Source organism: Mesoplodon bidens (assembly GCF_964165515.1).
Source record: "Mesoplodon bidens genome assembly, contig: HAP1_SCAFFOLD_512, whole genome shotgun sequence".
Classification (NCBI taxonomy): Eukaryota; Metazoa; Chordata; class Mammalia; order Artiodactyla; family Ziphiidae; genus Mesoplodon; species Mesoplodon bidens.
Window position 1 is genome coordinate 76,654 of NW_027672332.1, and position 140,376 is coordinate 217,029.

Sequence of the window (140,376 nt, forward strand, 5' to 3'; positions counted from 1 at the left end):
CCTGCGTGCAGCAACAAAGACCCGACACAGCCAAAAAATAGAAAATAAAATAAAATAATTTTTTTAAAAGTTTTTAAAAAATGATTTAAATAGTAAATGTTATGTGTTTTTAATCACAATGGAAAAAATGAATGAAATAATGATCAATGTTACAATGTGGATAAACACTGAAAACATCCTAAGTGAAAGAAGCCATACAGAAAAACCACCCAGATCATGCTCATCTTGTACACTTTAAACCCAGCAAGGTTTTTTAAGTGAGGAAAAGCCCCAGTGATGGTTCCAAGAAAAGAAAACTGGATTCGAATAGAAAAATACATTTCCACAAAGCGGGGGCAGCTGGTGAAAGTTGAAGCAGGTCTGTAGATAGGATTATAATGTGGAAACCATAATTATTCCTCATTTTGGGGTTATGTGCTCGTTCCCTGGGAGAGTGGCCCTCCTACTCTCACAGGGTAAAACAAACTGGAGTATTTTGTGAATGTGGAAAACTTTATACTGCTATTTAAAGTTTTTTATACACTTGAAATTTACTAGAAAATAAAGTACTTATCAAAACAGCCATGTCATACCATGCCAGAAATACAGACAGAGCTATAGGGACTTGCCTGGGGGCGCAGTGGTTAAGAATCCAACTGCCAATGCAGAGGACATGGGTTCGAGCCCTGGTCCAGAAAAATAACACATGCTGCGGAGCAACTAAGCCCGTGCACCACAACTACTGAGCCTGTGCTCTAGAGCCCGTGAGCCACAACTACTGAAGCCCGAAGCCTAGAGCCCATGCTCTGCAAGAAGAGAAGCCACTGAAATGAGAAGCCCATGCACTTCAACGAAGAGTAGCCCCAACTTGCTGCAACTACAGAAAGCCCACGTGCTATAACAAAGACCCAACACAGGCCAAAAAAATTAATTAATTTAAAAAAATAGAGCTACAGAGCATACAGCACTTCCACTCCTGGGTGTATATCTCGGGATAACCATAAATCCATAAGACACAGGCACTTCAACTATTAGTGCAGCCCTTTTGTAGGAGCCTCGACTTAGAAACAATATAAATGTCCTTGGAAGGAAAAAATGGATAAAGATGATATGGTACTTATGTACAATGGAATATTACTCAGCCATGAGATCAATGAAATAAGGCCAGTTGCAGCAACTCAGGTGAACTTAGGTACAGTCATTCTAAGTGACGTAAGTCAGACACAAAAAGACACTTAGCATAAGATATCACTTATAGGTGGAATCTAAAAATGGCTACACATGAACTAAATTACAAAAGAGAGTCACACATTTAGAAAACAAACTTAAGGCTGCTAAAGGGGAAAGGTGGGGTGGGGTGACGCATAAACCAGAGGGTTGAAATTAGCACAGATAGGGTTCCAAAGACCAAATAGGTAATTGACAAGACCTACTCTATAGCTCAAAAAACTAGACTGGGCACACTCTAGTCACCATAAAAGAATATATACGACTGGTAAGAATCTGGAAAAGAATTTATGGATGTCTCTCTGTAAGTGAATCAAGTGGATGTGCAGCAGCATTGAAAATCAGCTATACCCCATTATAAAAATAAATTACAAAAAAAAAAAAACCAAGGAGAAACTGTTACAAAATTCGTTCAGGGGCTGTGATGAAACCTGCATTGACCCCATCTAGATCCACAGCTAAACGGGACAAGAGCAGAGGGCTCCATCTCTGTCTTTACGTTTACAGTCTAATGCGAGCTCAAGTCATTTTACCTCTGTTCATACACTGCTGATTATTTTCAACAAATCACAAAGATATTGGTGTTTTATATTTACTATTTGGTGCTTGAGCTGGAGTAGCAGGCAGCGCCTTGAGGATATTAATCCTGGCTGAGCTATGTTAACCTGGAGCGCTACTTGGAGATGCCCAAATCTTTAACGTAGTCATAACAGTCCCTGCACTTGTAATAATTTTCTTTATAGTTGTACCCATTATACTGCAGGGTTCAGAAACTGACTTGGGCCACTAATAACTGGGATACCTGAGGTAGCATTTCCCCAAATAAATCATGTAAACTTTTGACTACTTCCCCCATCATTCTTACTCCTACTCATATTACCAATAGTAGAAGCTGGTTCTGGTAAAAGTGGAACTGTATATTCAGCTCTAGCCTGCAATCTGGCCCACGCAGGAGCCTCTGTCGACCTAACCATTTCCTCCTTACCTTTAGCAGGTGTCTCTTCAATTCTTCGTGCTATTTCTTGTATTACTATAGTCTTTAATCCAAAACCAGCAGTCAAATCCCAATACCAAACACCATTATTTGTTTAGTCTTCCCTAACTATAGCCATATTACTATAATTACCACTCTCAGTCCAAGCAGCCAGAATTGCCACACTGTTAAGAGATAGAAATCTCAACACTACATTCTTTGACCCTGCAGGAGGAAACCGAATCCTATAGCAACACCTAGTTTGATTCTTTGGTCACCCTGAAGTGTGTATTCATGGCCTACCAGGGTTTGTTATAATTTCACATATCATTACATACGATTTAGGACAAAAACTGCCTTTCAGCTATTTGGGAATATTATGAGTCATGTCCACTGGCCTTTTAGGATTTCTCTCGTGGGCCCATCTCATATTTACCATAAGGGTAGCTGTCGACTCAGGAGCATACTTTGCATCAGCTACCATAATTACTTCTATCCCTACAGGAGTAAAAGTATCTAGCCGACTAGAAACTCTTTATTTAATTTTTTTATTTTTTTATTTTTGGCTGCGTTGGGTCTTCGTTGCTGCGCACCGGCTTTCTCTCGTTGCGGTGAGCGGGAGCTACTCTTCGTCGCCATGCGCAGGCTTCTCATGGCGGTGGCTTCTCTTGTTGCAGAGCACAGGCTCTAGGCATGTGGCCTTCAGTAGTTGTGGCTCACGGGCTCTAGAGGTCAGGCTCAGTAGTTGTGGCGCACGGGCTTTTTGCTCCGCGGCATGTGGAATCTTCCTGGACCGGGGATCAAACCCATTTCACCTATATTGGCAGGCCAATTCTTTACCACTGCATCACCAGGGAAGTCCCTGATTAGCAACTCTTCACGGAGGTAATATTATATGAGATCCCACTCTATTATGAGTTTTAGGCTTTATTTTCCTTTTTACAGTAGGTGGTTTGACAGGAATCATCTTAGCCAACTCATCCCCAGACATTGTCCTCCAGGATACATACTATGTAGTAGCACACTTCCATGACGTAGTGTCCATGGGAGCAATCTTCACTATTATAGGAGGCTTCCTACACTGATTCCCACTATTCTCAGGTTACACAGTTAACTCAGCAGTAGCAAAACTCACTTCACAGGTATATTTGTAGTAGTAAATATGACTTCCTGCAGCACTTTCTTGGCCTCTCAGGGAGGTTACTACATTCCTCTGAGGCACACACAACATGAAATATTTTGTCTTTAGGCTCATTCGTCTCAGTAGCAGCAGTAATGCTAATAATCTTCATACTGTGAAAACCATTTGTGTCCAAACGAGAAGTCTCAGCAGTGGAAACTGCTGCTCCTAACCTAGAATGGTTGCACGGATGCCCTCCACCATATCCTATATTTGAAGTCCTACCTATGTAAATGTAAAATAAGGTAGGACTCAAGTCCTTTTCAAGCAGTTTGAAGCCAACAGCATAACAATTATGTCTTTCTCAATAAATGAGATAAAAGTAAAAAGTGATGTAAAATTTTCAAAGTGAAATTATAGGCTAAAATAGTGTATATCACAAAGGCATATCAATTTCATCTAAGCTCTCAAGATACAACATCACCGATTATGGAAGAACTTTTACATTTTCATCACACACATTAATAGTGATTTTTAAAAGAAGTTCTCTAGTCCTCTATATTATTTCACTAATATTGACAATTAAACTAACTCATATATGTACAATAGATGCACAGGTAGAGAAAATTTGAACATTTTACCAGCCATTATTGTAATCTTAGCTGCTCTATCATCATTGTGAATCCTTTACATGATACATGAAATCAATAACTCTTCCCAAAGCATAAAAACTATGGGTCAGTAATGATACTGATGCTACAAATACACAGATTAAGAAGATTTAAATGTTGACTGCTCTGTAATCCCCACATCAGAGCTAAAACCAGGAGAATAGTGATTAATAGAAGTCAACAACCTAGCACTATAGAGATAGTCATTGAATATTAGTTTCATCTGAAATTGTTGTATACTCCTGAGCTGTTCCTTCTCAGGCCTAAAAAGAGCTGCTATCCCAGGATGCCTAAATTAAAGAATCCTAATACCGACAGGACCAGGCCTATGTTGTGGACAATGATCAGTAGAGGTCGTTTTCCTGAGGTGAAAGACAGGACAGAGGGATATGGCTGAGATATGGGGTGAATCTGGAGCCCATGGGGATGCACCCTCCAAGCTCCAGGATAGGAATGGGGCCTCTGGGGTCCCAGGCCACCCACCACGCCCTCCCGAGCAGGATCTTGGCGTCAGTGATAAGGCAACCCTAGCACTTGTCACGCCCCAATGCTGTGTCCTATGTGGGTCCCATGCTCTTGGGACCACACCCACACTCTGCAGGTCCACGCTGCAGGGTCCTTCCTGCCTCAGGAGTACAGACCCCACAGCAAGCAGTTTCCTCCCCAACCAGCAGGAGGAGGGGAGGAGAGCAGGGGCACCAGGGGAATCTCACTCAGACAACACCCCAGGGGTGCCAGCGGGAACAGTGATGATGCAGATGAGGCACAGACCAAGAGATGGATCCAGAGGACCCAACAGGCAGCTGGTCAGGTCCTGGCTCATCTGTACCCTAGACACCTTTGTCCCTCATACAGCCCCTTCCTCATACACCCTCTCCTTAAATGCAGATTCTTCAGATGCAAACAGGCAGAGCTTCAGGCTGAAAGTCAGCTCTTCCAAAGTGACCCCTCAGCAAACACTGCAGGATTCCACTCCAGTGGGTGCCCTGGAGTCCACAACTCAGGGACTGAAGTGGATATCGGTGCCAGGGGCAGTGGGAGAGAATGGGGAGTGAGACGTTCGTGGTTGTGGAATTTTGGTTTTGCAAGATGAAAAGTCCTAGGAATGGTGGTGATGGCTCCACGAGAAAGTGAATAGATCTGATGCCTCAGAAACGTGCACTTAAAATGGTGAAGATGGTAAAGGGTATGTGACGTGTGTTTTATTTCACTTAAAATAAATTCTTAAAATAATGTCTTGTTCACTGTGATTCCATTTCGACTCCCCTTCATCACAGATGTCGGAGGCCCAGACACAGTCCCCTACCTTAGGGGCCATCACAGTACCCTCACATGGCACATGGAAGACCATTCTTAGGGGGGGTTAGTCTGTGCTCACCTGACCTCTGTCCAGGGGGACCCAGGCAGTGGTGACCCCCATAGATTAGACATATGATATGATATGTTATTAATATGATACCACCAAGCATTGTCACTCACCAGAACACAGAGCAGCAACCCACTCAAACATGCCTGACCTCACATGAATGTGAGAAGACTAAGAGAAGAAAAGGTACCACAGGTTAATCAGGTGAACGGAACACCCTTAATGCAGAGGTTGGAAATCTCAAAGGGGAAAAGACACACTGCAGGCAAAGAGCACATATGGGCTCTCCCCGTACATGTGATCCTGACCCATGCAGATGTGGTGAGAGCCACACAGTCCCCACACCCTTTACCTGGGGTCGCACGTCCACACTCACCACGGTGACCCCACCTCCCTAGACCCTGCACCTAAAGTCACACGTTCTCTCTCAACAGGTGACCCCTCCTACCCAGACCTCTCCACCTGAGTCACATGTCCACAGTCCCAGGGTGAACCGCCCTCCCCAGACTCCCCCAACTGGGGTCACACGTGCACAGTCTCCAGGGTGACCTCACCTCCCCAGACCCTGCACCTGGGGTGACATGTCCCCTTGGTCAGGACACCATGGCTCTGCTGGTGGATCCCCTCATGTGGAAACAAGCTGTGTTCCTGGGGCCTCCTGGGATGGGAAAATGTGGCAGGTGGGTCTCCTCTCCCCACACTTGTACCAGAGAAGTCCTCCTCTTTTCAGTTTGATTCTGTTGATTTTACTTGTTTTTAAAGCTTTCATGCTGAAGTTGAGCACACTACTTGGTTCTGGCAGGCTCAGTCCTTTCTTGTCTCACATGCTTGTTGAGATAACTCACAGGACAGCAGGGCTGAAAGCAGCGGGGCAGCTCTGGACGCTTCTGAGTAGGGACGGTAGAATGGAAGGAGAGCTCAGCAGCAGCCTCAGCTGTTACCCATCGGGCTTTTGCCCGATCTGCGTGCCCTGCAATCAATTCACCAGCTAAACCTGCCTCCCTACGCACCATGCATGTGCTGGTGAATTGGAATTATTGCCAGGTAGCCCTCCTGTGGATTCTCCACGAGCCCCAGGGAAGGTGAACCTTACAGGGATTAAGACTAAGGCCCCGATCACAGCACTGACCCTTGGGAGGACCAAGTAACCACACTCAGAAGAGAGGCTGTTACTTAGAGAAGCCCACCTCAGTTCCAGACCCCAGACATTTAAGCACTCACCTTCAGATGCAGGCACGGAGCTTCCCAGTCCTGAGGCCAGGCCGGGTTTCTACCCAGGTTCCCATAGTCCTAGCATACACAGAACATGGTCAGGCCTAAATCTTCTTCTTATAGACAACACATGGTCAGCTCTGAACATAATCAGTAGAAAGGACATGCAGAGGTCTAAATCTACCGTGTAGACAGAACTTGACCATGTTTAAACTAGCTTAGGGCTGATCTCATAGGAGGTACAGATCACACACATGGGTCTCTCATCTTTGGACACCCACATCAGGAAACTGAACAAAATCTTTGTCATTAAACATTTCAACAGGCAAAACAGAAATGTTACCAGTTTCTTTGGCCACCTGATGGTCAGGATCCATGGGTGAGCCATGAACTTCTGAGAGTGCAGCCCCGTCTGCTGCCAGGACAGACAAGAAGTGGCCTGATTCCAGCCTCCCAGGCTTCCAGAAGGAGGCAGCCACACTGGAACCCAGGCAGGACAGTCCTGCATGGTCCGGGCTGGGAGATCCGGTCTGTCCATTCCACTGGCCAATTCCTGGCGGGGCGCTCAGGGCCGCTGAGAGCCCTGCACTCAGGTCCTGCTTCCCTGCAGCGTGTGCATGTGCATGTGCGTGTGTGTGTGTGTGTGCGTGTGTGTGTGGGTGTGTGTAGAGGGGGCGGTGGCTGACGGCTCCCATGGCTCCCGTCCCGGGCACCGCGCTGTCTTCGAGGGGAGTCACGGGGAGAGGTAGGGGCACAGAAGCTGTTGGAGAGGAGAACCCACCGCGGAGCTCCTTGCACACTGGCTCGCCCCACCTGGTGACCCGCCTGCCCATCGTGGGCCGCATGTCACCCCCCAGCCCCCACCCCCGAGGGCAGGGCGCCTGCTCTTTCAAAAGGACAAGGTCTCACATGAAGGAGACCCAGTGGGGACTGTCACGCCCCCACTCCTGATGCTGACTTTGGGAGAATGAACCCCCTTGACTGGGCGATGGGACACTGTGAGGAAAGAGGTGGCGGCCCCATCCAAGTCGGGGCCTGGCTGAGAGATGGGAACACAGGAGCCAAGTGCAGGGCCTGGAGGCCAGGCCAACAGGAGGGGCATACCCAGCCTTGGCCGGACTCTCCAACTGTGACATTGTAGCTTTAGGGGACCTGGGGCAGGTGACTGAATGTAATGGGGGTCTAAACTGCACCCTGAATGGGGCTTAAAGAAGGTGTGAAGCATGTTACTGAGACCGTGACAGTCATTGGAAGACAGACTCTGTGTCAGGACATCCTGCTCCATCCATTTAAATCCCTGAGATCTGTGACCTTTACGTGGCTACGCAGGATTGTTAGAGCAGCTGCGTGTGGATATATCTGCAAGTGGTTCCAGCAAACACACAGTTGTGCACACAGGCGGGCACAGCACACACACAAACATATGTAGGTGCACAGCACAAATATATTCACACACTAGCATATGAACACACATGCACGCATATGCCCATGCACACACTAACGTGAGCAAGTGCACACTAAACGAACGTGTGCAAGTGCACATACCTATGCACATGCACAGCATAGGTATGCAAACAGGCACATGCACACGCATGTACATAGCACACACACAGGGAATAAAGTGAATCCATAAAGTGAGTCCGTAAAGCATTAAGTCCTGAACACAAGTGAAGCTGACATGTATTTTTCCCTTTTCTTAGCTTTGATGTTTTTCACAATAAAAAGTTTAAGGAAAAAGTTAATGGCAAATGACTTTTGATTCATAGGACTTTCTGACGTTATTCCACAAATATTATGACAGGAGAAATGAATGTAGGTAGTACATGTGTCCACTAATGGATGAATGGAGAAGAAAAACATGGTCCATCAATACAAGGGAATGTTATTCAGCCTAAAAGGGAAGGCAATTCTGACACAGGCTGCAGCAGGGATGAACCTTGAGGGCATTAATGCTCAGTGATGTAAGCTAGACACAAACAAACAAACAGTGCTTGATCCATTCATACAAGGCCCCTAGAGCAGTCGGAAACATAGAGACAGAAAGTAGGATGGTGAGTGCCAGGGGCTGAGGGAGGGACAATGGTGACTGAGTGTTTAATGGGGACTGTTTCAATTTTGCAGGATGAAAAAATTCTGGAGGACGATGGCGGTCAGGTTTGCACAACAGTGCGAATTACTTCTGGACCCTGAAATGTGCACTTAAAAACGGTTAAGATAATAAAGTTTATGTTTTGTGTATTGGACCACAATTTTTAAAACTTTTTAAAAAAAACAACAGGAAGTAGTCCGTGAATAACACAAGATGCACAACTTCACTAACAACCGAGGGATTAAAACCGTAAGAAAACTACTGTGCACACACCTACCAGAATGGCAGACATGAAGACACAGTATCAAATATCAGCAGGATGTGGAGCAATGGAAAGCCTGGTGCGCAGCGGGGGGTGCAACCACTTCTGAAACAATCGGGCCTCAGAGAGCGAAGTCCGTGCACACAGACCCACAGTGTTCCTCCCAGCTGAACACAACCCCCCCAGCCCTGCACCAGGACACACGGACATGGACTCTGCAGCCACAGGAGCCAAACCTGAAAGAACCTGAAGACCATCACAAGCAGATGCAGAAATGAACCATGCACGCTCCTATGAAGGAATATTCCACAGCAATGGAGTACATTTTGTTTAAAGGCAGTAAAACTATAAAAAATTATTTTTTAAAAAAAACTATATTCACAAGATGAAAGAATCTATAATTCTGGCACCTAAGGATTGTCGAATGCTCCTAAAAGTAGATTGTTGTAGAAACGTTTATTATAAGGAAATTAACATATTCTCTAGGAAGGACGGGGTGAATGGGCCTGCTACATTTTCTACATTGAAGACATATACAGGTTTTGATTCTACTTCTGTTAAATCAAGTGGGACTTCATTGGATTTCTGCTACCGCGGAGATAAATTCTGGGTAGGGGTCAGGAGAAAACTAGTCATAGGCGTTCTCGTGTAATAGTTACTGTTGAAAGTGTAAATGATCCATTTATCAGTAAGACTGAGAATAGAATAACTGCTACATTACTTCATATGGGATTGTGTCTGCTACTGTCCCTAGGGCTCCAGTGAGTGAGTATTTTGAATGTGAAGCTCATCCAGATCTGAGAATGGAATAAATGGCTAAGTGTGATATGGCTAATATAAATAATATGCCAACATTTATATTAATTAGTGGGTAAGATATGGGAAGAGGAATTCATGTTTTGAGAGCCAGGGTTAAGGTTAGCATTGGGGCAATAATATATAAATTGATGATGTTGATGGACATAGCGGTTCTTTAATAAGTAATTTGTATGCCTCAGCAATGGTTTGTAATCATCCATGGGGGCTGAGGATTGTTGGCCCTTTCTGGATTTGTATATAGCCTAGGATTTTCCATTTAATTAATATGAGGAATGCTATGGTGAATTAAATTGGGTCATTTGTGAAAGAATGTTGATTATAAACATATTCTTAGGAAGAGGACTTGAACCAGTGCAGATAAAGGTTTCAGTTTTACATAATTACCGGGCACTGCCACCTTAACAAACATGGTTCTACAGTAGGATATGTATAAATTAATTGAATGTAGATTATATCATCATTTAGTTTCCAGACATTTTGTAAAGTAAGCCATAATGCTCTTGTCCTTTCCTACTGGCAGAAATCTGCAATAGACAGAAAGCAACCAGGATGACTCCAGTCTGAACTCAGATCACGTGAGACTTTAATCGTTGAACAATTAAAAGCAGTTGTACCATTGAAATGTCGTGATCCAGCATCAAGGTCATAAACCATATTGCCGCTATGAACTCCAGAATACAATTACACTGTTATCCCTAGTAAAACTTGTTCTGTTGATCAGTGTTTTAGAACAGGTGATAAAGCATTTTGACTAGTTGGTCTAAATTTTGATCACTCAGAGGTGGTTGCTTCTCCAAAAAATAAATGGCACACGGGCCCAAGGCGCACCAGCTTCAGTAGTTGTGGTACACAGGCTCAGTAGTTGTAGCCCACTGGCTTAGTTGCTCTGTGGCAAGTGGGATCTTCCCAGACCAGGGATCGAACCCGTGTCCCCTGCATTGGCAGGCGAATTCTTAACCACTTCATCACCAGGGAAGTCCCAGAATCGCAGTCTCCCTTTTAGTATATCTTAAGCCCAAAGAATCCATGGAGAATTGTTACAAAAAATAAGACAATAAAATATTGTAAGGACTGTGACAGAAGCATATAGTACACAGTTCATATAGACACAGCCCAAGCAGTTACAAAGTATATTAAAAGGGAGGCTGCAATTTATTATTTTTATTATTATTTTTATTATTTTTTTTATTATTTTTTAACATCTTTATTGGAGTATAATTCCTTTACAATGATGTGTTATTTTCTGCTTTATAACAAAGTGAGTCAGTTATACATAAGCATATGTTCCCATATTTCTTCCCTCTTGCATCTCCCTCCCTCCCACCCTCCCTATCCCACCCCTCTAGGTGGTCACAAAGCACTGAGCTGGTCTCCCTGTGCTATGCGGCTGAGGGAGGCTGCAATGTTAAAAGAATAAGATAAATTATACCCACAAACTCCCAATCTTTCCTGAAACGTTGCAATCTGGAACCCTATTGTAGGAAGCAGAAGATTCCAGGAGACATTCTACAAATGAAGGACTCTAAACCCTGTGGTTGGATAAGGAATTCTGGAAGGAAGGTATCCTCACCCGAGGAGAGCAGGTTCCTATACTTGTCTAACATCACATACCTGGACAGTTCCCACTGATCTTGGTCCAGGCATTGCCTGTCCTCTTGAGAGAAAACTATGGCTATATCCTGGAATGTCAGCAGTCCCTGAAATTAAAAGTATACATACCGTGTGGCCACGGGAAGAGTTCATAATGTGACCCAAGAAGAAAAGAGCAAGTTAAGAGAACTGGTTTTAATTTAGAAGTGTCTTCAATTACCCACTTTATATATATATATATATATATATATATTTTACAAAGTAAGTTTCTCTATCTTATTTCTAACTACAAGAAAAGAGTGTGGCATGTGATCCACAAAACCAGTATAGAGACTATACTTATCTGGAAAAGAAATGATAAAATGATGGTTTCAACACAGGCATATGCATTTTTGAGTGTTTTATTTATATCAAATTGGATAAAATGTGTGTATTTCTCAGACAGAAAAGACGTGTCGAGGTAGAAATGTACCTTTCAACTATTCATGGGTACACAAGTACACTGGGGAGATTGTAAAAGTTCAGATTGTGATTCAGTAGGTCCGGTGGGCCTGAGTTCTATTTTTTTAACAAGCTCACTTTTAACTAGTGATGCCACAGTCTCTGATTCATTAACGACAATTGTGAATAGCAGAGACATAATTAGAAAGGTAAAAATTCATATTTAATTTTGAACTTAAAGTGTTTTATGGATTTTACACCTTTAATAGGATAGTAAGCACAGCAGCAACAATCATTTGTGAATATTTACTATAGACCGTGTATCTTTCTAACTTTGTAGTGTAGGACTCCAGGAAAAATGCCTGGGCTGCGGTCACAGTGGGCGGGGCCCTCAGGCCGGGCCGCCCCTCCAGGACCCCCGACGGGGCCCTGCGCTCCTGGCGGCTCCCTCCCCCGGCGCCTCCGTCCCTCCCAGAAGGCCTCGGGGCAGAGCGGTCCCACCCGCTGCGCCCAGAACGGAGCCCGCGTTTCCGCAGAGCTGGAGCTCCCGGCTCGGGGTCTCTTCCCTCCGCCTTCACGGAACTGCCCCGGAGCCCGCGGCGAGGGCGGCCTCACTGACGCTGCCGGCTCTGGAGGGGCCCCGGAGGCCGAAGCCGCGACAGTCGTGCGGACGGCGGGCCGGGTAAGTGGGCGCCGACCCTCCGCCTGGTACGGTGCCCTGGCGGCAGGGCAAGACCAGCTTCTGAGGGGCAGGGGTTCGCTGCCACCCGCCGCTGCTGTGCAGAAAGGGCGGCCCCCAGCGTCTGGTCCCGGGAACTTCGGTCCCTCCTCTCGCCCCTGCCCTCGGCCTGGCTCGCGGGGCCCAGTGGGGCGTGGGGAGGGGGTCGGCCTGAGTGTCCTGAGGGGAAACGGGGCAAGGGAGGCGCAGGGCCCGGCTGCAGCGTCAGCGCGCCTCCCCCCGACTGCGGGGAAGGCGGCTAAAAACTCCTCCCGAGGCTCGCAGGCCCCTTATTCAGCGGAGTCCCTCTGCCCTCCTTCCTCCCTGAGCTAAAGGACCGGGGGGAGGGGACAGGGCAGGGCACTGGCGCAGGTAATGGGGACCATCAGCAGGTGATTGTTAACTAAGGAAAACCGGCTCTCCCAACGTGAGGAATGCAGCGCTTTTCTTTGTTTGCGGAGATGCCAGAGGCTGGGCTCCCTGAATTCCTTCCTTTCATATGCACCTCAGCGCTCTGGGGCCTGCATTCTGTATTTGCATATCCTGAGATCCTCAGGGCTCGCGGCTCACACTGGAGGGCTGCAAGGGCTGATGACTGTGATATCCTTTGTTTACTGAGATGGCAAGAAATATTCCATTTCTCACCGGCTTGAGGGGCACAGAGTGAAAAGGGTAGGAGAATCTCACTCGGCATGTACTTTGGTTTACACATAGATAATATGTACACTTAACTGTGCTACTAGAGGTTCTCAAGTGTGATCAATTGTACTACTGCCCTCTATGGATGCATTTCATGAATATCATAAGATACATGCCTATAGAATTGACTTAATCCATTTAAATAGGATAATGGTTTTTAAAGGAAACATAATAGAAATATAACAAAAAACCCCTTACCACTAAAGGCTGGGTCTGGAGCAACCTAAATAAATGTTCCATTGTTAAAATTTTGAAAGATGTATTCAATAGAAATATCAACAAAAATGACAAATAATGAGGGCAGCAGAATGTTGAAATGTTCTATCTTTATCCTTAAAGTGGCAGAACATCATGTATTAGTAGGCGCTAGGGGCAGAAGATGCCTGATTTTATACCTTTGTCATATTTGTACAGTTGTTTCAACAAGTAACTTAAAGACCAAATGGAAAAAAAGGAGGTTTGTGCCTGAGATCATGTTGATGTGAAACCAGGGATGGCCACCTTGTTCCAGGTGAGTTAAGTTTACCTGGCAGGTAGACCACAGAGCTCCTGAGAAGCAAGGGTTGGAATTTTTCTGCTGGGTGCCCCTTAGGTTCTGTGACTTGACTGATTGTGAGTCATGTTTCGGGAAAGACCTGATCACAGGAAAAGGGTGGGGAAGAGTGATTTGGGGAGCAGCTAACAACATGCATCACGGCTCATGGCTTGAATGAATTTTAAAGAAACAGGAAAACAAATGCTTCTTATGGAATCAGAGAATGTCCAGCCGGACAATCCCAGAAAATGAGGAACACCCATCCCATTTTCCAGATGAGAAAACAGAGGCCCAGCAAGGTGAAATCCCTCACCCAAGTTGCACCCGTCTCTCCTCCCCACTACATGGTTCATGAAAGCACGACTTTTCCTGTCGTGATCACTGCTGAACCCCAAAAAGGACCAGGCATCTAGCCGCTGCTCCAAAAATTTTGGTTGACTGTAGGAACAATGCTATTTCTTTCTTTCTCACTCTTATTCAGGATTGTGCCAAGAACTCCCCAGGCTGCAATGTAATTCGATAAATGTAAATATTAATTGAGTTTTGTTGTGATGAGGACTTAGGCTTTGGAGGTAACAGACTTGGTTCAGATCTTGGTTCTGCCACTCAATAGCTGTTTGGCTTTGGGAACATTACTAAACCTCTCTGAGCTTATTTCCTCCTTTGTAAAGTGGGGATAAATGTATCTGAGCCAGCAGAGCACCTGCATGAGAGATGTGCACTAAATATTGGTCTTTCTCACTCTCCCACGCCATCTCTGTTCTTCCCAGAGAAGTTGTACAGAAGGATATAGTACTTTTTAAAATTAATTAATTAATTAATTAATTTTTGGCTGTGTTGGGTCTTCGTTGCTGTGCGCGGGCTTTCTTCGGTTGCGGCGAGCGGGGGCTACTCTTTGTTGTGGTGCGCGGGCTTCTCATTGCAGTGGCTTCTCTTGCTGCGCTTGTTGTGGAACACCGGCTCTAGGCACACGGGCTTCAGTAGTTGTGGCCTGCAGGTTCACTAGTTGTGGCGCATGGGCATAGCTGCTCCGCAGCATGTGAGATTTTCCCTGACCAGGGCTCGAACCCATGTCCCCTGCGTTGGCAGGCATATTCTTAACCACTGCGCCACCAGGGAAGTCCAATATAGTACTTTATAAAGAGGGGTTTTAATTGATTTCAGATAGTGTACATGTTTCTTGTAGAAAAGATTTTTCCACTATAGAAACATTAACATGCAATAGCACTACAAATGCAGTATTCTATGGGTTAGATATTGTCAGTAAATTTTATAAGTAATTGGGCAAAGGCCAAGGCAGTAGGTACTGGGGAGTAAGAAGTCTCAAGTCTGGGGTGCCCCCCCACCCCAATTTCAAGAGCAGGGTGTGTTTTTCAAATCCATATTTCATCTGGTCTTTGTTTCTCATCCATCCTCTGTGTCTGCCTTTCACAAAAGGCTCAGATCCTCCACTTTCACACCCTCCTGGCTGGCTGTGCCCCAGCTCCTGTCCTGGAACCTCTGCACGCATGGGTGTGCCTGCTCTCCCTGGGCTTCACCAGCTTTGCCAGGGAGCTGCTGTATCGTGCACTGCTAGCTGTACCCCAAAGTGCCTAGACCCTTCTGGTACATGATGTACACCCTCATCACCATGAGTGCACGCCCATCCCCTTACCTTATATCCTGCCTCTAAGCCAGGCTTGGGGGTGACTAGTGTGCATTCAGCTATGTGAGGTGCTGGGATCAAAGTGAAGTTCCCAACTTTTGAAGTTGCAGGCTTGAGGGGCACACAGTGATTTAAAGTCGGGTCACCTGACCTAAAGGGGGGGCTGATTGCTTTAAAGCCAGGGCAGCTGACTTAAACCCTGCGTCCCTCCGCTGCAGGACGAGACCAACTTTGGCGCTGCTCGGGTTTGCTCCAAGCCAGCACTGCTGTGCAGAAAGAGCTTCCAGTAGTGCCTTAGTGCGGGGGGGACTTGGTCCGTTGTCTTGCCGCTGCCCTCAGAGCGGGACCACCTGCTCTTCTGGAGGAGAATCAGGGAGGGGGAAGTGCAGAGTCCCGGCTGGAGTTGCGGCACCCCTTGTCTGATGGCAGGGAAGGGGGGACGGGGCTGTGTGGTGTCCTGGGGCTGGACTCACCAGGTCGACTCAGCCTCTCAGCCTCCTAACCTCACCCCACACACCCCACAAGAGTCTCCAATAATATGTAATTGTGCCTTAGGTTCTCGGTCTTCAAACTCATACCCAGGCTCCCAGGTCCCTTGATTTAGCCAATTCCTCTGTGCTCTTTCTTCTATTAGATACAGTCCCAGAGGGAGGGGCTGGGGGATGGGACTGGAGGGACCCCGGCAGCACTGGCCTAGGCTGACTAAAGAGATCCAGGGCCAGCGCTATCACACATGTGCGAGGACCCTTAAGGCACAATCGAGGGGGCCAGTTAGAGGCAGTCCTTGTTGCCTCAAGTGAGTATGGATCACTGTTGGGTGGGGAGCATGCTGACCCCTGAGAAGTACTGTTAGAAGGATGTGTTCCTCCCTCGGCTTCAAGGACGTGGGTGGGCTTCAGGGCTCCATTTCCCCTCCAGACCTCCAGGGCTGACTGCACCCCAGCGGCCTTGCAGACCTGGCTTCCTGTCCCAGAACTTGCCAGGCTCCAGAAGAATCCAGACTGCAGAGATGGTGCTTGAGCGCTCCAGCTTAAGAAGTGCTGTCCCTGGGGACCCAACAGTGGAGGGAGGAAGGGTGAAGGGAGTAGGGGGGTGGGGTTGGGAGGGGTGGCTGCCCTGGGAGATGTTGAGAGAGAAATATCGCCCCCCACACCCCCTGCTCCCTGCAACTGACTGACCCACTGATGCCATAGGATCTCAGGCCCTTTTAGTCAGAGATGCCTCGGTTTCTTTACTCCTGCGTTCAAAACTATGCAAAACCAACTCTTCATCCTCTTGCTGCCTGGCCAGGAAGGACTTGTAAAGCACTGTTCTTTTGGAGCACTCGTTCCCTAAACTGCAGTTTGGAGCTGTCCCAGCTATTTAAAGGTGTTCTCCTTAAACTGAGACTAAATCCTACTCTTTTGGAAAAACGCCCTGCACTTCCGAGGAGATCATGTTTTCTGCCCATTCCTTCCTTCTACTTCCCTCTTAAGAAGCCCTGTGCTCAAAGGGCTTGGTGACTTATTTTTTGCTTGATGTCAAAAAGAAACCTTCCCCATGCACCACAAAAATCTTTCCTGGAGCATAGGTGTTTCAAAACCATGACCGTGTTTTGCAGTCAGTATACACTGGGTAGACTGCCTAGCAGTCCCTCCAAGAGCCAGAGGTGAGCGTAATCAACTTATCTGATTGGATGCCCTTCAAGTTTAGGAAGGTCCCATTCTTATGCCCCAGCAGATAAGACAGGGCCCTGGATGGCTGTGGCTGTGATTAGGTAACTTCTGATGATTTTATTTCCCTTACTGAGCTGCTGCTTCTAGGTTAAATTCATTTTATTACCTGTCCTTTTTTTTTTTTTTTTTTTTTTGCGGTACGCGGGCCGCTCACTGTTGTGGTTTCTCCCGTCGTGGAGCACAGGCTCCGGACGCACAGGCTCAGCGGCCATGGCTCATAGGCCTAGCCGCTCCGCAGCATGTGGGATCCTCCCGTACTGGGGCATGAACCTGTGTCCCCCGCATTGCAGGCGGACTCTCAACCACTGCGCCACCAGAGAAGCCCTACCTGTACATTTTTAAAGAAAGACTGAAAAAGTCACTGTAATAGGTCAGGAGTCTGAGCTCAGGGTTAGTGAAAGGTACTCACAGGGAGGAAGGTGGATAAACATAGGTGCGTAAAATAGGAGGGTTGGCAAGTACAGCCAGGACGACCGGGTTCACCGTACGCACTAATAAAGGCCAGAATCTCCTCATTTATCTCTGGTGGGAAGTTCTGATGGTTTCTCAGGATCAAACTCAAATCATATTCAACCTAGGGGGCTTCCCAGAAGGCGCTGAAGCACCGGCAGAGCCCACCTGCGCTCCCACCTTGGCACTCCAGGATCAGAGTTGGGTTTGGAGATGGGGTTGCTGTAACCCCAAGGAGGTGAGCAGAGAGGAGGAGTTGATTACCGGTCTCCTCTGACTCTCTGGCCCAAATTGCCTGGCTTCACGGGGGGGCAGAGTTTTGCTTTGAGCAACTTATGGGGCACTTCCAGACTGGTGGGGTTGCCCAGTGGCCCGACAGTCTGACAGGCTGGCTGCGGTGTGACCGCCCTTTGTTTCTTCAGAATCTGTTCATCAGGAGGTGCATGGTTGCCGAAGCCCATTCACCGCCCCCCACCGAGGGCGATGGCACCTTCCCTGGCTTTACCCTATGATCACCAGGTACTTGAAATGAATGCAAGGTTTTTGACTTCAAGGAAGAGCTCACATAACCCCTTCTGCCTCATAATGTGTGGGATTTACTATAATGGAAGGACATTATAAAGAACAGGTAGAAAACCCACCTGTTGGTCTCCATGTAGGAGTTTATTTTGCATGAATCTCTCCTACACGAGCAGATAGCAGAGGTTTATTTTTGTTCCCGTGTGTGTAGTTGTGGCAGAGGACATAGGTATGGTGGTTTGAAGCCCTCAAGGAAATATTCTCAGAACTCTCAAGACTTCTCTTGATTGGAACCGAAAGAGACCTGGAAAAGGAGGAAAAGCAAAGGAGGAGGGAGAACTAATGGCTGTTTCTCAGTAAATTCACCTTCCTGGTTGATTTTTCTGTCTTCTCATTTCTTTTAACTTCTATGTATGTCTAATGGAATGATGTAGAAAGGCTGATTTTTATGCTTTAAAAGATTTTACATCACAAAGAAACTAGAAGTGGCTAACAGAACTTATTCACATCAATGTTACATAGAGACTTTGATATTAAATTTGTATACTAAAATGGGTTAATCCAAATTTTCTCTTTCTTTTTGAGTGAATATTTCTAACATATTTTTGTAGATAATAATTTATCCTAGATATACAAAATTGTGAGAATGGGTACCATTTTTCACCACTTAAATGATTTCTTTTAAATGAATAGATCATACACTTTAAAGGCCAATGTTGTCTTACATGTTGTTTTTTAATTCCTTGATTTCCAAAACTTGTGTTTATTTAATTGATTTCTATCTAATAATCTCTCTCCTTTATTGTTTCTTACTTTATATTTTATTGATCTATAGTTAATTTACATTATTATATTAGTTTCAGAGGTACAACATAGTGATTCATAAATGTTTAGGTTCTTCTCCATTTATACTTATTATAAAAGAGTGGCTCTATTCCCCATGCTATACAGAACGTCACTGTAGATTATTGATTTTATACATAGTGGATTCTTCCTCAGAATCTCCTACCACTATTTTGCTCCTCCACCCTGTCTCTCCCTGCTGGTAACCACTAGTCTGTTCTTTAATCTGTGAGTCTGTTTCATTGTTGTTGTTGTTGTATTCAATGTTTTAGATGCCACGTGTAAGTGATAACCTACCAGGCTTGTTTTCTCTGCGGCTTATTTTACTAAGCATAATACCCTCCAAGTCCATCCATGTTCTTGCAAATAGCAACATTTCATTTTTTGCTGAAGTCATCATAAATATCATTTTTTTATCCCCTAACCTATTGATGAACACTTAGTTTGACTCTATATCTTGGCTATGGCAAATAACACTGTTATGAACATTGGTGTGCAGTTATTTTTTTTTTAAATAGTGTTTTTGTTTTCTTCTGATATACCCAAGAGGGAAATTGCTGGATATTATGGTAGTTCTATTTTTAGTTTTTTGTGGAACCTCCATTCTTCTTTCCACAGTAGCTGCACTACTTCACATTCACATCAAGAGTTTACAAGAGTTTCCCTTTCTCCACATCCTCACTAACCTTTGTTATTTGTGACCTTTTTGATGACAGCCATTCTGACAAGATTGAGGTGATATATCTCATAGTTTTGATTTGCATTTTATTGCCGATTAGCTATGTTTAGCATCTTTGTGCATTCTGGCTGTCTATCTGCATTTTTTCCTTGGAAAAATGTCTATTTAAGTCTTCTCATTTTTTAAAAAAATATTTTGGGTGCAGTTCTGATATTGAGTTGTATGTGCTGTTTCTGTAGTTTAGATATGAACCCTTGCTTGGTCATCTTTTTGGTGTTAACCTCTTATCATGTGCAAATATTGTCTCTCCTTCAGCAGGTTGTCTTTTCATTTTGTCTTTGGTTTCCTTTGCTGTGCAAAATCTTTTAAGTTTAGTGAAGTCCCATTTGTTTATTTTTGCTTTTGTTTCATTTGCCTTAGTAGACTGAACGCAAAACTGTTGCTATCATTTATGTTGAAGAATGTTCTGTATTTTCCTCTCGGGGTTTTATGGTCCTACATTTAGGTCTTTATTCAGTTTTGCATTAATTTTATATACGGTGTGCTAAAATACTCTAATTTTAGTCTTTTCCATGTAGCTGACCAGTTTTCCTAGTACCACTTACTGAAGAGACAGTTCTTTCTCCATATTGCCTGCTTTGTCATAAATCAATTAAATATACGTGTGTGGGCTTATTTCTGGGATCTCTATTCTATTCCAGTGATCTTTGTGTCTGTTTTTGCTCCGGTCCGATGCTCTTTGATTACTGTCGCTTTGCAGTATAATCTGAAGTAAAGGTGCCTGATGCCTCCAGCTCTGTTCTTTCTCAAGATTGTTTGGCTATTTGGGGTCTTTGTGTTTCTATACAAATTTTAAAATTACTTTTTCAAGTTCTGTGAAAATGCTTTGGTATTCTGATAGGGATTGCATTAAATCTGTAGATTGTCTTTGGCAGTATGGTTATTTTAACAGTATTAATTCTTCCAGTCCATGCACCTGCTATATTTTCTCATCTTTTTCTGTTGCCTTCAACTTCTTTCACCAATGGCTGATACATTTCTGAGTACATGTCTTTTACCTGCTTAGGTGTGTTTGTTCTTAGGTATCTTATTATTTTTAGTGTGATTGCATATGGTATTGTTTTCTTAATTTTTTTCTTTCTGACATCTTTGAGTTTTGTTTTTTTCTTCTTTTTCTAATTCCTTCAGGTGTAATGTTAGGTTGTTTATTTGATATTTTTCTTGTTTCCTAAGAATAAGCTTGTATCACTATAACTTCCCCCTGTGAACTGCGTTGGCTGTGTCCCATAGATTTTGGATCACTGTGTGTTCATTTTCATTTCTCTTGGGTATTTTTAGAATCCCTCTTTAATTTCTTCACTGTTCCTTTTTTCCCCTTTTATTCATCTGTGATGTGAGGACTACCTTTAATATGATGTTTGGATTTCTTTCAGTTGTGTGTGTGTGTGTGTGTGTGTGTGTGTGATTATTTAAGTTGCTGAGCTCTTAGTTTCACGTGGACACTAACAACCCTGCATTGTTAATCTGCTCCCCCACAGTTACTGAATTTGACCTTATATTTTACATCTACTTGTTTTGTGTGTCCCTTAACTTCTTATTGTGAATATAGATGATTTTATTACTGTTTTCTTTCATCCTTCCTATTAGCTGTGTACGTGGTTGATTTACCTCCTTTGTTGAATATTTGCCTTATCCAATGAGGTTTTTCCGTTAGTAAGTTTCCTTTTCTAATTTTTATGTTTCAGTCATGGCCTTTTCTTTTTCACTGAGAAAAGCCCCTTTAAGATTTCTCATAAAGCTGGTTTGGCGATGCTGTGCTCTTTTAGTTTTGCTTCTCTGTAAAACTTTAGATCTCACCATCAAATCTGAAGGAGAGCCTTGCTGGGTAGAGTATTTTTGGTTATAGGCTTTTCCCTTTCATGACTTTAAATATACCATGCCACTCCCTTCTGGCATGCAGAGGTTATCCTGAAAAGTCAGCTGATAACTTAATGCAAGTTCCATGTTTGTAACTTGTTGCTTTTCCTTTGCTCCTTTTAATAGTGTCTTTTTATCTTTATTTTTTTGCCATTTTAATTACAATGAGTCTTGGTGTGGTCCTCTTTGGGTTGATCCTGTTTTGGCCTTACTGTTTTTACTGGACTTGGATGTCTGTTTTCTTTCCCAGGTTATGGAAGTTTTCAGCTCTTATGTCTTCAGGTATGCTCTACACTGCTTTCTCTTTCCTTTTTGCTTCTGGGACCAGTATAATGCAAATATTAGTACACTTGATGTTTCACATGTCTGTTCAACTTTCTTCATTTCATTTTAATCTATTGTTTTACAGTTCATCTTCAGTGATTGCCAGTACTCTGTCCTTCAGTTTTCTGATTCATTCCTCTGTCATTTAGTCTACAGTAGTTTCCTTTTAGTGTATTTTTCATTTCAGTTATTGTATTCCTCATCTCTGTTTTGTTGTTCTTTAATGCTCTAACTCTTTTTTAAAAAATTCTACCTTCTTGCTCTGGTCGTCCATTCTTCTCCTGAGTTCTTTGATCATCTTTATAGTCATTACCTTGAACTATTTTTTGAGGAGATTGGCTACCTCCACTTCACTTAGATCTTCTTCTGAGTTCTTATCTTGTTCCTTCATTTGGATCGTGTTTCAGTGTCACCTCATTTTTCTTAACTTGCTGTTTTTATTGCTATGTATGTAGTATGTTCGTTACATTTCCTGACCTTCTAGAAGTGGCCTTTTGTAGGAGAGGTCCTATGTGTCCCAGAAGCCCACTGTCCCCTGGTCACTAGAACTATATGTTCTAGGTGTACCCCCTATGTTGGCTACTTGGGCTCTTCTATTGTGGTGGGCTGACTACTGTGGGTGGTCTGGTAGGCTTGGCTGCCCCCAGACTGCTTGTTTGACAGACTCTGCCTTGTATGGAGGCTGTCTGTGCTGCTTGGTGAGGCTAAATCATAAGGCAGTTGGCTGCACGACTCTGTGGGACACCAAATCTAGTGCTGGTTCACTTATGGGTAGAATTGCAGTCCAGGTGATATCAGGGCTAGTGCCCAGTCACTGGGGTGATGCTGGCTACTGGGAGGAAGACACAGGTCCTGAGTTCTGGCTGCAGGGCCCAGGAGTCTCAGAGTTGGTGTTGGATCGCTGTTCCTGACACAGCTCTCTGCAGGGTCTGGGGTATCCCTAATCTTGTGCTGTCATTCTGATGGGCAGGGTCAAGACCCAAGTGAGTGCATGGCTGCTTGTGGCCTGCAAGTGAGTGTTCTGGTCACACAGGCTGCTGGGCTGTGGTATTCCTGGAGCTGGTGTGTACCTGTTGGTGTATGAGGCTGATCCCACTGCTAGAGCAGATTTGCTGTTGGGTAGGTCCAAGCTCCATCCAGTCCCTGTGCAGTAATCACCTGCCGACGGTGAGACTGATTCCAAGGCCAGAGCAGGCTCACTTGTCAGAGGGGCCAAGGACTCTGGGGCTGGTGCCTCTCCACTTAGGTGTGGAGGCTGGTCCTGGGGCTTTTGGTTGCTGGGCCCATGTCCAGCGGCAGCTGTGCATTGAGAGGGTCTGAAAGCAGCCTGTTTGCTGGTGGATGGGGCTATGCCCCTGCTCAGTTAGTTGCTTGGCCTGCAGCATCCTAGTACTTGTGTCTATAGTCTGGTGGAAATGGGTAGGGCTAGACCCTGAGGCTAAAAAGATAGAGGGAGGACTCTGAAATAATGCTTGCTGGTACCAGTGGCCACGAGGTAGAAGGAGCTCCCCCAAGTGGCTGCTGCCAGTGTCTATGTCCCTGAGGCTGTGCTGTAGTTGCCTCTGGACTCTCTGGGAGACTCTCCAAGATCAGGAGGTAGGTGTGACCCAGGATCCGTTCAAATGAGTCATACCTGAGGTTTCTAAGGAGTTATATACACAGTTGCTATTTGGATTGCTTGTTGATGAAGATAAGTGGGAAAACTAGAGTTGTTTCCAAGTGTAGGTAAGATATAATGAGAGGATGGAGGTGGGAAGTAGGGAGGCCCAGAGAAAAGTGGGAAGGTCATACTGGGCCAAGATGGTGGTAATATCCAGCAGAATGGATGGTAGGGCAGACTGTGGTTTCATCTTTTTTATTTCGGCTCCCCACCTCATCCTTAATAATTCTTTGGGAATATTTCATTGCTCTGTGATGCAGGTACAGAATTCGAGTGAGGAGACTACACCCTCAGGGTCCAGCTGTCTGAGTCCTCAGTGTGCTTCAAATGATGGAGAACTATTGCTTCTTTATGAGAAGAGTTAGTACCTCGTAGCTAAGCTTTAGCTGGAGCTTATGCAGGATTGATTCCAACTTATATATACTGTTGGCATGGAGGTTCCTCCTCCTCTTTTCTTGACCATTATGAAATGAATCTATACTTCTCAATATTTGTGTATATCAGATAAATACATTAAGTAAAGGAATCTTATATATTGCTCCCTGCATAGTTTGCTCTTTCTTGTTTCTCTTTTACCTTTACTAAATTAGCACAGTGAGAGACCGTGCAATGTTCTAATCAGGAGAGATTAGAACATCATATTTCTAGAGAGGTTGGTTGGACAGAGCAGGGGTCCCAGTGAGAATCAAAGCTTCTGTTTCTACTTGGAAGTGTACCTGTATAGAGTAGAGGGCTCCAGGAAATATCCTAGAATATTGCAATGTCCCTGCGGGAGATCATTAAGAGAGGCAGGATCTGGTCCCAGATCACTGTACTATGACATGTTTGTCAGTCATCTGGTGTGAGATTCTCAGAGCCAATCCCATATGGTAAGGCTGAGTGCAGAGTATGAAGCACCTGTGAAAGCCTTTGATTGAATGTTAAAGATGAAGCTCTGATTTTGGGGAGAATTTTCTTACCTGACTGAATGTCACCCTTCTGTGGGGATGAGATTCTGTGCTTTTCTTCTCTTGATGACCACTGACTGAAAGTCATTAGAGGATCATGTCTAGACAGCATTCTTTATTTAATTTCTTAAAGAAGAAAACATAGAAAACATTTTTATCCACTTTCAAATTGAGGATCAAGGGGAATGACATCAGTGAAAATGTCACAGTAGGGAGCTCTAGCTTGTGTCCATCACCAGAAACACTGACATACGTGGTAAAACCTGTCAGAATGATCTTATCAACACATGTAAGTTTTCTTTTCTTTTCACCCTGTAGATTCATCTTTCACTGAAACTTAACTTACTACAAGATGTGGAGAATAAACAGGGAAGTAGAAACTGCATTTCCTGATGAGAGAATCACTAAGTCACATTAGTTGTTCTGAGCTATGTCTTACTCACCGTGACTGTAATTAAAACAAACAAACAGGGCTTCCCTGGTGGCGCAGTGGTTGAGAGTCCGCCTGCCGATGCAGGGGACACGGGTTCGTGCCCGGGTCCAGGAAGATCCCACATGCCGCGGAGCAGCTGGGCCCGTGAGCCATGGCCACTAAGCCTGCACGTCCGGAGCCTGTGCTCCGCAACGGGAGAGGCCACAACAGTGAGAGGCCCGCGTACCGCAAAAACAAACAAACAAACAAACAAAACACTTTTTTTTGGTAAGTCAGTTCTGACATTTCCTCGTTAAAGACAAAGTAACAGATACAGATTTAGATCTACCAGAATTGAGCAAAATGTTGATTGTACCTGTGCTGCATATATGAGCATGACCTGCTACAAATCTTCATTATACTGATTGCCACAACTGACAAATTCACTTTGGCCACTCCTGATATGTTGCATGTAAGGAATGCATAGGACACTAACCCCAGCTGGTCACAGGTAAACTCTGCCACGTGGATTACCGCATGTTTTCCTGCTGGAAGACCACACATTCTCGAGTATCATGACTGCAGAGTATGTGGGCTCTTCTTTTTTCTGGATAAAGGTTAGATAATCACCTAATTTTATGAGAAATATATAAATTGTATTTGCATATTCTTCAGGTGTTTATTTATCCATTCTCTTTCAAGTCCTAAGTGCAAATATTAAAGTGATTTCCAAGAGGGTGGTAAATAAGACAGCTACGTTTATGCTCCAAAATTAGCAATAAAGCATAATACAATTGTAAATGCATTAATGTGTGATTAATATGTATATACTATGTAAATGCAATTTTAGTAATGCTTTGTGGAGAGCTTCAGAATCTAGGGATTTAAAAAAAAAGAAGAAGGAGTTTTTGAAACTCTCAGGGAATTATATAGAAGTTTTTGTGTCTATAATTATCAATCTGGAATAATGCATTTTCTCAGAAATAAACTAGGCATAAAATTGTAGGAAAAAACTTCATGAAATGAAAGAGCATGTGAGATGGGCATACAAGAAAAAGAATATTCTCAGAGAATAATGAACAGTGTGAAGTTCAGCAGAAGTGTAATACAGATTCAAAGAGTAAAACTTTGGAAAGCCTACTTATGAGTTCCTCATATTGCATCTTTGGAGAGACGGTAGTCATTTGAAATATGATGTTATAAGATGACGTTAACATACTTAAATACTTTCGTTTAGAAATGACCACTTAGAACCAGAATAAATGAAAGAGAGCACAAAATTATGTTTTTGTTGATTTTTGAAGATCTCAGGTGAGTGCTGATAATTTAAATATATATGATGTCAGGCTTCCCTGGTGGTGCAGTTGTTGAGAGTCCGCCTGCCGATGCAGGGGACACGGGTTCGTGCCCCGGTCCGGGAAGATCCCACATGCCACGAAGCGGCTAGGCCCGTGAGCCATGGCCGCTGAGCCTGCACGTCCGGAGCCTATGCTCCACAATGGGAGAGCCCACAACACTGATAGGCCTGCGTACTGCAAAAAAAAAACAAAAAAAAAAAACACAAAAAAAACCATGGTGTCTTTCACTGCAAAATAAAGGAACTTTGGAGGATTCCTGGAATGAATGTCAATATTATGACAATAGTATGAGTGTGTTTCATGTTTGGTAATTACAATCATTGTTGCTTTTGCTGTGGTCATCCATTTACAATGTTTGGTGTCAGTTGATTTTTCTCTGGTAAAAATAAAATACAGTCTGTGTGTGTGGAAAAAAAACATACATGATGTCGTGATAAAGTTGTATGTAATTTGAGATCTGGCAAAAAGCATTTCTTTTCTGTAATGCTAGGATGCTAATTGGACATTTTTGCAAGAATGAGATTTCAGGATGCAAATCTCGTGTCTCTAAGGTAGGAAGCCAGTTCATGATGGAACATTCTATTAAACTTGTGTGAGTGCAGAAATATTTCTTTGGAAGAAAGAGGTCATAAATCCCTTTTTAACGGTTAGTGGTTTATAGTATACCGAATGAGCAAAATGGGTATTTCTGAACTTTAGAAAAAAATAATATAGTTTTTCTGCATTTATATTATGCAGCTGATGTAGAATATCAAAAATTCTTTATTTTGAAAAACAATGTAATCAATTTGACATAATTCATATATATTGAACCTGTGGTACACACACACAATAAAACATACATTCAAAAAATCTTTTTCACTTAAGAAATATTTTCTAGTGTAGTTGATTTACAACGTTGTGGTATTTTAAAATACATGTTTATTAGAGTATAATTGCTTTATAACACTGTATTAGTTTCTGCTTTACAACAAAGTGAATCACCTATATGTATACATATATCCCCATATCCCCCCGTCTTGAGGCTCCCTCCCAGACTCCCTATCCCACCCCTGTGGGGGACATGAAGCACCGAGCTGATCTCCCTGTGCTATGCGGCAGCTTACCACTAGCTCTTTTACATTCGGTAGTGTATATATGTCAGTGCTACTCTCTCACTACGTCCCTGTGTCCCCTTCAGCCCTGTGTCCTGAAGTCCGTTCTCTACATCTGTGTCTTTATTCCTGCCCTGTCGCTAGGTTCATCAGTACCATTTTTCTGAATTCCATATATATGTGTTCACATACAGTATTTGTTTTTCTCTTTCTGACGTACTTCACTCTGTATGACAGACTCTAGGTCCAACCACCTCACTACAAATAACTCAATTTTATTCCTTTTTATGGCTGAGTAATACTCCATTATATATATAGGCCATATCTTCTTTCTATATTCATCTGTCGATGGACATTTAGGTTGGTTCTATGTCCTGGCTCTTGTAAATAGTGCTACAGTGAATATTGTGATACATGTATCTTTTTGAATTATGGTTTTCTCCGGGTATATGCTCAGTAGTGGGATTGCTGGGTCATATGGTAGTTCTATTTTTAGCTTTCCATTATGGTTTATCAGAGGATACTGAATATAGTTTCCTCTGCTGTACAGTAGGTCTTTGTGGCTTGTCCATCCTATGTAGAATAGTTTGCTTCTGCTATTCCAAAACTCCCAATCTTTCCATCACTCTCTCCTTGGCAACCACAACTCTGTTTTCTATATCTGTGTGTTTGTTTCTGTTTTGCTGACATGTTCATTTGTGTCCTGTTTTCGATTCCACATGTAAGTGATATTATATGGTATTTGTCTTTCTCTTTATGACTTACCTCAGTATCATTATCTCTATGTCCATCCATGTTGCTGCAAATGGCATTATTTCATTCCTTTTTATGTCTGAGTAATATCTATTGTATACGTATACCACACTTTCTTTATACATTCATTTTTTAATGAACATTTAGGTTGTTTCCATGTCTTGGCTATTATAAATAGTGCTTCTATGAACATAGGGTTTTATATTTTTTTTGGAATTATAATTTTGTCTAGATATATGTCCAGAAGTGGGATTGCTAGATCAGATGGCAACTCTCTTTATAGTTTTTTTGCAGAACCTCCATACTGTTTTCCATAGTGGCTGCACCAACTTACATGGCCACCAACAGTGCTGAGGGGTTCCCTTTTCTCCATACCCCATCCAGCATTTGTTAATTGTAGATTTTTTTTAATGATGGCCATTCTGATCAGTGTGAAGTGATACCTCATTGTAATTTGGATTTGCATTTCTCTAATAATTAGTGATGATTAGCATCTTTTCATGTGCCTATTGGCTATCTGTATGTCTTCTTTAGAGAAATGTTTATTTAGGTCTTCTACCCATTTTTCCATTGAGTTATTTGTTATATTGTTATTGAGTTGTAGGAGCTGTTTGTATAGTTTGTAATTTAAGCCATTGTCAGTCTCATCATTTGCTAATATTTTCTCCCAGCCCATAGGTTGTATTTTCATTTTGATTATGGTTTCCTTTGCTGTGCAAAAGCTTATAAGTTTGATTAGTTCCTGTTTCTTTTTTGCTTTTACTGTAAGTCCGCTACGTATGAACAAGTTCTGTTCCAAGAGTGCGCTTGTAAGTCCAATTTGTTTGTAAGTCCAACAAAGTTAGCCGAGGTACCCAGGTTACACAGTCGGCTATATGGTATTGTACCATAATGGGTTTATAATACTTTTCACACAAACAGTATATAAGAAACAAACACAAAAACAAAGAAGACATTTTTAGTCTTACAGTACAGTGACTTGAAAAGTACAGTAATACAGTACAACAGCTGGGATACTGGGGCTGGCATCGAGGGAACAGGCGAGAAGAGTTACTGATTGGAGGAGGGGGAGGAGGTGGGAGATGGTAGAGGTGAAGGGTTATCAGCAGTGGGAGACAGGGGGCAAGCTCCAATTTCACTCATACCTGACATTGATGACACAGGTTCTGGTTCCTTGCTGGATTTCATTCTATCTACCCTCTTGAAAAACTGATCCATTGATGTCTGGGTCGTAGCTCGTTTCTTCTCATCATAGATGATGACACGGTAGCACTGGTTTGCATTCTGAATGGCTGCTACCACCTTTGGGTACCATTGTAGGTTCGAACCCTGTGCCTCAGAAACTAACAGTGCCTCCTCAAATTTAGAAGATGCCCTTGGCATTTTCTGTGTCGTGAATCTCTTCAGTTCTTCAGTTACTTCTTCCTCCTGTCCCTCTTCATCCTTTCTCTGCGCCTCCAATTCCATCAGTAAGCTCCTCATGTTGCACAGCAAGGAGTTCAATGAAACCGTCCTCTTGCAGATCTAGCTCCAGCTTCTCGCTGAGGGTCACTACGTTGCTGAAGACCTTTTCAGACTTCTGATCTGCCTTCTCAAGTCCACAAACATCATGAACAAACTGTGGGCAAAGGTTCTTCCAAACCCCATTCATGGTGACCAACATACACTCACACCATGCAAAGTCAATGTTTTTTATGGCCTTGTAGATGTTATAGTCCTTCCAAAATTGTCCCTAGGTTCTTCCTGATTTCTCACTTACCTTTACTGCCTGACAAAAAGTGTGACATAAATAATATTTCTTGAAAGTCGCTATAACTTCCTGGTCCATAGGATGGATGAGCAATGTAGTATTCAGTGACAGATGCACTACTTTGACGTTGGGAAAAGTCATCCATGAAAGGGGGGTGGCCCAGAGCATTGTCAAGCAGCAAAAGAATGTTTTTCTGGGACGTCCTTCTCTGAGCAATATTTCTCTACATCTGGGATAAAGTGTTGGCAAAACCAATCCTGGAACGTGGCCTGTGTAATCCAGGATTTGGGGTTACACTTCCACACAATAGGAAGAGAGTCATTGGCTATGTTTTTAAGGGTTCTTGGGTTCTCTGAATGATGAACTAAGAGAGGCTTCAGCTTCATATCACTGGAAGAATTGCCACCAAACAACAGTTAGCCTATCTGTTTCTGCTTTACAGCCCGGCATCAACTTTTCCTTCTTACTGATGTAACTTCGGTCTGGCATCCTCTTCCAGTACAGATGTGTCTCATCCACATTAAACACCTGGTTGGGTAAATGCACACCATTATCAATAATTTCTCAAAGTGTTTCAGGAAGTTCCTGGACAGCTACCCTATCTGCACCTGCTGCCTCTCCACTTACTTTTACCTTGTTGAGGTTGGCTCTACCCTTGAACCGATGAAAACAGCCATGGCTGGCATTAAAAAATATGCCCTCTGATTCTTTCCCGTGTTTCTTCTTCAAGTCTTCATAAAGGCTTTTAGCTTTCTCTTGAATCACCATAAGCTGAGCAGGATTTAGCGCTGATATTGATCCCGCATCTGCACACTGAGAAGTTTCTCCATCTCCTCCATCACTTTTCCGTGCTTCTTTGATATTTTGTCATGAGCATTGAATATTATATTGGCTGTGGGTTTGTCATAAATAGCTTTTATTATGTTGAGATGTTTCCTTTATACCCATTTTAGTAAGCGTTTTTATCATGAATGGATGTTGAAGTTTCTCAAATGCTTTTTCGGCATCTATTGAGATGATCATTTGTTTTGTGTTTTTCCTTTGTTGATGGAGTGTATCATGTTGATTGATTGGCATATGTTGAAACAACTTTGTGACACGGGGGTGAATCAAATTCGATCATGGTGTATGATCCTCTTATGTGCTGTCAGATTGGGTTTTCTAATATTCAGTTGAGAATTTTTGCATCCATATTTATCAGAGATATTGACCTGCAATTTTCTTTTTTGCTAGTGTCTTTCTCTGTGTTTTTTTTTTTAAGTCTTTATTGAATTTGTTACAGTATTGCTTCTGTTTTATGTTTTGGTTTCTTAATTGTGAGGCATGTGGGATCTTAGCTCCACCACTAGGCATTGAACCCGCACCCCCTGCACTGGAAGGAAAAATCTTAACTGCAGGACCACCAGAAAAGTCCCCATCTGTGTTTTTTTATTTTTCAGTAAATTTCTTTATTTACTTATTTTTGGATGCATTGGGTGTTTGTTGCTGTGAACGGGCTCTCTCTAGTTGTGGCGAGTATGGGTTACTCTTTGTTGTGGTGTGCGGGCTGTTCACTGCACTGGCTTCTTTTTTGCAGAGCATGGGCTCTAGGTGCGTGGGCTTCAGTAGTTGTGGCTATCAGGCTCAGTAGTTATGGCTCGTGGGCTGTAGAGCACAGGCTCAGTAGTTGTGGCACATAGGCTTAGTTGCTCCACGGCATGTGAGATCTTCCCGGACCAGGGCTTGAAACTATGTCCCCTGCATTGGCAGATGGATTCTTAACCACTGTGCCACCAGGGAAGTCCCCCCCCCATCTGGTTTTGATATCAGGGTGATGGTGGCTTCATAGAATGTCATTGGATGTATTCCTTAATCTTCAATCTTTTCGAAGAGCTTGAGAAGAATCAGTGTAAGTTTTGCTTTGTATATTTGGTAGAATTTGCCTGTGAAACCATCTGATCCTGGATTTTTGTTGGTAGGGAGTTTTTGTAAATTACAGTTTCTATTTTGCTTGTAGTGATCAGTCTGTTCAAGTTATCTATTTCTTCTTGATTCAGTTTTGTTTGGCTGTAAAAAACAAATATTTAAAAGTTATGTTAGCAGCTAAATACTTACCATGTATTAGACCACAAAAGAGCAAAGAAAAAAATATTAAAGTATTTTTTCAAATAGAAAAAGTATTGAAATATTTTTAAGAAATTGGGATAATAGTACTAGTTACAATATTGACAAATTGTTCTGAAATTAAACACTACTTTATCTAAGATGCATATCATATGCTTATCGTTTTACTGTTTTTAAATACATGGAATGTTTTCACCTTTCTAAAGTAATTATTTTATTTTACCTGTATATTGGGAAAAAATTTTAGTTGCACATATTATAAAAAATTACACTTTAATAGGAGACATTAATCCATTTACCTTTGCTGTAGTATTGAAAATACTTAGGTTTAGAGTTACCATGTTATTGAGTACCCTTTTTTATTTATTTATTTGTTTGTTTGTTTGTTTGTTTTTTGCGGTACGCGGGCTTCTCAATGTTGTGGCCTCTCCCGTTGCGGAGCACAGGCTCCAGACGTGCAGGCTCAGCAGCCATGGCTCACGGGCCTAGCCGCTCCGTGGCATGTGGGATCTTCCCAGGCCGGGGCACGAACCCGCGTCCCCTGCATCGGCAGGCGGACTCTCAACCACTGCGCCACCAGGGAAGCCCTATTTATTTATTTTTAAAAAAACTTAGGGCCTCCCTGGTGGCGCAGTGGTTGAGAGTCCGCCTGCCGATGCAGGGGATACGGGTTCGTGCCCCGGTCTGGGAGGATCCCATATGCCGCGGAGCGGCTGGGCCCGTGAGCCATGGCCGCTGGGCCTGCGCGTCCGGAGCCTGTGCTCCGCAACGGGAGAGGCCACAGCAGTGAGAGGCCCGCATACCGCAAAAAGAAAAAAAAAAAAAAAAAAAAAAAAAAAAAAAAAACTTAATTTGGGGGAGGTATAATTTATTTATTTATTTATTTATTTTTAGCATCTTTATTGGACTATAATTGCTTTACAATGGTGAGTTAGTTTCTGCTGTATAACAAAGTGAATCAGCTATACATATAAATATATCCCGATTTCTCCTCCCTCTTGCATCTCCCTCCCACCCTCCGTTTCCCACCCCTCTAAGTGGTCACAAAGCACTGAGCTGATCTCCCCATCCTATGCAGCTGTTTCCTACTAGCTATCTATTTTACATTTGGTAGTATATATAAGTTAATGCCACTCTCTTACTTCGTCCCGGCTTACTCTTCCCCCTCCCCATGTCCTCAAGTCCATTCTCTACGTCTGCGTCTGTATTCCTGTCCTGCCCGTAGTTTCTTCCCAACCATTTTTTTTCTTTTTTAAAATTCCATATATATGTGTTAGCATACAGTATTCGTTTTTGTCTTTCTGACTTACTTCACTCTGTATGACAGACTCTAGGTCCATCCGCCTCACTATAAATAACTCAATTTCATTTATTTTTATGGCTGATAATATTCCATTTTATATTGAAGATGTGCAAAATCTTTTTTATCCATTCATCAGTTGATGGACACTTAGGTTGCTTCCATGTCCTGGCTATTGCAAATAGAGTTGCAATGAACATTGTGGAACATGATTCTTTTTGAATTATGGTTTTCTCCAGGTATATGCCCAGTAGTGGGATTGCTGTGTCATATGGTAGCTCTATTTTTAGTTTTTTAAGGAACCTCCATACTGTTCTCCATAGTGTCTGTGTATCAATTTACATTCCCACCAACGGTGCAAGAGGGTTCCCTTTTCTCCACACCTCTGCAGCATTTATTGTTTGTAGATTTTTTGAATGATGGCCCTTCTTACCTGTGTGGGATGATACCTCATTGTAATTTTGATTTGCAATTCTCTAATGATCAGTGATGTTGAGCATTCTTTCATGTGTTTCCTGGCAATGTGTATATCTTCTTTGGAGAAATGTCTAATAGGTCTTCTGCCCATTTTGGATTGGCTTGTTTGTTTCTTTGATATTGAGCTGCAGGGGGTGCTTGTAAAGTTTGGAGATTAATCCTTTGTCAGTTGCTTCATTGGCAAATATTTTCTCCCATTCTGGGGGTTGTCTTTTCATCTTGTTTACATTTTCCTTTGCTGTGCAAAAGCTTTTAAGTCTCATTAGGTCCCATGTTTTTATTTTTATTTTTATTTCCATTTCTCTAGGAGGTGGGTCAAAAAGGATCTTGCTGTGATTGATGTCATAGAGTGTTCTGCCTATGTTTTCCTCTAAGAATTTTATAGTGTCTGGCTTTACATTAAGTCTTTTATCCATTTTGAGTTTATTTTTGTGTATGGTGTAAGGGAGTCTTTTAATTTAATTCTTTTACCTGTAGCTGTCCAGTTTTCCCAGCACCACTTATTGAAGAGGCCGTGATTTCTCCATTCTATATTCTTGCATCCTTTATCAAAAATAAGGTGACCATATGTGTCTGGGTTTATCTCTGGGCTTTCTCTCCTGTTCCATTGATATATATTTCTGTTTTTGTGCCAGTACCATACTGTGTTGATTACTGTAGCTTTGTAGTATAGTCTGAAGTCAGGGATTCTGATTACTCCAGCTCTGTTTTTCTTCTCAAGATTGCTTTGGCTGTTCGGGGTCTTTTGTGTTTCCATACAAATTGGGAAATATTTTGTTGTAGTTTTCTGAAAAATGCCATTGGTATTTTGATAGGGATTGCATTGAATCTGTAGAATGCTTTGTGTAGTATAGTCATTTCACAGTGTTGATTCTTCCAATCCAAGAAAATGGTATATCTCTCCACCTGTTTGTGTCATCTTTGATTTATTTCATCAGTGTCTTATAGTTTTCTGAGTAAAAGTCTTTTGTCTCCTTAGGTAGGTTTATTCCTAGGTATTTTATTCCTTTTGTTGCATGGGTAAATGGGAGTGTTTCCTTAATTTCTCTTTCAGACTTTTCATCTTTAGTGTATGGGAATGAAAGGGATATCTGTACATTAATTTTGTATCCTGCAGCCTTACAAACTTCATTGATTAACTCTAGTAGGTTTCTGGTAGCACCTTTAGGATTCTCTATATATAGTATCATGTCATCTAGTGGCAAACAGTGACAGCTTAACTTCTTCTTTTCCGAGTTGGATTCCTTTTATTTCTTTTTCTTATCTGATTGTTGTAGGTAAAAATTCCAAAAGTGTGTTGAATAATAGTGGTGAGAGTGGGCAACGTTGTCTTGTTCCTGATCTTAGTGGAAATGGTTTCACTTTTTCACCATTGAGAACAATGATGACTGTGGGTTTGTCATATATGGCCTTTACTATGTTGAGGAAAGTTCCTTCTGTGCCTACTTTCTAGAGGTTTATCATAAATGGCTGTTTAATATTGTCGAAAGCATTTTCTGCATGTATTGAGATGATCATATGGTTTTTATCCTTCAGGTTTTTTAATATGGTGTATCACATTGATTTGCATGTATTGAAGAATCCTTGCATCACTGGGATAAACCCAGCTTGATTATGGTGTATGATCCTTTTAATGTGCTGTTGGATTCTTTTTGCTAGTATTTTGCTGAGAATTTTTGCATGTATGTTCATCAGTAATATTGGCCTGTAGTTTTCATTATTTGTGACATCTTTGTCTGGTTTTGGTATCAGGGAGATGGTGGTCTCATAGAATAAGTTTGGGAGTGTTCCTCCCTCTGCTATATTTTGGAAGAGTTTGAGAAGGTTAGGTGTTAACTCGTCTCTAAATATTTGATAGAACTTGCCTTTGAAGCCATCTGCTTCTGGGCTTTGGTTTGTTGGAAGATTTTAATGACAGTCTCAATTTCAGTGCTTCGGATTGGTTTGTTTATAGTTTCTATTTCTTCCTGGTTCAGTCTTGGAAGTTTGTGCTTTTCTAAGAATTTGTCCATTTCTTCCAGGTTGTCCATTTTACTGGCATATAGTTGCTTGCAGTAACCTCTCATAATTCTTTGTATTTCTGCAGTGTCAGTTGTTACTTCTCCTTTTTCATTTGTAATTTTATTGATTTGAGTCTTCTCCCTTTTTTTCTTGATGACTCTGGCTAATGGTTTTATCACTTTTGTTTATCTTCTCAAAGAATCAGCTTTTAGTTTTTTTGATCTTTGCTGTTTCCTTCATTTCTTTTTCATTTATTTCTGACCTGACCGTTATGATTTCTTTCCTCTGCTGACTTTGGGGTTTTTTTTTCTTTCTTTCTCTAATTGCTTTAGGTGTAAGTTTAGTTTGTTTATTTGAGATGTTTCTTGTTTCGTGAGGCAGGATTGTATTGCTATAAACTTCCCTCTTAGAACTGCTTTTGCTGCATCCCATAGGTTTGGGGTCGTCATGTTTTCATTGCCATTTGTTTCTAGGTATTTTTTAATTTCCTCTTTGATTTCTTCAGTGATCTCTTGGTAATAAAGTAGTGTACTGTTTAGCGTCCATGTGGTTGTATTGTTTTACAGATTTTTTTCCTGTAATTGATATCTATTCTGATAGCGTTGTCGGAAAAAATACATGATACAATTTCAATTTTCTTAAATTTACCAATGCTTGATTTGTGACCCAAGATATGATCTATCCTGAAGAATGTTCCTCAAACACTTGAGAGTGTATTCTGTTGTTTTTGGATGGAATGTCCTATAAATATCAATTAAGTCCATCTTGTTTAATGTATCATTTAAAGCTTGTGTTTCCTTATTTATTTTCATTTTGGATGATCTGTTCATTGGTGAAAGGGGGGTGTTAAAGTCCCCTACTACGATTGTGTTACCTTCGATTTCCCCTTTTATGGCCGTTAGCCTTTTCCTTATGTATGGAGGTGCTCCTATATTGGGTGCATAAATATGTACAATTGTTAAGTCTTCTTCTTAGGTTGATCCCTTGATGATTATGTAGTGTCTTTCTTTGTCTCCTGTAATAGTCTTTATTTTAAAGTTTCTTTTTTTTTTTTTTTTTTTTCTTTTTGCGGTATGCGGGCCTCTCACTGTTGTGGCCTCTCCCATTGCGGAGCACAGGCTCCGGATGCGCAGGCCCAGCGGCCATGGCTCACGGGCCCAGCCGCTCCGCGGCATATGGGATCCTCCCAGACCGGGGCACGAACCCGCATCCCCTGCATCGGCAGGCGGACTCTCAACCACTGCGCCACCAGGGAGGCCCTAAAGTTTCTTTTTTCTGATATGAAAATTGCTACTCTAGCTTTCTTCTGATTTCCATTTGCATGGAATATTTTATTCCATCCCCTCACTTTCAGTCTCTATGTGTCCCTAGGTCTGAAGTGGGTCTCTTGTAGACCGCATATATACCGGTCGTGTTTTCAGATCCATTCAGCCAGTCTATGTCTTTTGGTTGGAGTATTTAATCCATTTACATTTAAGGTAATTATTGATATGTATGTTCTTATTACCATTTTCTTAATTGTTTTGGGTTTGTTATTGTATGTCTTTTCCTTCTCTTGTGTTTCCTGCCTAGAGAAGTTCCTTTAGCATTTGTTGTAAAGCTGGTTTGGTGGTGCTGCATTCTCTTAGATTTTGCTTGTCTGTAAAGGTTTTAATTTCTCTGTCGAATCTGAATGAGGTCCTTGCTGGGTAGAGTAATCTTGGTTGTAGCTTTTCCCTTTTCTTCACTTTAAATATGTCCTGCCTGTCCCTTCTGGCTTGCAGAGTTTCTGCTGAAAGATCAGCTGTTAACCTTATGGGGATTCCCTTGTATGTTATTTGTTGTTTTTCCCTTGCTGCTTTTAATATTATTTCTTTGCATTTAATTTTTGATAGTTTGATTAATATGTGTTTTGGCATGTTTCTCCTTGGGTGTATCTTGTATGGGACTCTCTGCACTTCCTGGACTTGATTAACGATTTCCTTTCACATGTTAGCGAAGTTTTCAACTATAATCTCTTCAAATATTTTCTCTGTCTCTTTCTTTTTCTCTTCTACTTCTGTGACCCCTATATTCTAATGTTGGTGTGTTTAACATTGTCCCAGAAGTGTCTCAGATTGTCCTCAATTCTTATCATTCTTTTTTCTTTATTCTGCTCTGTGGTAGTTATTTCCACTATTTTATCTTCCAGGTCATTTATCCATTCTTCTGCCTCAGTTATTCTGCTATTGTTTCCTTCTAGAAAATTTTCAATTCCATTTACTGTGTTGTTCATCATTGTTTGTTTGCTCTTTAGTTCTTCTAGGTCCTTGTTAAACATGTCTTGTATATTCTCCATTCCAGTTCCAAGATTTGGGATCATATTTAGTATCATTACTCTGAATTCTTTTTCAGGTAGACTGCCTATTTCCTCTACATTTGTTTGGTCTGGTGGGTTTTTACCTTGTTCCTTCATCTGCTCTGTGTTTCTCTGTCTTCTCATTTGGCTTTGTGGACGGTGTTTGGGGTCTCCTTTACGCAGGCTGAAGATTCGTAGTTCCCGTTGTTTTTGGTGTCTGCCCCCAGTGGCTAAGGTTGGTTCAGTGGGTTGTGTATGCTTTCTGGTGGAGAGGACTGGTGCCTGTGTTCTGGTGGGTTTGTCTGGATCTTGTCTTTCTGTTGGGCAGGTCCGCATCCGGTGTTGTGTTTTGGGGTGTCTGTGACCTATTATGATTTTAGGCAGCCTCTCTGATAATTGGTGGGCCTGCATTCCTGTCTTGCTAGTTGTTTGGCATTGGATGTCCAGCACGGGATCTTACTGGTCTTTGAGTGGAGCTGGGTCTTAGCATTGAGACGGATATCTCTGGGATGCTTTCGCCGTTTTGATATTACAAGGTGCCCAAGGTCTCTGGTAGACCAATATTCTGAACTCTGCTCTCCCAACTCAGAGGCACAGGCCTGACACCCGGCTGGAGCACCAAGACCCTCTCAGCCACACAGCTGGGGGTGAGAGCAAGAGCTAGCTTTGGTACATCTCAAAGAACACCAATGAGATTCACTCACCATTTTCTCTCCATCAGTGAAGAAAACAAAATTCAGTGTTCGGTGAGTCAGCCACCTTGGTAGCCAGCCTCCAAGAAGGCCCTAATCATACCCTAATTATCTCCCAGTCATCATGCACCTGTGTGCCTCCTCACAGTTGAAAAGGGCTGATGTTTTAACTAATAAGACATTGCAGAAATGACAAAGTGCAGCTTCCAAAGGTATAAAAGATATTGGAGCTTCTGCTTTGGTTTCTGCTAGATCACTCATCCTGGGGTAAGCCAGCTGCCATGTCATGAGGACACTCAAGCAGCCCTAAGGAGAGATTCATGTGGCAAGGAGCTGAGGCCTCTTACTTACAGCCACATGAGTGAGTCATCTCACAAGTCACAATACTTAATTTTATTTATTTATGGTTGTGTTGGGTCTTCGATGCTGCACAGGGTTTCTCTAGTTGTGTCGAGCAGGGGCTACTCATCATTGTGGTGCATGGGTTTCTCCTTGCTGTGGTTTCTCTTCTTGTGTAGTATGGGCTCTAGGTGCATGGACTTCAGTAGTTGTGTCACGCAGGCTCAGTAGTTGTTGCTTGCAGGCTCTAGAACGCAGGCCAAGTAGTCGTGGCACACGGGCTTAGTTGCTCTACAGCCTGTGGGATCTTCCCAGACCAGGGATTGAACCCCTGTCCACTGCATTGGCAGGCAAATTCTTACCTACTGAGCTACCAGGGAAGTCCAGTGTGCTCTTTTTTAAACCTAGTCTGTTTTCATTATTTTCTATTTTAACTGTTCTATATTAAATAAAAAATAATAATACTCTTTTCTACCCCTCCTCTTTGAGGATGATATATGAAGAAGTATGTCTTATTTATTAATCTGAAATTTTCACCTTACTTTTAAGAAGTAATCACAATGTCAAGTATTTAATACCTTTCACTTCCACCTTGAAAAGCATGGATATTAAAGTGCTAATATAATTACCTTCCCTAGTCTATCATTTTTACTTTTTGTTATGTATAAAAAACAACTAAAAATATGCATGGTTTGTAAGGAAATGACAAATTTCAGAAAATTCAGAATCTGCATACACTCTATACATAGCTTCTAGATACAGACACAGAAAATTGCCAGATACTCAGAGCCCCCCTTGTCCAATTCTAGTGATTCCCCTTAAGGTTTAATATTGTTCTGGTATCTAACAAAAAGATCACTTTACCTGTATTTTGTATTTTATATAAATGTAATGGCACAGTAAAATCACTTTTGGATTGGGTTTTTTAATTTTATGTTGTTTATGAATATGCCTATATGGTTGCCTGTTGTTGTTGTCATGCACTGACACTGTTGCATAGGATTCCATAGTGTAAATATTTAACTATTAATTAATTTTTTCCAAAATGTATTACAATATGAGTGATTTTCAGTTTGGGTCTATTGAGAATTGCACTGGTATATACATACTAGAACTTGAGCTTTGGTGGTATGTGTATAAATTATTGTTCAATATACATGTAGTAGTAAAATTTTTGACTCATAGCTTTCATCTGTTTATCTTTTTAGATATTTCTAAATATTTTCAAAACATTTGTATGATTTTTCATCCTCAGCAGCAGTGAATGAGATTCAAGGATTACACACATTCTTGTCAAACTTGATAATACCTGTCATTTTCATTTGAACTTTCTTGTTGGGGAGTGATAATTCCAGGTATGACTTTTTTGCATTTAATTGACTACTAAGAAGCCAAGCATCTTTTGATATGTTTACTTAACGTTCTGTACTCTCTTTCTTGAAATATCTTTTGGTATATTTTTCCCATCTTTGCTATTACATTATCTTCTTATTGAAGACTTTTTTTTTTTAACATCTGAAGACTTCTTATTTAGGAGTTTTAAATATATACTTGATATAAGTTCTTCTGTCTTTCTGTCTCTCCTCTTTCTTTAGATGAGTGTCAGTTTTTAATGTTAATAACATCTAATTTGTTATTTTCCTCTAGTCTTATTTCTATTTATTTATGTAATCTTCTTATCTGTTGCAGAACACATTATATATTCTAAACCACAAATATGTTTTCGTTTCTTCAATAAATCTAATTGTTAAGCTTTAAATTTAAGTTAACTTTCTGAACTAAATATGTTGTATCATAGTGAGCATTAATTTGTCTATGACAGCTGAAAGGTTACATTTATTCAGAAAATGTTGTATTCAGCTTTCTTTTCATTTGCTCCTATTTCTCATTGATTCACAGAGGTAAACATCACTTCATCCATGGATCTGACTTTTCTTGATTTCTCATGGTCATTCTCATTAATTCTTCTTGCCTCATGAAATCTTTAGGCATTGCATTATTCCACAAAAGCAAAAAGCTTCCTTGGGCCTTTTTCCTCAGAAGATTGATTATTCCCACGTTTTAAATGGGAGATTGCAATAAGTTAGGAGAAAATGCCACAGGGGTCTCTCTCTTTTTTTTTTTCTTTCACATCTTGTATCAGCCTCTGCTTGCACTCTGTGTTCAAAGATTTTTGTACAACACATTGATAGAAGTGCCAGGTGTTTCTCTCCTTGGGGCAAAAGACAGATTAATTACCTGACAAATAAAATAAAGACAGTGTCCTTCTCTGTTCACATGTTGGAAAGGATTGCTTGCATCCTAATTTAAAAGTTTCAGGTGAGTGAAGCTTAAGATTCCAAAGCTTTAATCCATATTTGCACCATGCACAGCATCCAACAGGACTGCTTTACAAAACCCCATGAGACTTTTGTGTGCAAGTGAAATAGATAAAAATATAAAACTATTGCTGTCTTTTTGGGTCATAAAAAAGATTTTTTGTCTCATTTAAAATATATTTTTTTCTAAAATCCAAAAACGTGTCAGGCTAAAATATTGGAATTTCAAACATGGTAAAACCCCTTTTGAACGATGCGAAGTGAGACTTCTTTGTAGTGCTGATTTACATTGCCCACTTGCTTGGTTGGCCAAAAAGGGCCTACGCGTTTTTTCCTTAATATATTCAGGAAAAAAAAACGTACGCCCATTTTGGCCAACTGCATCATTGTCGAAGTTCTGCCGCTTTTCATGTGCTTTAAAGGCAACTCCGATCTACCTCTTGAAAACGGTTTCCTGCAATTCTGCCTTGTTTTCAAATCCTCTTCGTTGCCTTACCTCAATAAGGTACGAAAGTTATCATTTATTATCCTGCAGGTTTGTGAATTTTAGTGCCTCTGAGATCCATTTTTCAACTCGCCTTTTTGGGAGCTGGCCTCCAAACCGCAGGATTGCTTCAGGCCCTATTCTGGTTCCGGGGGGACAGGCAGAGCCTTCGGTTAATTCTTCTTCCTGATTGGAAATTAGAGTGACATGTGTCTGTCCAAACACCTAGAGGTGATCTCTCATTGGTTCCCCCTCTACCCGTTCAACCTCTGGACAAATTGCAAACTGTACGAAACTGGAGGTTAAAGGTGCTGATTCTCCAAGTGGGGAGATTGTTGGTAAAGCAGCTGGAATGGCGAACCCGAGCACCACGAGATGAAAAATGAGGTGCATTTTAGAAACGTTTCCCGATCATATGGTGTACCATCCTCTGGGTTTCCCATGCATTTTTTAGCTGTAGGAAGATTCCCTTGAACCTGGAGATTTCTGACCCATGGAATGGGTAGCACGCAGTATTACTTTAAAGGGTCTGCATTTGCTCACGCAACCTCACCAATCCGGTCGCCCCCAAGAGTGTCCAGCCTTATGTCTCTTCCAGCTGTGGGTCTAGATGTGGTCAATCCAGGTTGCATCACAGCCACTGAACGAATTTTGTAAGAATTTCTCTCTCTTTCACTATCTTTGCTTTTTTTTGTAATTTGTATTTATAATGGGATTTAGCTGATTTTCAATGCTGTGTTTGTGCCTCTTTACACCCACTATATTCACTTACCGAGAAATATCAATAAATACTTTTTAAGATTCTTACTACGCAGATATATTCTTCTGTGGTGAATAAGGTGTGTTGAGTCCAGTTCACTGAGCAATGAGTATGTCTTCTCTATTACATATTTGGTTGATGGAACGGTATCTGTGCTAATTTCAAACTGTTGTTTTATGCATCACCCCACCTCACCTTTCCCCTTAAGCAGCCATAAGTGTGTTTTCTAAATGTGTGACTCTGTTCTGTTTTGTAATTTAGTTCATATAGCGATTTTTACATTCCGTCTATAACTGATATCTTATGATAAGTTTCTTTATCTGTGTGACGTATTTCTCTTAGAATCATCGTACCTAAATCCACTCATTATGCTGCTACTAGCCTTAGGACATTGATTTCATGGCTGAGTGATATTCCGTTGTACATAAGTACTACAACTTGTTTATCCATTTTTCTCTTTCATGAGATACTTAAGGTGTACCCGAGTCGAGGATTTTGTGAACACAGCAGCCCTAAAATTTGGGGTGCCTGTGTCCTGTCGATTTTTGGTTTTCTCAAGATATAAGCCCATGAGTGGAAGTGCCCTGTGCTCTGTAGCTCTGTTTTTTAGATGTTTTAGGAAACACCATACAATTTTCGAGAGTGGCCGTTGGCAATTTATATCACGCCCATCAGCGTAAAAAAGCTCCCTTTTCTCCTTGACTTGCCCTGCATTTCTGGTTTTTACACTTTTTCAGCATGGCCCTTTTGACCGATGCCTAGTGAGACTTCTTTGCAGTGTTGATTTGCATTGCCCGCTTGTTTGGTTGGCCAAAAAGGGCGAATGCGTTTTTTCCTGAATATATTCAGGTGCTCACCAGGGCATGTAGCAGGTGTGGGTGAGTGTCACGTAGCGCACACCCAGCGCATAGAAGGTACGCAAGATGGAGAGGCTACTGTCCAGTGAGTGCCCGCCCTCCACACCAGTAAGGCAAGCCAACTTCCGGGTATTGTTGAGAGCTGGGGGCACATAGGTCAGATGATCATTTTCAGAGGCAGGGGTAGCTTACTGAAGTCCCTAACACCCACTACCACCAGTCTGTTTACCTTTTTTTTTGGCCATGCCACGCAGCATAAGGGCTCTTAGTTCCCCCACCGGGAATCAAACCCGCCCCTCCTGCAGTTGAAGCGTGGAGTCTTAACCTCTAGACTACCAGGGAAGTCCCCCGTCTACCTTTAACTGAGGTCACAAGCTCCAGCTCAGAATAGGAGGCACACATGAGGCGGATGAGGTCAATTTGTTCCAGGATGAGGCGCACAGCATCCCGTTCGTGGGTCTGGCATGGGACGTAGGCTGACCAGAACTGAGGGAAGGCCAGGGCTTAGTTTTGGCTTTGGAACTCCTTGGGCTTCTCATAGCCTCCTCAGCTGGCACAGCACTTACTGTGCCCAGAAGTCACATGTAATGCGTTGCTTTTTCTGTGGTACTTGGAAGCCCGTCAGGTGGGCTCACTGTGACCCCTGTAGCCCCCAGCATCCATGGCATGGCACTTTCTAGGTCACTATGGTAACTTCGTTCCAATGTGACTAACCTGTGGTCTCTGTGGCCCCCAAACTGCCCCACATTCCCCAGCAGCCATGGTGGCACCTTATGTGTCCCTTTGGTACCTGGCCACCCACGAGACCATCTTTCAGCCTGTCCAAGCTGGTCTAGCCATGGCTGAAATTGAGCAGATTACCATGCTATATAGCCCATTGTGGACCAGGGGCATGTTGTTGTGGCTGGAGGGAGGTCAAGGCAAATGGGTGGGCTCCTTAGGTCTTGGGATCGGGCAGGACACATTGCCTGGCCTGGGCCAGCCTGGGGGTCCCCCACCTCACACTGTCACACAGACTATACTAGGAGCAGCTGAGGCCTGGGCTGAGGGTTTCTCACCAGGGAGGGGATGACAGAGAAGGGGAAGGGCATCCATAGACGATGGAGAGGACATCCAGGGGTGGTGTGAGGGAGCCTCCCCACTAGCGCTACATGCTCCGGACCTCCTCCCCTGCCCAGGGCCAGGCTAGGCCCCCAGCAGCCCGCACACACTGCAGCCACCCTTCCACAAGCGGGAAGTCCCGCATCAGGGCCCGCGTGCGCTCCCGCGGACTTGGGGTGCTGGAGGTGCCCAGCGTGGTCTGCACGAGGGTTACCGATCACAGCAGCAGACCCAGCAGGAGCAGCAGGCACAGCAGAGGCCGCTGGCTGCGTGCACGGGGACCTTCGAGGCCCCCGGGCCGCAAGCTGCGCAGGGCAAGGCAGGCGGGCAGAGGCGGGTCTGAGAGGGGCGGGCTATGGGGTTCTGCCCGTCGACACAGGCCACCCAGCGGCGCGGCCTCGCGAGGGGGGCGGGGTGAGGGAAGGGATACAGAGTCACAGGACCCTGTGAGCCGTGTGCGGAGAGCCGCGATCCGGATCCGGGAAGCCCGGCAGCCACAGGGGGCACTGCCCTCCCGCCCCCTGCTCAGAGGCAGTTCCCGCGGGCTAAGCTGGCCTCTGCTGAGAGCCCACTCGCCTCCCATCGCGGGTTCCCTCCGCCCCCGCCCCTCTTCCCACACCCACTGCTCCGAGGGGGCGCCCTAGGGTGCTCTCCCCCGCCTCTAAACTTCCTGTCCAAAATGGGGTGCTTCTCTCAGAGGGCCACCTGCAGCCCGTGGCCTCCCGGGAGCACACCTCGTCCCCATCTGCCTGCAGCCGGCCCCGCCCACCCCGAGGGCTGCGTGCGAGGGTCTCTGTGGCCACAAGTGCTCTGGGCTCCCGGTTTCCCGGTACTGGGCCATGGAGGCTGGTGTGGGGGAAGAGATAATTTCTGGAAATGGGGGGGGGTAACCATGTGAGCTCTGGATTCAGGAAGGGGCCCTCTGCCCCCAATCTTCTCTCTCCTCCTACTTGACTCCCCAACCTGCATGACCATTCTCTGGGGACTTGAACCAGCACCTGGGAACTATCAGGAACCTCCCCCACTTCTGTCAGCCAGCCTCAGGAGAGCGCCCTCAGGAGCTGCTACACCTCCCCAGGGCCTGAATAGAGGGACTTTTGGGATGTGAACTGAACAACCTTCTGGGGAGAGTCAACACCCTTTTACTCAACAGAGCAGGAACTCAGTCAGTAGGCTATTTGTGTGGAAGGAAATGAAGTCGCTTCCATGGCAGAAGAGCCCCCACCGCAGCAACCTTCGTCCCAGAGCTGCTGGCTGACCTTCTGGCCAGGATCCCTCCTACCTCAGCGTGGAAGGCCCGGCCTCGTGGAGAAGTGTAGGTTCTGAAGAAAGACCTGGCACCTGGGTTCTGCTGCTACACTTGCCTTATCTCATGGCCCTTGTGGCTCTAGCTTTCCCAGAAACCTCAAGGGCTAAGTGCCTGTGCTTGCTCAGAGGCCGCACGCCATTCCCCATTTCCAGCCTCAGGCCCTCCCTCTAGCTGCCTCCTCTAGGGACCCCCTCCCCCCAACACACACACACACACACACACACGCACACTGGGGATGTGCCTTCTCACAGCAGCTCAACCACTGAGATGACTTAGGGACTGTACCCAAACTCCTGCATCCCCAGCCTCTCAAGTTTTTGCTCTGATCCCTGGCACCCCCTGGAGCTGTTCCACCTTTGGAATCTTTCCCAGGTGGCAGGAGTGCCTAGCACAGGGGTAGTGACCTAAGTCTGAGCACTGGCGACCCTACAAATCTGTTACAGAAAAACATTTTATTGAGCAGTAAGGGACCCCACTGGGGACAGAAAGGGCTGGCAATAAAGGAGCATGTGAACTTCGGGGCGGGGTGCGTGCTGCTTGACTCTCCATCCTGTTCTTGCTTCAGGGAGCAGGGCTTCCTGGGCCTCTCTGTCCTGCCTCCTGAGACCCCAGGCAGGAGGCTCTTTGCGAAGCCACAGATTGCTGCTTTCAGTTTCAAAAAGCCCAGCTCCCCACTGGTTTGTGGTGGTGGCCGCTGACAATGGCTCAGGGCAGGAGCCCATGTGGTAGACTGCTAAGGCTTCTCTGCACCCTGTCTCTGCTCCTGCATCCTCCTCGGCTCGCAGAGTGCAGACTTCACTTTCTCCAGCTCACAAAGGGGCCCGTGAGGATTGAGCAGAGGAATGCCAGGTTTTCTTCCAGGCCAGCTTCCGCCCTGGGATGTTCAGGGCAGACTCTCATTTCAAACCTCACTTTCTGAGGCTCCTGGCTTATGGCCATTTAGTGTGCAGGGAGGCTCCTGGCTGAGGAAGGCTCAGACAGAACGACGCAGGTTCTAATCTGTGGTAGTGGGCAGTGGTGGGGGGGGCGGGAGGGGTCACTGCAGGAAGAGGCATTCGCTGTCTTAGGCAGTTAAACCATTGCCCTGTCTTCAGAATGGTTCAGCCAGCAAGATTCTGTGGAGTCCGCCTCCTGGCACCATGCTACAATCGCCGGATTTTGGGTCTGGAGCAACCGAGATCTTCGTCCGACTCTTCCGGAGTGTGCTTTCTCTCGGGAGCACATCTGGGGACTGGCTTCTCGGCTTCCTCCTTTGCTGGCATGGCCAAAGGAGCATCCCTGTAGGCCCGGTAGCCACCAACCAGGCAGTATGTCTCCCCATGCCGGCCCAACTGCGTTTCTCCACACCCTCGGTTAAGGACATGGTAGTGACCAGGTTTAGGGGGAGAAATGGGAGCCACAGCTGCTGCAAAGAAAATCAGAACTGATCAGTCACTTCTGCTGTACACAGTCTCCTGCCAGAATTTCCCTCTCTCATGTCTCTCCCAGTTTCTGGCTGAACACCTTTAATCTACTTGACATCCCAAACACAGACTTGGCCCATCACCTCTATGAGTCCCTAGAGAAGGGACACTGGCTGCAAAAGCAATTCCTAGAGCCTACGGCTGCATCAGGTGAGGCAGTCTCTTCACCGTTGCCAGGGAAAACAGTAGAACCCGAAAGAAATTGCAATCATGATCCTCTCCATCTCTCCCTTCCACAACAGAGAAAACATTTCTTGCAGTGTGTCACTTCTGAGGCTTTAATGGAAACGTCTTTCAAGTTTTGGAAAAAGATAACCTAATATAAATTGGTTAAGGACCCCTCCCACCTTGGCAACCCCGCTTGGGCCCCATTTATAATGCCTGTTACAACCACACTGAACTCTAGCCCTCTGATATTTTTATCTAGATTAGAACAAGGCCAAGTACTGAGGCAGAGTGATCAGGAGACTCAGAACCGGGTTCTGGGTACCAAGTGTAGGCTCACATCCACCCAGCCTCCTGGGACACCATCTGCTCAGCCCTCCAGTCTCACTAGCGCTTCATCACCCCCCTTGGTCCTTCCGGTCTTCCCATGAATAGGGCACCACCCTCTCCCCTAGTACTCAGCAGCTCAGTATGGGATGTGTCTGAGGGGACCGATATAGATGTGTACAGGACAGCACAGAGGCGCCTGGGTTTGAAGGTGCGGTTCAAGAGTGGCCCTCTTCCTCAAACTGCTCCGTTTACCATCTGCCAACAAAAACGCACTTGCCTTTTGCTAAGAGGCCAATCAGGAAAGGGTCTGAATGGAAGCATCCTGTAGCCCAAAGCGGAAGGCAACATTTATAAAGATCAGAAGCTTCCTGAACACTAGTTCAGGGATGACCTTTCACTTGTCCTCAGCAGTGAGCACTGTGGGACCCTGAAGGTGTCCCAGGTCACTGGTATTACTTACAGCTGGGAAAGCGCTGAGGTTTACGTAGTGGGCAAGCCCCACAGGAACATGTGGCAGCCAGGTGAGGTTGTGTGTACACCATGCCTCTTCTACAGATGCCCGGTCTCGGTGTACCTGCTGCACTGCCCAGCCAGGGAACAGAGCACAGGTTTGAGTAAATATAGACGATCCGGTCAGACATTCTCTCTCAGACAACCAAAGAGATTGGTATCTGGTGGAGAACTGGTAGGGAAGTTTCTCTGAGGGCAGCACGTTTCCATAGTTATGCTGCCATGGAAACTGTGAGAAGGCCTGTGAGGTCATCACTACCCAGTGAGGTCATAATAAGGAACCTGTGACTTGCGGTCAGGCTTCAGGAGGAGGGGCAGTTTTGTGGAGGAGAGCAGGGTGGAGGCAAAGGTACTCTGCCTGGCCCCTCACACCTGGGCCTCCCCACCCATGCCCTAGTCTAGTAGACACCCCACGTGGGGCATGCAGGTGGGCTGGTACAGCCCCAGGGGCCCCAGGAGGGCAAGAGAGACCCACATTCTAAAACTGGCTTGAGAGGCAAGATTAACGTTAAGAGACAGCTAGGTTGTATGGCACTGACCCTGAGAGGCAGAGAATTGTGTGGACTGGAATCAGGGAAGGCTCCTTGGCAGTGGGCCTGAAGGACAAGTGAGATTTGGACCCATGGGGAAGAGAGGGAAGACATTCCAGTTTGGAAGAATACAAGCAAAGACACACTCTTCTCGACCTTGTCCTGCCCCAAATATAAATTCATAGAACCCTCACATTTTTACACCTGAGGGCTTAGAAAAACCAAGATGTTAAGGAGCCTACCCAGTGTTACACAGCTAGTGGAGAGGGGTTCTGCTCATTGGTTACGTTCATGTCGGGGCTCCGGATTTACAGCTGATAGGAATGTGAGGACGAGCTCATGCCGTTTCAAACATTTCCAAGTGATACTGAGAGAGATGTTAAAGGTGCAAAATGAGGGTGCTGAATGACCTCACAAAGTGGGAATGGTGGGCCCATTTTAATATGAAATTCAAAACAAATTCATGACAAAAGGACATAATACAAAATGACAATCATTACACTCCCCTCTCCCCTAGAAGTAAAAATCATTATAATCCTCTCTCTCTCCACCATGAAAGGATGAGATAAAGGCTCAGCAGCAGCCCCCGTGAAAATCATGGTCAACACTGTGAAGAGGGGTTAGTAAGACAACTTGGTCCGACTCAGAGAAGGAAAGAGACAACTCTGCCCTTAGCCTGATCAGGCCCACAGGAAGGAACCACATTTGGGGCAGCTTTTGACAGTGTGGCAATGAGAGAGAACCTTCTTTAGGAGGGGACTCCCTGTTGCCGACCTTGAAAAAGCAAAGATGGGACCTTCGTTTACTGGGGCTGTTGCAGAGGGGATGTGCCCAGGAGGTAGAGACTGCTTGGACTACCCTTTTAGAGGTTGGGCCACCCTGGTTGAGAACCACAGCACCTTCTATCCCTAAACTGCTTGAATCAGTGGGTGCCCGTTAGGACAGACGAAGTCAGGCCTCATTGGAGCAGACTGCCTTTGGGAGTGGTAGAAGGTAAAATGTGAAGGGGAATGCTTGCTCTGGCGGAGGTTTGTCACGGCAGGTGGGCCAGCATGAGACCATTCAGAATCTCCGAGGCTCCGGAGATTACTTGGCTGGGAGCATCCCTCTGATGTGGTGTGGGGACTCCTACCTTAACAGGACCTGGCTGGGCAACTGGGGGAGGCAGAATAAACGGTTTATTAACTTAAGAGCGAGAGAATCACCTGGGGGGTTCCACCAAACCACTTAAAAAGCCTTGTACCTGGATTCTTGAGCCAACCCTCAGAAAACTTATCTAGATCTGGAGTAGGGCTCAGGAAGCTGCACTTTTCATAAGCTTCCTGGGCAGTCCCACCACAGTGGTCCATGTATAGACAGACCAAATTATTGTGTATTCTCGGTTGCTTTTGGGAGTCAAAGTGGGCAATATTAAAAACTGCAGCAGGCATATGTATAAACAGGGAATATTCAAGGCAAGCAGAGGTGTGTAGTTATTCTATGCATGAATCAGATTTGAGAAAAGCTAGCCTGGTGGTTAAAGAACACAACCCTGAGGACAGACAAACCAGATTCTTTCCTACTGACTTGTGTGATTTTGACCAAGTTCTTTTATCCTTCTGACTGTTGCTTCATATGGAAAAGAGCTATGACTGTACCTTGAGCACAATATTCTCTTTCGGCAAAGGTTGCTCTGGGTCCATTTGTGTTCTCTGCAACTTAACCCTTTCCAGTGCGCAAGCATTTTTAAGTTGTTTGGTGAAGTATTACATTTGACTTTCAACAGTTCATTACTTTGGGCAAAGCTTATATAATGCTGCAGAGACTAGAACCTATGCAGAAATAGTGAGAGGATGTTATAAGCTTATTCTGCTGGTTTATAAAAAAGTTTAACCTTTTCTTCTCTTCCTCCACCTGCCACCAAGAGATGAGAAAGAAGGCAGAGCCTGGAAATGCACACCAAGCAATATTTCTGTGTCAGTTTGCCTTTGATTCCTCTGCCAGTACTTCCCAGAGAGATTTCACCAAAAGTGCCTAAGCTTGCCATGGCCAAGAAAATTTCTTGTGAAGAAAATTTCTCTTTATTGCTAGTCACATCCCCTTTTCCTTCTCCTGGAGGCTTAATGGATGTTTGGGGGCAGGAAACAAAATTTAAACTAAAACATCAATTGAAAGAGCCTTCGTCCTAAGTGTGGTAGTTTGGAGTGTGAAGGTTCTCAGGGTCTACTGAATTCTGCCCCAGTGGAAACTGTTATTAAGGGGCACCCATAGAAACATCGCTTATTGTTAGAAACCATGACATAATACAGAGCCAAGATCGACATTATTCTTCACGTGAAAGACTACAGAGAGCCAAGCTCAGTAGTTCACCCTCAAGTGTTGGCCAGCAACTTACCTTTTGAAGCCAGACAGCAGCCCGGGTCTTCAGAAGGTGACTAGGCAGCCCAGAGCACCCTACTGACAAGTGTGCTCACCCATCCAGCACAGAGGGAAAGGTCCCTGTTATGGCATCATATATAAGCCTGCTGCAATAAGGTTTGCTGGTGCAAAGGCTCTCTCACTGAGGACCCCAGTCCTGGAAGGCTTCTCCTCTGGCGAGCTGCCAGTTCAATCTTCTGAGCCAGGCTCACGTCCCAGGGATGGGTCACAAAGCTGACGACGGTGCCTGGCACCTCGCTCCCCACCCGGCCCACCCTCCCTGCTCTGTGGATGTAGTCTTGCAGGGTGAGAGGGAAATCATAATTGATGACTAGCTCCACCTGGGTGCTGTCCAGGCCCTGAGAGGCGATGTCTGTGCAGAGAAGAATGTCTCGGGAGCCCTTCTGGAAGGACTGGAAGATGCCTGCTCTCATTGAGGCTGGCATTTGTCCCTGCAGTCTTAAGTGTTGGATTTTGTGGTCATCCAGAATATATACCCCAGCCAGTTCACAGCGCTGTAGCAATTACAGAACAGAAGAATAGTTCCTGCGGGGCCAGTCCTATATGCTCTGTCATGCTGCCTGAGGATCTGCACCAACCCAGTCACCTTCTCTGTTCCCTTCGGCCTCATGAACATCTGTCTGACGTGAGGCATGATGCAGTGGAGCTTGTCACTGGTAACGGGGGTTAGAGAGTCTAAGCTGGCAACTTTACTCAGCAGCTGGCCTATACCTTCGGGAAATGTGGCACCCACCAGCACTAACTGAGCTTTGGGACTGAAGGGGTCTTTTATGTCAGCTGAGCCTTCTGCTATATGGCTCCCCTCCAAGATGTAATCCACCAGTTCCAGGAAGATTTCATCCAACAGCGTGTCTGCATCATCCAACACCAAGAAGGAGAGCTGCTCCAGGCTGATCAGTTGAGTTTTCAGGGCCTTCCACTGAGCCCCCGGAGTGGCCACCAGAATATCTGCTGGAGGTTGTTTGGACAGTTGCAGCCTGATTCTCTTCATGCCATGGCCTCCCCCTAACTCCCGCACCTGGAGGTCCAAGGAGCTGCCCAAGGCCTGGGCCACGGCACGCACCAGTTCGGCTAATTCTCGAGAAGGCACAAGAACGAGGCCTCGAGGAGCAGGGATACGACAGGGGTGCAGGCTTGGCTGGCCCAACAGCCGTTGAAGGAGAGGTAGCATGTAGCTGAGAGTTTTGCCACTGCCGGTTTCTGCGGCGCAGAGAATGTGGCGGCCGCGAAGAAGTGGGGGAATGGTACTCGACTGCACGTTTGTGGGCCGAACAACTTCGGGAGCAGCCTCCTGTAGCGCGCTCAGAACGGGAGTTCCAGACACAATTCAGTGCAGCTGCCCTTGGGCGAAAGGTTCCGCAGCGCTGGAGCCTCACGTTGCGCGCACTCGATGGAGATGGTCCGCGTGGGTGCACCGATTCCTCCAGCCCCACGAAGAGAGTGGCACGGGTTCCAAGAGCCTAGCGTGAGGTGAGCCGGCTGGTTCAAGTCGGGTCGCCGCACTGACATCAGCGTCAGCCCAGGACGCGGCAGCATCGGCCGCGGGGGGGCTACGCTGGCCGCTATGCCGCTCTTCCTGCTGCCGCTGTAGAGCCCGCGGGATGCGCACCACGGGCAGGGGCTCGTTGGGACCGCGGACCGTCAGGTCCCGGCGAGGCGCCAGAAGCAACCGAGCCGCGAGCGACAACAGCCGCAGCCGCCGTGCCAGAGCCATACACCCCTTGTTGCGGGAGAGGCGCACGACAGTGACGTCACCGGCGCGCCAAGGCCTCGCGGACGGTGGCCGGCGCGGCTCAGTAAGGCCCGCGGACTCGGCGAACTGTGTGGAAGGCGCGGGATCTGTAGAGCTCAGCAGCGGCGAGGTGTGTAGGTCCGAACCGGGGATGGTGACTCCAGACCCCCCGCCAACCTTGGGGAAGGGTGCGCGACGGAGGCAGGACCGGGGTCCGGCGATACGCGGCGATGGGGCCCTGGCATTACGAACCAGGAGGGCGGAGGGCTTCTGGCGATCCGATGTCCGATCCCTGCCGTGCTCTTTTGTCGCCCTCACAGCTCCTGTCATGGCTTGGCCAGTTCGGGTCTCCCCCTGTGACTTATGATGAGGGTGCGGCGATGTTTTCCCAGATGTGGTCCCCGTGTAAGGTCTTTGAATACAAGTATTTATTGAGAGTCTGAGTGAATGGGTCAGGCCTGGGGGCCGAGACCAGGAGTCCGGAGTCGTAGGTCCAGGCTCACCCTTCCCTTAGAGCTCCCCAGAGAGCTGAGGGCCCCGAGGGCAAGCTGATGGCTTTCAGCGTATCTTCTCTTCAGTCAAGAGAACTCATCTCTTGGTACTTTTCCCCTTTCTTTTCAGCTGAGGTTCATTCTCCCCTCCCTTGTCACTCTTTCCAAATTCTCATCCTGAACCCACTGCTTTCTTGGGTAGTTCACCTCCAACGGCTTTCCAGTCAGATACCTCAATTCCGTAAACAGCAGAGAGGAGGGTCCTGCTACAGGTTTGTGTCTTGTCTCACAAAGCCGCGGTCAGGCAGAATATTTTACTTTAATTCAGTTGTTCAGGTTGCCAAAAAGCCTTAGACAACAGGTACTTCCTGAACGGATACCGAAAATGGGTGTCCGATCATTTCTGTAATTTCCAGTGTCTTGGGTAGGAGATAAGGTAAACGTGGATTAATCACCTGGGAGGTTCTTAACATCTGGCGAAAGAGTTTTACTTTCATCAGATACCGTTACAGAGATAAATACTATCAAATTTCAAATAGCATTTTGATACACGATAGACGTTCTGGAGAGTTGGATGCTAAGCCAGCAGAGGAGAGGGTTTTGAGTCCTCATGGGTGAACAGAGTCATTGGAAAGAGCAGTGGCTCTTGAGTGAGGGTGATTTTGCCATCACCCGTCCTCCAGAACGTTTGACAATGGCTGGAGACAGTTTTCTTTGTCACATCCGGGGTGTGGGGGCGGGTGGGACGGTGCTGCAGACATCGAGTGGGTAGTGGCCAGGATGCTACTACATATCGTACAAGGCATAGGACAGCCCTCCCCACCACCCCAAAAGAATTATCTGGCCCAAAATGTCAATAGCGTGCTATGGAGAAACCTTGGATAGAGGCTGAGGACTGAAGAGAGGCCGAGGTTCTCACATGTACTCTCCCTTCAGGTTGTCAGTCACATTTGCCAGACCCTTGTGTGGCCCTGCCCCTTTCCCAGAATCTGTAGCAGGCACACTGATGCCATTGCTTGTCACGGCCTTGGGATGAGAAAACCTTGGGGGCTCCTCAAAGTCATAAACACAGGAAGGAAGGAGTGATTTAGGAGGGTGACGTGGGAGAAGAGAGCTTTAGGAAGAACAAAATTGTCCTCATGTGTTTGGGAAATGTGCCAGATGGAAAAGAGATGAGGTGTGCCATGGGGTGTACCATTGCAGAAGGCAGACTGGGACTGATGCGTGACAGGGAGTCCGATTCTGAATTTGATATAGACTGCTGTAGCAACTAGAAGTGCCTAGACCTGTCTAGACAGTGCTGGGTTTTCTGTCACTGCAAAGTTCATGTATAGGCTGATGACCAGTGACTGGTGATATGCAAGAGGGGATTTCATATAAAGGATGCTCTAAGATATTGTGATTCTACACTACTTTTACGATTCTTTCCCAGAACTCGGAGCTCCTCGTTCGTTAGCTGAAGAGCTCCTTGGATGTCTGCTCTGACAAGTTTCATCCATTTACATGTGCCACTCATTTTTCAGGTACAAAACGAAGAATCGCTTTGCACAAAGCCAGAAGGGATACGCTGAAAGAACGATCAGAAAAGAATAATACATAGGTAAGCATTTACATTGACTTTCTCCACATAGTTGAGACAGGGTAGCTGGTTAGTGGCTGCTTTCTCGTGCTCGAGCCCTTACAAAGTGAATCTCCTCAGCATGTCATAGAGGTTGGAGCCTGTCTGAGCCTGTGTGTCTCTGCCCGTGGCCCCTAGTTTCTTCGTGTCATTGCTTTAGATACTGTGTAAGGCCCTTCTCTTTTCCTCCGATCACAGCAGACATTGAGTAACCTCTAGTTCTGACTGAGATGCATATTTCACATTATAGTACTTTGAAATGAGAAAGGTTTACCTATTGTGGAAACAAATGTAGGCTCCTGGGAATGTTAGTGTCACATGGTAATGTTTTTCCCAGGGCTGCCATGGTCACTGACGTTGCCTGGTTACTCCCTACGTTTTCCATTCGACGCAGCAGGCCCACCGCTAGGCCTCTCACCTGAGAAGTCCAGAATCGGGAACACACAGGCTGTATCAGTTGCACTGCGGCCTTATTCACAATAGCCAAGATGGTGAAGCAACCAAAATGTCCATCAACAGGTGAATGGATAAAGAAGAAGAGGTCCATGTACACAGTGGAATATTCACTATGGAGAACAATGAAACACTGCTCTTTGAGGCACCACAGATGAGCATAGAGATAATCATGGAACATGAGGTAAGTTGGAAATCAAAAGACCTATATCCTATGATATTACTTATAGGCGTTATCTGATAACTGACACACAGGAAAATATTTCCACAGAGAAAGACACTCACAGATGTAGGAAAAAACTATACTTATCTAAAAGGAAAGGTGGGAGGAATGGATAAATTAAGATCAGTGTTACATATACCAATACATATTATATACATGTGTCACAAAGACCGACCATATAGCAAGGGAGGTCTACGGAACACTGTGTAATATTTTGCATGGGCAGATGATCTGTATATAAATAGATATATATAATGTACAAATGAGCCAGATTGTGTACAGCTAGGGCAAACAATATTCTAATAATTACCCCGATTACAAAAATTAAGACAACCAACAAGAAGTAATGAGACATAAACGTATGGGGGTTTCTCCTGGCACATTCCATTCTAATTTACAACCTAGGAACACGACTTCCAGAAAGGCTCTGCTGCCCTATTACCCAGATTGGGGAATGGCGAAATGCTCCCTCCTTGTGACCGTTTCACACAACAGCAGCTTTAAACCCACTGCTAATGGTCACTAACTATTCACCAATCTTACCAGTTCTGTAATGACACCTGTCCACCAAAATAATCCTGGGGTCGAAAATTGAATAAGAAATTGAAAAGAGGGCAACCTTCCAAGAGGACAATTTGAAAAGGTTTATCGTATGCATACTTTTTTCTCCTTTTTTTAAAAACACAAACAAAAAAAGCTTGGAAAAATGATGAGTTTTAGGAATTTATAAAGACATGCAAACCCAAATTACAAAAACCTATCAGCTCACAGCAGTTAGAATGGCCATTAACAAAATGCTGCAAGCAATAAATGCTGAAGCGATTGTGGAGAAGTGTGTACCCTCCGTTCTAAGGGGGACGTGGTAAGAGCCACTAATGAAAACACAATGGAGGTGCTTTGAAAAGGGAAACATTGCACTACCAGGCAATCAATCATACCCACTGCTGGACCTGTCACCTGAGCAAATGAGAATCAAAACCTCACAGACAGGCAATTCTGCACTCCAGCAATACTTACCATAGCCAACACTTGGAAGCAACGAAAATGTCCATCAACAGAGGAGTGCACCAAGAAGCAGTGGTCCATGTACACAATGGAATATTACTCCAATAAAAAGTATAATTTAAATTTAAAATGAAATATAAGTAAGGAGACAGAAGCAATTGGGAGTTTATGCGGGCACATTTCTCTCTAATTTATAACCGAGGAACACCACTGGCAGGAAGGTCTGTTTCCCTAGTACCAGCATGGGGAACGTAGAAAGGCTGCCACACTCTGGCCGTTACCTGCAAAAGCAGCTTAAAACCTGTGCTAATGGTCACTTCATGTGAACAACTACTGCATGGCTGTAAATGAGACCTGCCCACAAAATGCCTTGAGGGAGGTAATGGCCAAAAAATTGCAAAATGTGACTCATACTTTAAGAAAAGACTTTGAAGAGCTAAGCTGTAATCACAGTTTGAAAAATAAAATGGACATGCCTTAAAGCTTAATTTCAACGGATTATGAGACACACACAAATTCAGCTACAAAGAGGTTTCAGCTGGTACACCTCAGAATAACCATCAGCAAGAAACCTATAAACAATAAATGCTGAAGTGTTTGTGGAGAAATGCATAACCTCAACTTTCAGTTGGACGTACCCTTGAAAGATCCACTAATGAGAACAGAATGGAGATGCCTTTAAAAGGTACACATTGAGCTACAATATCATTCACCAGGCCCATTCCTGGACCTGTAACCAAAGAAGACAGAATTGGAAAGGCACAGGAAGGCAAATGTGCACTGCACAGTATTACAATAGCCAAGATATGGAAGTAACCAAAAAGTCCAGCAACAGATGAGTGGACAAAGAAGAACTGGTACAAGTACAGACAAAATATTAGCCAAGGAACAAAAAAGGACACATTGCCCTGTGCAGCACCACAGATGATTCTAGATGTAATCACACAACCTGGAGTAAGTCAGAAAGAGAAAGACACATATCCTATGATATCACTTATAGGTGTTACCTAAAAATTGATACCAGTGAAGATATTCCCACAGAGAAGGGCTATCAGAGATTCATTAAACAAATTTATGGTTCACCAATGGAAAGGTGTGAGGATTGGATACATTAGGATATTGGGGTTAACAGACGTATACAAACACAGGTGAAATATATAATCACCAAAGACCTACGGAATACCAAGAGAAGACTACTCAACATTCTGTCATAACGTACATGGGATAAGGATCCCAGGAAGAATAGACATATGTTTATGTGTAAAAGAACCATATCTTGCACACCTACAACAAGCCAAACGTTGTAATCAAACTTGCTGTAATAAAAAATAAAAAATTAAATTAAAAACACGAACAAGAAGTAGTGAGACAAACTTGAGGGGCTTTCTCCTGGCACATTCCATTCTAAATTCCAATCTAGAACACGACTTCCATTGAGGCTCTGTTGCCCTAGTAACCAGATTTGGTAAGGGAGAACTGCTGCCACCTTGTGGCCGTTTCACACAACAGCAGCTTTAATCCCAGCGCTAATGTTCAGTGGATATTCCAAATCATTACAGGCCTGTAAATGACACCTGCCCTGAAAACAAATCCTGGGGTCATATATCGAACAAAAAATTCAAAAGACGTCCATATTTCAAACCGACAGTTTCAAGAGGCGTATTTTACGCACATTTGTGTTCTGTTTCTTTTTCTTTCTTTCTTTTTTTGTTAAAAAAACAGGAATGGAAAAAGGCTGAACATCAGGAATTAATAAAGCCATGCAAATCCAGTGTACAGAGACTTTCACCTCACAGCCTTCAGGATGATCATCAGCAAAAAAAAGTCTACAAAGAATAAATGCTGAAGGGGTTTTAGAGGACTCTGTACCCTTTAGCTGCTGGTGTGATGTAACCTGGTAACAGCCAGTAGTAGTGAGAACAGAATGGAGGTGCGTTTAAGGGTAAAAATGGAGTTACCATGTGATCCGGTAGGCCCACTCATGGGCCTATCACCTGATTAGACCAGAATCAAAAAGACACAGGCTGGCAATCCTGCACTGCAGCAACATGTACCATCCCAAGACCTGGAAGAAACCAAAATGTCTATCAACAGAAAGTGCACCAAGAAGAAGTCGTCCATGTACACAATGGAATATTAGCCATGAAAAAGCATGGAACAGTGCCGTTGGCACCACTATAGAAGGATCTACAGATAATCACCCAACTTGAAGTAAGAAAGAAACCGAAAGACAGACATCCTATGACATCACTTATAGGTGTGACCTAAAAATTGATACCCATGAAATAATTTCCAAGAGAAGGACACACATAGATTCAGAAAACCAAATTATGTTTAACCAAATGGAAAGGTGTAAGGAATGTATGAATTAGGATATGGGGGTTAACAGACATGTACTAATACATATGAAATATATAATCACACAATACCTATGGAATACGAAGAGAGGTCTACTCAACACTCTATAATAACATACACGGGAAAGGATCCAAAGAGGAATAGACAGATACATTGATAGGATGAACCGGAGACTGTACACCTAGGAGAATCTACATTTTTATCAAATTTATCAAATTTGCTCTGATAATTAATAAAAATTAAATTTAAAAAACAAACAATAATTTAGGAGATATAAACTCTTGGGGCTTTTCGCTGGCACATTCCACTCTAATTTGCAGCTTACTAACACGATTTCCAGGAAAGCTCTGTTGCCCAAAAACCCAGAGTTGGAAATGTAGAAATGCTGCCGCCTTGTGGCCGTTTCCCACAAGAGCAACTTTAAACCCACAGCTAATGGTCACTTAACATTCACAAGGACTCAGGGCTGTAAAGGACACCTGCCCTAAACAACTGTGCGGAGGTAGGGAATGGCCAAAAAAATTCAAAACTGCAAATTTTTCGAGAAAATAATATGAAGAGGTTAATTTGGCTCACTCTTTTAAAAAAAGGAAAATGGATAAAAGCCCAACCTCAGTAATTATTAGACTCGTGCAAATCTAATCTACAAAAAGGTTTCAACTCACACCACTCAACTGGCCATCAGCAAAAAGACTACAAACAATAAATATTGAAGGGGTTTTAGAGAACACTGTACCCTCTAGCTTCTGGTGAGATGTAAAGTGGTAACAGCCAATAATGAGAACAGAAGGGAGCTGCAATTAAAATAAAAATTGAGGTACCATTCAATCCAGCAGTCACACCACTGGGCCTCTCACCTGAGACCTGAATCGAGAAGACCCGGGCTGCAAAATCTGCACTGCAGCCTTATTCACAATAGCCAAGACAGTGAAGCAACCAAAATGTCCATCAACAGATGAACAGAATATTAGCCATGGAAAACAATGAAACACTGCTATTTGAAGCACCATAGATGAGCTTGGAGATAATCACAGAACATGAGGTAAGTCAGAAAGCAAAAACCTATATCCTATGATATCACTTATAGGTGTTAACTAATAACTAACACAAATGAACATATTTCCACAGAGAAAGACACTCACAGACTTAGAAGTATGCTTATCTAAAAGGATAGGTGGGGTGAATGGAAAAATTAAGATTAGGGTTACCATACATGTACAAATACCTATTAAATACATATATCAAAAGACCGACCATATAGCAAGTGAGGTCTATGGAACTGTGGAGACGTCCCAATCACCTGACTGCTCTCCGACCTGCCGTGAATTGGAGACTGAGACCAGGCACGCCTCTCTCCTCCTCCATTCACTCAGGGACAGACTGGGGGTCATGGGAACCTCAGAATCGAAACCAGATTCTAAGACACCCCTGGGGTGTCTCCTAGCCAATTTTACAGCCCTCGGTTTCTCCCAAGTTCTCCGTTGCCGACGGCTTATTTTCTATTCCACTGTGGCCAGGCCACAATATTCTCTAGACAGTCAATCCAAATGGCCTCCTGAAGGGACTTTCAATTTTAACATCCTCCGTGATCTAGATAATTACTGCCGCAGGATGGGCAAATGATCCGAGGTCCCCTATGTTCAGGCCTTCTGGTATTTATGCTCCCGCCCCTCCCTCTACGTCGATTGTTCCACTTCGCAGATCTTTCCTGCCAAACAGGCATCTCCTACATCCAAGCCCCTAATTTCCTTTGATGATGACTCCTCTCCACTAGGTGACCCACCCGAATCTCTCACCTCTCCCCACTCCAGAGCTCCTCTCCAGCCTCCACCCAACCCTGAAGCGGTCCCTCCTCATCCCGCAGCCGCTCCGGCCCATCCAACCGCTCCCCCGCCTCCCTCAACGGTTTCTCCTCCCTTGCCTCTTGCTTCGCCAATTAGTGCACATACACGCTCTCCCGACTCCCAAGATCCAAATCTCCTCTGCCCTCTGAGGGAGGTAGAAGGAGCGGAAGGATTAGTTAGAGTTCATGTTCCCTTTTCCCTCCAAGTTCTCTCTCAAATAGAAACGCGATTAGGCTCCTTTTCGGCGGACTCTTCCCGCTACATCAAATAATATTGCTACCTCTCTCAAGCTTACGATCTAACCTGGTATGATATCTCTGTGATCCTATCTTCTACTCTGACCCCTGATGAGAGGGAAAGAGAATTCAAACTGCTGCCCGAAACCATGCAGATCAGGTTCACCTTACTGACAACTCCATGCCTGTCGGAGTGACTGCTGTACCTGGTACCAATCCAGGCTGGACTTATCAGGATGGCCAAGATGGCCGTCATAAACACGACCTCATGATCCAGTGCCTCCTGGCTGGCATGCAGGCTGCTGCTCATAAGGTAGTCAATTTTGAAAAACTAAAGAGATAATCCAAGAACCTAACGAAAATCCAGCTATCTTTCTCTATCTCCTTACAGCGGCCTTAACTTTCTACACCCAGCTGGATCCCGACACCCCGGCAGGGGCAGCGGTCCTAGCCACCCATTTTATCACCCAATCAGCCCCAGACATCCGAAAGAAATTAAAACGGGCAGAAGATGGCCCTCAAACCCCTATTCGAGATCTGGTAAAGATGGCCTTTAAAGTCTACACTGGCCGTGAGGATTTGGCAGGATCCAGCTGACAGGCTCGGATGCACCAGAAGGTGGCCCTCCAAACCCAACCTCTTGTAGCCGCCCTAAGGCCGGCCATCTCCCATGTATCACAGCATCCATGGGGTCTGCAAAAGGCAACCCCGCCAGGGGCCTGCTTCAAATGCGGAAAAGGCCACTGGGCTCGCCAATGTCCCCATCCCCGACCTCCTTCTAAGCCCTGTCCCAGCTGCGGGTTAACGGGCCACTGGAAGAGTGACTGCCTTACGACTGGCCCTCCCTCAGCGTCTCCACGTGGGGGGCAGGCCGACCCAATGGCATTACCACTCGAACTGCTGGGATTGGCTGACGACTGACAGCACCCGGACTCGAAGATCCCCATCACCCTCACCGAGCCCAGGGTAACGCTACAGGTAGCGGGTAAGCCCATCTCATTTCTGGGGGACACGGGGGCTACCTATTCGGTCCTGCCTACTTATTCCGAGCCAGTTTCTCCTTCCCAGATCTCGGTCATGGGTATTGATGGCAAACCATCCTTCCCACTCCAGACCGGTCCACTCCCATGTCATATCGAAGGACTCCCTTTTACTCATTCCTTCTTAGTCATACCATCCTGCCCAGTTCCCTTGCTAGGCCGAGATGTCCTTTTCCACTTAGGGGCCTCCCTCCAGCTGGATAGACTTGACCCTAAGGTCCCCTCCTCCCAACTCCTGCTTCCTCTTCTCGGCCTGTCTCTAGAACCCTCCCCCCCCATCCCCCTCTTCCAATCACACGGAACCCAATCAATCCCCATGTCTAGGATGCTTCTAAGCCCATAATAGCAACACACCATTCCCCCGTCCTCATCCGCCTAAAGGACCTCTCCAAATTTCCATCAAGGCCCCAATTTCCCATCTCTGAGACTCACCTTAGGGGCCTACAACCTATTATCACCAGACTCCTAAACCAGGGACTCTTTATCCCCACTGACTCCCTGAAACACCCCCATCCTGCCTGTCCGCAAGGCCTCTGGGGATTATCGCCTAGTCCAGGACCTCCTCCTAATCAATGAAGCCATAATCCCTCTCCACCCAGTAGTACCAAACCCATACACCTTGCTCTCCCATATCCCCCCATCCACAACCCACTTCACGGTTCTAGATCTCAAAGATGCCTTTTTCACTATCCCCCTACATCCTGACTCGTATTTTCTCTTCACCTTTACCTGGACGGATCCGGATACTCATACTTCCAGTCAGCTCACCTGGACAGTTCTTCCCCAGGGCTTCCGCGAGAGTCCTCACCTCTTCGGTCAGGCGCTGGCACAGGACCTCACTTCCTGCTCCGGTACCCCCAGCACACTCCTTCAATATGTAGATGACCTCCTGCTTTGTAGCCCATCTCAGCCTCTCAAGACAACATACTGCAGATCTCCTCAATTACCTTGGCTCTCGTGGTTATCGGGTCTCCAGCCAAGGCTCAGTTATCTGTATCTTCTGTAACCTACCTGGGGCTCCACCTTACCCCCACCACCAAAGGTCTAACAGCCGATCGCACCCGGATTATCCGTGAACTCCAGCCTCCGGAAACAGCGGAACAAATTCTTTTTTGGGCCTTATAGGATTTTTCCGACACTGGATCCCTAACTTTGCTCTCCTCGCTAAACCCTTATATCTAGCCGCTAAAGAAACTCCTCAAGGACCCCTCACCTCTCCTTCCGCCGTTCGACAGGCCTTTCTCACCCTCTGTAATGCTCTGATATCTTCTCCCCTTTCTCTGCCCAACCAAAACCAACCTTTTCACCTTTTTGTAGATGAACGGGCTGGAATAGCCACTGGACTCCTTGCCCAGCCTGTTGAGCCTTCCTACCGCCCCGTGGCTTACCTCTCCAAACAGCTAGACCCAACCATTCGGGGATGGCAACCATGCCTTCGGGCCCTAGCAGCAGCAGCCGAACTGACCAAACAAACACTACAGATACTCAACCACACAGGAATACGTAACATCTCCGACTGCTTTCTATGTGCCTCGCTTGGCCGGCCACCCTTGGCTGCTGTCCCACTCGACCAACCCTTCAATTCTACTTCCTACACATCCCAAAACCCACCTTTTTCCCCGATAAAAGTCCCCATATTCCTTGATTCAAAAAAATCTCACCATCTGTTACGGCAGCCACCCAAATCTAGCTGATACCGGGTTTCTTTGCAACACATCCCTCACGGTAAACACATCAATTGAAGCACCACCAGGCATGTTTTTGTGGTGCAATGGTTCCCTCACAAAAGAGATCAATTCTTTCTCCCCCTTCCCATGTATCCCCGTTACTCTCGTCCCACAACTCACACTGTATAGCCAAGCCGAATTTTCCTCGCTAATCACGCCGCCCCTTACCCGACAAAAAAGAGCTATCTTTCTTCCTCTGGTCGCAGGCATCTCTCTCGCCTCCTCCCTGGTCGCTGCAGGCCTCGGGGGGCGGGGGGGAGCTCTAACACAGTGTTTCAACATCCCGCGACTTAGAACATAAGCTCCAGCTAGCCATTGAAGGCTCCGCCGCCTCCATCTCCTCTCTCCAGTGCCAAATCACCTCCATAGCCCGAGTCGCTCTCCAGAATCGACGAGCCCTGGATCTCCTGACGGCCGACAAAGGAGGTACCTGCTTCTTCCTACAGGAAGAATGCTGCTGTCAACGCCCTCCATCGCTTAAGAGAAGAACTCCAACGCAAACACCAACAGTCCGCCTCCCCAATTCCCGATTGGTGGCGATCCACCCTCTATACCTGGCTAACACCAATCTGAGGCCCCTTAATTCTCATCTGTATCTTGCTCATGTTTGCCCCCCGTTTTCTTAGGTTCCTTCGCCGGCGCATGGAGGAAGTCTCTCGGGTGGCCACAAACCAAATGTTCCTCGGTCCTTACACCTTACTTCCTACAGAAACCCCCACTGGTCTCCCCTAAGCCTCGGACCTCTGGTCGCCCGACTCCCCTTTCGACGCCCCCATTCAGCATGAAGTAGCCAGAGATCGGAACGCCGCCCCATTACACCAAAGATGTCGGGATGTAAGGCCAACTGGCCCGAGGCAGGGGGACGCAATCAGATTCATGGGTTGCATCAGACCGAAACTCTCCGGACCACCCAGTTCCAGAAACTGACCTGGAGACATTCCGGACCACCCAGTTCCAGGAACTGACCTGGGGGATTTCCACCCGGCCCAGCCTTCCCGCCTTTCGAGGGACGGGACTAGCGGTCCCAAGACTGATGTAATCGGCATCAGATAGTGCCACGACACCCGAAGAGACCAGATAAGGAATTCCCTGCGCCCTCCCAGATTCACCACACCCCTTTCCCTTCTTCCCCTATAAAATCTTGCCCAGCCCTCGCCCGGGGGCGACTTCTCTGGTCCCTTTCTCTCGACCAGTGAACCTCGCCCGGGAGCGCCCCCTAATAAAGCTCACTTGAAGCTTTCCTCTGTTTCGCGATGCCGTTTGTTAAGATCCGACCTTACACTTACACATCAAGGATGGCTCTGAGCTGAATTTCTGCAAAACAAGACTATCCCGTGCAAAGAACAACCCAGTAGAGCTTTGTATCCCATCAGCTACAGGAAGAGAATGGCTGCCGGCTACTGAAAGCCAGCAGCATTTACAACTTAACTCCCATGGCCTCTGCAGGGGTACGTCTGAGTTTTCTGTTTCTGCCCCTGTACCAAACAGCTCTGGTGTAATTCCTCGTTCCTTCCTCCACCCACCCCCACCAACCCCCGTCCCCTTACCTGCGGTCCGCAGCCCTCCGCTCCGCGCTCGGATGCCGCTGGGGTGCCAGGGACCCACGGGACGGGTCGTTCCCAGCCGCCGAGCGCTGGCTTCCTAGACCCCCGCCAGCTCGCGTGGTGCCGACGGCGAGGAGCCCCGAGGACGCCCCGCGCCAGGTGCGCTCTGGCCGGGACGCCCACTTCCAAGACACTCTCTTCCGGCAGAGGCGCGCAGACCACCGCCGCGCTCAGGTGACCCACAGCCAATGCCGAGCAAGACCCGCCCCGGCGGCGCCGCGTCCGCGCGGCGCAGCACAATCACGGCGCTCCAGGCACAGGCGCCGGAACGCCCACTTGCAGGACATTCTCCTCCGGGAGAGGCGCGCAAACGGCCGCCGCGCTCAGGTGACCCGCACCCAATGCCTAGCAAGACCCGCCCCGCCGGCGCCGCGTCCGCGCGGCGCAGCACGATCTCGGCGCTCCAGGCACGGGGGGCGGGCGTCTCCTCTCCCGAGAGGCAGCTAGCGATGCCCCCGGGCGCGGGCCCCTGCAGCGCGGAGACGGCTCCAGGCTGGACTCACCGACACCAACGCCGCCAGGAGGAGCGCTTGGCAGGACTCGGCAAACAACCCAATGTTTTAAATGGAAAAAGGGCTTCAAAAGACCCTTCTCCAGATAAGACATACAAATGGTCAGCAAGCACATGAAGAGATGTTAATCGTCATTAGTCGTGATGAAATGCAAGTTAACACCACAACGCCGACCCCTCCACACACTAGAAAGCCTACAATCAAGAAAGCTAAAAATAACAAATGTTGGCAAAAATTTAAAGAAACTGATACAGAGTTTTCCATAGGGAAAATAACTTCCGGAGGTGGATGCTGAGAATATTTGTACAACGTGAATGTAATTAATGCCATAGAACTGTATGCTCAAAATGATTTAAATGGCAAATGTTATGTGGGGGGTTTTAACATAATTTAGCCCCTGCTTTATACCAGACCCCAGAGTCGAAGCTTCTCATCCATTTTCTCACTTTTACTTAACCTCCTAGGATCTTCACACTCCAATTTAACAGACGAAGCTGAGCCTGAGAGGTTAAACTAAGTGACTTGCCGAAGGCTCACTCGGCCAAGTCTACACTGTTCAATGTTGCTGTATTTACTGAGCACCTACTAGAGCACCTACTGAGCAATACCTCCAGCACCTGCCAGAGACATTGTAGAAAGACCAGGATGAACGGGGGCTGAAAGCAGATTACAAAACATGGGTACATCCTGGGGCCCTGCTCTCAAACACTGAAGTTTCTTGGAGTGGAGGGGATGGCTTGTGTCACACTTGTGGAGCCTTTTATTCCACGCCACCGCACCCCCACAGAGGAGGGAAGCAGCTGGCCTGATACTGAGTATTAGCTCAGCTGGGGAGGAGTCCTGGGGCTTTGAAGAAGGCATCTCCTGCCCCACTCCCCACATTGCCCCCTAGAGTCCAGTATGTGGGCACAAGCATCCCTGTGGCGGGGCAGGAGGCACGTCTCACGGCACCCCTCGCCTCCCGCCCTGCAGTAATGACACTGTACCCATACACCCGCCACAAGGACAATGAACTCTCCTTCTCTGAGGGCACCATTATCTGCATCACCCGCCACTACTCCGATGGCTTCTGTGAGGGCATCGGCTCAGAGGGGTCTGGATTCTTCCCCAGGAACTATGCGCAGCCCAGCTGCTGACAACCTGGGATCTCTGGGATGCTGACCCAAGCACCGCCTTGAGTGAGCCTCTTGAGTCCCACACCAAAGCCTGCTCCAGTCAAGACTGGACCAGACCGGCACGCCTCCTGGGCTGTGAGCTGTGTCTCTTCCTTTCCCCCATTGCAGTGGGAAGGCGTCCGGGTAAAGAAGAGGAGGCACCCAGAGGCCTGCTGGAGACAGGAAAGAACTGGAAGCCAAGGAGCTTGGTGACCTTATCCACAGGGGACCCTTACGCCATGCAAGACAGGGTGTCCAGCTGCAAGTGCCAACTTTGAATAAAATTCTGATGACCTCCTGATGATTGCCCTGCAGGGCTAGCGGGCCGAGGGACTGAAAGGCAACCCACCTGTAAGGCTCCTGCTAACTGAGCCTCCTCTGCCTGCCCTAAGCAGCAGTATCTCCCATCTCCTCGGTGCTCACTGAGCCCTCCACACTAGACCCCTGTGCCCCTCTGCGAAGGTGGGCCGCACCCTGCTCTTTTGCCTGTTGCCTACTTTGTTGTGTATTCAGTCTTGGTGCCCCAGGCTGGGCACTCCTCCAAGAGTGGGGACCAGCTCCCTCACTTAAGTGGGGCTCTCTGAGAGCAGAGCTCACCTCGCCCTCATCCCCCAGACGGCAGCGTGAGACACCTCGCTCACCTCTGCCCCTTCACCTCCTTCACAGCTCTGAAACCCCAGAAGAGGGAGGTGGGCCTTGGGTTTCCACTGGCTCTGCTTTAAAGCATCATGGCTTTCTCTTCCATACGGGAGGAGGGGGGCTCAAAAGGGCCCAGTCAGTGGGGCGACCTTGGTTAAGTCCCTGCTTTCTTGCTGCATAGACGAGGCTGTGCTGCAAGGAGACATCTTCGGGCTCTGTGAGGTCCCTGGCTGGCCAGACTCGAGCCCCGGGACAGTGTGCTACCTCTTTCCACCAACAGGAGGTGACCGTTCCCTCCAGCTTTTTATCCTGTGGGGATGCTTACAGGGTGGGGTTGGGGGAGGCAAGGAGTGTAGTGTAGAGTCACAGTAGGTAAAGCAAGATCTAGGCCTGGGACCGTTGGCAGGGAGCACCACCTCTCTCTGTGGGGAGTCCAGTGCGGGGGAGGTGGGGGGAAACATTTCGGGGCCTAGGTCCTCTGGACAGAAGACTGGAGGAGGGAGGCCACGCAGCCCAAGGCAACAGTTAACCACAACGCGGCGGGACATGTTCCTTCTCGACCCTGACAGGGAACCCCGTCCTCCCAACTGAGAGGACAAGGTTTGTGGAAACACTGCTGCCTGCTCAGATATGCGCGCCACGCTGCTGCGGCCGGACTCCGGAATTCGCTTGCAGTGGAACTGGGGGAGGCAGCCGCGCTGGGTTAACTGCACAGATGGGGACAGCTCCCAACTCCCTCCTCCAGTCCCCAAATGGACCAACCTGGGATTCCGGGAAATCCTGGAGGGATATACCGAAACGAAAGGGAAAGGGAGTAATAAAACTAGCTTTCTCTTTCCCGACCCCCACCGCCCCACGCCCTCCCCGCCCGGGTGGCCCCTGCAGGCCACGTCCTCAGCACCTGATGCAGGTGTAGGCGCACTTCGGTGGAGGTTTCCCAGGGCACCACCCTGGCGCGGAAGGAGCTGGGCTCGGCCTTCTGCGCCTCCTGCATAAGGCGGTGCATGGGATAGTGGCGGCGCAGGAAGGCCATGTCGCCGCCTGCCAGCAGCCCCATGGGGCAGAAGTCGTTGGCGCCGTTGCTCACGTAGAAAAGGTGCTTGAAGGGCAGGCCGTCGTCGGCCTGCTCGCGCAGATAGTCGCTGAGCACCTTGTGCTGGCACATGTTGGCGGGGCAGCGAGCGCAGCTGTGCGCGTGGAAGGGCTGCAGCGCCAGCAGCCCCCAAGGGTCGGGCCCCGACGGGTTGCTGAAGATGCGGCAGAACAGGCCGTGGTGGCCGGCGGCGCGCAGCGCACTCTCCACGCCAAAGGTGTTGGCGTCTGAGAAAAACCTCAAAGCAGGCACCCTGCTTGGCCACAAACTGCAGCAGCCCGCCTGTGCCGGGCGACAGGGGGATGGCCTCGTAGATGGCGCGCAGGTCCCGCGGCCGCACGCCCTGCTCGCCCAGGTACTGGAAGACGCGCTGCATGTACTCGTTGTAGAAGCCCTCGCGCTAGGTGGCACGCAGGCTCTCAGGCAGCCGCTGGCCCGCCGCGGCACGTGCACGACGGAGTCGTCGCTGTTTTCGTCCACGATACTCTCGTCCAAGTCGAAGGTCAGGAGGAAGCGTGGCGCGCCGGGCACAGCCATCCCACTGTCCTCTACCAGCTTTGTCCTGAGCGACCAAATCCTTTTGTGGTCACCAAAAAGAGTCCCTCAGAGGAAAGGGGGACAGGACCTCTGAGCTTCTCCTGCAGGGTGGGGAGTGGCGGCTGCAGAGGTCTGTCCCGGCTGAGTCTGGAGTGTCAAGAGTGGGGAGAGGGCCTAGCTGAGGTATTTGGGTGCAGGATGGAGCAAGGGGCGCTTACAGGAATTGGAGGGGACGCTGCATCTTATCCATCCCCGGATTTCTGGGCTCCGGCTCTCACGAGTCCTTCCAGTCCAGAGGGTCCGTGAATGGTGTGCATCTGGGCCGTTCCCTCCACTTGCCCCCCATCCCCATGTTATGTATTTTTAACCACAATAAAAAAATGAATGAAACACTGATAATACATGTTACAACATGGATAAACATTGAAAACATTCTAAGTCAAAGAAGTCATACTGAAAAGGCCACTCATATCACAACCATCTTGTGTGCTTTAAATCAATAGCAGTTTTGAAAATGAGGGGATGGGACGTCCCTGGTGGTCCAGTGGTTAACACTCTGAGCTCCCAATGTAGGGGGCACAGGTTCCATCCTTGGTCAGGGAACTAAAATCCCGCGTGCACAGTATGGCCAAAAAATAAAATAAAATTAACGTCACTGGCCTGGTTTGGATCATAGCATCGTCCTTGAACCCATCAGAGCACCCACAGGATGGAACATGGGATTGGCTAGATGTGGATCATATGCCCATCTTCAAGGTGGGTGGAACGTAGGTAGCATCAGCCCTCTGGAACTGTTTGGACTGGAAACAAGTAAGAAGTTCCCAAAGGAAAGCTGAGGTTCTGGACTTTGGCATGAGAACAGATGCTGGATTGGGGAAAGCGGCAGATTCCACACCACTGACGGCCCACTGCACAGCTGTGGGATCTGAAGGCCAAGGAAGGAAGGGGCTGATTTAGGGTCAGGGGCTGCAGCCACCCATCCAGTGCTCTTGCTGTCCGTCCACAACAGCAAGAACCTCTTCCTCTTGCAAAAGGCACAGCCCTCCTTGATGTCTCTGGTGGCGGGAGCCCAGGAGTCACACCTGCCCCCTGGCCACATGACTCACCCATCCCCCAAGAACAATACTGCTCATTTATCCAGTCTCCTCCCTCCTTTACAAAGAGCAGAGACTAAATGCTATGGTGGTTAGCAAATTCTTGCTCAATGAAGCAGTGGGAGGCTCAAGGATTATGCCGTATCATGGAATCCATCATTGGCAGCTTTCAGAGACCACATGGGTGCATGTGGATCTCCAAGACCATGCGGCCTCAGTGTGAAACTGTCCATTGGGTGGCCCAGTTGCTCCCGTATCTTTGACTCTTAATGAGTATGAATATCAAAAGTTTGTTACAGCTGGAAGCCCAAAGGATTGCAAGGCCATGGTCTGCTGTATGGTTGTTATGTCAGGGACACACTCAAATGTTTAGACGGTTATTACCTCACTTGGCAGGCTATGGGCCTGTGAGGGGGAGGCCCTTTTCTCAACCACATGCATGTTAGTAACTGAAACATCCCAAAGGGCTGTCTGTGCTGCCCAGGTAGCTGTTCAATTGCCAGCAGCAAGGTCAGCTCAGTAATTGGCCACAGGGGCTTGACAGGGACCAGACTGGCCTGAGCTGGAGGACCATAGGTGACTGCCTGGATGGTCAGAGGTCAAGGGCTGTCCTGAGACTTGATGTCTACTGATGCCCACTCAGATGGGACAAAGGATGCCTGCAGTCCCAGGAGGGCCCCACCAGCCCTCAGGAGGCAGCACCTGGGGGCTGGTAGGTCGCTGCACCAAGTTCTATATAAATTCATAACATGACCATGGAGTGAGCTCAGTCAGGCCTGTGCTGGACCCGGGCTGCCCAGGCCAAGTGGGGCCAGCACTACTCTTTCCAGTTCAGATGGTAGGAGGGAGCCCTGTGGGCTTCTGAGGCCCTAACAGCCATTGACTGAGGTTGAGTTGGATTTGAAAGTCAGTGACCCGAGCAGACGTTTCGTTCTTCTGCTCTCAGGTTCCAGGACGGGGGTAGATAACCAGCGGCCCAGGTGAACCCCCACTCGTGAGTGACCCCAGGCAAGTCCTGTCCACCCTACAGGACTCAGACGTGTGGGGTTAGGGGGGCCGTGGGTCAGCTGTGCTTAACCCTAACCCACTAACCCTAACGCCCAAATCTCTACTGTTTACTCCCTAACCCTAACCTCCTAATCTCTAATCCTAAACCCTAAGGCTCCTAACCCCTAGCCCCTAGATACTCGACCTTGACCTGTAAACTCCCAACCCTTACCCTGACCCTGACTCAGACCGTCTAACCTGATCCTCTAACCCTGACCCTCTAGCCTGCATCCTTTAACTCATCCCTCAAAACCTGGGCTCACCTGAGTGGCTCCATCCAGAGGTGAAGCAAGACCTGTCTTTGGGCCCCCACTGCCTCTGCCCTCTCCTCCCCCCAGGAACCAGAAAGTCCTGGGTTGTTGGACTCTCCTGACCAGATGGGCAGCTGCTCCTGGTCTACCTGTGCCCACACCCCCCTCCTCTGGGGCCCTTGGCCTCTGGACTGTCTGACCTTCAGTCCACCTTCAACAGCCCGGAGACTAATCCAGGTGAGACACCTGCTTCATTGGCACAGGTGGGACCTGGTCCCCATCTTCACAGCCCGGCCAGAAAACTTTGTGTGCACTGTCTCATGAGGCTGCCTGTCCCCAGCCAGCTGGAGGGGTCGGGAGTCAGATGCGGAACCGAAGTGTCCTTGAGGTTGGAGTGCGGGCAGGAGACGGCAGGAGAGGTGAGAGGTGAGGTGTCATCATTCCCAAACCAGGCAGGGAGTGTGTGCTGTGTTTGCATTTCGGGCAGGGAAGAGTATGTCAGATGGAAGCTCTGAAGTAGCACACCTTGCAGGCCAACCTACTAGGAGAGTTCTTCCCTAAGCCAACGGGTGGCGCAAGACAACGCAAGAAACTGTACATATATACTTACAATGAATCTGGAAACTGGAAAGGAAACGTTACAGGTCATGGCAACCGAGGCACGAGGAGCCTGTCCCGCCCGCCCAGGCTAGCGCAGTCTGGAGGTGGAGCCAGGGTAGGCTGGACAGGCAGCTCCCGGCTAGGGCCTGGGCCGGAGAGCCCCCAGAAGGTGTGGCAACCCGCAGACAATTTCCAGAGCCCACTGCAGCCAGGAGACGTTCCCTACAGAAGTGCCTCTGGCCCTGTGTGTCCACCCTGCACACAGCACGACCGTTGGTCCGTCGACCCCTGGGCCTAGTTCACGGATGTCTGGCCGCCCCTCCCCTCACTTCCTGAGTCTCTGAGCCCCCAGGGCCCCCTTGGCCGAGCCTTCTCTGCACACCTGGCTTTCCTGACTATCCCTGCCTCTCTGAGCACACCGTGTCCTTCCCCGGGGTCTGCGGGTCTGGCTAAGGGTCCCCCTTGTCCCCAGGTGGGCACCCCAGCCAACGCTGACGCTTGCCTTTCCTGAAAGATGGCCCCCTCAGTCTCACCAACTCCAAACTGTGTTGCATTTACTTCTGGGAAAGAGGGAATGAAGAGGAAGCCCCATTCTGGCCTCATGCAAGGTGTGTGCTAACCTTGTGGACCCAAGGGACCACCACAAAGAGGCTGGAAGCCTGGCGGAGGCACAGCCCCCACCGTCACCCCTGTTCCTCGGCCCATCTCCTCTCTTCTGCCATCAAACCCCTCAGCCGCCACCAGAGGAAAAATGTGGGCCTAATCCTGTCACTCTGGTTCCAAAACTGTTCTGTCTATAAAACGAAGTCAAAGCTAGCTGTCTGGCCACCCTTGCAGCCCCTCTGCGATGCGTCCTCCCCGCGAGCCAGGCACCCAGCCCCTTCCCCTGCCCCCTGCCCCCACCCTCCTCTAGAGCGAGCTCTGTCCATCCCGCTCCTTCAGTTCAGCTCAGCTGCCACCTCCGCTGACCCACCAGCCAGAGGTAACCTCTCCCTCCGCAGACACACCTGGCCTGCAGCTTCTCTGTCCCGCGCCCGGCTGGGCTGAGCACAGCTGAGAGCATGCACCTGCTTCACTGTGGACCCCAGGCCCCAGCACGTGGCACAGGCTCAGGGATGTTTACTGGACAGATGGATGACCATGAGGATGAGCAGACAGATCACTGACGGTAGCGGGTAGTGGTCCTCCTTTTGAGTCTCTACACTTCACCACAAAGTGCTGAGGCAACAGCAAAAGGGAGGGTGGGGGAAGGCGGCACCAGAAAGCAACAACTCCGTGACTTCCTCATCCCCCCACAGCACGCATGTGTACACACACATGTGCACGAACATGCCCAAGCATACCGGCATTCACACACATGTACACACACACATGAAAAGATGGACTGCAGTCACACACAGGCACACAATCACACGTGCTGCGCATGCAAAAACACGTGCATACACACATGTGCCTGCCTGCACATAAACACACTCACATGCACTCGGATGTACACAGACCTGTGCACAGACAGCACACACAGGCACATGCTTGCGCACACTCATGTAATACACACATACACACACAAGCTCAGGAAATCTCACAAAGTTTGTTTGTGTTTCACCCTCCCCAAGAACGAGGAGACACCAGATGGCCCCTGGGAACTAAAGATGGTCACGGCCCTGCACCTGTCACAGAGGCTCGTTGAAGGCTCAAGCACGCTCTGCCCTGCCCAGTCGTGGGGTACAGACCCAGCCTGCTCAGCTGCCTCAGCCGAGCCTTCCGCTGCCCCAGCCGCTCGCGGGAGAAGCAAGTCTGAGTGTCACTTGCAGGTCATGTCTGTGCTACTTCCGGACTGGGGGTCTTGTGTTATCTTGCATGGTATCTTGCTCTGGGCTGAGGCTTACATTTTGCTAACTACTCTTCCATAAGCACTTCACCATATTCCTGAATGCCTATGCCCTCCAGAGGCCCCAGTTCTAGAACCCTGGAGTTGGGAAACAGTCAGCCGTCTCTGTGCGCAATCACAAAGCTGCAGTCTGACCCAAGTCCACTTCTTCTACGTCTTAATGCTGCTCCACCTGGGGCTGATTGCAGAGGTGCTGGGTCTACAGTCCATGAAGATCTGGGAGACATGATCCCCCTCTCGCAGGCCTGCACGGACTTGCCTTTGCCTGTTAGTCCAAGTCATGCTCTATACAACATCTCTGTTTTTCTCCTCTAGAAAAAAATATTCCCAGAAGCAGCAGCATCTCTTTAGACCACAGTCAGGATGACCCTCCTGGAATGAGCCTCAATCCTACCTCAACTGGACTATCTCCTGCCCTCTGCCTGACAAGGATCAGGCCTTGGGTGTAGTCAGTCTCCCCTCCAGTCTGACTGGGCCTTCCTGACCAGAGAACCCAGGAATACCCCCTGAGCCTGTGGACTCAAGCACGTGCTGTGGGAAAATGTGCTGATGCATAAAAAAAATGATAGGACTCTCCAAGACCATGAAAAATCACACACAACATGAACCATAAATAACAGCCAGGCTTGTTCTACACTGTGTGAAAACTGTCAATTTTTCACTACACTGGAACACACTCAGAGATGCTCTGGGCCTGGAAGAGCCCCAGGGCCCTGGTGCTGCCCAGACTGGAAAGGGCCTCACATAGCACCTTCTGGATCCTCACTGTGGTGGGATGGGGGAGCCAGGGAGACTGCGTAAGAAGTGGGTACGGGAGCCCAGCCAAGCCCCCAGGCTTTTGGGGCCTGGAGGGTCAGAAAGTTCCAGAGTATTCCCCTTGCTGAACTTGGATTCAGAGTCCCAGATGCTCTGTGGGCAACAGGATCCTCCCATGAGGACACTGACCATCTCCTCCAGGCCTCTACCACACAAAGGGTGACCAAACACAGAGCTGTGCCACAGGGACGCAGGCAGGCCAGGGAGCCTGAGGGAGAGGAGGTGGAAAGCGGCAGCACCCAGTTGCATGGTCTTCTCGTCCCCCAAGTCCTAACCAAGGCAATGACACTGTCCCTAAGTAAGACCTGAGATTACTAATAACTCAGGCCATGACACGATACCTAAAAAAGGCTCTGATGCTGTTCCTAAGGCACTGACACTGTCCCTAACTAAGGCCCTGACACTACTCCTAACTCAGGCCCTCAAACGATTCCTAACAAAGGCTCTGATGCTAGTCCTAACTAAGGCCCTGACACTGTTCCTAATAAAGGCACTGATGCCACTCCTAACTCAGGCCCTAACACTGTCCACAATGAAAGGCCTTGTGCGACTCCTAATTCAGGCCCTAACACGATACCTAACAAAGGCTCTGATGCTAATCGTACCTAAGGCTCTGACACTGTCCTTAACTAAGGCCTGGACACTACCACTAACTCAGGCCCTGATACTGTCTCTACCTAAGGCCCTGACACTACACCTACCTCAGGCCATGACAGTGTCCCTAACTAAGGCCCTGACATTATAACTAACAAAGGCTCTGACACTAGTTCTAACCAAGGCCCTGACACTGTCCAAAACAAAGGCGCTGACACTACTCCTAACTCAGGCCCTGACACAGTACCTAATGAAGGCTCTGATGCTAATCCTAACTAAGGCCCTGACACTAACCCTAACTAAGCCCTTGACACTACTCCTAACTAAGGCCCTGATGCTACACATAACTCAGGCCCTGACACTGTCCTTAACGAAGGCCTTGACACTACTAATGACTCAGGCCCTGACACTGTCCCTGAGGCCCTGACACAACTACTAACTCAGGCCCTGACATGATACCTAACGAAGGCACTGATGGTAACCCTAACTAAGGCCTTGACACTATTCCTAACTAAGGCCCTGATGCTACACTTAACTCAGGCCCTGACACTGTCCCTAATAAAGGCCCTGCTGCTGTCAATATCGAAAGTCCTGACACTATCCTAAGCTTATATCCTGTCCCATCTCTTACTAAGTTCCTGAAACTGTCCCTAAGTGAGGCCTTGATGCTGTCCCTAAGAGAGGCCCTGAGGCTGTCCCTAACAGAGGTCCTGATAATGTCTTTAACAAAGACCCTGATGCTGATCTTACAGAAGTACTGGTGCTACTCCTAAGCCTTGCGTGGACACTGTCCCTAGATAAGGCCCTGACGCAGGTCCTAAATAAGGTCCTGATGATCTGAATAACTAAGGCCTTCAAACTATCCCTCGCTCATTTCCTGAAGTTATGCCTAGCCTGTAACCTGACTCAGTCCGTAGCTAATGTCCTGCCTCTTATCCTACCTGAAGCCCTAATGCTGTCCCTAACTAAGGCCCTGACTACTGCTAAATCAGGCCCTGACACTGGCCCTAACTAAAGCCTTCACACTACTCCTATCTCAGGTCCTGACACTGTCCCTAACTAAGGCCCTGACACTACTCATAACTCAGGCCCTGACACAATACCTAACAAAGGCTCTGATGCTAGCCTTAACTAAGGCCCTGACACTCTCCCTACCTAAGGCCCTGAATGTACTCCTAACTCAGGCCCTGATCATGTCTTTAACTAAGACCCTACTGCTCATCCTACAAAGGCCCCGATGTTGCTCCTAAGTCATGCCCTGAGAGTGTCCCTAGCTAAGGGCCTGATGCTAGGCCTCACTCAGGCCCTGTCGCTCTCCCTATAACAGGCTCCCAGGCGATCCCTACCTGAACCCCTGACACTGGTTCTAAACAAGGACCTGATACTCCCAGTAACTGTGGTATTCACACTATCCCCAGGTCATTTCCTGACACTATACCTATACCTTAACGTAACCCTGTCTTTAGCTAAAGTCGAGCCTCTCATGCCAACTAAAGGCCTGGATGCTGTGCGTAACTCAGGCCCTGACTTAGTCCCAAGGCCTTGACACTGTCCCTAACTAAGGCCTAGATGCTGGTCCAACGTCAGGGCCTGATACTGTCCCTAACAAAGGCCCTAACACTAATCCTAACTCAGGCCCTGACAGTGTACCTAACAGAAGGTCCTGACGTTAGTCCTAACTAAGACCCTGACACTGTCCCTAACAAAGGCTCAGATGCTATTCCTAATCAAGGCCCTCACACTGTCCCTAACTAAGACCCTGACAGTACTCCTAACTTAGGCCCTGACCCGATACCTAACAAGGCTTACTTATTAAGTAATAATTAGCCTACCTGAAGCCCTAACTCTGTCCCTAAGGACCTGAATAGTCCTAACTAAGGCCCTGACACTGTCCTCACCAAGGCCTTCACTGTACTCCTAACTCAGCCCCTGACAATGTACCTAACTAAGGCCCTGACAGTACTCCTAACTTAGGCCCTGACACGATACCTAACAAAGGTTCTGATGCTATTCCTAACTAAGGTGCTGAAACAGGACCTAACTAAGGCCCTTGACTTAGGAGTAGTGTCAAGGCTTTAGTTAGGGACAGTGTTGGGCCTTAGTTTGCACTAGCATCACAGACTTTGTTAGGTATCATGTCAAGGCCTGAGTTAGGAGTAGTGTCAGGGCCTTAGTTGGGGACAGTGTCAGGTCCTTAGTCAGGACTAGCAACAGAGCCTTTGTTAGTAATCGTGTGAGGGCCTGAGTTAGGAGCAATGTCAAGGCCTTAGATAGGGACAGTGTGTGTCAGGGCCTTGGTTAGGACTAGGGTCTTTGTTAGGTATCATATCAGGGCCTGAGTTAAGAGTAGTATCAGAGCCTTAGTTAGGAACAATGTCATGGCCTGAGTTAGGAGTAGTATCAGGGCATTATTTAGGGACACTGTCAGGGCCTGAGTTAGCAGTAGAGTCAAGGACTTTGTTAGGGATTGTGTCAGGGCCTCAGTTAGGAATAGTGTCAGGGCCCTAGGTAGGGACAGTATGAGGCCCTGACTTAGGATGAGCATCTAGGCCTTAGTTAGGGACAGTGTCATGGCCTTGGGACTAAAGCCAGGGCCTCAGTTAGGCACAGCATCAGGGCTTTAGTTGGCATAAGAAGCTCAAATTTAGCTAAAGAAACTATTAGGTTAAAGTCTAGGTATAGTATCAGGAAATAACCTACGGATAGTGTCAAACTTTAGTTACTGAGAGGATCAGGGCCTTGTTCAGAACGAGGATCAGGGCTTCAGGTAGGGACAGCGTCAGAGCCTGACAGAGAGACGGTCAGAGCATGACTGAGGCCTAGCGTCAGGCCCTTAGCTTAGGGACACTGTCAGGACATGACTCAGGAGCAGCATCAGGGCCTCTGTAGAATCAGCATTACGGTCTTAAGACATGATCAGAGACTGAGTTAGGGAGAGCGTCAGGGCCTCAGTTACGGGTAGCTTCAGGGCCTATGTTAGCAACAACCTCACGGCTTTATTTGGGGACAGCGTCAGGGCTGACTTAGGAATAGTGTCAGGACCTTGGTTAGACATGGGTCAGTATATTAGCTCAGTATAGTGTCAGGCCTTTAGTTATTACTATCAGCAGGGCCTACATTAGGGACAGCTTCCGGGCCTTACTTACAGACAGCGTCAGGGCCTTAAAAGGACTATTCAGACCTTAGTTAGGGACAGCATTAGGGCTTTATGTAGGATGAGAGGCAGGATATTAACAATGGACTGAGTCAGGTTACGGGCTAGGAATAAGGTCAGGAAAGGACCGAGGGACAGTTTGAAGGCCTTAGTTACTGAGAGAACCTGGGCCTTCTTTACGACCAGCGTCATGGCCTTCGGTAGGGACAGTGCCAGGGCAAGGCCTAGGAGGAGCATAAGGGCCTCTGTAGGATCAGCATCAGGGTCTTGGTTAAAGACATTCTCAGGGCCTCACTTAGGGACAGCGTCAAGGCTCACGTAGGGACAGTTTCACGACCTTAGTAAGAGATGTGACAGGATATATGCTCAGGAGAGTGTCACAACTTCAGATATTGACGGCAGCAGGGCCTTTGTTAGGGACAGTGTCAGGGCCTTAGTTAGGATTAGCATCAGAGCCTTCGTTAGGTATCGTGTCTGGGCCTGAGTTAGGAGTAGTGTCAGGGCCTTAGTTCGGACAATGTCAGGACCTTAGTTAATACTAGCATCAAAGCCTTTCTTAGGTATTGTGGCAGGGCCTACATTAGGAGTACAACAAGGGCCTTTGTTGGGGACACATTCACGGGTTGAGCTAGGAGTAATGTCAGGGCGTTATTTAGGGAGAGTGTCAGGGCGTGAGTTAGGAGTAGTCTCAGGGCATTAGTTAGGAGTAGCACCAGAGCCTTTCTTAGAAATAGTGTGACGGCCTGAGCTAGGACCAGCATCAGAACCTCTGTTCGGTATCGTGTCACGGCCTGAGTTAGCCATAGTCTCAGGCTCTACTTAGGGACAGTGTCCGGGCATTGGTTAGAAGCAACAGAGGCTTTGTTACGGACACTGTCAGGACCTTGGTTGGGACTAGTGTCAGAGCCTTCTGTTAGGTACACTGTCAGGGCTTGAGTGAGGAATAGTATTACGGCCTTAGTTAAGGACAGTATCAGGAGCTGACTTAGAGCATCAAGGCCTTAGTTAGGGACAGTGTCACAGCCTTCGGGCTGAATTCAGGGCCTGAGTTAAGAACAGCATCAGGGCTTTAGTTGCCATAAGAGGCCTGACTTTACCTAAAGACAGGGTTAAATTATGATCTAGGTATAGTGTCAGGAAATGACCCAGGTATAGTGTCAACACCTTAGTTACTGAGAATATCGGGGCCTTGTTTAGAACCAGTGTCAGGGCTTCAGGTAGGGAAAGCGTCAGAGCCTGACGTAGGGAGAGCGACAGGGCCTGAGTGAGGCCTAGCGTCAGTCCCTTAGCTGGGGACACTGTCAGGTCATGACTCAGGAGAAGCATCAGGGCCTCTGTAGGATCAGCATTACGGTCTTAGTTAAAGACATGGGGGCTTCCCTGGTGGCGCAGTGGTTGAGAGTCCGCCTGCCGATGCAGGGGACACGGGTTCGTGCCCCGGTCTGGGAAGATCCCACATACCGCGGAGCGGCTGGGCCCATGAGCCAAGGCCGCTGAGCCTGCACGTCCGGAGCCTGTGCTCCACAACGGGAGAGGCCACAACAGTGAGAGGCCGGAGTACCGAAAAAAAAAAAAAAAGACATGGTCAGGGCCTGAGTTAGGCGGAGCGTCAAGGCCTCAGTTAGGGATAGCTTCAGGGCCTGTCTTAGGGACAGCCTCAGGGATTTAGGGCCAGCATCAGGGCTGACTTAGGGATAGTGTCAGGACCTCGGTTAGAGATGGTTCAGTATATTAGCTCAGGATAGTGTCAGGCCTTTAGTTATTGCCAGCAGCAGGGCCTGCATTAGAGACAGCTTCCGGGCCTTACTTACAAACAGTGTCAGGGCCTTACTGATGACTAGTCAGGAACTTAGTTAGGGAAAGCATTAGGGCTTCAGGTAGGGTAAGAGGCAGGACATTAACTACGGACTGAGTCACGTTACGGGCTAGGGATAAAGTCAGGAACGTAGCGAGGGACAGTTTGAAGGCCTTAGTTACTGAGAGCACCTGGGCCTTCTTTAGGACCAGCGTCACAGCCTTTGGTAGGGACAGTGTCAGGGCAAGGCCTAGGAGGAGTATGAGGGCCTCTGTAGGATCAGCATCAGGGACTTGGTTAAAGACATTCTCAGAGCCTCACTTAAGGACAGGCTCAGGGTCTCACTTAGGGACAGCGTCAAGGCTCACGTAGGGAGAGTTTCAGGACCTTAGTAAGAGATGGGACAGGATATATGCTAAGGATACTGTCAAAACTTTAGATATTAGACAGCAGCAGGGCTTTTATTACGGACACTCTCAGGACCTGAGTTAGGACTAGCATCAGTGCCTCTGTTAGGAACAGTGTCAGGACCTGTTGTAGGTGTAGTATCAGGGCCTTATTTAGGGACAGTGTCAGGGCCTGAGTTAAGTGTAGCTGCAGGGCCTAGTTAGGAATAGTGTCAAGGTCTTAGTCAGGGTCACTGTCACGGCCTTAGTTAGGGTCACTGTCACGGCCTTACTTAGGGTTAGCATCAGAGCCTTCGTTAGGTATAATGTGGCCCTGAGTTAGAAGGAGTGTCAGGGCCTTAGTGAGGGACAGTGTCAGGCCCTCGATTAGGACGAGCGTCAGAGCCTTTTTTATGTATAATGGCAGGGCCACAGTTAGGAGGAGAGTCAGGCCCTTAGTTAGGGACACTATCAGGGCCGTAGTTAGGGACAGTATCACAGCCTGAGTTAGTAGTTCTGTCAAGGCCTGAGTTAAGGACAGTGTCAGGGCAAGGCCTAGGAGTAGCATAAGGGCCTTTGTAGGATAAGCATCAGAGCCTGGGGCTGGGGCTGGGGTTGGGGCTGGGGCTAGGGCTAGGGCTGGGGCTGGGACTGGAGCTAGGGCTGGGGCTGGGCCTGGGGCTGGGGCTGCGCGTTGGCTGGGGCTAGCGCTGGGGCTGGGGCCTTAGTTAGAAATAGTGTCAAGGCCTTAGATAAGGACAGTGTCAAGGAAAGGCCTAGGAGGAGCATAAGGGCCTCTGTAGGATCAGCATCAGGGGCTGCGGTTGGGCCTGGGGATGGGGCTAGGGCTGGGGCTGGGGCTAGGGCTAGGGCTGGGACAGGGGCTAGGTTTAGGGCTAGGCCACTAGTTAGGAATAGGGTCAAGGCCTTACTTAAGGACAGTGTCAGGGGAAGGCCTAGGAGGATCATAAAGGTGTCCATAGGATCAGCATCAGGGGCTGGGGCTGCGGCTGGGGCTGCGGCTGGGGCTGGACCTGGGGCCTTAGTTAGAAATAGTGTGAAGGCCTTAGTTACCACATTGTCAGGGGAAGGCCTAGGAGGATCATAAGGGCCTCTAAAGGATCAGCATCAGGGGCTAGGGCTGGGGCTGGGGTTGGGGCTGCGGTTGGGCCTAGGGCTAGGGCTGGGGATTGGGCTAGGGCTGGAGCTGGGGCTAGGGGTCGGCCTAGCGCTGGGGCCTTAGTTAGGAATAGTGTCAAGAACTTAGTTAGTGTCACTGTCAGGGCCTTAGTTAGGTTTAGCAGCAGAGTTTTCGTTAGGTATAATAACAGGGCCTGAGTTAATAGTAGTGTCAAGGCCTGAGATAAGGACAGTGTCAGGACAAGGACTAGGAGGAGCATAAAGGCCTCTGTAGGATCAGCATCAGGGGCTGGGGTTGGGCCTGGGCCTGGGGCTAGGACTGGGGCTGTGGCTGGGCTATGGCTAGGGCTGCGACTGGGGCTACAGCTTGGGCTGGGGCTACGGCTAGGGCTCGGCCCTCAGTTAGGATAGTGTCAAGGCCTTAGTTAGGGTCACTGTCAGGGCCATAGATAGGGTTAGCATTAGAGCCTTCGTTAGGTATAATGTGGCCCTGACTTACAAGTAGTGTCATGGCCTTAGTGAGGGACAGTGTCAGGCCCTCGATTGGGACGAGCGTCAGAGCCTTTTTTATGTATAATGGCAGGGCCACAGTTAGGAGGAGAGTCAGGCCCTTAGTTAGGGACACTGTCAGGGCCTTAGTTAGGGACAGTACCACGGCCTGAGTTAGTAATATTGTCAAGGCCTTACTTAAGGACAGTGTCAGGGCAAGGCCTAGGAGGAGCATAAGGGCCTCTGTAGGATCAGCATCCATGGCTGGGGTTGGGCCTGTGGCTAGGGCTAGGGCAGCGGCTCTGGCTGGGGCTAGGGCTAGGGCTGGGGATAGGGCTGGGGCTGGAGCTAGGGCTGAGGGTAAGGCTAGGGCTGGGTGTGGGTCTGGGGCTAGGGCTGGGGCTGGGGCTGGGGTTGGGGCTAGGTTTAGGGCTAGGCCCTTAGTGAGGAATAGGGTCAAGGCCTTACTTAAGGACAGTGTCAGGGCAAGGCCTAGGAGTAGCATAAGGGCCTTTGTAGGATAAGCATCAGAGGCTGGGGCTCGGGCTGGGGTTGGGACTGGGACTGGGGCTGGGGCTAGGGCTAGGCCCTTAGTTAGGAATAGTGTCAAGGCCTTAGTTAGTGTCACTGTCAGGCCCTTAGTTAGGGTTAGCATCAGAGCTTTCGTTAGGTATAATGACAGGGCCTGAGTTAGAAGTAGTGTCAGGGCCTTAGTGAGGGACAGTGTCGGGGCCTGAGTTACTAGTAGTGTCAAGGCCTGAGTTAAGGACAGTGTCAGGGCAAGGCCTAGGAGGAGCATAAGGGCCTCTGTAGGATCAGCATCCGTGGCTGGGGTTGGGCCTGTGGCTGGGGCTAGGGCTAGGGCTCTGGCTGAGGCTAGGGCTAGGGCTGTGGCTAGGGCTGTGGCTAGGGCTGGGGCTGGAGCTAGGGCTGGGGCTGGAGCTAGGGCTGAGGGTAAGGCTAGGGCTGGGTATGGGTCTGGGGCTAGGGCTGGGGCTGGGGCTGGGGTTGGGGCTACGTTTAGGGCTAGGCCCTTAGTGAGGAATAGGGTCAAGGCCTTACTTAAGGACAGTGTCAGGGCAAGGCCTAGGAGGAGCATAAAGGCCTCTATAGGATCAGCATCAGGGGCTAGGGCTGCGGCTGGGGCTGGACCTGGGGCCTTAGTTAGAAATAGTGTCAAGGCCTTAGTTCCCACATTGTCAGGGAAGGCCTAGGAGACTCATAAGGGCCTCTATAGGATCAGCATCAGGGGCGAGGGCTGGGACTGGGGCTGGGGCTGGCGTTGGGGCTAGGGCTGGGGCTGCGGCTGGGGCTTGGGCTAGGGCTAGGCCTCGGCCCTTAGTTAGGAATAGTGTCAAGGCCTTAGTTAAGGTCACTGTCAGGGCCATAGTTAGGGTTAGCATCAGAGCCTTCGTTAGGTATAATGTGGCCCTGAGTTAGAAGTAGTGTCAGGGCCTTAGTGAGGGACAGTGTCAGGCCCTCGATTAGGAGGAGCGTCAGAGTCTTCTTTATGTATAATGGCAGGGCCAGAGTTAGGAGGAGAGTCAAGACCCTTAGTTAGGGACACTGTCAGGGCCTTAGTTAGGGACAGTACCACGGCCTGAGGTAGTAGTATTGTCAAGGTCTTACTTAAGGACAGCGTCAGGGCAAGGCCTAGGAGTAGCATAAGGGTCTTTGTAGGATAAGCATCAGAGGCTGGGGCTCGGGCTGGGGTTGGGGCTGGGACTGGGGCTGGGGCTGGGGCTAGGGCTAGGCCCTTAGTTAGGAATAGTGTCAAGGCCTTAGTTAGTGTCACTGTCAGGCCCTTAGTTAGGGTTAGCATCAGAGCTTTCGTTAGGTATAATGACAGGGCCTGAGTTAGAAGTAGTGTCAGGGCCTTAGTGAGGGACAGTGTCGGGGCCTCGGTTAGGACGAGCGTCAGAGCTTTTTTTATGTATAAGGGCAGGGCCAGAGTTAGGAGGACATTCAGTCCCTTAGACAGGGACACTGTCAGGGCCTTAGTTAGGGACAGTATCACGGCCTGAGTTACTAGTAGTGTCAAGGCCTGAGTTAAGGACAGTGTCAGGGCAAGGCCTAGGAGGAGCATAAGGGCCTCTGTAGGATCAACATCAGTGGCTGGGGTTGGGCCTGTGGCTGGGGCTAGGCCTGAGGCTCTGGCTGGGGCTAGGGCTAGGGCTGGGGCTGGGGCTGGGGATAGGGCTGGGGCTGGGGCTGGAGCTAGGGCTGAGGGTAAGGCTAGAGCTGGGTGTGGGTCTGGGGCTAGGGCTGGGGCTGGGGCTGGGGCTAGGTTTAGGGCTAGGCCCTTAGTGAGGAATAGGGTCAAGGCCTTACTTAAGGACAGTGTCAGGGCAAGGCCTAGGAGGAGCATAAAGGCCTCTATAGGATCAGCATCAGGGGCTGGGGCTGCGGCTGGGGCTGCACCTTGGGCCTTAGTTAGAAATAGTGTCAAGGCCTTAGTTCCCACATTGTCAGGGAAGGCCTAGGAGACTCATAAGGGCCTCTATAGAATCAGCATCAGGGGCAAGGGCTGGGACTGGGGCTGGGGCTGGGGCTGGGGTTGGGGCTAGGGCTGGGACTGCGGCTACGGTGCGGCTAGGGCTGGGGCTGCGGCTGGGGCTGGGGCTTGGGCTTGGGCTGGGGCTGGGGCTTGGGCTAGGGCTAGGCCTCGGCCCTTAGTTAGGAATAGTGTCAAGGCCTTAGTTAAGGTCACTGTCAGGGCCATAGTTAGGGTTAGCATCAGAGCCTTCGTTAGGTATAATGTGGCCCTGAGTTAGAAGTAGTGTCAGGGCCTTAGTGAGGGACAGTGTCAGGCCCTCGATTAGGACGAGCGTCAGAGTCTTCTTTATGTATAATGGCAGGGCCAGAGTTAGGAGGAGAGTCAAGACCCTTAGTTAGGGACACTGTCAGGGCCTTAGTTAGGGACAGTACCACGGCCTGAGTTAGTAGTATTGTCAAGGCCTTACTTAAGGACAGTGTCAGGGCAAGGCCTAGGAGTAGCATAAGGGTCTTTGTAGGATAAGCATCAGAGGCTGGGGCTCGGGCTGGGGTTGGGGCTGGGGCTGGGGCTAGGCCTGGGGCTAGGGCTGGGGCTGGGCCTGGGCCTGGGGCTGCGCTGGGGCTGGGGCCTTAGTTAAAAATAGTGTCAAGGCCTTAGTTAAGGACAGGGTCAGGGAAAGGCCTAGGAGGACCGTAAGGGCCTCTGTAGGATCAGGGGTGGGGGCTGGGGCTGGGGCTGGGGCTGCGGCTAGGGCTACGCCCTTAGTGAGGAATAGTGTGAAGGCCTTAGTTAAGGTCACTGTCAGGGCCATAGTTAGGGTTAGCATCAGAGCCTTCGTTAGGTATAATGTGGCCCTGAGTTAGAAGTAGTGTCAGGGCCTTAGTGAGGGACAGTGTCAGGCCCTCGATTAGGATGAGCGTCAGTCTTCTTTATGTATAATGGCAGGGCCAGAGTTAGGAGGAGAGTCAGACCCTTAGTTAGGGACACTGTCAGGGCCTTAGTTAGGGACAGTACCACGGCCTGAGTTAGTAGTATTGTCAAGGCCTTACTTAAGGACAGTGACATGCCAAGGCCTAGTAATAGCATAAGGGCCTTTGTAGGATAAGCATCAGTGGCTGGGGCTGGGGCTGGGGCTGGGGCTAGGCCTGGGGCTAGGGCTGGGGCTGGGGCTTGGGCTAGGGCTAGGGCTCGGCCCTTAGTTAGGAATAGTGTGAAGGCCTTAGTTAGGGTCACCGTCAGGGCCTTAGTTAGGGTTAGCATCAGAGCCTACGTTACGTATAATGACAGGGCCTGAGTTAGAAGTAGTGTCAGGGCCTTAGTGAGGGACAGTGTCAAGCCCTCGATTAGGACGAGTGTCAGAGCCTTGTTTATGTATAATGGCAGGGCCAGAGTTAGGAGGAGAGTCAGACCCTTAGTTAGGGACACTGTCAGGGCCTTAGTTAGGGACAGTACCACGGCCTGAATTAGTAGTATTGTCAAGGCCTTATTTAAGGACAGTGTCAGGGCAAGGCCTAGGAGTAGCATAAGGGCCTTTGTAGGATAAGCATCAGAGGCTGGGGCTCGGGCTGGGGTTGGGACTGGGGCTGGGGCTGGGGCTGGGGCTAGGGCTAGGCCCTTAGTTAGGAATAGTGTCAAGGCCTTAGTTAGTGTCACTGTCAGGCCCTTAGTTAGGGTTAGCATCAGAGCTTTCGTTAGGTATAATGACAGGGCCTGAGTTAGAAGTAGTGTCAGGGCCTTAGTGAGGGACAGTGTGGGGGCCTGAGTTACTAGTAGTGTCAAGGCCTAAGTTAAGGACAGTGTCAGGGCAAGGCCTAGGAGGAGCATAAGGGCCTCTGTAGGATCAGCATCCGTGGCTGGGGTTGGGCCTGTGGATGGGGCTAGGGCTGGGGCTCTGGCTGGGGCTAGGGCTAGGGCTGTGGCTAGGGCTGTGGCTAGGGCTGGGGCTGGAGCTAGGTTTAGGGCTAGGCCCTTAGTGAGGAATAGGGTCAAGGTCTTACTTAAGGACAGTGTCAGGGCAAGGCCTAGGAGGAGCATAAAGGCCTCTATAGGATCAGCATCAGGGGCTGGGGCTGCGGCTGGGGCTGCACCTTGGGCCTTAGTTAGAAATAGGGTCAAGGCCTTAGTTCCCACATTGTCACGGAAGGCCTAGGAGACTCATAAGGGCCTCTATAGGATCAGCATCAGGGGCGAGGGCAGGGACTGGGGCAGGGCTGGGGTTGGGGCTAGGGCTGGGACTGCGGCTACGGTGCGGCTAGGGCTGGGGCTGCGGCTGGGGCTGGGGCTTGGGCTTGGGCTAGGGCTGGGGCTGGGGCTTGGGCTAGGGCTAGGCCTCGGCCCTTAGTTAGGAATAGTGTCAAGGCCTTAGTTAAGGTCACTGTCAGGGCCATAGTTAGGGTTAGCATCAGAGCCTTCGTTAGGTATAATGTGGCCCTGAGTTAGAAGTAGTGTCAGGGCCTTAGTGAGGGACAGTGTCAGGCCCTCGATTAGGACGAGCGTCAGAGTCTTCTTTATGTATAATGGCAGGGCCAGAGTTAGGAGGAGAGTCAAGACCCTTAGTTAGGGACACTGTCAGGGCCTTAGTTAGGGACAGTACCACGGCCTGAGTTAGTAGTATTGTCAAGGCCTTACTTAAGGACAGTGTCAGGGCAAGGCCTAGGAGTAGCATAAGGGTCTTTGTAGGATAAGCATCAGAGGCTGGGGCTCGGGCTGGGGTTGGGGCTGGGGCTGGGGCTGGGGCTGGGGCTGGGGCTGGGGCTGGGGCTGGGGCTGGGGCTGGGTCTAGGCCTGGGGCTGGGGCCGGGGCTGGGCCCGGGCCTGGGGCTGCGCTGGGGCTGGGGCCTTAGTTAGAAAGAGTGTCAAGGCCTTAGTTAAGGACAGTGTCAGGGAAAGGCCTAGGAGGACCATAAGGGCCTCTGTAGGATCAGGGGTGGGGGCTGGGGCTGGGGCTGGGGCTGGGGCTGCGGCTAGGGCTAGGGCTACGCCCTTAGTTAGGAATAGTGTGAAGGCCTTAGTTAGGGTCACCGTCAGGGCCTTAGTTAGGGTTAGCATCAGAGCCTACGTTACGTATAATGACAGGGCCTGAGTTAGAAGTAGTGTCAGGGCCTTAGTGAGGGACAGTGTCAAGCCCTCGATTAGGACGAGTGTCAGAGCCTTGTTTATGTATAATGGCAGGGCCAGAGTTAGGAGGAGAGTCAAGACCCTTAGTTAGGGACACTGTCAGGGCCTTAGTTAGGGACAGTACCACGGCCTGAGTTAGTAGTAGTGGCAAGGCCTTATTTAAGGACAGTGTCAGGGCAAGGCCTAGGAGTAGCATAAGGGCCTTTGTAGGATAAGTATCAGAGGCTGGGGCTCGGGCTGGGGTTGGGGCTGGGACTGGGGCTGGGGCTGGGGCTAGGGCTAGGCCCTTAGTTAGGAATAGTGTCAAGGCCTTAGTTAGTGTCACAGTCAGGCCCTTAGTTAGGGTTAGCATCAGAGCTTTCATTAGGTATAATGACAGGGCCTGAGTTAGAAGTAGTGTCAGGGCCTTAGTGAGGGACAGTGTCGGGGCCTGAGTTAGTAGTAGTGTCAAGGCCTGAGTTAAGGACAGTGTCAGGGCAAGGCCTAGGAGGAGCATAAGGGCCTCTGTAGGATCAGCATCCGTGGCTGGGGTTGGGCCTGTGGCTGGGGCTAGGGCTGGGGCTCTGGCTGGGGCTAGGGCTAGGGCTGTGGCTAGGGCTGGGGATAGGGCTGGGGCTGGAGCTAGGGCTGAGGGTAAGGCTAGGGCTGGGTGTGGGTCTGGGGCTAGGGCTGGGGCTGGGGCTGGGGCTGGGGCTAGGTTTAGGGCTAGGCCCTTAGTGAGGAATAGGGTCAAGGCCTTACTTAAGGACAGTGTCAGGGCAAGGCCTAGGAGGAGCATAAAGGCCTCTATAGGATCAGCATCAGGGGCTGGGGCTGCGGCTGGGGCTGGACCTGGGGCCTTAGTTAGAAATAGTGTCAAGGCCTTAGTTCCCACATTGTCAGGGAAGGCCTAGGAGACTCATAAGGGGCTCTATAGGATCAGCATCAGGGGCGAGGGCTGGGACTGGGGCTGGGGCTGGCGTTGGGGCTAGGGCTGGGGCTGCGGCTGGGGCTTGGGCTAGGGCTAGGCCTCGGACCTTAGTTAGGAATACTGTCAAGGCCTTAGTTAGTGTCACTGTCAGGCCCTTAGTTAGGGTTAGCATCAGAGCTTTCGTTAGGTATAATGACAGGGCCTGAGTTAGAAGTAGTGTCAGGGCCTTAGTGAGGGACAGTTTCGGGGCCTCGGTTAGGACGAGCGTCAGAGCTTTTTTTATGTATAAGGGCAGGGCCAGAGTTAGGAGGACATTCAGTCCCTTAGACAGGGACACTGTCAGGGCCTTAGTTAGGGACAGTATCACGGCCTGAGTTACTAGTAGTGTCAAGGCCTGAGTTAAGGACAGTGTCAGGGCAAGGCCTAGGAGGAGCATAAGGGCCTCTGTAGGATCAACATCAGTGGCTGGGGTTGGGCCTGTGGCTGGGGCTAGGCCTGAGGCTCTGGCTGGGGCTAGGGCTAGCGCTGGGGCTGGGGCTGGGGATAGGGCTGGGGCTGGGGCTGGGGATAGGGCTGGGGCTGGGGCTGGAGCTAGGGCTGAGGGTAAGGCTAGAGCTGGGTGTGGGTCTGGGGCTAGGGCTGGGGCTGGGGCTGGGGCTAGGTTTAGGGCTAGGCCCTTAGTGAGGAATAGGGTCAAGGCCTTACTTAAGGACAGTGTCAGGGCAAGGCCTAGGAGGAGCATAAAGGCCTCTATAGGATCAGCATCAGGGGCTGGGGCTGCGGCTGGGGCTGCACCTTGGGCCTTAGTTAGAAATAGTGTCAAGGCCTTAGTTCCCACATTGTCAGGGAAGGCCTAGGAGACTCATAAGGGCCTCTATAGAATCAGCATCAGGGGCAAGGGCTGGGACTGGGGCTGGGGCTGGGGTTGGGGCTAGGGCTGGGACTGCGGCTATGGTGCGGCTAGGGCTGGGGCTGCGGTTGGGGCTGGGGCTTGGGCTTGGGCTTGGGCTAGGGCTGGGGCTTGGGCTAGGGCTAGGCCTCGGCCCTTAGTTAGGAATAGTGTCAAGGCCTTAGTTAAGGTCACTGTCAGGGCCATAGTTAGGGTTAGCATCAGAGCCTTCCTTAGGTATAATGTGGCCCTGAGTTAGAAGTAGTGTCAGGGCCTTAGTGAGGGACAGTGTCAGGCCCTCGATTAGGACGAGCGTCAGAGTCTTCTTTATGTATAATGGCAGGGCCAGAGTTAGGAGGAGAGTCAAGACCCTTAGTTAGGGACACTGTCAGGGCCTTAGTTAGGGACAGTACCACGGCCTGAGTTAGTAGTATTGTCAAGGCCTTACTTAAGGACAGTGTCAGGGCAAGGCCTAGGAGTAGCATAAGGGTCTTTGTAGGATAAGCATCAGAGGCTGGGGCTCGGGCTGGGGTTGGGGCTGGGGCTGGGGCTAGGCCTGGGGCTAGGGCTGGGGCTGGGCCTGGGCCTGGGGCTGCGCTGGGGCTGGGGCCTTAGTTAAAAATAGTGTCAAGGCCTTAGTTAAGGACAGGGTCAGGGAAAGGCCTAGGAGGACCGTAAGGGCCTCTGTAGGATCAGGGGTGGGGGCTGGGGCTGGGGCTGGGGCTGCGGCTAGGGCTAGGGCTACGCCCTTAGTGAGGAATAGTGTGAAGGCCTTAGTTAGGGTCACCGTCAGGGCCTTAGTTAGGGTTAGCATCAGAGCCTACGTTAGGTATAATGACAGGGCCTGAGTTAGAAGTAGTGTGAGGGACAGTGTCAAGCCCTCGATTAGGACGAGTGTCAGAGCCTTGTTTATGTATAATGGCAGGGCCAGAGTTAGGAGGAGAGTCAAGACCCTTAGTTAGGGACACTGTCAGGGCCTTAGTTAGGGACAGTAACACGGCCTGAGTTACTAGTAGTGGCAAGGCCTTATTTAAGGACAGTGTCAGGGCAAGGCCTAGGAGTAGCATAAGGGCCTTTGTAGGATAAGTATCAGAGGCTGGGGCTCGGGCTGGGGTTGGGGCTGGGACTGGGGCTGGGGCTGGGGCTGGGGCTAGGGCTAGGCCCTTAGTTAGGAATAGTGTCAAGGCCTTAGTTAGTGTCACTGTCAGGCCCTTAGTTAGGGTTAGCATCAGAGCTTTCGTTAGGTATAATGACAGGGCCTGAGTTAGAAGTAGTGTCAGGGCCTTAGTGAGGGACAGTGTCGGGGCCTCGGTTAGGACGAGCGTCAGAGCTTTTTTTATGTATAAGGGCAGGGCCAGAGTTAGGAGGACATTCAGTCCCTTAGACAGGGACACTGTCAGGGCCTTAGTTAGGGACAGTATCACGGCCTAAGCTACTAGTAGTGTCAAGGCCTGAGTTAAGGACAGTGTCAGGGCAAGGCCTAGGAGGAGCATAAGGGCCTCTGTAGGATCAACATCAGTGGCTGGGGTTGGGCCTGTGGCTGGGGCTAGGCCTGAGGCTCTGGCTGGGGCTAGGGCTAGGGCTGGGGCTGGGGCTGGGGATAGGGCTGGGGCTGGGGCTGGAGCTAGGGCTGAGGGTAAGGCTAGAGCTGGGTGTGGGTCTGGGGCTAGGGCTGGGGCTGGGGCTGGGGCTAGGTTTAGGGCTAGGCCCTTAGTGAGGAATAGGGTCAAGGCCTTACTTAAGGACAGTGTCAGGGCAAGGCCTAGGAGGAGCATAAAGGCCTCTATAGGATCAGCATCAGGGGCTGGGGCTGCGGCTGGGGCTGCACCTTGGGCCTTAGTTAGAAATAGTGTCAAGGCCTTAGTTCCCACATTGTCAGGGAAGGCCTAGGAGACTCATAAGGGCCTCTATAGAATCAGCATCAGGGGCAAGGGCTGGGACTGGGGCTGGGGCTGGGGCTGGGGTTGGGGCTAGGGCTGGGACTGCGGCTACGGTGCGGCTAGGGCTGGGGCTGCGGCTGGGGCTGGGGCTTGGGCTTGGGCTAGGGCTGGGGCTGGGGCTTGGGCTAGGGCTAGGCCTCGGCCCTTAGTTAGGAATAGTGTCAAGGCCTTAGTTAAGGTCACTGTCAGGGCCATAGTTAGGGTTAGCATCAGAGCCTTCGTTAGGTATAATGTGGCCCTGAGTTAGAAGTAGTGTCAGGGCCTTAGTGAGGGACAGTGTCAGGCCCTCGATTAGGACGAGTGTCAGAGTCTTCTTTATGTATAATGGCAGGGCCAGAGTTAGGAGGAGAGTCAAGACCCTTAGTTAGGGACACTGTCAGGGCCTTAGTTAGGGACAGTACCACGGCCTGAGTTAGTAGTATTGTCAAGGCCTTACTTAAGGACAGTGTCAGGGCAAGGCCTAGGAGTAGCATAAGGGTCTTTGTAGGATAAGCATCAGAGGCTGGGGCTCGGGCTGGGGTTGGGGCTGGGGCTGGGTCTAGGCCTGGGGCTAGGGCTGGGGCTGGGCCTGGGCCTGGGGCTGCGCTGGGGCTGGGGCCTTAGTTAAAAATAGTGTCAAGGCCTTAGTTAAGGACAGGGTCAGGGAAAGGCCTAGGAGGACCGTAAGGGCCTCTGTAGGATCAGGGGTGGGGGCTGGGGCTGGGGCTGGGGCTGCGGCTAGGGCTACGCCCTTAGTGAGGAATAGTGTGAAGGCCTTAGTTAAGGTCACTGTCAGGGCCATAGTTAGGGTTAGCATCAGAGCCTTCGTTAGGTATAATGTGGCCCTGAGTTAGAAGTAGTGTCAGGGCCTTAGTGAGGGACAGTGTCAGGCCCTCGATTAGGATGAGCGTCAGTCTTCTTTATGTATAATGGCAGGGCCAGAGTTAGGAGGAGAGTCAGACCCTTAGTTAGGGACACTGTCAGGGCCTTAGTTAGGGACAGTACCACGGCCTGAGTTAGTAGTATTGTCAAGGCCTTACTTAAGGACAGTGACATGCCAAGGCCTAGTAATAGCATAAGGGCCTTTGTAGGATAAGCATCAGTGGCTGGGGCTGGGGCTGGGGCTGGGGCTAGGCCTGGGGCTAGGGCTGGGGCTGGGGCTTGGGCTAGGGCTAGGGCTCGGCCCTTAGTTAGGAATAGTGTGAAGGCCTTAGTTAGGGTCACCGTCAGGGCCTTAGTTAGGGTTAGCATCAGAGCCTACATTACGTATAATGACAGGGCCTGAGTTAGAAGTAGTGTCAGGGCCTTAGTGAGGGACAGTGTCAAGCCCTCGATTAGGACGAGTGTCAGAGCCTTGTTTATGTATAATGGCAGGGCCAGAGTTAGGAGGAGAGTCAGACCCTTAGTTAGGGACACTGTCAGGGCCTTAGTTAGGGACAGTACCACGGCCTGAATTAGTAGTATTGTCAAGGCCTTATTTAAGGACAGTGTCAGGGCAAGGCCTAGGAGTAGCATAAGGGCCTTTGTAGGATAAGCATCAGAGGCTGGGGCTCGGGCTGGGGTTGGGACTGGGGCTGGGGCTGGGGCTGGGGCTGGGGCTAGGGCTAGGCCCTTAGTTAGGAATAGTGTCAAGGCCTTAGTTAGTGTCACTGTCAGGCCCTTAGTTAGGGTTAGCATCAGAGCTTTCGTTAGGTATAATGACAGGGCCTGAGTTAGAAGTAGTGTCAGGGCCTTAGTGAGGGACAGTGTGGGGGCCTGAGTTACTAGTAGTGTCAAGGCCTAAGTTAAGGACAGTGTCAGGGCAAGGCCTAGGAGGAGCATAAGGGCCTCTGTAGGATCAGCATCCGTGGCTGGGGTTGGGCCTGTGGATGGGGCTAGGGCTGGGGCTCTGGCTGGGGCTAGGGCTAGGGCTGTGGCTAGGGCTGTGGCTAGGGCTGGGGCTGGAGCTAGGTTTAGGGCTAGGCCCTTAGTGAGGAATAGGGTCAAGGTCTTACTTAAGGACAGTGTCAGGGCAAGGCCTAGGAGGAGCATAAAGGCCTCTATAGGATCAGCATCAGGGGCTGGGGCTGCGGCTGGGGCTGCACCTTGGGCCTTAGTTAGAAATAGGGTCAAGGCCTTAGTTCCCACATTGTCACGGAAGGCCTAGGAGACTCATAAGGGCCTCTATAGGATCAGCATCAGGGGCGAGGGCAGGGACTGGGGCAGGGCTGGGGTTGGGGCTAGGGCTGGGACTGCGGCTACGGTGCGGCTAGGGCTGGGGCTGCGGCTGGGGCTGGGGCTTGGGCTTGGGCTAGGGCTGGGGCTGGGGCTTGGGCTAGGGCTAGGCCTCGGCCCTTAGTTAGGAATAGTGTCAAGGCCTTAGTTAAGGTCACTGTCAGGGCCATAGTTAGGGTTAGCATCAGAGCCTTCGTTAGGTATAATGTGGCCCTGAGTTAGAAGTAGTGTCAGGGCCTTAGTGAGGGACAGTGTCAGGCCCTCGATTAGGACGAGCGTCAGAGTCTTCTTTATGTATAATGGCAGGGCCAGAGTTAGGAGGAGAGTCAAGACCCTTAGTTAGGGACACTGTCAGGGCCTTAGTTAGGGACAGTACCACGGCCTGAGTTAGTAGTATTGTCAAGGCCTTACTTAAGGACAGTGTCAGGGCAAGGCCTAGGAGTAGCATAAGGGTCTTTGTAGGATAAGCATCAGAGGCTGGGGCTCGGGCTGGGGTTGGGGCTGGGGCTGGGGCTGGGGCTGGGGCTGGGGCTGGGGCTGGGGCTGGGTCTAGGCCTGGGGCTGGGGCCGGGGCTGGGCCCGGGCCTGGGGCTGCGCTGGGGCTGGGGCCTTAGTTAGAAAGAGTGTCAAGGCCTTAGTTAAGGACAGTGTCAGGGAAAGGCCTAGGAGGACCATAAGGGCCTCTGTAGGATCAGGGGTGGGGGCTGGGGCTGGGGCTGGGGCTGGGGCTGCGGCTAGGGCTAGGGCTACGCCCTTAGTTAGGAATAGTGTGAAGGCCTTAGTTAGGGTCACCGTCAGGGCCTTAGTTAGGGTTAGCATCAGAGCCTACGTTAGGTATAATGACAGGGCCTGAGTTAGAAGTAGTGTCAGGGCCTTAGTGAGGGACAGTGTCAAGCCCTCGATTAGGACGAGTGTCAGAGCCTTGTTTATGTATAATGGCAGGGCCAGAGTTAGGAGGAGAGTCAAGACCCTTAGTTAGGGACACTGTCAGGGCCTTAGTTAGGGACAGTACCACGGCCTGAGTTAGTAGTAGTGGCAAGGCCTTATTTAAGGACAGTGTCAGGGCAAGGCCTAGGAGTAGCATAAGGGCCTTTGTAGGATAAGTATCAGAGGCTGGGGCTCGGGCTGGGGTTGGGGCTGGGACTGGGGCTGGGGCTGGGGCTAGGGCTAGGCCCTTATTTAGGAATAGTGTCAAGGCCTTAGTTAGTGTCACAGTCAGGCCCTTAGTTAGGGTTAGCATCAGAGCTTTCATTAGGTATAATGACAGGGCCTGAGTTAGAAGTAGTGTCAGGGCCTTAGTGAGGGACAGTGTCGGGGCCTGAGTTAGTAGTAGTGTCAAGGCCGGAGTTAAGGACAGTGTCAGGGCAAGGCCTAGGAGGAGCATAAGGGCCTCTGTAGGATCAACATCAGTGGCTGGGGTTGGGCCTGTGGCTGGGGCTAGGCCTGAGGCTCTGGCTGGGGCTAGGGCTAGCGCTGGGGCTGGGGCTGGGGATAGGGCTGGGGCTGGGGCTGGAGCTAGGGCTGAGGGTAAGGCTAGAGCTGGGTGTGGGTCTGGGGCTAGGGCTGGGGCTGGGGCTGGGGCTAGGTTTAGGGCTAGGCCCTTAGTGAGGAATAGGGTCAAGGCCTTACTTAAGGACAGTGTCAGGGCAAGGCCTAGGAGGAGCATAAAGGCCTCTATAGGATCAGCATCAGGGGCTGGGGCTGCGGCTGGGGCTGCACCTTGGGCCTTAGTTAGAAATAGTGTCAAGGCCTTAGTTCCCACATTGTCAGGGAAGGCCTAGGAGACTCATAAGGGCCTCTATAGAATCAGCATCAGGGGCAAGGGCTGGGACTGGGGCTGGGGCTGGGGTTGGGGCTAGGGCTGGGACTGCGGCTATGGTGCGGCTAGGGCTGGGGCTGCGGTTGGGGCTGGGGCTTGGGCTTGGGCTTGGGCTAGGGCTGGGGCTTGGGCTAGGGCTAGGCCTCGGCCCTTAGTTAGGAATAGTGTCAAGGCCTTAGTTAAGGTCACTGTCAGGGCCATAGTTAGGGTTAGCATCAGAGCCTTCGTTAGGTATAATGTGGCCCTGAGTTAGAAGTAGTGTCAGGGCCTTAGTGAGGGACAGTGTCAGGCCCTCGATTAGGACGAGCGTCAGAGTCTTCTTTATGTATAATGGCAGGGCCAGAGTTAGGAGGAGAGTCAAGACCCTTAGTTAGGGACACTGTCAGGGCCTTAGTTAGGGACAGTACCACGGCCTGAGTTAGTAGTATTGTCAAGGCCTTACTTAAGGACAGTGTCAGGGCAAGGCCTAGGAGTAGCATAAGGGTCTTTGTAGGATAAGCATCAGAGGCTGGGGCTCGGGCTGGGGTTGGGGCTGGGGCTGGGGCTAGGCCTGGGGCTAGGGCTGGGGCTGGGCCTGGGCCTGGGGCTGCGCTGGGGCTGGGGCCTTAGTTAAAAATAGTGTCAAGGCCTTAGTTAAGGACAGGGTCAGGGAAAGGCCTAGGAGGACCGTAAGGGCCTCTGTAGGATCAGGGGTGGGGGCTGGGGCTGGGGCTGGGGCTGCGGCTAGGGCTAGGGCTACGCCCTTAGTGAGGAATAGTGTGAAGGCCTTAGTTAGGGTCACCGTCAGGGCCTTAGTTAGGGTTAGCATCAGAGCCTACGTTAGGTATAATGACAGGGCCTGAGTTAGAAGTAGTGTGAGGGACAGTGTCAAGCCCTCGATTAGGACGAGTGTCAGAGCCTTGTTTATGTATAATGGCAGGGCCAGAGTTAGGAGGAGAGTCAAGACCCTTAGTTAGGGACACTGTCAGGGCCTTAGTTAGGGACAGTAACACGGCCTGAGTTACTAGTAGTGGCAAGGCCTTATTTAAGGACAGTGTCAGGGCAAGGCCTAGGAGTAGCATAAGGGCCTTTGTAGGATAAGTATCAGAGGCTGGGGCTCGGGCTGGGGTTGGGGCTGGGACTGGGGCTGGGGCTGTGGCTGGGGCTAGGGCTAGGCCCTTAGTTAGGAATAGTGTCAAGGCCTTAGTTAGTGTCACTGTCAGGCCCTTAGTTAGGGTTAGCATCAGAGCTTTCGTTAGGTATAATGACAGGGCCTGAGTTAGAAGTAGTGTCAGGGCCTTAGTGAGGGACAGTGTCGGGGCCTCGGTTAGGACGAGCGTCAGAGCTTTTTTTATGTATAAGGGCAGGGCCAGAGTTAGGAGGACATTCAGTCCCTTAGACAGGGACACTGTCAGGGCCTTAGTTAGGGACAGTATCACGGCCTAAGCTACTAGTAGTGTCAAGGCCTGAGTTAAGGACAGTGTCAGGGCAAGGCCTAGGAGGAGCATAAGGGCCTCTGTAGGATCAACATCAGTGGCTGGGGTTGGGCCTGTGGCTGGGGCTAGGCCTGAGGCTCTGGCTGGGGCTAGGGCTAGGGCTGGGGCTGGGGCTGGGGATAGGGCTGGGGCTGGGGCTGGAGCTAGGGCTGAGGGTAAGGCTAGAGCTGGGTGTGGGTCTGGGGCTAGGGCTGGGGCTGGGGCTGGGGCTAGGTTTAGGGCTAGGCCCTTAGTGAGGAATAGGGTCAAGGCCTTACTTAAGGACAGTGTCAGGGCAAGGCCTAGGAGTAGCATAAGGGCCTTTGTAGGATAAGTATCAGAGGCTGGGGCTCGGGCTGGGGTTGGGGCTGGGACTGGGGCTGGGGCTGGGGCTAGGGCTAGGCCCTTATTTAGGAATAGTGTCAAGGCCTTAGTTAGTGTCACAGTCAGGCCCTTAGTTAGGGTTAGCATCAGAGCTTTCATTAGGTATAATGACAGGGCCTGAGTTAGAAGTAGTGTCAGGGCCTTAGTGAGGGACAGTGTCGGGGCCTGAGTTAGTAGTAGTGTCAAGGCCTGAGTTAAGGACAGTGTCAGGGCAAGGCCTAGGAGGAGCATAAGGGCCTCTGTAGGATCAGCATCCGTGGCTGGGGTTGGGCCTGTGGCTGGGGCTAGGGCTGGGGCTCTGGCTGGGGCTAGGGCTAGGGCTGTGGCTAGGGCTGGGGATAGGGCTGGGGCTGGAGCTAGGGCTGAGGGTAAGGCTAGGGCTGGGTGTGGGTCTGGGGCTAGGGCTGGGGCTGGGGCTGGGGCTGGGGCTAGGTTTAGGGCTAGGCCCTTAGTGAGGAATAGGGTCAAGGCCTTACTTAAGGACAGTGTCAGGGCAAGGCCTAGGAGGAGCATAAAGGCCTCTATAGGATCAGCATCAGGGGCTGGGGCTGCGGCTGGGGCTGGACCTGGGGCCTTAGTTAGAAATAGTGTCAAGGCCTTAGTTCCCACATTGTCAGGGAAGGCCTAGGAGACTCATAAGGGGCTCTATAGGATCAGCATCAGGGGCGAGGGCTGGGACTGGGGCTGGGGCTGGCGTTGGGGCTAGGGCTGGGGCTGCGGCTGGGGCTTGGGCTAGGGCTAGGCCTCGGCCCTTAGTTAGGAATACTGTCAAGGCCTTAGTTAGTGTCACTGTCAGGCCCTTAGTTAGGGTTAGCATCAGAGCTTTCGTTAGGTATAATGACAGGGCCTGAGTTAGAAGTAGTGTCAGGGCCTTAGTGAGGGACAGTTTCGGGGCCTCGGTTAGGACGAGCGTCAGAGCTTTTTTTATGTATAAGGGCAGGGCCAGAGTTAGGAGGACATTCAGTCCCTTAGACAGGGACACTGTCAGGGCCTTAGTTAGGGACAGTATCACGGCCTGAGTTACTAGTAGTGTCAAGGCCTGAGTTAAGGACAGTGTCAGGGCAAGGCCTAGGAGGAGCATAAGGGCCTCTGTAGGATCAACATCAGTGGCTGGGGTTGGGCCTGTGGCTGGGGCTAGGCCTGAGGCTCTGGCTGGGGCTAGGGCTAGCGCTGGGGCTGGGGCTGGGGATAGGGCTGGGGCTGGGGCTGGGGATAGGGCTGGGGCTGGGGCTGGAGCTAGGGCTGAGGGTAAGGCTAGAGCTGGGTGTGGGTCTGGGGCTAGGGCTGGGGCTGGGGCTGGGGCTAGGTTTAGGGCTAGGCCCTTAGTGAGGAATAGGGTCAAGGCCTTACTTAAGGACAGTGTCAGGGCAAGGCCTAGGAGGAGCATAAAGGCCTCTATAGGATCAGCATCAGGGGCTGGGGCTGCGGCTGGGGCTGCACCTTGGGCCTTAGTTAGAAATAGTGTCAAGGCCTTAGTTCCCACATTGTCAGGGAAGGCCTAGGAGACTCATAAGGGCCTCTATAGAATCAGCATCAGGGGCAAGGGCTGGGACTGGGGCTGGGGCTGGGGTTGGGGCTAGGGCTGGGACTGCGGCTATGGTGCGGCTAGGGCTGGGGCTGCGGTTGGGGCTGGGGCTTGGGCTTGGGCTTGGGCTAGGGCTGGGGCTTGGGCTAGGGCTAGGCCTCGGCCCTTAGTTAGGAATAGTGTCAAGGCCTTAGTTAAGGTCACTGTCAGGGCCATAGTTAGGGTTAGCATCAGAGCCTTCCTTAGGTATAATGTGGCCCTGAGTTAGAAGTAGTGTCAGGGCCTTAGTGAGGGACAGTGTCAGGCCCTCGATTAGGACGAGCGTCAGAGTCTTCTTTATGTATAATGGCAGGGCCAGAGTTAGGAGGAGAGTCAAGACCCTTAGTTAGGGACACTGTCAGGGCCTTAGTTAGGGACAGTACCACGGCCTGAGTTAGTAGTATTGTCAAGGCCTTACTTAAGGACAGTGTCAGGGCAAGGCCTAGGAGTAGCATAAGGGTCTTTGTAGGATAAGCATCAGAGGCTGGGGCTCGGGCTGGGGTTGGGGCTGGGGCTGGGGCTAGGCCTGGGGCTAGGGCTGGGGCTGGGCCTGGGCCTGGGGCTGCGCTGGGGCTGGGGCCTTAGTTAAAAATAGTGTCAAGGCCTTAGTTAAGGACAGGGTCAGGGAAAGGCCTAGGAGGACCGTAAGGGCCTCTGTAGGATCAGGGGTGGGGGCTGGGGCTGGGGCTGGGGCTGCGGCTAGGGCTAGGGCTACGCCCTTAGTGAGGAATAGTGTGAAGGCCTTAGTTAGGGTCACCGTCAGGGCCTTAGTTAGGGTTAGCATCAGAGCCTACGTTAGGTATAATGACAGGGCCTGAGTTAGAAGTAGTGTGAGGGACAGTGTCAAGCCCTCGATTAGGACGAGTGTCAGAGCCTTGTTTATGTATAATGGCAGGGCCAGAGTTAGGAGGAGAGTCAAGACCCTTAGTTAGGGACACTGTCAGGGCCTTAGTTAGGGACAGTAACACGGCCTGAGTTACTAGTAGTGGCAAGGCCTTATTTAAGGACAGTGTCAGGGCAAGGCCTAGGAGTAGCATAAGGGCCTTTGTAGGATAAGTATCAGAGGCTGGGGCTCGGGCTGGGGTTGGGGCTGGGACTGGGGCTGGGGCTGGGGCTGGGGCTAGGGCTAGGCCCTTAGTTAGGAATAGTGTCAAGGCCTTAGTTAGTGTCACTGTCAGGCCCTTAGTTAGGGTTAGCATCAGAGCTTTCGTTAGGTATAATGACAGGGCCTGAGTTAGAAGTAGTGTCAGGGCCTTAGTGAGGGACAGTGTCGGGGCCTCGGTTAGGACGAGCGTCAGAGCTTTTTTTATGTATAAGGGCAGGGCCAGAGTTAGGAGGACATTCAGTCCCTTAGACAGGGACACTGTCAGGGCCTTAGTTAGGGACAGTATCATGGCCTAAGCTACTAGTAGTGTCAAGGCCTGAGTTAAGGACAGTGTCAGGGCAAGGCCTAGGAGGAGCATAAGGGCCTCTGTAGGATCAACATCAGTGGCTGGGGTTGGGCCTGTGGCTGGGGCTAGGCCTGAGGCTCTGGCTGGGGCTAGGGCTAGGGCTGGGGCTGGGGCTGGGGATAGGGCTGGGGCTGGGGCTGGAGCTAGGGCTGAGGGTAAGGCTAGAGCTGGGTGTGGGTCTGGGGCTAGGGCTGGGGCTGGGGCTGGGGCTAGGTTTAGGGCTAGGCCCTTAGTGAGGAATAGGGTCAAGGCCTTACTTAAGGACAGTGTCAGGGCAAGGCCTAGGAGGAGCATAAAGGCCTCTATAGGATCAGCATCAGGGGCTGGGGCTGCGGCTGGGGCTGCACCTTGGGCCTTAGTTAGAAATAGTGTCAAGGCCTTAGTTCCCACATTGTCAGGGAAGGCCTAGGAGACTCATAAGGGCCTCTATAGAATCAGCATCAGGGGCAAGGGCTGGGACTGGGGCTGGGGCTGGGGCTGGGGTTGGGGCTAGGGCTGGGACTGCGGCTACGGTGCGGCTAGGGCTGGGGCTGCGGCTGGGGCTGGGGCTTGGGCTTGGGCTAGGGCTGGGGCTGGGGCTTGGGCTAGGGCTAGGCCTCGGCCCTTAGTTAGGAATAGTGTCAAGGCCTTAGTTAAGGTCACTGTCAGGGCCATAGTTAGGGTTAGCATCAGAGCCTTCGTTAGGTATAATGTGGCCCTGAGTTAGAAGTAGTGTCAGGGCCTTAGTGAGGGACAGTGTCAGGCCCTCGATTAGGACGAGTGTCAGAGTCTTCTTTATGTATAATGGCAGGGCCAGAGTTAGGAGGAGAGTCAAGACCCTTAGTTAGGGACACTGTCAGGGCCTTAGTTAGGGACAGTACCACGGCCTGAGTTAGTAGTATTGTCAAGGCCTTACTTAAGGACAGTGTCAGGGCAAGGCCTAGGAGTAGCATAAGGGTCTTTGTAGGATAAGCATCAGAGGCTGGGGCTCGGGCTGGGGTTGGGGCTGGGGCTGGGTCTAGGCCTGGGGCTAGGGCTGGGGCTGGGCCTGGGCCTGGGGCTGCGCTGGGGCTGGGGCCTTAGTTAAAAATAGTGTCAAGGCCTTAGTTAAGGACAGGGTCAGGGAAAGGCCTAGGAGGACCGTAAGGGCCTCTGTAGGATCAGGGGTGGGGGCTGGGGCTGGGGCTGGGGCTGCGGCTAGGGCTACGCCCTTAGTGAGGAATAGTGTGAAGGCCTTAGTTAAGGTCACTGTCAGGGCCATAGTTAGGGTTAGCATCAGAGCCTTCGTTAGGTATAATGTGGCCCTGAGTTAGAAGTAGTGTCAGGGCCTTAGTGAGGGACAGTGTCAGGCCCTCGATTAGGATGAGCGTCAGTCTTCTTTATGTATAATGGCAGGGCCAGAGTTAGGAGGAGAGTCAGACCCTTAGTTAGGGACACTGTCAGGGCCTTAGTTAGGGACAGTACCACGGCCTGAGTTAGTAGTATTGTCAAGGCCTTACTTAAGGACAGTGACATGCCAAGGCCTAGTAATAGCATAAGGGCCTTTGTAGGATAAGCATCAGTGGCTGGGGCTGGGGCTGGGGCTGGGGCTAGGCCTGGGGCTAGGGCTGGGGCTGGGGCTTGGGCTAGGGCTAGGGCTCGGCCCTTAGTTAGGAATAGTGTGAAGGCCTTAGTTAGGGTCACCGTCAGGGCCTTAGTTAGGGTTAGCATCAGAGCCTACGTTACGTATAATGACAGGGCCTGAGTTAGAAGTAGTGTCAGGGCCTTAGTGAGGGACAGTGTCAAGCCCTCGATTAGGACGAGTGTCAGAGCCTTGTTTATGTATAATGGCAGGGCCAGAGTTAGGAGGAGAGTCAGACCCTTAGTTAGGGACACTGTCAGGGCCTTAGTTAGGGACAGTACCACGGCCTGAATTAGTAGTATTGTCAAGGCCTTATTTAAGGACAGTGTCAGGGCAAGGCCTAGGAGTAGCATAAGGGCCTTTGTAGGATAAGCATCAGAGGCTGGGGCTCGGGCTGGGGTTGGGACTGGGGCTGGGGCTGGGGCTGGGGCTGGGGCTAGGGCTAGGCCCTTAGTTAGGAATAGTGTCAAGGCCTTAGTTAGTGTCACTGTCAGGCCCTTAGTTAGGGTTAGCATCAGAGCTTTCGTTAGGTATAATGACAGGGCCTGAGTTAGAAGTAGTGTCAGGGCCTTAGTGAGGGACAGTGTGGGGGCCTGAGTTACTAGTAGTGTCAAGGCCTAAGTTAAGGACAGTGTCAGGGCAAGGCCTAGGAGGAGCATAAGGGCCTCTGTAGGATCAGCATCCGTGGCTGGGGTTGGGCCTGTGGATGGGGCTAGGGCTGGGGCTCTGGCTGGGGCTAGGGCTAGGGCTGTGGCTAGGGCTGTGGCTAGGGCTGGGGCTGGAGCTAGGTTTAGGGCTAGGCCCTTAGTGAGGAATAGGGTCAAGGTCTTACTTAAGGACAGTGTCAGGGCAAGGCCTAGGAGGAGCATAAAGGCCTCTATAGGATCAGCATCAGGGGCTGGGGCTGCGGCTGGGGCTGGACCTGGGGCCTTAGTTAGAAATAGGGTCAAGGCCTTAGTTCCCACATTGTCACGGAAGGCCTAGGAGACTCATAAGGGCCTCTATAGGATCAGCATCAGGGGCGAGGGCAGGGACTGGGGCAGGGCTGGGGTTGGGGCTAGGGCTGGGACTGCGGCTACGGTGCGGCTAGGGCTGGGGCTGCGGCTGGGGCTGGGGCTTGGGCTTGGGCTAGGGCTGGGGCTGGGGCTTGGGCTAGGGCTAGGCCTCGGCCCTTAGTTAGGAATAGTGTCAAGGCCTTAGTTAAGGTCACTGTCAGGGCCATAGTTAGGGTTAGCATCAGAGCCTTCGTTAGGTATAATGTGGCCCTGAGTTAGAAGTAGTGTCAGGGCCTTAGTGAGGGACAGTGTCAGGCCCTCGATTAGGACGAGCGTCAGAGTCTTCTTTATGTATAATGGCAGGGCCAGAGTTAGGAGGAGAGTCAAGACCCTTAGTTAGGGACACTGTCAGGGCCTTAGTTAGGGACAGTACCACGGCCTGAGTTAGTAGTATTGTCAAGGCCTTACTTAAGGACAGTGTCAGGGCAAGGCCTAGGAGTAGCATAAGGGTCTTTGTAGGATAAGCATCAGAGGCTGGGGCTCGGGCTGGGGTTGGGGCTGGGGCTGGGGCTGGGGCTGGGGCTGGGTCTAGGCCTGGGGCTGGGCCCGGGGCTGGGCCCGGGCCTGGGGCTGCGCTGGGGCTGGGGCCTTAGTTAGAAAGAGTGTCAAGGCCTTAGTTAAGGACAGTGTCAGGGAAAGGCCTAGGAGGACCATAAGGGCCTCTGTAGGATCAGGGGTGGGGGCTGGGGCTGGGGCTGGGGCTGGGGCTGCGGCTAGGGCTAGGGCTACGCCCTTAGTTAGGAATAGTGTGAAGGCCTTAGTTAGGGTCACCGTCAGGGCCTTAGTTAGGGTTAGCATCAGAGCCTACGTTAGGTATAATGACAGGGCCTGAGTTAGAAGTAGTGTCAGGGCCTTAGTGAGGGACAGTGTCAAGCCCTCGATTAGGACGAGTGTCAGAGCCTTGTTTATGTATAATGGCATGGCCAGAGTTAGGAGGAGAGTCAAGACCCTTAGTTAGGGACACTGTCAGGGCCTTAGTTAGGGACAGTACCATGGCCTGAGTTAGTAGTAGTGGCAAGGCCTTATTTAAGGACAGTGTCAGGGCAAGGCCTAGGAGTAGCATAAGGGCCTTTGTAGGATAAGTATCAGAGGCTGGGGCTCGGGCTGGGGTTGGGGCTGGGACTGGGGCTGGGGCTGGGGCTAGGGCTAGGCCCTTATTTAGGAATAGTGTCAAGGCCTTAGTTAGTGTCACAGTCAGGCCCTTAGTTAGGGTTAGCATCAGAGCTTTCATTAGGTATAATGACAGGGCCTGAGTTAGAAGTAGTGTCAGGGCCTTAGTGAGGGACAGTGTCGGGGCCTGAGTTACTAGTAGTGTCAAGGCCTGAGTTAAGGACAGTGTCAGGGCAAGGCCTAGGAGGAGCATAAGGGCCTCTGTAGGATCAACATCAGTGGCTGGGGTTGGGCCTGTGGCTGGGGCTAGGCCTGAGGCTCTGGCTGGGGCTAGGGCTAGCGCTGGGGCTGGGGCTGGGGATAGGGCTGGGGCTGGGGCTGGAGCTAGGGCTGAGGGTAAGGCTAGAGCTGGGTGTGGGTCTGGGGCTAGGGCTGGGGCTGGGGCTGGGGCTAGGTTTAGGGCTAGGCCCTTAGTGAGGAATAGGGTCAAGGCCTTACTTAAGGACAGTGTCAGGGCAAGGCCTAGGAGGAGCATAAAGGCCTCTATAGGATCAGCATCAGGGGCTGGGGCTGCGGCTGGGGCTGCACCTTGGGCCTTAGTTAGAAATAGTGTCAAGGCCTTAGTTCCCACATTGTCAGGGAAGGCCTAGGAGACTCATAAGGGCCTCTATAGAATCAGCATCAGGGGCAAGGGCTGGGACTGGGGCTGGGGCTGGGGTTGGGGCTAGGGCTGGGACTGCGGCTATGGTGCGGCTAGGGCTGGGGCTGCGGTTGGGGCTGGGGCTTGGGCTTGGGCTTGGGCTAGGGCTGGGGCTTGGGCTAGGGCTAGGCCTCGGCCCTTAGTTAGGAATAGTGTCAAGGCCTTAGTTAAGGTCACTGTCAGGGCCATAGTTAGGGTTAGCATCAGAGCCTTCCTTAGGTATAATGTGGCCCTGAGTTAGAAGTAGTGTCAGGGCCTTAGTGAGGGACAGTGTCAGGCCCTCGATTAGGACGAGCGTCAGAGTCTTCTTTATGTATAATGGCAGGGCCAGAGTTAGGAGGAGAGTCAAGACCCTTAGTTAGGGACACTGTCAGGGCCTTAGTTAGGGACAGTACCACGGCCTGAGTTAGTAGTATTGTCAAGGCCTTACTTAAGGACAGTGTCAGGGCAAGGCCTAGGAGTAGCATAAGGGTCTTTGTAGGATAAGCATCAGAGGCTGGGGCTCGGGCTGGGGTTGGGGCTGGGGCTGGGGCTAGGCCTGGGGCTAGGGCTGGGGCTGGGCCTGGGCCTGGGGCTGCGCTGGGGCTGGGGCCTTAGTTAAAAATAGTGTCAAGGCCTTAGTTAAGGACAGGGTCAGGGAAAGGCCTAGGAGGACCGTAAGGGCCTCTGTAGGATCAGGGGTGGGGGCTGGGGCTGGGGCTGGGGCTGCGGCTAGGGCTAGGGCTACGCCCTTAGTGAGGAATAGTGTGAAGGCCTTAGTTAGGGTCACCGTCAGGGCCTTAGTTAGGGTTAGCATCAGAGCCTACGTTAGGTATAATGACAGGGCCTGAGTTAGAAGTAGTGTGAGGGACAGTGTCAAGCCCTCGATTAGGACGAGTGTCAGAGCCTTGTTTATGTATAATGGCAGGGCCAGAGTTAGGAGGAGAGTCAAGACCCTTAGTTAGGGACACTGTCAGGGCCTTAGTTAGGGACAGTAACACGGCCTGAGTTACTAGTAGTGGCAAGGCCTTATTTAAGGACAGTGTCAGGGCAAGGCCTAGGAGTAGCATAAGGGCCTTTGTAGGATAAGTATCAGAGGCTGGGGCTCGGGCTGGGGTTGGGGCTGGGACTGGGGCTGGGGCTGTGGCTGGGGCTAGGGCTAGGCCCTTAGTTAGGAATAGTGTCAAGGCCTTAGTTAGTGTCACTGTCAGGCCCTTAGTTAGGGTTAGCATCAGAGCTTTCGTTAGGTATAATGACAGGGCCTGAGTTAGAAGTAGTGTCAGGGCCTTAGTGAGGGACAGTGTCGGGGCCTCGGTTAGGACGAGCGTCAGAGCTTTTTTTATGTATAAGGGCAGGGCCAGAGTTAGGAGGACATTCAGTCCCTTAGACAGGGACACTGTCAGGGCCTTAGTTAGGGACAGTATCACGGCCTAAGCTACTAGTAGTGTCAAGGCCTGAGTTAAGGACAGTGTCAGGGCAAGGCCTAGGAGGAGCATAAGGGCCTCTGTAGGATCAACATCAGTGGCTGGGGTTGGGCCTGTGGCTGGGGCTAGGCCTGAGGCTCTGGCTGGGGCTAGGGCTAGGGCTGGGGCTGGGGCTGGGGATAGGGCTGGGGCTGGGGCTGGAGCTAGGGCTGAGGGTAAGGCTAGAGCTGGGTGTGGGTCTGGGGCTAGGGCTGGGGCTGGGGCTGGGGCTAGGTTTAGGGCTAGGCCCTTAGTGAGGAATAGGGTCAAGGCCTTACTTAAGGACAGTGTCAGGGCAAGGCCTAGGAGGAGCATAAAGGCCTCTATAGGATCAGCATCAGGGGCTGGGGCTGCGGCTGGGGCTGCACCTTGGGCCTTAGTTAGAAATAGTGTCAAGGCCTTAGTTCCCACATTGTCAGGGAAGGCCTAGGAGACTCATAAGGGCCTCTATAGAATCAGCATCAGGGGCAAGGGCTGGGACTGGGGCTGGGGCTGGGGCTGGGGTTGGGGCTAGGGCTGGGACTGCGGCTACGGTGCGGCTAGGGCTGGGGCTGCGGCTGGGGCTGGGGCTTGGGCTTGGGCTAGGGCTGGGGCTGGGGCTTGGGCTAGGGCTAGGCCTCGGCCCTTAGTTAGGAATAGTGTCAAGGCCTTAGTTAAGGTCACTGTCAGGGCCATAGTTAGGGTTAGCATCAGAGCCTTCGTTAGGTATAATGTGGCCCTGAGTTAGAAGTAGTGTCAGGGCCTTAGTGAGGGACAGTGTCAGGCCCTCGATTAGGACGAGCGTCAGAGTCTTCTTTATGTATAATGGCAGGGCCAGAGTTAGGAGGAGAGTCAAGACCCTTAGTTAGGGACACTGTCAGGGCCTTAGTTAGGGACAGTACCACGGCCTGAGTTAGTAGTATTGTCAAGGCCTTACTTAAGGACAGTGTCAGGGCAAGGCCTAGGAGTAGCATAAGGGTCTTTGTAGGATAAGCATCAGAGGCTGGGGCTCGGGCTGGGGTTGGGGCTGGGGCTGGGGCTAGGCCTGGGGCTAGGGCTGGGGCTGGGCCTGGGCCTGGGGCTGCGCTGGGGCTGGGGCCTTAGTTAAAAATAGTGTCAAGGCCTTAGTTAAGGACAGGGTCAGGGAAAGGCCTAGGAGGACCGTAAGGGCCTCTGTAGGATCAGGGGTGGGGGCTGGGGCTGGGGCTGGGGCTGCGGCTAGGGCTACGCCCTTAGTGAGGAATAGTGTGAAGGCCTTAGTTAAGGTCACTGTCAGGGCCATAGTTAGGGTTAGCATCAGAGCCTTCGTTAGGTATAATGTGGCCCTGAGTTAGAAGTAGTGTCAGGGCCTTAGTGAGGGACAGTGTCAGGCCCTCGATTAGGATGAGCGTCAGTCTTCTTTATGTATAATGGCAGGGCCAGAGTTAGGAGGAGAGTCAGACCCTTAGTTAGGGACACTGTCAGGGCCTTAGTTAGGGACAGTACCACGGCCTGAGTTAGTAGTATTGTCAAGGCCTTACTTAAGGACAGTGACATGCCAAGGCCTAGTAATAGCATAAGGGCCTTTGTAGGATAAGCATCAGTGGCTGGGGCTGGGGCTGGGGCTGGGGCTAGGCCTGGGGCTAGGGCTGGGGCTGGGGCTTGGGCTAGGGCTAGGGCTCGGCCCTTAGTTAGGAATAGTGTGAAGGCCTTAGTTAGGGTCACCGTCAGGGCCTTAGTTAGGGTTAGCATCAGAGCCTACGTTACGTATAATGACAGGGCCTGAGTTAGAAGTAGTGTCAGGGCCTTAGTGAGGGACAGTGTCAAGCCATCGATTAGGACGAGTGTCAGAGCCTTGTTTATGTATAATGGCAGGGCCAGAGTTAGGAGGAGAGTCAGACCCTTAGTTAGGGACACTGTCAGGGCCTTAGTTAGGGACAGTACCACGGCCTGAATTAGTAGTATTGTCAAGGCCTTATTTAAGGACAGTGTCAGGGCAAGGCCTAGGAGTAGCATAAGGGCCTTTGTAGGATAAGCATCAGAGGCTGGGGCTCGGGCTGGGGTTGGGACTGGGGCTGGGGCTGGGGCTGGGGCTAGGGCTAGGCCCTTAGTTAGGAATAGTGTCAAGGCCTTAGTTAGTGTCACTGTCAGGCCCTTAGTTAGGGTTAGCATCAGAGCTTTCGTTAGGTATAATGACAGGGCCTGAGTTAGAAGTAGTGTCAGGGCCTTAGTGAGGGACAGTGTGGGGGCCTGAGTTACTAGTAGTGTCAAGGCCTAAGTTAAGGACAGTGTCAGGGCAAGGCCTAGGAGGAGCATAAGGGCCTCTGTAGGATCAGCATCCGTGGCTGGGGTTGGGCCTGTGGATGGGGCTAGGGCTGGGGCTCTGGCTGGGGCTAGGGCTAGGGCTGTGGCTAGGGCTGTGGCTAGGGCTGGGGCTGGAGCTAGGTTTAGGGCTAGGCCCTTAGTGAGGAATAGGGTCAAGGTCTTACTTAAGGACAGTGTCAGGGCAAGGCCTAGGAGGAGCATAAAGGCCTCTATAGGATCAGCATCAGGGGCTGGGGCTGCGGCTGGGGCTGCACCTTGGGCCTTAGTTAGAAATAGTGTCAAGGCCTTAGTTCCCACATTGTCAGGGAAGGCCTAGGAGACTCATAAGGGCCTCTATAGGATCAGCATCAGGGGCGAGGGCAGGGACTGGGGCAGGGCTGGGGTTGGGGCTAGGGCTGGGACTGCGGCTACGGTGCGGCTAGGGCTGGGGCTGCGGCTGGGGCTGGGGCTTGGGCTTGGGCTAGGGCTGGGGCTGGGGCTTGGGCTAGGGCTAGGCCTCGGCCCTTAGTTAGGAATAGTGTCAAGGCCTTAGTTAAGGTCACTGTCAGGGCCATAGTTAGGGTTAGCATCAGAGCCTTCGTTAGGTATAATGTGGCCCTGAGTTAGAAGTAGTGTCAGGGCCTTAGTGAGGGACAGTGTCAGGCCCTCGATTAGGACGAGCGTCAGAGTCTTCTTTATGTATAATGGCAGGGCCAGAGTTAGGAGGAGAGTCAAGACCCTTAGTTAGGGACACTGTCAGGGCCTTAGTTAGGGACAGTACCACGGCCTGAGTTAGTAGTATTGTCAAGGCCTTACTTAAGGACAGTGTCAGGGCAAGGCCTAGGAGTAGCATAAGGGTCTTTGTAGGATAAGCATCAGAGGCTGGGGCTCGGGCTGGGGTTGGGGCTGGGGCTGGGGCTGGGGCTGGGGCTGGGGCTGGGGCTGGGTCTAGGCCTGGGGCTGGGGCCGGGGCTGGGCCCGGGCCTGGGGCTGCGCTGGGGCTGGGGCCTTAGTTAGAAAGAGTGTCAAGGCCTTAGTTAAGGACAGTGTCAGGGAAAGGCCTAGGAGGACCATAAGGGCCTCTGTAGGATCAGGGGTGGGGGCTGGGGCTGGGGCTGGGGCTGGGGCTGCGGCTAGGGCTAGGGCTACGCCCTTAGTTAGGAATAGTGTGAAGGCCTTAGTTAGGGTCACCGTCAGGGCCTTAGTTAGGGTTAGCATCAGAGCCTACGTTAGGTATAATGACAGGGCCTGAGTTAGAAGTAGTGTCAGGGCCTTAGTGAGGGACAGTGTCAAGCCCTCGATTAGGACGAGTGTCAGAGCCTTGTTTATGTATAATGGCAGGGCCAGAGTTAGGAGGAGAGTCAAGACCCTTAGTTAGGGACACTGTCAGGGCCTTAGTTAGGGACAGTACCACGGCCTGAGTTAGTAGTAGTGGCAAGGCCTTATTTAAGGACAGTGTCAGGGCAAGGCCTAGGAGTAGCATAAGGGCCTTTGTAGGATAAGTATCAGAGGCTGGGGCTCGGGCTGGGGTTGGGGCTGGGACTGGGGCTGGGGCTGGGGCTAGGGCTAGGCCCTTAGTTAGGAATAGTGTCAAGGCCTTAGTTAGTGTCACTGTCAGGCCCTTAGTTAGGGTTAGCATCAGAGCTTTCATTAGGTATAATGACAGGGCCTGAGTTAGAAGTAGTGTCAGGGCCTTAGTGAGGGACAGTGTCGGGGCCTGAGTTAGTAGTAGTGTCAAGGCCTGAGTTAAGGACAGTGTCAGGGCAAGGCCTAGGAGGAGCATAAGGGCCTCTGTAGGATCAGCATCCGTGGCTGGGGTTGGGCCTGTGGCTGGGGCTAGGGCTGGGGCTCTGGCTGGGGCTAGGGCTAGGGCTGTGGCTAGGGCTGGGGATAGGGCTGGGGCTGGAGCTAGGGCTGAGGGTAAGGCTAGGGCTGGGTGTGGGTCTGGGGCTAGGGCTGGGGCTGGGGCTGGGGCTGGGGCTAGGTTTAGGGCTAGGCCCTTAGTGAGGAATAGGGTCAAGGCCTTACTTAAGGACAGTGTCAGGGCAAGGCCTAGGAGGAGCATAAAGGCCTCTATAGGATCAGCATCAGGGGCTGGGGCTGCGGCTGGGGCTGGACCTGGGGCCTTAGTTAGAAATAGTGTCAAGGCCTTAGTTCCCACATTGTCAGGGAAGGCCTAGGAGACTCATAAGGGGCTCTATAGGATCAGCATCAGGGGCGAGGGCTGGGACTGGGGCTGGGGCTGGCGTTGGGGCTAGGGCTGGGGCTGCGGCTGGGGCTTGGGCTAGGGCTAGGCCTCGGCCCTTAGTTAGGAATACTGTCAAGGCCTTAGTTAGTGTCACTGTCAGGCCCTTAGTTAGGGTTAGCATCAGAGCTTTCGTTAGGTATAATGACAGGGCCTGAGTTAGAAGTAGTGTCAGGGCCTTAGTGAGGGACAGTTTCGGGGCCTCGGTTAGGACGAGCGTCAGAGCTTTTTTTATGTATAAGGGCAGGGCCAGAGTTAGGAGGACATTCAGTCCCTTAGACAGGGACACTGTCAGGGCCTTAGTTAGGGACAGTATCACGGCCTGAGTTACTAGTAGTGTCAAGGCCTGAGTTAAGGACAGTGTCAGGGCAAGGCCTAGGAGGAGCATAAGGGCCTCTGTAGGATCAACATCAGTGGCTGGGGTTGGGCCTGTGGCTGGGGCTAGGCCTGAGGCTCTGGCTGGGGCTAGGGCTAGCGCTGGGGCTGGGGCTGGGGATAGGGCTGGGGCTGGGGCTGGAGCTAGGGCTGAGGGTAAGGCTAGAGCTGGGTGTGGGTCTGGGGCTAGGGCTGGGGCTGGGGCTGGGGCTAGGTTTAGGGCTAGGCCCTTAGTGAGGAATAGGGTCAAGGCCTTACTTAAGGACAGTGTCAGGGCAAGGCCTAGGAGGAGCATAAAGGCCTCTATAGGATCAGCATCAGGGGCTGGGGCTGCGGCTGGGGCTGCACCTTGGGCCTTAGTTAGAAATAGTGTCAAGGCCTTAGTTCCCACATTGTCAGGGAAGGCCTAGGAGACTCATAAGGGCCTCTATAGAATCAGCATCAGGGGCAAGGGCTGGGACTGGGGCTGGGGCTGGGGTTGGGGCTAGGGCTGGGACTGCGGCTATGGTGCGGCTAGGGCTGGGGCTGCGGTTGGGGCTGGGGCTTGGGCTTGGGCTTGGGCTAGGGCTGGGGCTTGGACTAGGGCTAGGCCTCGGCCCTTAGTTAGGAATAGTGTCAAGGCCTTAGTTAAGGTCACTGTCAGGGCCATAGTTAGGGTTAGCATCAGAGCCTTCGTTAGGTATAATGTGGCCCTGAGTTAGAAGTAGTGTCAGGGCCTTAGTGAGGGACAGTGTCAGGCCCTCGATTAGGACGAGCGTCAGAGTCTTCTTTATGTATAATGGCAGGGCCAGAGTTAGGAGGAGAGTCAAGACCCTTAGTTAGGGACACTGTCAGGGCCTTAGTTAGGGACAGTACCACGGCCTGAGTTAGTAGTATTGTCAAGGCCTTACTTAAGGACAGTGTCAGGGCAAGGCCTAGGAGTAGCATAAGGGTCTTTGTAGGATAAGCATCAGAGGCTGGGGCTCGGGCTGGGGTTGGGGCTGGGGCTGGGGCTAGGCCTGGGGCTAGGGCTGGGGCTGGGCCTGGGCCTGGGGCTGCGCTGGGGCTGGGGCCTTAGTTAAAAATAGTGTCAAGGCCTTAGTTAAGGACAGGGTCAGGGAAAGGCCTAGGAGGACCGTAAGGGCCTCTGTAGGATCAGGGGTGGGGGCTGGGGCTGGGGCTGGGGCTGCGGCTAGGGCTAGGGCTACGCCCTTAGTGAGGAATAGTGTGAAGGCCTTAGTTAGGGTCACCGTCAGGGCCTTAGTTAGGGTTAGCATCAGAGCCTACGTTAGGTATAATGACAGGGCCTGAGTTAGAAGTAGTGTGAGGGACAGTGTCAAGCCCTCGATTAGGACGAGTGTCAGAGCCTTGTTTATGTATAATGGCAGGGCCAGAGTTAGGAGGAGAGTCAAGACCCTTAGTTAGGGACACTGTCAGGGCCTTAGTTAGGGACAGTAACACGGCCTGAGTTACTAGTAGTGGCAAGGCCTTATTTAAGGACAGTGTCAGGGCAAGGCCTAGGAGTAGCATAAGGGCCTTTGTAGGATAAGTATCAGAGGCTGGGGCTCGGGCTGGGGTTGGGGCTGGGACTGGGGCTGGGGCTGGGGCTGGGGCTAGGGCTAGGCCCTTAGTTAGGAATAGTGTCAAGGCCTTAGTTAGTGTCACTGTCAGGCCCTTAGTTAGGGTTAGCATCAGAGCTTTCGTTAGGTATAATGACAGGGCCTGAGTTAGAAGTAGTGTCAGGGCCTTAGTGAGGGACAGTGTCGGGGCCTCGGTTAGGACGAGCGTCAGAGCTTTTTTTATGTATAAGGGCAGGGCCAGAGTTAGGAGGACATTCAGTCCCTTAGACAGGGACACTGTCAGGGCCTTAGTTAGGGACAGTATCACGGCCTAAGCTACTAATAGTGTCAAGGCCTGAGTTAAGGACAGTGTCAGGGCAAGGCCTAGGAGGAGCATAAGGGCCTCTGTAGGATCAACATCAGTGGCTGGGGTTGGGCCTGTGGCTGGGGCTAGGCCTGAGGCTCTGGCTGGGGCTAGGGCTAGCGCTGGGGCTGGGGCTGGGGATAGGGCTGGGGCTGGGGCTGGAGCTAGGGCTGAGGGTAAGGCTAGAGCTGGGTGTGGGTCTGGGGCTAGGGCTGGGGCTGGGGCTGGGGCTAGGTTTAGGGCTAGGCCCTTAGTGAGGAATAGGGTCAAGGCCTTACTTAAGGACAGTGTCAGGGCAAGGCCTAGGAGGAGCATAAAGGCCTCTATAGGATCAGCATCAGGGGCTGGGGCTGCGGCTGGGGCTGCACCTTGGGCCTTAGTTAGAAATAGTGTCAAGGCCTTAGTTCCCACATTGTCACGGAAGGCCTAGGAGACTCATAAGGGCCTCTATAGAATCAGCATCAGGGGCAAGGGCTGGGACTGGGGCTGGGGCTGGGGCTGGGGTTGGGGCTAGGGCTGGGACTGCGGCTACGGTGCGGCTAGGGCTGGGGCTGCGGCTGGGGCTGGGGCTTGGGCTTGGGCTAGGGCTGGGGCTGGGGCTTGGGCTAGGGCTAGGCCTCGGCCCTTAGTTAGGAATAGTGTCAAGGCCTTAGTTAAGGTCACTGTCAGGGCCATAGTTAGGGTTAGCATCAGAGCCTTCGTTAGGTATAATGTGGCCCTGAGTTAGAAGTAGTGTCAGGGCCTTAGTGAGGGACAGTGTCAGGCCCTCGATTAGGACGAGCGTCAGAGTCTTCTTTATGTATAATGGCAGGGCCAGAGTTAGGAGGAGAGTCAAGACCCTTAGTTAGGGACACTGTCAGGGCCTTAGTTAGGGACAGTACCACGGCCTGAGTTAGTAGTATTGTCAAGGCCTTACTTAAGGACAGTGTCAGGGCAAGGCCTAGGAGTAGCATAAGGGTCTTTGTAGGATAAGCATCAGAGGCTGGGGCTCGGGCTGGGGTTGGGGCTGGGGCTGGGGCTAGGCCTGGGGCTAGGGCTGGGGCTGGGCCTGGGCCTGGGGCTGCGCTGGGGCTGGGGCCTTAGTTAAAAATAGTGTCAAGGCCTTAGTTAAGGACAGGGTCAGGGAAAGGCCTAGGAGGACCGTAAGGGCCTCTGTAGGATCAGGGGTGGGGGCTGGGGCTGGGGCTGGGGCTGCGGCTAGGGCTAGGGCTACGCCCTTAGTGAGGAATAGTGTGAAGGCCTTAGTTAAGGTCACTGTCAGGGCCATAGTTAGGGTTAGCATCAGAGCCTTCGTTAGGTATAATGTGGCCCTGAGTTAGAAGTAGTGTCAGGGCCTTAGTGAGGGACAGTGTCAGGCCCTCGATTAGGATGAGCGTCAGTCTTCTTTATGTATAATGGCAGGGCCAGAGTTAGGAGGAGAGTCAGACCCTTAGTTAGGGACACTGTCAGGGCCTTAGTTAGGGACAGTACCACGGCCTGAGTTAGTAGTATTGTCAAGGCCTTACTTAAGGACAGTGACATGCCAAGGCCTAGTAATAGCATAAGGGCCTTTGTAGGATAAGCATCAGTGGCTGGGGCTGGGGCTGGGGCTGGGGCTAGGCCTGGGGCTAGGGCTGGGGCTGGGGCTTGGGCTAGGGCTAGGGCTCGGCCCTTAGTTAGGAATAGTGTGAAGGCCTTAGTTAGGGTCACCGTCAGGGCCTTAGTTAGGGTTAGCATCAGAGCCTACGTTACGTATAATGACAGGGCCTGAGTTAGAAGTAGTGTCAGGGCCTTAGTGAGGGACAGTGTCAAGCCCTCGATTAGGACGAGTGTCAGAGCCTTGTTTATGTATAATGGCAGGGCCAGAGTTAGGAGGAGAGTCAGACCCTTAGTTAGGGACACTGTCAGGGCCTTAGTTAGGGACAGTACCACGGCCTGAATTAGTAGTATTGTCAAGGCCTTATTTAAGGACAGTGTCAGGGCAAGGCCTAGGAGTAGCATAAGGGCCTTTGTAGGATAAGCATCAGAGGCTGGGGCTCGGGCTGGGGTTGGGACTGGGGCTGGGGCTGGGGCTGGGGCTAGGGCTAGGCCCTTAGTTAGGAATAGTGTCAAGGCCTTAGTTAGTGTCACTGTCAGGCCCTTAGTTAGGGTTAGCATCAGAGCTTTCGTTAGGTATAATGACAGGGCCTGAGTTAGAAGTAGTGTCAGGGCCTTAGTGAGGGACAGTGTGGGGGCCTGAGTTACTAGTAGTGTCAAGGCCTAAGTTAAGGACAGTGTCAGGGCAAGGCCTAGGAGGAGCATAAGGGCCTCTGTAGGATCAGCATCAGGGGCTGGGGCTGCGGCTGGGGCTGCACCTTGGGCCTTAGTTAGAAATAGTGTCAAGGCCTTAGTTCCCACATTGTCAGGGAAGGCCTAGGAGACTCATAAGGGCCTCTATAGAATCAGCATCAGGGGCAAGGGATGGGACTGGGGCTGGGGCTGGGGTTGGGGCTAGGGCTGGGACTGCGGCTATGGTGCGGCTAGGGCTGGGGCTGCGGTTGGGGCTGGGGCTTGGGCTTGGGCTTGGGCTAGGGCTGGGGCTTGGGCTAGGGCTAGGCCTCGGCCCTTAGTTAGGAATAGTGTCAAGGCCTTAGTTAAGGTCACTGTCAGGGCCATAGTTAGGGTTAGCATCAGAGCCTTCGTTAGGTATAATGTGGCCCTGAGTTAGAAGTAGTGTCAGGGCCTTAGTGAGGGACAGTGTCAGGCCCTCGATTAGGACGAGCGTCAGAGTCTTCTTTATGTATAATGGCAGGGCCAGAGTTAGGAGGAGAGTCAAGACCCTTAGTTAGGGACACTGTCAGGGCCTTAGTTAGGGACAGTACCACGGCCTGAGTTAGTAGTATTGTCAAGGCCTTACTTAAGGACAGTGTCAGGGCAAGGCCTAGGAGTAGCATAAGGGTCTTTGTAGGATAAGCATCAGAGGCTGGGGCTCGGGCTGGGGTTGGGGCTGGGGCTGGGGCTAGGCCTGGGGCTAGGGCTGGGGCTGGGCCTGGGCCTGGGGCTGCGCTGGGGCTGGGGCCTTAGTTAAAAATAGTGTCAAGGCCTTAGTTAAGGACAGGGTCAGGGAAAGGCCTAGGAGGACCGTAAGGGCCTCTGTAGGATCAGGGGTGGGGGCTGGGGCTGGGGCTGGGGCTGCGGCTAGGGCTACGCCCTTAGTGAGGAATAGTGTGAAGGCCTTAGTTAAGGTCACTGTCAGGGCCATAGTTAGGGTTAGCATCAGAGCCTTCGTTAGGTATAATGTGGCCCTGAGTTAGAAGTAGTGTCAGGGCCTTAGTGAGGGACAGTGTCAGGCCCTCGATTAGGATGAGCGTCAGTCTTCTTTATGTATAATGGCAGGGCCAGAGTTAGGAGGAGAGTCAGACCCTTAGTTAGGGACACTGTCAGGGCCTTAGTTAGGGACAGTACCACGGCCTGAGTTAGTAGTATTGTCAAGGCCTTACTTAAGGACAGTGACATGCCAAGGCCTAGTAATAGCATAAGGGCCTTTGTAGGATAAGCATCAGTGGCTGGGGCTGGGGCTGGGGCTGGGGCTAGGCCTGGGGCTAGGGCTGGGGCTGGGGCTTGGGCTAGGGCTAGGGCTCGGCCCTTAGTTAGGAATAGTGTGAAGGCCTTAGTTAGGGTCACCGTCAGGGCCTTAGTTAGGGTTAGCATCAGAGCCTACGTTACGTATAATGACAGGGCCTGAGTTAGAAGTAGTGTCAGGGCCTTAGTGAGGGACAGTGTCAAGCCCTCGATTAGGACGAGTGTCAGAGCCTTGTTTATGTATAATGGCAGGGCCAGAGTTAGGAGGAGAGTCAGACCCTTAGTTAGGGACACTGTCAGGGCCTTAGTTAGGGACAGTACCACGGCCTGAATTAGTAGTATTGTCAAGGCCTTATTTAAGGACAGTGTCAGGGCAAGGCCTAGGAGTAGCATAAGGGCCTTTGTAGGATAAGCATCAGAGGCTGGGGCTCGGGCTGGGGTTGGGACTGGGGCTGGGGCTGGGGCTGGGGCTAGGGCTAGGCCCTTAGTTAGGAATAGTGTCAAGGCCTTAGTTAGTGTCACTGTCAGGCCCTTAGTTAGGGTTAGCATCAGAGCTTTCGTTAGGTATAATGACAGGGCCTGAGTTAGAAGTAGTGTCAGGGCCTTAGTGAGGGACAGTGTGGGGGCCTGAGTTACTAGTAGTGTCAAGGCCTAAGTTAAGGACAGTGTCAGGGCAAGGCCTAGGAGGAGCATAAGGGCCTCTGTAGGATCAGCATCCGTGGCTGGGGTTGGGCCTGTGGATGGGGCTAGGGCTGGGGCTCTGGCTGGGGCTAGGGCTAGGGCTGTGGCTAGGGCTGTGGCTAGGGCTGGGGCTGGAGCTAGGTTTAGGGCTAGGCCCTTAGTGAGGAATAGGGTCAAGGTCTTACTTAAGGACAGTGTCAGGGCAAGGCCTAGGAGGAGCATAAAGGCCTCTATAGGATCAGCATCAGGGGCTGGGGCTGCGGCTGGGGCTGGACCTGGGGCCTTAGTTAGAAATAGGGTCAAGGCCTTAGTTCCCACATTGTCACGGAAGGCCTAGGAGACTCATAAGGGCCTCTATAGGATCAGCATCAGGGGCGAGGGCAGGGACTGGGGCAGGGCTGGGGTTGGGGCTAGGGCTGGGACTGCGGCTACGGTGCGGCTAGGGCTGGGGCTGCGGCTGGGGCTGGGGCTTGGGCTTGGGCTAGGGCTGGGGCTGGGGCTTGGGCTAGGGCTAGGCCTCGGCCCTTAGTTAGGAATAGTGTCAAGGCCTTAGTTAAGGTCACTGTCAGGGCCATAGTTAGGGTTAGCATCAGAGCCTTCGTTAGGTATAATGTGGCCCTGAGTTAGAAGTAGTGTCAGGGCCTTAGTGAGGGACAGTGTCAGGCCCTCGATTAGGACGAGCGTCAGAGTCTTCTTTATGTATAATGGCAGGGCCAGAGTTAGGAGGAGAGTCAAGACCCTTAGTTAGGGACACTGTCAGGGCCTTAGTTAGGGACAGTACCACGGCCTGAGTTAGTAGTATTGTCAAGGCCTTACTTAAGGACAGTGTCAGGGCAAGGCCTAGGAGTAGCATAAGGGTCTTTGTAGGATAAGCATCAGAGGCTGGGGCTCGGGCTGGGGTTGGGGCTGGGGCTGGGGCTGGGGCTGGGGCTGGGGCTGGGGCTGGGTCTAGGCCTGGGGCTGGGGCCGGGGCTGGGCCCGGGCCTGGGGCTGCGCTGGGGCTGGGGCCTTAGTTAGAAAGAGTGTCAAGGCCTTAGTTAAGGACAGTGTCAGGGAAAGGCCTAGGAGGACCATAAGGGCCTCTGTAGGATCAGGGGTGGGGGCTGGGGCTGGGGCTGGGGCTGGGGCTGCGGCTAGGGCTAGGGCTACGCCCTTAGTGAGGAATAGTGTGAAGGCCTTAGTTAGGGTCACCGTCAGGGCCTTAGTTAGGGTTAGCATCAGAGCCTACGTTAGGTATAATGACAGGGCCTGAGTTAGAAGTAGTGTCAGGGCCTTAGTGAGGGACAGTGTCAAGCCCTCGATTAGGACGAGTGTCAGAGCCTTGTTTATGTATAATGGCAGGGCCAGAGTTAGGAGGAGAGTCAAGACCCTTAGTTAGGGACACTGTCAGGGCCTTAGTTAGGGACAGTACCACGGCCTGAGTTAGTAGTAGTGGCAAGGCCTTATTTAAGGACAGTGTCAGGGCAAGGCCTAGGAGTAGCATAAGGGCCTTTGTAGGATAAGTATCAGAGGCTGGGGCTCGGGCTGGGGTTGGGGCTGGGACTGGGGCTGGGGCTGGGGCTAGGGCTAGGCCCTTAGTTAGGAATAGTGTCAAGGCCTTAGTTAGTGTCACTGTCAGGCCCTTAGTTAGGGTTAGCATCAGAGCTTTCATTAGGTATAATGACAGGGCCTGAGTTAGAAGTAGTGTCAGGGCCTTAGTGAGGGACAGTGTCGGGGCCTGAGTTAGTAGTAGTGTCAAGGCCTGAGTTAAGGACAGTGTCAGGGCAAGGCCTAGGAGGAGCATAAGGGCCTCTGTAGGATCAGCATCCGTGGCTGGGGTTGGGCTTGTGGCTGGGGCTAGGGCTGGGGCTCTGGCTGGGGCTAGGGCTAGGGCTGTGGCTAGGGCTGGGGATAGGGCTGGGGCTGGAGCTAGGGCTGAGGGTAAGGCTAGGGCTGGGTGTGGGTCTGGGGCTAGGGCTGGGGCTGGGGCTGGGGCTGGGGCTAGGTTTAGGGCTAGGCCCTTAGTGAGGAATAGGGTCAAGGCCTTACTTAAGGACAGTGTCAGGGCAAGGCCTAGGAGGAGCATAAAGGCCTCTATAGGATCAGCATCAGGGGCTGGGGCTGCGGCTGGGGCTGGACCTGGGGCCTTAGTTAGAAATAGTGTCAAGGCCTTAGTTCCCACATTGTCAGGGAAGGCCTAGGAGACTCATAAGGGGCTCTATAGGATCAGCATCAGGGGCGAGGGCTGGGACTGGGGCTGGGGCTGGCGTTGGGGCTAGGGCTGGGGCTGCGGCTGGGGCTTGGGCTAGGGCTAGGCCTCGGCCCTTAGTTAGGAATACTGTCAAGGCCTTAGTTAGTGTCACTGTCAGGCCCTTAGTTAGGGTTAGCATCAGAGCTTTCGTTAGGTATAATGACAGGGCCTGAGTTAGAAGTAGTGTCAGGGCCTTAGTGAGGGACAGTTTCAGGGCCTCGGTTAGGACGAGCGTCAGAGCTTTTTTTATGTATAAGGGCAGGGCCAGAGTTAGGAGGACATTCAGTCCCTTAGACAGGGACACTGTCAGGGCCTTAGTTAGGGACAGTATCACGGCCTGAGTTACTAGTAGTGTCAAGGCCTGAGTTAAGGACAGTGTCAGGGCAAGGCCTAGGAGGAGCATAAGGGCCTCTGTAGGATCAACATCAGTGGCTGGGGTTGGGCCTGTGGCTGGGGCTAGGCCTGAGGCTCTGGCTGGGGCTAGGGCTAGCGCTGGGGCTGGGGCTGGGGATAGGGCTGGGGCTGGGGCTGGAGCTAGGGCTGAGGGTAAGGCTAGAGCTGGGTGTGGGTCTGGGGCTAGGGCTGGGGCTGGGGCTGGGGCTAGGTTTAGGGCTAGGCCCTTAGTGAGGAATAGGGTCAAGGCCTTACTTAAGGACAGTGTCAGGGCAAGGCCTAGGAGGAGCATAAAGGCCTCTATAGGATCAGCATCAGGGGCTGGGGCTGCGGCTGGGGCTGCACCTTGGGCCTTAGTTAGAAATAGTGTCAAGGCCTTAGTTCCCACATTGTCAGGGAAGGCCTAGGAGACTCATAAGGGCCTCTATAGAATCAGCATCAGGGGCAAGGGCTGGGACTGGGGCTGGGGCTGGGGTTGGGGCTAGGGCTGGGACTGCGGCTATGGTGCGGCTAGGGCTGGGGCTGCGGTTGGGGCTGGGGCTTGGGCTTGGGCTTGGGCTAGGGCTGGGGCTTGGGCTAGGGCTAGGCCTCGGCCCTTAGTTAGGAATAGTGTCAAGGCCTTAGTTAAGGTCACTGTCAGGGCCATAGTTAGGGTTAGCATCAGAGCCTTCGTTAGGTATAATGTGGCCCTGAGTTAGAAGTAGTGTCAGGGCCTTAGTGAGGGACAGTGTCAGGCCCTCGATTAGGACGAGCGTCAGAGTCTTCTTTATGTATAATGGCAGGGCCAGAGTTAGGAGGAGAGTCAAGACCCTTAGTTAGGGACACTGTCAGGGCCTTAGTTAGGGACAGTACCACGGCCTGAGTTAGTAGTATTGTCAAGGCCTTACTTAAGGACAGTGTCAGGGCAAGGCCTAGGAGTAGCATAAGGGTCTTTGTAGGATAAGCATCAGAGGCTGGGGCTCGGGCTGGGGTTGGGGCTGGGGCTGGGGCTGGGGCTGGGGCTGGGGCTGGGGCTGGGGCTGGGTCTAGGCCTGGGGCTGGGGCCGGGGCTGGGCCCGGGCCTGGGGCTGCGCTGGGGCTGGGGCCTTAGTTAGAAAGAGTGTCAAGGCCTTAGTTAAGGACAGTGTCAGGGAAAGGCCTAGGAGGACCATAAGGGCCTCTGTAGGATCAGGGGTGGGGGCTGGGGCTGGGGCTGGGGCTGGGGCTGCGGCTAGGGCTAGGGCTACGCCCTTAGTTAGGAATAGTGTGAAGGCCTTAGTTAGGGTCACCGTCAGGGCCTTAGTTAGGGTTAGCATCAGAGCCTACGTTAGGTATAATGACAGGGCCTGAGTTAGAAGTAGTGTCAGGGCCTTAGTGAGGGACAGTGTCAAGCCCTCGATTAGGACGAGTGTCAGAGCCTTGTTTATGTATAATGGCAGGGCCAGAGTTAGGAGGAGAGTCAAGACCCTTAGTTAGGGACACTGTCAGGGCCTTAGTTAGGGACAGTACCACGGCCTGAGTTAGTAGTAGTGGCAAGGCCTTATTTAAGGACAGTGTCAGGGCAAGGCCTAGGAGTAGCATAAGGGCCTTTGTAGGATAAGTATCAGAGGCTGGGGCTCGGGCTGGGGTTGGGGCTGGGACTGGGGCTGGGGCTGGGGCTAGGGCTAGGCCCTTAGTTAGGAATAGTGTCAAGGCCTTAGTTAGTGTCACAGTCAGGCCCTTAGTTAGGGTTAGCATCAGAGCTTTCATTAGGTATAATGACAGGGCCTGAGTTAGAAGTAGTGTCAGGGCCTTAGTGAGGGACAGTGTCGGGGCCTGAGTTAGTAGTAGTGTCAAGGCCTGAGTTAAGGACAGTGTCAGGGCAAGGCCTAGGAGGAGCATAAGGGCCTCTGTAGGATCAACATCAGTGGCTGGGGTTGGGCCTGTGGCTGGGGCTAGGCCTGAGGCTCTGGCTGGGGCTAGGGCTAGCGCTGGGGCTGGGGCTGGGGATAGGGCTGGGGCTGGGGCTGGAGCTAGGGCTGAGGGTAAGGCTAGAGCTGGGTGTGGGTCTGGGGCTAGGGCTGGGGCTGGGGCTGGGGCTAGGTTTAGGGCTAGGCCCTTAGTGAGGAATAGGGTCAAGGCCTTACTTAAGGACAGTGTCAGGGCAAGGCCTAGGAGGAGCATAAAGGCCTCTATAGGATCAGCATCAGGGGCTGGGGCTGCGGCTGGGGCTGCACCTTGGGCCTTAGTTAGAAATAGTGTCAAGGCCTTAGTTCCCACATTGTCAGGGAAGGCCTAGGAGACTCATAAGGGCCTCTATAGAATCAGCATCAGGGGCAAGGGCTGGGACTGGGGCTGGGGCTGGGGTTGGGGCTAGGGCTGGGACTGCGGCTATGGTGCGGCTAGGGCTGGGGCTGCGGTTGGGGCTGGGGCTTGGGCTTGGGCTTGGGCTAGGGCTGGGGCTTGGGCTAGGGCTAGGCCTCGGCCCTTAGTTAGGAATAGTGTCAAGGCCTTAGTTAAGGTCACTGTCAGGGCCATAGTTAGGGTTAGCATCAGAGCCTTCCTTAGGTATAATGTGGCCCTGAGTTAGAAGTAGTGTCAGGGCCTTAGTGAGGGACAGTGTCAGGCCCTCGATTAGGACGAGCGTCAGAGTCTTCTTTATGTATAATGGCAGGGCCAGAGTTAGGAGGAGAGTCAAGACCCTTAGTTAGGGACACTGTCAGGGCCTTAGTTAGGGACAGTACCACGGCCTGAGTTAGTAGTATTGTCAAGGCCTTACTTAAGGACAGTGTCAGGGCAAGGCCTAGGAGTAGCATAAGGGTCTTTGTAGGATAAGCATCAGAGGCTGGGGCTCGGGCTGGGGTTGGGGCTGGGGCTGGGGCTAGGCCTGGGGCTAGGGCTGGGGCTGGGCCTGGGCCTGGGGCTGCGCTGGGGCTGGGGCCTTAGTTAAAAATAGTGTCAAGGCCTTAGTTAAGGACAGGGTCAGGGAAAGGCCTAGGAGGACCGTAAGGGCCTCTGTAGGATCAGGGGTGGGGGCTGGGGCTGGGGCTGGGGCTGCGGCTAGGGCTAGGGCTACGCCCTTAGTGAGGAATAGTGTGAAGGCCTTAGTTAGGGTCACCGTCAGGGCCTTAGTTAGGGTTAGCATCAGAGCCTACGTTAGGTATAATGACAGGGCCTGAGTTAGAAGTAGTGTGAGGGACAGTGTCAAGCCCTCGATTAGGACGAGTGTCAGAGCCTTGTTTATGTATAATGGCAGGGCCAGAGTTAGGAGGAGAGTCAAGACCCTTAGTTAGGGACACTGTCAGGGCCTTAGTTAGGGACAGTAACACGGCCTGAGTTACTAGTAGTGGCAAGGCCTTATTTAAGGACAGTGTCAGGGCAAGGCCTAGGAGTAGCATAAGGGCCTTTGTAGGATAAGTATCAGAGGCTGGGGCTCGGGCTGGGCTTGGGGCTGGGACTGGGGCTGGGGCTGGGGCTGGGGCTAGGGCTAGGCCCTTAGTTAGGAATAGTGTCAAGGCCTTAGTTAGTGTCACTGTCAGGCCCTTAGTTAGGGTTAGCATCAGAGCTTTCGTTAGGTATAATGACAGGGCCTGAGTTAGAAGTAGTGTCAGGGCCTTAGTGAGGGACAGTGTCGGGGCCTCGGTTAGGACGAGCGTCAGAGCTTTTTTTATGTATAAGGGCAGGGCCAGAGTTAGGAGGACATTCAGTCCCTTAGACAGGGACACTGTCAGGGCCTTAGTTAGGGACAGTATCACGGCCTAAGCTACTAGTAGTGTCAAGGCCTGAGTTAAGGACAGTGTCAGGGCAAGGCCTAGGAGGAGCATAAGGGCCTCTGTAGGATCAACATCAGTGGCTGGGGTTGGGCCTGTGGCTGGGGCTAGGCCTGAGGCTCTGGCTGGGGCTAGGGCTAGGGCTGGGGCTGGGGCTGGGGATAGGGCTGGGGCTGGGGCTGGAGCTAGGGCTGAGGGTAAGGCTAGAGCTGGGTGTGGGTCTGGGGCTAGGGCTGGGGCTGGGGCTGGGGCTAGGTTTAGGGCTAGGCCCTTAGTGAGGAATAGGGTCAAGGCCTTACTTAAGGACAGTGTCAGGGCAAGGCCTAGGAGGAGCATAAAGGCCTCTATAGGATCAGCATCAGGGGCTGGGGCTGCGGCTGGGGCTGCACCTTGGGCCTTAGTTAGAAATAGTGTCAAGGCCTTAGTTCCCACATTGTCAGGGAAGGCCTAGGAGACTCATAAGGGCCTCTATAGAATCAGCATCAGGGGCAAGGGCTGGGACTGGGGCTGGGGCTAGGGCTGGGGTTGGGGCTAGGGCTGGGACTGCGGCTACGGTGCGGCTAGGGCTGGGGCTGCGGCTGGGGCTGGGGCTTGGGCTTGGGCTAGGGCTGGGGCTGGGGCTTGGGCTAGGGCTAGGCCTCGGCCCTTAGTTAGGAATAGTGTCAAGGCCTTAGTTAAGGTCACTGTCAGGGCCATAGTTAGGGTTAGCATCAGAGCCTTCGTTAGGTATAATGTGGCCCTGAGTTAGAAGTAGTGTCAGGGCCTTAGTGAGGGACAGTGTCAGGCCCTCGATTAGGACGAGCGTCAGAGTCTTCTTTATGTATAATGGCAGGGCCAGAGTTAGGAGGAGAGTCAAGACCCTTAGTTAGGGACACTGTCAGGGCCTTAGTTAGGGACAGTACCACGGCCTGAGTTAGTAGTATTGTCAAGGCCTTACTTAAGGACAGTGTCAGGGCAAGGCCTAGGAGTAGCATAAGGGTCTTTGTAGGATAAGCATCAGAGGCTGGGGCTCGGGCTGGGGTTGGGGCTGGGGCTGGGGCTAGGCCTGGGGCTAGGGCTGGGGCTGGGCCTGGGCCTGGGGCTGCGCTGGGGCTGGGGCCTTAGTTAAAAATAGTGTCAAGGCCTTAGTTAAGGACAGGGTCAGGGAAAGGCCTAGGAGGACCGTAAGGGCCTCTGTAGGATCAGGGGTGGGGGCTGGGGCTGGGGCTGGGGCTGCGGCTAGGGCTACGCCCTTAGTGAGGAATAGTGTGAAGGCCTTAGTTAAGGTCACTGTCAGGGCCATAGTTAGGGTTAGCATCAGAGCCTTCGTTAGGTATAATGTGGCCCTGAGTTAGAAGTAGTGTCAGGGCCTTAGTGAGGGACAGTGTCAGGCCCTCGATTAGGATGAGCGTCAGTCTTCTTTATGTATAATGGCAGGGCCAGAGTTAGGAGGAGAGTCAGACCCTTAGTTAGGGACACTGTCAGGGCCTTAGTTAGGGACAGTACCACGGCCTGAGTTAGTAGTATTGTCAAGGCCTTACTTAAGGACAGTGACATGCCAAGGCCTAGTAATAGCATAAGGGCCTTTGTAGGATAAGCATCAGTGGCTGGGGCTGGGGCTGGGGCTGGGGCTAGGCCTGGGGCTAGGGCTGGGGCTGGGGCTTGGGCTAGGGCTAGGGCTCGGCCCTTAGTTAGGAATAGTGTGAAGGCCTTAGTTAGGGTCACCGTCAGGGCCTTAGTTAGGGTTAGCATCAGAGCCTACGTTACGTATAATGACAGGGCCTGAGTTAGAAGTAGTGTCAGGGCCTTAGTGAGGGACAGTGTCAAGCCCTCGATTAGGACGAGTGTCAGAGCCTTGTTTATGTATAATGGCAGGGCCAGAGTTAGGAGGAGAGTCAGACCCTTAGTTAGGGACACTGTCAGGGCCTTAGTTAGGGACAGTACCACGGCCTGAATTAGTAGTATTGTCAAGGCCTTATTTAAGGACAGTGTCAGGGCAAGGCCTAGGAGTAGCATAAGGGCCTTTGTAGGATAAGCATCAGAGGCTGGGGCTCGGGCTGGGGTTGGGACTGGGGCTGGGGCTGGGGCTGGGGCTAGGGCTAGGCCCTTAGTTAGGAATAGTGTCAAGGCCTTAGTTAGTGTCACTGTCAGGCCCTTAGTTAGGGTTAGCATCAGAGCTTTCGTTAGGTATAATGACAGGGCCTGAGTTAGAAGTAGTGTCAGGGCCTTAGTGAGGGACAGTGTGGGGGCCTGAGTTACTAGTAGTGTCAAGGCCTAAGTTAAGGACAGTGTCAGGGCAAGGCCTAGGAGGAGCATAAGGGCCTCTGTAGGATCAGCATCAGGGGCTGGGGCTGCGGCTGGGGCTGCACCTTGGGCCTTAGTTAGAAATAGTGTCAAGGCCTTAGTTCCCACATTGTCAGGGAAGGCCTAGGAGACTCATAAGGGCCTCTATAGAATCAGCATCAGGGGCAAGGGATGGGACTGGGGCTGGGGCTGGGGTTGGGGCTAGGGCTGGGACTGCGGCTATGGTGCGGCTAGGGCTGGGGCTGCGGTTGGGGCTGGGGCTTGGGCTTGGGCTTGGGCTAGGGCTGGGGCTTGGGCTAGGGCTAGGCCTCGGCCCTTAGTTAGGAATAGTGTCAAGGCCTTAGTTAAGGTCACTGTCAGGGCCATAGTTAGGGTTAGCATCAGAGCCTTCGTTAGGTATAATGTGGCCCTGAGTTAGAAGTAGTGTCAGGGCCTTAGTGAGGGACAGTGTCAGGCCCTCGATTAGGACGAGCGTCAGAGTCTTCTTTATGTATAATGGCAGGGCCAGAGTTAGGAGGAGAGTCAAGACCCTTAGTTAGGGACACTGTCAGGGCCTTAGTTAGGGACAGTACCACGGCCTGAGTTAGTAGTATTGTCAAGGCCTTACTTAAGGACAGTGTCAGGGCAAGGCCTAGGAGTAGCATAAGGGTCTTTGTAGGATAAGCATCAGAGGCTGGGGCTCGGGCTGGGGTTGGGGCTGGGGCTGGGGCTAGGCCTGGGGCTAGGGCTGGGGCTGGGCCTGGGCCTGGGGCTGCGCTGGGGCTGGGGCCTTAGTTAAAAATAGTGTCAAGGCCTTAGTTAAGGACAGGGTCAGGGAAAGGCCTAGGAGGACCGTAAGGGCCTCTGTAGGATCAGGGGTGGGGGCTGGGGCTGGGGCTGGGGCTGCGGCTAGGGCTACGCCCTTAGTGAGGAATAGTGTGAAGGCCTTAGTTAAGGTCACTGTCAGGGCCATAGTTAGGGTTAGCATCAGAGCCTTCGTTAGGTATAATGTGGCCCTGAGTTAGAAGTAGTGTCAGGGCCTTAGTGAGGGACAGTGTCAGGCCCTCGATTAGGATGAGCGTCAGTCTTCTTTATGTATAATGGCAGGGCCAGAGTTAGGAGGAGAGTCAGACCCTTAGTTAGGGACACTGTCAGGGCCTTAGTTAGGGACAGTACCACGGCCTGAGTTAGTAGTATTGTCAAGGCCTTACTTAAGGACAGTGACATGCCAAGGCCTAGTAATAGCATAAGGGCCTTTGTAGGATAAGCATCAGTGGCTGGGGCTGGGGCTGGGGCTGGGGCTAGGCCTGGGGCTAGGGCTGGGGCTGGGGCTTGGGCTAGGGCTAGGGCTCGGCCCTTAGTTAGGAATAGTGTGAAGGCCTTAGTTAGGGTCACCGTCAGGGCCTTAGTTAGGGTTAGCATCAGAGCCTACGTTACGTATAATGACAGGGCCTGAGTTAGAAGTAGTGTCAGGGCCTTAGTGAGGGACAGTGTCAAGCCCTCGATTAGGACGAGTGTCAGAGCCTTGTTTATGTATAATGGCAGGGCCAGAGTTAGGAGGAGAGTCAGACCCTTAGTTAGGGACACTGTCAGGGCCTTAGTTAGGGACAGTACCACGGCCTGAATTAGTAGTATTGTCAAGGCCTTATTTAAGGACAGTGTCAGGGCAAGGCCTAGGAGTAGCATAAGGGCCTTTGTAGGATAAGCATCAGAGGCTGGGGCTCGGGCTGGGGTTGGGACTGGGGCTGGGGCTGGGGCTGGGGCTAGGGCTAGGCCCTTAGTTAGGAATAGTGTCAAGGCCTTAGTTAGTGTCACTGTCAGGCCCTTAGTTAGGGTTAGCATCAGAGCTTTCGTTAGGTATAATGACAGGGCCTGAGTTAGAAGTAGTGTCAGGGCCTTAGTGAGGGACAGTGTGGGGGCCTGAGTTACTAGTAGTGTCAAGGCCTAAGTTAAGGACAGTGTCAGGGCAAGGCCTAGGAGGAGCATAAGGGCCTCTGTAGGATCAGCATCCGTGGCTGGGGTTGGGCCTGTGGATGGGGCTAGGGCTGGGGCTCTGGCTGGGGCTAGGGCTAGGGCTGTGGCTAGGGCTGTGGCTAGGGCTGGGGCTGGAGCTAGGTTTAGGGCTAGGCCCTTAGTGAGGAATAGGGTCAAGGTCTTACTTAAGGACAGTGTCAGGGCAAGGCCTAGGAGGAGCATAAAGGCCTCTATAGGATCAGCATCAGGGGCTGGGGCTGCGGCTGGGGCTGGACCTGGGGCCTTAGTTAGAAATAGGGTCAAGGCCTTAGTTCCCACATTGTCACGGAAGGCCTAGGAGACTCATAAGGGCCTCTATAGGATCAGCATCAGGGGCGAGGGCAGGGACTGGGGCAGGGCTGGGGTTGGGGCTAGGGCTGGGACTGCGGCTACGGTGCGGCTAGGGCTGGGGCTGCGGCTGGGGCTGGGGCTTGGGCTTGGGCTAGGGCTGGGGCTGGGGCTTGGGCTAGGGCTAGGCCTCGGCCCTTAGTTAGGAATAGTGTCAAGGCCTTAGTTAAGGTCACTGTCAGGGCCATAGTTAGGGTTAGCATCAGAGCCTTCGTTAGGTATAATGTGGCCCTGAGTTAGAAGTAGTGTCAGGGCCTTAGTGAGGGACAGTGTCAGGCCCTCGATTAGGACGAGCGTCAGAGTCTTCTTTATGTATAATGGCAGGGCCAGAGTTAGGAGGAGAGTCAAGACCCTTAGTTAGGGACACTGTCAGGGCCTTAGTTAGGGACAGTACCACGGCCTGAGTTAGTAGTATTGTCAAGGCCTTACTTAAGGACAGTGTCAGGGCAAGGCCTAGGAGTAGCATAAGGGTCTTTGTAGGATAAGCATCAGAGGCTGGGGCTCGGGCTGGGGTTGGGGCTGGGGCTGGGGCTGGGGCTGGGGCTGGGGCTGGGGCTGGGTCTAGGCCTGGGGCTGGGGCCGGGGCTGGGCCCGGGCCTGGGGCTGCGCTAGGGCTGGGGCCTTAGTTAGAAAGAGTGTCAAGGCCTTAGTTAAGGACAGTGTCAGGGAAAGGCCTAGGAGGACCATAAGGGCCTCTGTAGGATCAGGGGTGGGGGCTGGGGCTGGGGCTGGGGCTGGGGCTGCGGCTAGGGCTAGGGCTACGCCCTTAGTGAGGAATAGTGTGAAGGCCTTAGTTAGGGTCACCGTCAGGGCCTTAGTTAGGGTTAGCATCAGAGCCTACGTTAGGTATAATGACAGGGCCTGAGTTAGAAGTAGTGTCAGGGCCTTAGTGAGGGACAGTGTCAAGCCCTCGATTAGGACGAGTGTCAGAGCCTTGTTTATGTATAATGGCAGGGCCAGAGTTAGGAGGAGAGTCAAGACCCTTAGTTAGGGACACTGTCAGGGCCTTAGTTAGGGACAGTACCACGGCCTGAGTTAGTAGTAGTGGCAAGGCCTTATTTAAGGACAGTGTCAGGGCAAGGCCTAGGAGTAGCATAAGGGCCTTTGTAGGATAAGTATCAGAGGCTGGGGCTCGGGCTGGGGTTGGGGCTGGGACTGGGGCTGGGGCTGGGGCTAGGGCTAGGCCCTTAGTTAGGAATAGTGTCAAGGCCTTAGTTAGTGTCACTGTCAGGCCCTTAGTTAGGGTTAGCATCAGAGCTTTCATTAGGTATAATGACAGGGCCTGAGTTAGAAGTAGTGTCAGGGCCTTAGTGAGGGACAGTGTCGGGGCCTGAGTTAGTAGTAGTGTCAAGGCCTGAGTTAAGGACAGTGTCAGGGCAAGGCCTAGGAGGAGCATAAGGGCCTCTGTAGGATCAGCATCCGTGGCTGGGGTTGGGCCTGTGGCTGGGGCTAGGGCTGGGGCTCTGGCTGGGGCTAGGGCTAGGGCTGTGGCTAGGGCTGGGGATAGGGCTGGGGCTGGAGCTAGGGCTGAGGGTAAGGCTAGGGCTGGGTGTGGGTCTGGGGCTAGGGCTGGGGCTGGGGCTGGGGCTGGGGCTGGGGCTAGGTTTAGGGCTAGGCCCTTAGTGAGGAATAGGGTCAAGGCCTTACTTAAGGACAGTGTCAGGGCAAGGCCTAGGAGGAGCATAAAGGCCTCTATAGGATCAGCATCAGGGGCTGGGGCTGCGGCTGGGGCTGGACCTGGGGCCTTAGTTAGAAATAGTGTCAAGGCCTTAGTTCCCACATTGTCAGGGAAGGCCTAGGAGACTCATAAGGGGCTCTATAGGATCAGCATCAGGGGCGAGGGCTGGGACTGGGGCTGGGGCTGGCGTTGGGGCTAGGGCTGGGGCTGCGGCTGGGGCTTGGGCTAGGGCTAGGCCTCGGCCCTTAGTTAGGAATACTGTCAAGGCCTTAGTTAGTGTCACTGTCAGGCCCTTAGTTAGGGTTAGCATCAGAGCTTTCGTTAGGTATAATGACAGGGCCTGAGTTAGAAGTAGTGTCAGGGCCTTAGTGAGGGACAGTTTCGGGGCCTCGGTTAGGACGAGCGTCAGAGCTTTTTTTATGTATAAGGGCAGGGCCAGAGTTAGGAGGACATTCAGTCCCTTAGACAGGGACACTGTCAGGGCCTTAGTTAGGGACAGTATCACGGCCTGAGTTACTAGTAGTGTCAAGGCCTGAGTTAAGGACAGTGTCAGGGCAAGGCCTAGGAGGAGCATAAGGGCCTCTGTAGGATCAACATCAGTGGCTGGGGTTGGGCCTGTGGCTGGGGCTAGGCCTGAGGCTCTGGCTGGGGCTAGGGCTAGCGCTGGGGCTGGGGCTGGGGATAGGGCTGGGGCTGGGGCTGGAGCTAGGGCTGAGGGTAAGGCTAGAGCTGGGTGTGGGTCTGGGGCTAGGGCTGGGGCTGGGGCTGGGGCTAGGTTTAGGGCTAGGCCCTTAGTGAGGAATAGGGTCAAGGCCTTACTTAAGGACAGTGTCAGGGCAAGGCCTAGGAGGAGCATAAAGGCCTCTATAGGATCAGCATCAGGGGCTGGGGCTGCGGCTGGGGCTGCACCTTGGGCCTTAGTTAGAAATAGTGTCAAGGCCTTAGTTCCCACATTGTCAGGGAAGGCCTAGGAGACTCATAAGGGCCTCTATAGAATCAGCATCAGGGGCAAGGGCTGGGACTGGGGCTGGGGCTGGGGTTGGGGCTAGGGCTGGGACTGCGGCTATGGTGCGGCTAGGGCTGGGGCTGCGGTTGGGGCTGGGGCTTGGGCTTGGGCTTGGGCTAGGGCTGGGGCTTGGGCTAGGGCTAGGCCTCGGCCCTTAGTTAGGAATAGTGTCAAGGCCTTAGTTAAGGTCACTGTCAGGGCCATAGTTAGGGTTAGCATCAGAGCCTTCGTTAGGTATAATGTGGCCCTGAGTTAGAAGTAGTGTCAGGGCCTTAGTGAGGGACAGTGTCAGGCCCTCGATTAGGACGAGCGTCAGAGTCTTCTTTATGTATAATGGCAGGGCCAGAGTTAGGAGGAGAGTCAAGACCCTTAGTTAGGGACACTGTCAGGGCCTTAGTTAGGGACAGTACCACGGCCTGAGTTAGTAGTATTGTCAAGGCCTTACTTAAGGACAGTGTCAGGGCAAGGCCTAGGAGTAGCATAAGGGTCTTTGTAGGATAAGCATCAGAGGCTGGGGCTCGGGCTGGGGTTGGGGCTGGGGCTGGGGCTAGGCCTGGGGCTAGGGCTGGGGCTGGGCCTGGGCCTGGGGCTGCGCTGGGGCTGGGGCCTTAGTTAAAAATAGTGTCAAGGCCTTAGTTAAGGACAGGGTCAGGGAAAGGCCTAGGAGGACCGTAAGGGCCTCTGTAGGATCAGGGGTGGGGGCTGGGGCTGGGGCTGGGGCTGCGGCTAGGGCTAGGGCTACGCCCTTAGTGAGGAATAGTGTGAAGGCCTTAGTTAGGGTCACCGTCAGGGCCTTAGTTAGGGTTAGCATCAGAGCCTACGTTACATATAATGACAGGGCCTGAGTTAGAAGTAGTGTGAGGGACAGTGTCAAGCCCTCGATTAGGACGAGTGTCAGAGCCTTGTTTATGTATAATGGCAGGGCCAGAGTTAGGAGGAGAGTCAAGACCCTTAGTTAGGGACACTGTCAGGGCCTTAGTTAGGGACAGTAACACGGCCTGAGTTACTAGTAGTGGCAAGGCCTTATTTAAGGACAGTGTCAGGGCAAGGCCTAGGAGTAGCATAAGGGCCTTTGTAGGATAAGTATCAGAGGCTGGGGCTCGGGCTGGGGTTGGGGCTGGGACTGGGGCTGGGGCTGGGGCTGGGGCTAGGCCCTTAGTTAGGAATAGTGTCAAGGCCTTAGTTAGTGTCACTGTCACTGTCAGGCCCTTAGTTAGGGTTAGCATCAGAGCTTTCGTTAGGTATAATGACAGGGCCTGAGTTAGAAGTAGTGTCAGGGCCTTAGTGAGGGACAGTGTCGGGGCCTCGGTTAGGACGAGCGTCAGAGCTTTTTTTATGTATAAGGGCAGGGCCAGAGTTAGGAGGACATTCAGTCCCTTAGACAGGGACACTGTCAGGGCCTTAGTTAGGGACAGTATCACGGCCTAAGCTACTAGTAGTGTCAAGGCCTGAGTTAAGGACAGTGTCAGGGCAAGGCCTAGGAGGAGCATAAGGGCCTCTGTAGGATCAACATCAGTGGCTGGGGTTGGGCCTGTGGCTGGGGCTAGGCCTGAGGCTCTGGCTGGGGCTAGGGCTAGGGCTGGGGCTGGGGCTGGGGATAGGGCTGGGGCTGGGGCTGGAGCTAGGGCTGAGGGTAAGGCTAGAGCTGGGTGTGGGTCTGGGGCTAGGGCTGGGGCTGGGGCTGGGGCTAGGTTTAGGGCTAGGCCCTTAGTGAGGAATAGGGTCAAGGCCTTACTTAAGGACAGTGTCAGGGCAAGGCCTAGGAGGAGCATAAAGGCCTCTATAGGATCAGCATCAGGGGCTGGGGCTGCGGCTGGGGCTGCACCTTGGGCCTTAGTTAGAAATAGTGTCAAGGCCTTAGTTCCCACATTGTCAGGGAAGGCCTAGGAGACTCATAAGGGCCTCTATAGAATCAGCATCAGGGGCAAGGGCTGGGACTGGGGCTGGGGCTGGGGCTGGGGTTGGGGCTAGGGCTGGGACTGCGGCTACGGTGCGGCTAGGGCTGGGGCTGCGGCTGGGGCTGGGGCTTGGGCTTGGGCTAGGGCTGGGGCTGGGGCTTGGGCTAGGGCTAGGCCTCGGCCCTTAGTTAGGAATAGTGTCAAGGCCTTAGTTAAGGTCACTGTCAGGGCCATAGTTAGGGTTAGCATCAGAGCCTTCGTTAGGTATAATGTGGCCCTGAGTTAGAAGTAGTGTCAGGGCCTTAGTGAGGGACAGTGTCAGGCCCTCGATTAGGACGAGCGTCAGAGTCTTCTTTATGTATAATGGCAGGGCCAGAGTTAGGAGGAGAGTCAAGACCCTTAGTTAGGGACACTGTCAGGGCCTTAGTTAGGGACAGTACCACGGCCTGAGTTAGTAGTATTGTCAAGGCCTTACTTAAGGACAGTGTCAGGGCAAGGCCTAGGAGTAGCATAAGGGTCTTTGTAGGATAAGCATCAGAGGCTGGGGCTCGGGCTGGGGTTGGGGCTGGGGCTGGGGCTAGGCCTGGGGCTAGGGCTGGGGCTGGGCCTGGGCCTGGGGCTGCGCTGGGGCTGGGGCCTTAGTTAAAAATAGTGTCAAGGCCTTAGTTAAGGACAGGGTCAGGGAAAGGCCTAGGAGGACCGTAAGGGCCTCTGTAGGATCAGGGGTGGGGGCTGGGGCTGGGGCTGGGGCTGCGGCTAGGGCTACGCCCTTAGTGAGGAATAGTGTGAAGGCCTTAGTTAAGGTCACTGTCAGGGCCATAGTTAGGGTTAGCATCAGAGCCTTCGTTAGGTATAATGTGGCCCTGAGTTAGAAGTAGTGTCAGGGCCTTAGTGAGGGACAGTGTCAGGCCCTCGATTAGGATGAGCGTCAGTCTTCTTTATGTATAATGGCAGGGCCAGAGTTAGGAGGAGAGTCAGACCCTTAGTTAGGGACACTGTCAGGGCCTTAGTTAGGGACAGTACCACGGCCTGAGTTAGTAGTATTGTCAAGGCCTTACTTAAGGACAGTGACATGCCAAGGCCTAGTAATAGCATAAGGGCCTTTGTAGGATAAGCATCAGTGGCTGGGGCTGGGGCTGGGGCTGGGGCTAGGCCTGGGGCTAGGGCTGGGGCTGGGGCTTGGGCTAGGGCTAGGGCTCGGCCCTTAGTTAGGAATAGTGTGAAGGCCTTAGTTAGGGTCACCGTCAGGGCCTTAGTTAGGGTTAGCATCAGAGCCTACGTTACGTATAATGACAGGGCCTGAGTTAGAAGTAGTGTCAGGGCCTTAGTGAGGGACAGTGTCAAGCCCTCGATTAGGACGAGTGTCAGAGCCTTGTTTATGTATAATGGCAGGGCCAGAGTTAGGAGGAGAGTCAGACCCTTAGTTAGGGACACTGTCAGGGCCTTAGTTAGGGACAGTACCACGGCCTGAATTAGTAGTATTGTCAAGGCCTTATTTAAGGACAGTGTCAGGGCAAGGCCTAGGAGTAGCATAAGGGCCTTTGTAGGATAAGCATCAGAGGCTGGGGCTCGGGCTGGGGTTGGGACTGGGGCTGGGGCTGGGGCTGGGGCTAGGGCTAGGCCCTTAGTTAGGAATAGTGTCAAGGCCTTAGTTAGTGTCACTGTCAGGCCCTTAGTTAGGGTTAGCATCAGAGCTTTCGTTAGGTATAATGACAGGGCCTGAGTTAGAAGTAGTGTCAGGGCCTTAGTGAGGGACAGTGTGGGGGCCTGAGTTACTAGTAGTGTCAAGGCCTAAGTTAAGGACAGTGTCAGGGCAAGGCCTAGGAGGAGCATAAGGGCCTCTGTAGGATCAGCATCAGGGGCTGGGGCTGCGGCTGGGGCTGCACCTTGGGCCTTAGTTAGAAATAGTGTCAAGGCCTTAGTTCCCACATTGTCAGGGAAGGCCTAGGAGACTCATAAGGGCCTCTATAGAATCAGCATCAGGGGCAAGGGCTGGGACTGGGGCTGGGGCTGGGGTTGGGGCTAGGGCTGGGACTGCGGCTATGGTTCGGCTAGGGCTGGGGCTGCGGTTGGGGCTGGGGCTTGGGCTTGGGCTTGGGCTAGGGCTGGGGCTTGGGCTAGGGCTAGGCCTCGGCCCTTAGTTAGGAATAGTGTCAAGGCCTTAGTTAAGGTCACTGTCAGGGCCATAGTTAGGGTTAGCATCAGAGCCTTCGTTAGGTATAATGTGGCCCTGAGTTAGAAGTAGTGTCAGGGCCTTAGTGAGGGACAGTGTCAGGCCCTCGATTAGGACGAGCGTCAGAGTCTTCTTTATGTATAATGGCAGGGCCAGAGTTAGGAGGAGAGTCAAGACCCTTAGTTAGGGACACTGTCAGGGCCTTAGTTAGGGACAGTACCACGGCCTGAGTTAGTAGTATTGTCAAGGCCTTACTTAAGGACAGTGTCAGGGCAAGGCCTAGGAGTAGCATAAGGGTCTTTGTAGGATAAGCATCAGAGGCTGGGGCTCGGGCTGGGGTTGGGGCTGGGGCTGGGGCTAGGCCTGGGGCTAGGGCTGGGGCTGGGCCTGGGCCTGGGGCTGCGCTGGGGCTGGGGCCTTAGTTAAAAATAGTGTCAAGGCCTTAGTTAAGGACAGGGTCAGGGAAAGGCCTAGGAGGACCGTAAGGGCCTCTGTAGGATCAGGGGTGGGGGCTGGGGCTGGGGCTGGGGCTGCGGCTAGGGCTACGCCCTTAGTGAGGAATAGTGTGAAGGCCTTAGTTAAGGTCACTGTCAGGGCCATAGTTAGGGTTAGCATCAGAGCCTTCGTTAGGTATAATGTGGCCCTGAGTTAGAAGTAGTGTCAGGGCCTTAGTGAGGGACAGTGTCAGGCCCTCGATTAGGATGAGCGTCAGTCTTCTTTATGTATAATGGCAGGGCCAGAGTTAGGAGGAGAGTCAGACCCTTAGTTAGGGACACTGTCAGGGCCTTAGTTAGGGACAGTACCACGGCCTGAGTTAGTAGTATTGTCAAGGCCTTACTTAAGGACAGTGACATGCCAAGGCCTAGTAATAGCATAAGGGCCTTTGTAGGATAAGCATCAGTGGCTGGGGCTGGGGCTGGGGCTGGGGCTAGGCCTGGGGCTAGGGCTGGGGCTGGGGCTTGGGCTAGGGCTAGGGCTCGGCCCTTAGTTAGGAATAGTGTGAAGGCCTTAGTTAGGGTCACCGTCAGGGCCTTAGTTAGGGTTAGCATCAGAGCCTACGTTACGTATAATGACAGGGCCTGAGTTAGAAGTAGTGTCAGGGCCTTAGTGAGGGACAGTGTCAAGCCCTCGATTAGGACGAGTGTCAGAGCCTTGTTTATGTATAATGGCAGGGCCAGAGTTAGGAGGAGAGTCAGACCCTTAGTTAGGGACACTGTCAGGGCCTTAGTTAGGGACAGTACCACGGCCTGAATTAGTAGTATTGTCAAGGCCTTATTTAAGGACAGTGTCAGGGCAAGGCCTAGGAGTAGCATAAGGGCCTTTGTAGGATAAGCATCAGAGGCTGGGGCTCGGGCTGGGGTTGGGACTGGGGCTGGGGCTGGGGCTGGGGCTAGGGCTAGGCCCTTAGTTAGGAATAGTGTCAAGGCCTTAGTTAGTGTCACTGTCAGGCCCTTAGTTAGGGTTAGCATCAGAGCTTTCGTTAGGTATAATGACAGGGCCTGAGTTAGAAGTAGTGTCAGGGCCTTAGTGAGGGACAGTGTGGGGGCCTGAGTTACTAGTAGTGTCAAGGCCTAAGTTAAGGACAGTGTCAGGGCAAGGCCTAGGAGGAGCATAAGGGCCTCTGTAGGATCAGCATCCGTGGCTGGGGTTGGGCCTGTGGATGGGGCTAGGGCTGGGGCTCTGGCTGGGGCTAGGGCTAGGGCTGTGGCTAGGGCTGTGGCTAGGGCTGGGGCTGGAGCTAGGTTTAGGGCTAGGCCCTTAGTGAGGAATAGGGTCAAGGTCTTACTTAAGGACAGTGTCAGGGCAAGGCCTAGGAGGAGCATAAAGGCCTCTATAGGATCAGCATCAGGGGCTGGGGCTGCGGCTGGGGCTGGACCTGGGGCCTTAGTTAGAAATAGGGTCAAGGCCTTAGTTCCCACATTGTCACGGAAGGCCTAGGAGACTCATAAGGGCCTCTATAGGATCAGCATCAGGGGCGAGGGCAGGGACTGGGGCAGGGCTGGGGTTGGGGCTAGGGCTGGGACTGCGGCTACGGTGCGGCTAGGGCTGGGGCTGCGGCTGGGGCTGGGGCTTGGGCTTGGGCTAGGGCTGGGGCTGGGGCTTGGGCTAGGGCTAGGCCTCGGCCCTTAGTTAGGAATAGTGTCAAGGCCTTAGTTAAGGTCACTGTCAGGGCCATAGTTAGGGTTAGCATCAGAGCCTTCGTTAGGTATAATGTGGCCCTGAGTTAGAAGTAGTGTCAGGGCCTTAGTGAGGGACAGTGTCAGGCCCTCGATTAGGACGAGCGTCAGAGTCTTCTTTATGTATAATGGCAGGGCCAGAGTTAGGAGGAGAGTCAAGACCCTTAGTTAGGGACACTGTCAGGGCCTTAGTTAGGGACAGTACCACGGCCTGAGTTAGTAGTATTGTCAAGGCCTTACTTAAGGACAGTGTCAGGGCAAGGCCTAGGAGTAGCATAAGGGTCTTTGTAGGATAAGCATCAGAGGCTGGGGCTCGGGCTGGGGTTGGGGCTGGGGCTGGGGCTGGGGCTGGGGCTGGGGCTGGGGCTGGGTCTAGGCCTGGGGCTGGGGCCGGGGCTGGGCCCGGGCCTGGGGCTGCGCTGGGGCTGGGGCCTTAGTTAGAAAGAGTGTCAAGGCCTTAGTTAAGGACAGTGTCAGGGAAAGGCCTAGGAGGACCATAAGGGCCTCTGTAGGATCAGGGGTGGGGGCTGGGGCTGGGGCTGGGGCTGGGGCTGCGGCTAGGGCTAGGGCTACGCCCTTAGTTAGGAATAGTGTGAAGGCCTTAGTTAGGGTCACCGTCAGGGCCTTAGTTAGGGTTAGCATCAGAGCCTACGTTACGTATAATGACAGGGCCTGAGTTAGAAGTAGTGTCAGGGCCTTAGTGAGGGACAGTGTCAAGCCCTCGATTAGGACGAGTGTCAGAGCCTTGTTTATGTATAATGGCAGGGCCAGAGTTAGGAGGAGAGTCAAGACCCTTAGTTAGGGACACTGTCAGGGCCTTAGTTAGGGACAGTACCACGGCCTGAGTTAGTAGTAGTGGCAAGGCCTTATTTAAGGACAGTGTCAGGGCAAGGCCTAGGAGTAGCATAAGGGCCTTTGTAGGATAAGTATCAGAGGCTGGGGCTCGGGCTGGGGTTGGGGCTGGGACTGGGGCTGGGGCTGGGGCTAGGGCTAGGCCCTTAGTTAGGAATAGTGTCAAGGCCTTAGTTAGTGTCACTGTCAGGCCCTTAGTTAGGGTTAGCATCAGAGCTTTCATTAGGTATAATGACAGGGCCTGAGTTAGAAGTAGTGTCAGGGCCTTAGTGAGGGACAGTGTCGGGGCCTGAGTTAGTAGTAGTGTCAAGGCCTGAGTTAAGGACAGTGTCAGGGCAAGGCCTAGGAGGAGCATAAGGGCCTCTGTAGGATCAGCATCCGTGGCTGGGGTTGGGCCTGTGGCTGGGGCTAGGGCTGGGGCTCTGGCTGGGGCTAGGGCTAGGGCTGTGGCTAGGGCTGGGGATAGGGCTGGGGCTGGAGCTAGGGCTGAGGGTAAGGCTAGGGCTGGGTGTGGGTCTGGGGCTAGGGCTGGGGCTGGGGCTGGGGCTGGGGCTAGGTTTAGGGCTAGGCCCTTAGTGAGGAATAGGGTCAAGGCCTTACTTAAGGACAGTGTCAGGGCAAGGCCTAGGAGGAGCATAAAGGCCTCTATAGGATCAGCATCAGGGGCTGGGGCTGCGGCTGGGGCTGGACCTGGGGCCTTAGTTAGAAATAGTGTCAAGGCCTTAGTTCCCACATTGTCAGGGAAGGCCTAGGAGACTCATAAGGGGCTCTATAGGATCAGCATCAGGGGCGAGGGCTGGGACTGGGGCTGGGGCTGGCGTTGGGGCTAGGGCTGGGGCTGCGGCTGGGGCTTGGGCTAGGGCTAGGCCTCGGCCCTTAGTTAGGAATACTGTCAAGGCCTTAGTTAGTGTCACTGTCAGGCCCTTAGTTAGGGTTAGCATCAGAGCTTTCGTTAGGTATAATGACAGGGCCTGAGTTAGAAGTAGTGTCAGGGCCTTAGTGAGGGACAGTTTCGGGGCCTCGGTTAGGACGAGCGTCAGAGCTTTTTTTATGTATAAGGGCAGGGCCAGAGTTAGGAGGACATTCAGTCCCTTAGACAGGGACACTGTCAGGGCCTTAGTTAGGGACAGTATCACGGCCTGAGTTACTAGTAGTGTCAAGGCCTGAGTTAAGGACAGTGTCAGGGCAAGGCCTAGGAGGAGCATAAGGGCCTCTGTAGGATCAACATCAGTGGCTGGGGTTGGGCCTGTGGCTGGGGCTAGGCCTGAGGCTCTGGCTGGGGCTGGGGCTGGGGATAGGGCTGGGGCTGGGGCTGGAGCTAGGGCTGAGGGTAAGGCTAGAGCTGGGTGTGGGTCTGGGGCTAGGGCTGGGGCTGGGGCTGGGGCTAGGTTTAGGGCTAGGCCCTTAGTGAGGAATAGGGTCAAGGCCTTACTTAAGGACAGTGTCAGGGCAAGGCCTAGGAGGAGCATAAAGGCCTCTATAGGATCAGCATCAGGGGCTGGGGCTGCGGCTGGGGCTGCACCTTGGGCCTTAGTTAGAAATAGTGTCAAGGCCTTAGTTCCCACATTGTCAGGGAAGGCCTAGGAGACTCATAAGGGCCTCTATAGAATCAGCATCAGGGGCAAGGGCTGGGACTGGGGCTGGGGCTGGGGTTGGGGCTAGGGCTGGGACTGCGGCTATGGTGCGGCTAGGGCTGGGGCTGCGGTTGGGGCTGGGGCTTGGGCTTG

At 51.1% G+C, this 140,376-nt stretch overlaps 1 protein-coding gene and 2 pseudogenes across 5 annotated transcripts; 1 reads left to right on the forward strand and 2 right to left on the reverse strand.

Moving 5' to 3' along the window:
- Positions 1-11,599: 11,599 nt before the first annotated feature.
- Positions 11,600-58,583, forward strand: LOC308610345 (uncharacterized protein). 3 transcript variants are annotated; one of them, XM_081259518.1, is made up of 3 exons: positions 11,600-12,431; positions 55,477-55,719; positions 58,486-58,583. In XM_081259518.1, the coding sequence occupies exons 1-2, from the start codon at positions 12,108-12,110 to the stop codon at positions 55,489-55,491; spliced, it is 339 nt and encodes a 112-aa protein (XP_081115644.1). In that variant the 5' UTR covers positions 11,600-12,107; the 3' UTR covers positions 55,492-55,719; positions 58,486-58,583. The 3 variants fall into 3 exon arrangements, 2 of the variants coding, with proteins under 2 accessions (XP_081115644.1, XP_081115643.1); XR_014014517.1 differs by lacking the exons at positions 55,477-55,719; positions 58,486-58,583 and adding an exon at positions 13,581-14,537; XM_081259517.1 differs by lacking the exons at positions 55,477-55,719; positions 58,486-58,583 and adding an exon at positions 53,294-53,741.
- LOC308610344 (putative ATP-dependent RNA helicase DDX28) lies at positions 51,024-53,012 on the reverse strand (annotated as a pseudogene). The gene has a single exon. The product of its transcript is annotated as a putative ATP-dependent RNA helicase DDX28 (transcript).
- Positions 58,584-68,601: 10,018 nt separating the features above from the next.
- On the reverse strand, positions 68,602-69,965 carry LOC308610343 (phosphoethanolamine/phosphocholine phosphatase-like; annotated as a pseudogene). The gene has a single exon. The product of its transcript is annotated as a phosphoethanolamine/phosphocholine phosphatase-like (transcript).
- Positions 69,966-140,376: the final 70,411 nt, after the last annotated feature.

What these genes read in the sequence shown, in the direction of transcription:
- LOC308610345 (XM_081259517.1), top strand. Translation starts at nt 12,108, where the DNA reads ATGCCTGGGCTGCGGTCACAGTGGGCGGGGCCCTCAGGCCGGGCCGCC. An exon ending in TCGTGCGGACGGCGGGCCGG is followed by an intron (nt 12,432 to 53,293) that starts GTAAGTGGGCGC and finishes TCGCCCTCACAG; the next exon opens with CTCCTGTCATGGCTTGGCCA.